The 110,700-nt window shown below is 41.4% G+C and overlaps 1 protein-coding gene across 1 annotated transcript; it reads right to left on the bottom strand.

The window, feature by feature from the left end:
* Positions 1 to 32,960: 32,960 nt before the first annotated feature.
* LOC149455558 (serotriflin-like) lies at positions 32,961 to 81,983 on the bottom strand. Its single transcript, XM_089686007.1, has 10 exons — positions 81,931 to 81,983; positions 81,433 to 81,496; positions 78,880 to 78,957; positions 72,610 to 72,741; positions 63,280 to 63,399; positions 59,187 to 59,274; positions 52,955 to 53,097; positions 48,234 to 48,328; positions 39,863 to 39,948; positions 32,961 to 33,295 (listed from the first exon to the last, which is right to left on the bottom strand). The coding sequence occupies exons 2-10, from the start codon at positions 81,487 to 81,489 to the stop codon at positions 33,162 to 33,164; spliced, it is 933 nt and encodes a 310-aa protein (XP_089542133.1). The 5' UTR covers positions 81,490 to 81,496; positions 81,931 to 81,983; the 3' UTR covers positions 32,961 to 33,161.
* Positions 81,984 to 110,700: the final 28,717 nt, after the last annotated feature.

The raw sequence follows: 110,700 nt of genomic DNA, 5'->3' as shown, positions 1-110,700 counted from the left end.
ACATAAAAAGTGTCCATAAATCAATATGTGGAAGTCCAAAACAATCTCAGCGGCGCTATGTTACAAACCACCGCTCGGATAATACGGCAATACTTTATTACCATAGCATATAGTGTGCATATAATACAGATCAAATGCCATGGTAAATATATATGATACTATACATAAATATGTGAATTCTTAATAAGCCAAAATGGGAAAACTATTTATCACCCCAAAACAGCACAAAGTCTGGTTAAAGGGCCATACTTCCCCATTAAAGCACCACTCTACTCATATAATAAAATGATAAACAAATATTCAAATAAAATAAAATTAGCACATATTTAGTTAGTTGAATATAATACTCGACAAACACATATGAACACAAAAAGTAAAATAAATAAAAATAAACATAAAATTAAGAAATAAAACAAATATAACAAAATCATCTCATTTTAACATATTAACCCTACCTTATAAAAAAATGCAGGAAATAGATAAATATATCACTAATAAACTCTCCATAATCTAGACCTATAATAACCAAATCTCTTAAATACCAGAACTAAAAATTTGTTAAAAAACAGTTTAAGTCGATGTCTATGTTCAAACCATTTGGTTTCAAGGAATTTAATTCATATATCTAAAACGTCTCCCATTTGGATATCTCTTTAATCATGTCTGTACCTTTCCAATGTTTTTTTATGTTTTCAATCCCATACAAGGCTGCTAATCTTGGGTCACTATTGTGTTTAAGTTTAAAATGTCTGGACACGCTGTGTTTGTCATAACCTTTTTTAATATTATTCAAATGCTCACCAATCCTAGTTTTTAATAGTCTTCCTGTTCTCCCTACATACTGGAGGTGACACGGCACACCAAAACGTAAACGACATGAGACAAATTACATGAGATTAATGAGTCGAATTTATACTCTTTATTGGAAAAAGTTGAAACAAAGTTCTTTCTTTTTATCCTTGAGGTTCTATTAACTGTATTGCACGCTTTACATTTGTTACAATGGAAGAAGCCTTGAAGCTCTGGAAAGAGGTTTGTTTCTTTAGGTGGATCCAATACATTATGGACTAACTTCGTCCTCAACGATCTATTCTTTCTGTAAATAAAATTCGGTTTCTGAGGAATAATTTCTTTTAATATCTCGTCTTTAAGTAATATTGACCAATATTATTTTACAATACTTTCTATATTCTTATACTGATTGTTGAAATTAGTGATGAATGAAACATCTGTTCTGTCATTTTTGATCTTCCTATTAGATAGAAGACTATCTCTATTTTTGTACCGCCCCGTGAGGACGTCGTGGTGATGAAACGCGTAGGTTGGGGCCAGTCAGAGGCTGATGTCAGGACGATTGTCGGAAGACAGTTGAATTGAGTGGAGCTTCTGTTTTCTTTTCCTTGCCTATGTGATCGATGCTGGTGTCAGTTTAGACACCTTATTTGTGAGTAGCTTTTTAATCTTTTAATAAACATATATTGTAAAGACATGCTGCACCATTATATTCTTCTTTTGTCTCTGAATATGGTCCCAATGCACATGGAGCTATGGTGATTACTCACTCAAGAAAGAGTGGCCGCAGAGTATTCCTCCTAAAAAAATCTGCCTATACTACAGAGGGGTGTCTTCCAGCTGAAAATTACCACTGCAGAGTATTGCACCAAAAGTCTGGAGTTTGCTGCTTTCATTGCTCCCAGAGCAAAAGCGCTAAGGCTGGTCTATAATTTGATCAGCACTTAGCTCTGGTGAGTGCATTCTATTTATTCGGTGGTGGATTGCTCACGGTGTTTTATATATTTTTTCACACGAGTTACTTTATATTTTTAAGATGTTTTGGACTTCCACATATTGATTTATGGACACTTTTTATGTGTTTTTTTTTAGCGCATTCCTAGGCTTGTTTTATTTACTACCGATTGGTTCCACATTGGTGAGGTTTTCTATCACTTCCTGAGACAGGGACTGAAGGAAAGGAAAATGTTTAAAAAATATAGAGAGGTCTCAACCCTGTCCCCACTTTATTAATCAATACAAAATACATATCTATAACATAATTAGACTTCTAGAACATAATTAGACTTTTCAGATGCTACAACAATCAATTTCACAACAAAAAAATAAATAATAATTTTAATATTATAAAAGATTTTTATATAAAAAAAGGGCTTGTTTAGTGAATTTCTAAAAATATAATAAATTCTTAGAATACTACCACATAGAAACCCCTCAATACCTGTACACAGCTTGAAATAAGAACATTTATGAGTTGGGCCGGTTTTGGTGATACGATAGGGGTAAGGCTGGCCATACACTATACAATTTTCTGTCTAATTTCTGCCCAATTTCTTGTAGATTTACCTTCAACTTTGTAGTGCAAGAGCCTGCCTAATTGGATACAATTGAAAGTGTTGTTAGGTTTGACCTCATAATATATGGTTTTTGGTAAATCTAAAGCAAATTTCTGAAGAAAATTGTATAATGTATGACTAGCCTAATACTCTATGCTTTTCTCAGACTAGATTGTTCTGCTCATTAAGGGCAGTACTAGATGTATTGATCCAATGTTCACAAGTTTTTAGTTGGTGGATGCCCCAACCCCAATTGGAAGGGAATTTTAGCTTAGATTAGTTGCTCAAGTAGGGGTGAGGCGTGATGGCCAATTCAGTCTAGATAGTTAATCAATACATAGTCAATAATTAAAGAGTGACTCTATTCTGGTTGACAAAAATAAAACAACAACCTTCCCCTCTGGGTGATCTATGTACAATGTGGGGATTTTAACAAACTTTGTTGCAGAGTCCTACTTTTTGTTATTCTGAAGAAATACCTGTTTGTCTGTGTCCATGTGCAGAGTGAATCTGTATGTGAGTGGTTTCATAATTATCAATCAGCTGCTGCACCTTCAGGGCTCCAATTAGGAAAGTAGCAGGGTCTGCATCGCTTTAGATGTGTTTTCTCTTTCGGAGTATCTCAGCAAAAGTGAAATGTATTCTACAGAGGATACATAAACTCTGACTTGTATCTTAGTGCAGACTTCTGGGAAAATCAGTGAGCCAATTACACAAGCAGGAAATGGCACAGGGAAAACATGCAAACTCCAGGCAGGTGGTGGCTGGGATTTGAACCAGCGACCCTAGTACTGCCAGGCGGAAGTGCTAACCATTTAGCCACTGTGCTGCACAAATTCATCACGGTCCTAGCTGAGCTAGCTGGGGGGCTTACTTTGCGGAAGATTGCTAGAGCTGACTGAGGGGCTTTTCGTCTGAGGATCTGATCTAGTATCACTGAGAAAAGGTGTCTGGAGGACAGTGGAAGGAGGCTACCAATTGTCCAGGAACATTGGAGAGTGCAGGCTGGTGTGCGAGATCCTTGAGACTGTGTGCTGTTACCACCCCTCTATTGCTATAGAGTCAGCTGTGTTCAAATGGGACATTGGATCATGTGTCCTGAAGAGCTCAGTCCATTTCTACTGAGAGGACTCTGCTCATATCTGTAGATGGAAGATGAATATCCTGAAGTTGCTACTTCAAAGCTCAGTCCACCATTTACTTGTGCAAGAAGTTCTCTCATATCCCTAAAGAAGAAAGCTTAGTGTCCTCTAGTTGCTATTAAGAGTTACTGGAGTATACCACAGTTACCCTGAACCTATCCAACTTTAAGTTCTACAAAAATGCATCAGAAAAGCATATGCCTAGACTGTTCATTGAGCTAAAATAGTGACTTTAACTGTGTGCCTGGCTATGGGAAACCTCTGGGAAAAGATCTAATGAGCCTTTAATACTGCGGCTCCTACATGGGTACTACAACACTTTATACACTAGGCTGTAACTGAGATAAGCTCCTTAAGGACTCATGGGTGTAAGCCTCGTGGACTAATAATAAGCCAAAGACACAAAAATTATTATAAGTGACTAAATATTTTACAATTAGTAAAAAAAATAGCTAAATGCTCTTTTTTGCTTTTCTAAAGCAGCTGTCAAGTGACACCACCAACCCCAGTTTTCTGTGTACTTTCTAAGAGGGACCTTCTTCGAGTGTCCACGTTACTGCCTGAGTAACATGGACATTTCCTATTGGATCACTTGTCATTTCCTATTGGATCACTTGTCATCCTCTCATAGGATGACATTATCACAGGGGGACAGCAGGGGCCCAGTGGTCCTGGGGCACCATAGCAGAGCTGGATTACCTGTCCACCAGAACTAGAGGCAATATGGAACCTGAATGGGGCACTTAGGTGAGTATGTCTTGCTTCACCAGGTAAGGGAAAACATCTTTAAGGATGCGTTGGAGAGAGGTGGCATGCAGGCGTGGGGAAAAAATAGTTTTTTTCTGGAGTGGGGCTTTAACCTCCTTGGCGGTATGATTCTTTCCGATTTTTTGTGCTGAAAGCGGTACCATTTTTTTGCATGGAAATATGTAGTTTTTTATTGTAGGCTGTAATTTTTAGGAATAACTCACTGAAATCTGTCCAAACAAGAGTCTAGTAAACATTCCGGATATGATAAAATTTGAATGACGAAATCATAAATTATAATTTAATAAATAATCATAAAAAATAATAATATAATAATAATAAATGTAATTCAATAATATATTCAAACCAAAAACACTGAAATTCGAAATACAGAGGCAAATTCGCACATCGCTGAGCAAAGTCGCAAAATCGTTTTCAGTGTCTGATGACGAATTTCCCCACGAATCATTATCACTCAATTCTGCAAGTGGTTCTGATTTACTATCGCTGTTCTAAAACCGCTTTTGACGTAAAGGGATGCTTTTTGGACGCCATGGACTTTTCTAAGTTTCCAGGCAGAAAGAACATTCAAAATGCAGGCAGGGCACAGGACAAAGCAGTAGGGACAAAATATATGTGAAATGCATTGAAACAGCAATGACAGCAAAAATGACAATTAATCCAGTGTTTCTCAACCTTTTTCAGTCAAGGCACCCTTTAAAATTATGGACAGTCCTGAGGCACCCTTTAAAATTATGGACAGTCTTGAAGCACCCCATTCTAAAATGTGAAAAACTATTCTAATAGTTTTATATAACGCAGCAACATCCACACATGGAGGACACCCAACATTAGAGGTGATTTATTCTTTCAAAGCAAATACACTTTTGCACACTGGTACTGTCTAGTATTCCAATGTTTCTCTTCTCCCTCAGTTTTTTCTCCATCACTGAGCTAATGTGACTCCAGCACTGATAGGGAGGGTCAAACTAGAATGCTGAGCAGGCAGCTGACATCTTCTTTATTAACTGATGATGTCATTGGTTGTCAGGATGCCGGTGGCTAGAAGTAATGGTGCACAATGAAAACCTTTGGCTTTGAGTAACTAAAAGGCAGGCTTGTTCCACCCTCTGGTGTCTCACGTTAGTCTGCAGTTTATTGTTTGTGCATTCTTACCTCCTTGCTGCAGTGCTTTTCCTGATTCCCTTCACATGTGTGTTTGTCTGTGCTCACCTATGGGCATCGCCTGCTATTCTCTGGGTTTTATTTCCTTCCCTTCCATCACTTCCTGGCCCGCCTCCTAGTTTGCTTGTCTATATAAGACATGCTCAGTCTAGCCCACTGTGCCTGAGCAACTTCTTAGTTCTCTGAGCTCCTAACTGTTGCTACTCTTGTATCCTGTATCTGACTACCTGTGTACTGACCCCGTCTTCATTCACCAACTGTGCTTGTTTTCCACCCGTCCTGACCTTGGCTTGTCTATCGGATTTCCTGTTGTCTCCTGCCATTGTACTCTGCTCATGCAAGTGGTCTCTGCATCCTCAGCTGGGAGTACCTGGGGGCCGCAACCTGGTTCTAGCTTGCTGCAAGTCCATCCCCACCATCAGGGACTCTGGTGAAGAAGCAGGCTGAGGCTTAGACTCCGCACCGTAGGGAACCCCAAGTTGGCAATCTACAAGGGCTCACTGCCACAGGTGCTTGACATCTGGCTTGTATTCAAGTTTTGGGCAATTTGTAGACATCATACCAAGGCACCCCTGAAGAAACCTCAAGGCACCCTGGTTGAGAAAGGCTGCCTTAATCAGTATAAAATATCTACATTAACTCTAAGACATCCTATACACATACAGTATTTATTTAAGGGGTAGGTTTGCTAGTCTATATCTGGTCTATACTAAAAAAAAATACTAAGCTCTTTAAGAGAAAAGTATGGCCAAAGCTATTTTTGGTTGTACTTCTCCTATGGATCACAGGAGTGAAGTTTGTTCTACACTCCTGCAACCATCACTCAGCTGGTCCAGGCGCTGGATTGAACCAGCCTGGAGCAGCTCCTGGCTCAGCCATTCAAAGAGCCACTGGGAGACTGAGCAAGCCCTTTTGCCCTCTGCACAGCTCTCCGGTGAGCACTGGAGGGGCAGAGCAGAGAGCGAGAGACTGACAGGAGAATTAAGAGATCAGCAGTGTTTGATCGCTTAATTCTCAGTGTAGAGGTGGAGGGGAACAGATGAAGCATTGGATCAATCCTGTATCCACCTTAATTTTTTTTTTTTTTGGTTGGGGGGACCCATACTTCACTTTTAAAGTGGAGCTTACAGCAACAATAACACACTGAGGTTGATTTACAAAAGACAAATTCTAACAAAGACTGTTCACTTTGCAAGGGAGTTTTAGTGAATGTAGTGTAGCTCTGCTGGCTTTCATCATCCAATCCTGTGTAAGCAAAAAAACACACCATTTAGACTGTTTACAAAGTTAATTATTTGGCCCTTTGAATATGAACTTTGAGGCCTTTAAACTAGTTTGATTTCCATTCATTTCAACCTCCCACAAATTTTCAGGATCAAATTAGATGCCAAGCGCATTCCAAAAATATTTATACTTTTCTTCGGAAAAAGAAATGTCTAAATAAAGAATTCTAATAAATCATATCTCTAGGTAAAATTACTCCAATACAGGAAAATAGATCTTATTGCCCCTGACAAAATATGTCATTTGTTTTTTGGGGGATTTTTTTTAAAAGGGGTTTACCAGTTAGTTTAACATACCTGGACAGGGAGCCCAAATTGTCATGGGTGTCCTCTCTCATTGCTCCAGTCCAAACAACCCTTGGTTAGGGTGAAAAAGAAGTAGAAAAACAGTGGAACGAGTTCAGATGTGTGATTTTGCTTTCATTGAAGCCTTGAGCATGCTGTCGTCAAAGGCTTTGGAGTGACGGGAAGATTTAGATCACCTATGAGATGGGACCAAACACAGGTTGGGGTCAACAACAGGTGGGCAATGCAGTGTTCCAGTAGAGATGGTGTCAGGAACAGGCTGAGTCAGTAGCTTGCAGACAGCAAGGTACCAGAGGGTAAGACAAAAATTGTTTTGGTCAAACAAGCTGGCATTGATACAAGAGCAGTTAAAGGATAAGTACACCTTTGGGAACATGTTACATTTTTAGGGTGGAACATGTAATGTGTTTCCATAGCTGTAGCCGCCCTCCCTCTGACTGAGAAGTCTCCCCATTCTACCTGTCAAAGTTGAAAACAGCATGGCCGTGCGAGACTCCACCCACACGGCTGCGTCATTCATTCATGGACTTGAATGAATGAACTGCAAGTCCCGACAGCCTTAGCGGCTGTAGGCTTTTAGTTTTCAATGAACTACCATGACACTGTGGAGTGCTGTGGTAGTTTGTTGAAGCTTCTTGTCAGAATATCTGCTTGACCATACATCCTGTACGGGAAGCAGATATTCTGACAGGTCTACAGGAGACCTGCATGGCATCAGTGATCTACTGATCACTGGCGCAATGCTTTCCAGACTCCTGTAGAACAAAATAATAAATGCACATTTTTTACAGTAAAAAAATGTGCATTTATTATTTTTGTCTAAAAGGTGAACTTATCCTTTAAGCAAACAAGGAGAAGTTGCAGATTGCCAGGAAACAAGCTCTTACGGTCCATGCACATTGGGCTTAAAAAACACTGCTTCCACCTGAGTTTTGTGTTTTGCCTGTAGAAGCAGCTCAATGTTATCCTATGTCTCAATGCACATTGATGTTACATAGTTACATAGTTAGTCTGGCTGAAAAAAGACAAAAGTCCATCCTGTTCAACCATTAAAAATAAAGTTATAATCCTATACCCACAGTTGATCCAGGGGAAGGCAAAAAAACCCAGCAAAGCATAATCCAATTTGCTCCTGCAGGAAAAACAATTCCTTCCTGATCCCCGAGAGGCAATCGGATATTCCCTGGATCAACTTTACCTATAAATAGTAACCAGTTATATTCTGTGTATCTAAAAAAGAATCCAGGCTTTTCTTAAAGCACTCCACTGAGCTGGCAAGAACCAACACTTGAGGCAGTCTATTCCACATTTTCACAGCTCTTACTGTGAAGAAATTCCACATTTTCACAGCTCTTACTGTGAAGAAACCTTTCCGTGTTTGGAGATTACATTTCTTTTCCTCCAGACGTAAAGAGTGCCCCCTTGTCCTCTGTGATGACCTCAGTTTAGATTCATATTTTAAGCTCAGTGTTTAGAGGCAGAAAAAACCCTTTTGGATTACATTTTTGAGAGTTTTCTGGTAGAAAAAAAAAGGCTGAATGCTCCTAAAAGTTACTAAACACACTTAAACTAGTATTAAACATGCTCTGTATGAGTGTTTTTATGCCAAGGGAACTGGCTTTTTTAGCCCAGTGTGCATGGACCCTAACAGGAGTTTAAGTCAGGGTGCCAGACTGCAGATCACAGAAATTTTGCTGAGGGCCTTTAAGCTTCAAATAGCCTGTTTGGGGCACTATAAGCACAACTGCACACATGACACCAGGCACTAACACTGCACAGAGGTGCACATACTATGCCAGTGGTGGCGAACCTATGGCACGCATACCGCAGTGGGCACACAGAGCCCTCTCTATCAGCATGCAAGCCACATAGCCCCAGCATCCCCCCAGCAGCTGAGAATCAGATAACAGCACACATAGAGGCCATGCGCATGCTTGGAAAGGAGTAGCGGCGACTTATTAGCCGCAACTCGTCTGAGCTTTCGCATGGCCAGTCAGTGCACTGCCGAGGATATATATATTGGACTGACTGTGAGTTTTAATACATTCATTTTTATTAGCAGAAGATTTTAGCTTGTGCTGGTGGTCAGTGGAGCTTTGCCCCTCTGTGCAGGTAGTCAGTGGAACCTTGCCCCCTTGTGCTGGTGGTCAGTGGCATTTTCCCCCCTTGTGCTGGTGGTCAGTGGAACTTTGCCCCCTTGTGTTGGTGGTCAGTGGAACTTTGCCCCCTTGTGCTGGTGGTCAGTGGAACTTTGCCCCCTTGTGCTGGTGGTCAGTGGAACTTTGCCCCCTTGTGCTGGTGGTCAGTGGCATTTTCCCCCCTTGTGCTGGTGGTCAGTGGAACTTTGCCTCCTTGTCCTGGTGGTCAGTGGAACCTTGCCCCCTTGTGCTGGTGGTCAGTGGAACTTTGCCCCCTTGTGCTGGTGGTCAGTGGCATTTTTCTCCCTTGTGCTGGTGGTCAGTGGAAGCTCTGTTATTGTATTTTTCTTTTAAGACAAAATATATTAATGTATGGATTGTTTCTTCTAAACTAAAACCTCAGTATTTGGGTTTAATTGCAGTGTTGGCACTTTGTGATAAATAAGTTGGTTCTGGGTTGCAGTTTGGGCACTTGGTCTCTAAAAGATTTGCCATCACTGTACTATGCATATGTATATAGGGATGGCCAAATAAGAACTGGTTGGATTTGTAGGGTTTGTAAAATCTTGTCTCAAATTCACATAACTCTTATTTAACTGTGAACCCAACTGTGATCTATGGTGGAGCAAATCTTTGTGGTTGTAAAGGCTCAAGGTTTTTTACCATCATGCATTCTATGCATGAAAGTAAAAAAAAACCTTCTGTATGCAGCAGCCCCCCAAGCCCTTCCTAATATTTACTTGAGCTCCACTGCAATCCAGCGATGTGCATGAGAGCCTCGGATCTCCAAGGAGTTTTCCTCCTCATTGGCTGAGACAGCAGTGGGAGCTATCAACTCCCACTGCTGTCAATCACAGTCAGTGAGCCAATGAGGAGAGAGAGGTGTGGAGCTGAGGCATGGCTCCATGTGTGAATGGACACACACAACAGTGGCTCAGGAGCAAGCTTGCTTGGGTGCCCCTATAGTGAGCTGCTTGCTCTGTGGGCACTTGACAGGAGTGAGGGGCCAGAAGCACTGGCAGGGGACCCGTGATGAGGAATATCGGGGCTGCTCTGTGAAAAACCACTGCACAGAGCAGGTAATGATAACATGTTTTTTTTTTAAGAAATTGCCTGTAATATCACTTTAGGCTTTGACAATAAAATCTGGAAGCTGATGGGTTTCTATGCAGAGCTGCACCAGATTTTGCACCATGCAATTTTAGTAACTAACCCCCCACGGTTTGCTTGTCCCTGCTATGTGGGACATTTAACAAAGCAAAAAAAAAAAGAAATTTAATACCATACCAGGTAGAGAGGGTCCTTTTGATGCAATTTTGAGGGCCACATGGAAAATACAGGAATCCTTTAAATTACATTCATGGGAAATGCCTTTCAGTTGTTTATGGTGGTAAGGAACAGTACATTATCACAAATTTTGGATGTGTAAATTATATTAATACAGCTGCAGTCAATCTGATTCAATACGACTTCTTACATAAAGACTTTTTGGCAGTTTTGGTGGCAAATACCGATTTTTTTTTCATCGAGTGGTGATATGCTTGGATTGACCAATGGAAGTAGCAGGCACAAAAGATCTAAAAACAATAGAAAAAATGACTCTCATAAAATAATAAAGCTAAAGCCCATCACTTCATACAAATTGGCCAGTGGAAAAATATTATTAGTTTAGTTTGTGAAATTCTGTTTTTCACTACCACACTGCATTTTGAAAGTTTAATAAAATGTCAAAACATAGTGCACAAAAACACATCAGAATCACAGACCCACGTTCCTTCAGCCCTAGTCTCACTCCTGCATTCCCAGTTATTCCCAAAATATAGATGTCAAGTATGTGGCTGGTTGAAATTAGTTATTGTTAGGACAGTATATGAGCTCTTGAATATGCAGAAAATTCATAGAGGCAAGACAAGAGGAAGAGATGAGGGAGGTTTTATTTTGAAATAAATACTAAAGTATATTATTTGAGAAGCAATAGCCACAAATATTGTTCTGGCTGGATATAATGTAAGCATCTTGGGTAGGATGCATTAGAAAAGGGAGAGATGAAGCAGGCTTTATCCTAAAATAAACATTGGAGTGTATTATTTGAGGCACAACAGCCACAAATATTGTTCAGTGGATGGACAGTATATAAGTAGCTTTGTTAGACCACAGTGTATGTGAAAAAGATGGGGCAGGTTTAATCTTGAAATAAATATTAGAGTGTATTATCTGAAAAACAATAGCCACAAATATTTTTGAAGATTTACCCTTTAACAAACATTAGAAATTTGGCAGCAGAAGTGCAGCAGGGGAAATATTGTGTGGAGCATTTACAGTGTTGAAGCACTGGAATAGGCCAGGAGGGGCTTCAAGAGCTGGATGACTGGAGGGTGGTTGATAACAATAAAAAATGTAGTCTTAGACATCTGCAGCAAAGGAGTTTTGTAGTTATTTGCTATCCAAGACTAGTTCATATTTTTGAAAGTGAGCCAACCCACACTGTCAGAGAGAAATGAAATACCCTGCAGGGCTGAAGGTCTTGTCAATGGTTCAGCCTGGACAACCAGAAGTCCATGAGTTCCTCTCTTCTGAAAGTGTCCACATCAGTTCAGACCCCAATAATCATAAAATACTGTATGCGGTTAAGGTGCTGCCTGTAATTCTGCCTGCAGCCAGGCCTGGTCGCTGTGGTTTTACAAAACTTATTAGTAATTAGTGACATAGAGTTCAGAGGTTAGTAGTAAGTGACGCAGGGTTCAGGGATCAGTTAGAAGTGATCCCTGAGTTCAGAGGTTAGTATTAATAGATGTAGAGTTCAGGGGTCAGTAGTAAGTGACGTAGACTTCAGAAGTCAGTAATAAGTGATGTACAATTCTGAGGTCAGTAGTTATTGTTGTAGACTTTAGAGGTCAGTAGTAAGTGGTGTAGAATTCAGAAGTCAGTAATAAGTAATGTACAGTTCATAGGTCAGTAGTTAATGTTGTAGAATTTAGAGGTCAGTAGTAAGTGGTGTCGAATTCAGAGATCATTAGTGAATAATGTAGAGTTCAGAGGTCAGTAGCAAGTGACATAGAGTTCAGGGGTCAGTAGTAAGAGCATAGATTTCATAGGAAGTAATCCCTGAGTTCAGAGGTTAGTAGTAAGAGCTGTAGAGTTCATGGGTCAGTAGTAACTGACATACATTTCATAAGTTAGAGTCAGAGTTCAGAGGCCAGTAGTGATGTTGGGTTCAGAGGTCAGTAGTAAGTGATGTAGAGTTCAGACGTAATTAGTGACATGGAGTTCAGAGGTCAGTAGTAAGTGACGCAGGGTTCAGGGATCAGTAGGAAGTGATCCCTGAGTTCAGAGGTTAGTAGTAAGAGTTGTAGAGTTCAGGGGTCAGTGGTAAGTGGTGTAGGCTTCAGAAGTCAGTAATAAGTGATGTACAATTCTGAGGCCAGTAGTTAGTGTTGTAGACTTTAGAGGTCAGTAGTAAGTGGTGTAGAATTCAGAGACCAGTAGTGAATGATGTAGGGTTCAGAGGTCAGTAGCAAGTGACATACAGTTCAGGGATTAGTAGTGAGTGATGTAAATTTCAGAGGTCAGTAGTAAGAGATGTAGAGTTCAGGGGTCAGTAGTAAGTTATGTAGACTTCAGAAGTCAGTAATAACTGATGTACAGTTCAGAGGTCAGTAGTTAGTGTTGTAGACTTTAGAGGTCAGTAGTATGTGGTGTAGAATTCAGAGATCAGTAGTGAATGATGTAGAATTCAACGGTCAGTAGCAAGTGATTTCAGGGATTAGTAGTGAGTGACCTAAAGTTCAGAGGTCAGTAGTAAGCAGTGTGGAGTTCAGGGGTCATTAGTAAGAACCATAGAGTTAAGGGGTCAGTAGCAAGTGGCGTAGAGTACAGAGGTCAGTAGTAAGTGATGCAAAGTTCAGGGATCAGTAAAAAATTATGTATCATTAAGAAGTCAGTAGTGAGAGTTGTAGAGTTCAGGAAACAGTACATATGTACAATTCATATTTTAGAAGTACGTGACATAGAGTTCAGAGGTCAGTAGTGAGTCACATATAGTTCAGAGGTCAGTAGTAAGTGAGGTAGAGTTTAGAGGTCAGTAGTGAGTCGGAGTTCAGAAGTCAGAAGGTCAGTAGTAAGTGACATAGAGTGTAGTGGTCAGTAGTAAGTGATGCAGACTTCAGAGGTCAGTAGTGATGCAGAGTTCAGAGGTCAGTAGTGAGTTGGAGTTCAGAAGTCAGAAGGTCAGTAGTAAGTGACATAGGGTTTAGTGGTCAGTAGTAAGTGATGCAGAGTTCATAGGTCAGTAGCAAGTGATGCAGAGTTCAGAGGTCAGTAGTGATGCAGAGTTCAGAGGTCAGTAGTAAGTAATGTAGAGTTCAGAGGTCTGTAGTGATGTAGAGTTCAGAGGTGAGTAGTAAGGTACATAGAGTTCAAGCATCAGCACTAAGTGATGCAGAGTTCAGTAGTAAGTGGTCAGTGGCAAGTAAGCTACTTACTGTTGCCTTCTGAACAGGTGCTATAATATGTAATGTTGGGCCCTGGGCCCTCCTCTACAAATACTGTGCTGTACATTCCCTATTCAACACTTCCTCATTCTATACTTTTATAAGTCAACTCTATTTAGTCACACCTTTTTATACCACTATACAAAGTATTTAGCACAATGAGAAACGTTGCACATTTTCTTGTTTGCAGTCAAGGGAGCCCAACTTACAATGTTGTACACAGGCCCACTGCTTTCAAAAAATATTGTAATGTGGGGATAACAGTAATTTATGGTGCTGGCCCTTCTTATTACACTTTCTAATTGATCCTATTATCCTCATGTGCCCTGGAACATTACTACTGACATGATCATTTAAAGTTAAAATCCAGAAATTAGTCATACAGAAGTTGGAGAATGCACGCCAACACAGCCCTCAGCCAAGGTGTCTTTATCAGCTAGAAATAACACGATGTAGGCTATTAGGTGATAAAGATATCTGGTTTGTGTATAGTAATAATCCCACCAGAGGATTATGCAGTACTGTGGCTTGGACAATATTAATTTATAAAAGCTCTGGGAAGTCTTGGCAGTCATACAATGTTTATTTGAATAAGACTCAAAGTTAAACAATTTAGCGGTTGTTGACTTCTCGTAACATAGTTTTTTTAAATACTGTTCTACTTTCTAATCAGTGCCCCTATCACATAAAGTTCCATTAATTCTAAATGTTCCCAGACTTCTAAATGTAGCTCATATGCAGAAACATAAAAACAAAATGTTATTGACCAGTTTGAGCATCATTGGTGGAAAAATGGTAGAGGGTAGTATAGCCATTAAAGACATATAACCTGTATGTATTGTGACAAGTTGGGGGTTTTGCAGCTCATTGGTAGTGCAAAACAGTGAGTTTACTCCATACCAGAAGTATGTTTCAGGGCTTTTCCTGTCCACTTTTATTTAAAATAAAGCAAATGTTCTCATCAAACAGATCCCCACACAAGGGTTTCCATCATCAAATGAACATACACAGTAATCGATCTCATGGCTCTCTTCATAGCTCTACTGCTCAGGCCTCATGCCTTGGTCCTCCAGACCATCTAACATGCAGTGCCAGTGCCCATGCACAAAATGCTGTACCTTTGTCAGCTTGGCTTTGTCTTTCCTGCAGCTCCCTGTTGCTTCTTCCTTCACAGGCTTGTGCCTTTGATCTCTAATCCTGGCTCTGTTAAAAGCCAACACACACCTGTGCCATTAGAATGCCTGTTTTCTCCAAAACCTGGCCTAGATTGGCATTTTACACAGTAGCCTGGCCTCGCCTTGCTAAAGTATACTTATTATTATACATACTGTATATTGATATTATATTTATATAATATTAATGTAGCACCCTCCTAGTGTAGGTGCTAGACTTGTTTTGTTTTTGCCTCCTTTCTTATCAAAGGAGATGCAATTGTTTGTTCTGGCCTGTTTCAGCATCTCACAGACTGGGAGTTTGATTGCTTCCCCTGCCTCTGGAAGAAGCTTCCAGAGCATAGGACAGGAGATTCAAATCACATAGTCTGAATATATATCAGGTTTTAGCAAATTCATGGAGGGGAAGTTTACAGAATGGGGCTAGAATGTGTATAAATAGTCTGAGCACTGGAGAGCAGGGTTCCTTCACTCCAGGGGGGTGCCATAGATGTAGGGGCTGCTGTCACCAGGGAGCTCAAGGACCCAACAACTGCTCAAGGAGGCTTCAGAGGAGTCAGGATCAAAGGATAAAGGGGACATGGATGACTGCAGAACCACACTACAACAGGGATCTGGTCTTGAAAGTTGTGATCTCACTCACTGGGTTGTTTTCTGGAGGAAGCTGAAAGGAGGCAATTCCTGCGATTTATGAGTAGTGACTTTAAGTTGCTACCTGAGGCTGAGTGCTGGATACTTCACTGGGTACCAAACATTGTGCAGTGACGCAGGGTAACCAGATGACCCCACAGCTATGGGGCCTTACACTGTTCACTATCAACCATTACTACTACTAATAGTGGTTACTGACTTCTGCTGAGCATTTTGGAGTATCCCATGCCCTGAATCCCCTCTCCAGTTACAATTTATTTCAGCTACCAAAATGACAACCCCTAGACTCTTCACGGGAGCCGAAATGTATGGAATGTTGCTTGGGTGATTGGTAGTATTTGTGCTGTTAGGGGGAGAACCAGTAAAAAAACAGTGGCCCTTGCAGGGGTAGTGCTACAATAACATATGTATTAAAACACATTAGATGTATTTCTAAAGTTTTAATATTTATTTATATCAGGTATCTATGCAGGCACTTGCCTAGGGTGTCATTTTTAAAGGGGGCAGCACCTATCCCAGAAGAAGGGATGAAAGAAGGGACACCAGATGGGAAGTGAGAGAGGCTGCGTGCTGCTTGATGGTGTATGTAGTGCCTGACTCTCGTTCCCGGGGATGTCTGGAGCCGTGAAGATGAGTGTCTTTCTCTCTATCGTCGGGGGGGTAGTAGAAGGCTCTCCCAGGTGGGAGGCAGGGGTGTTGGTTGGTGTCTGTGGAGGCAGATGATTTTTATAAAATATAAAGTGCAGCGCTATAATTGTGACATAAATTATGAGAAAGGGATATGGATAAAAATAAAGTTTTTCTGAGGATGTGCTCGGCACGTAACGCGTAAGAAGGAACCTGCGCACGCCTTGACGCCACGCCGTCGGAGCATTGTGGAGCTCCGGCGGCCATTACATCTGACAGGACGTATCTCCTCCTAGATATCGTTGATGTGCAGTGGAGGAGTGGTGGTTTTCTCAGGTGGAGCTGTTCCTTGCTGTCTAGTGGATCCTGTGCTGCTTTGGTCTGAGGATCTTCACTGATCCAGGGATTGCATCTACCCCCCTTGTTTCCATGATGACTACGTCCTGAACTCCATCTCTGCCATATTGCATGCACCTGTGGTCAGTGTGTACGGCCGCCTGAAGTCACCTTTACTGGGACTTTTCTACATTGGGACCTATTTTCTCTTATATTTTTGATTCATTTTTTTACTTTATTTTTATCCATATCCCTTTCTCATAATTTATGTCACAATTATAGCGCTGCACTTTATATTTTATATTCATGTGGGGATTTTTGGTTGTCCTGTGTGTTTCAGCTGCTTGTCCATTCTAAAGCGCTCACTTTTTTGTTCTTTGTTTCAGATGATTTTTATGTTGCTTACAGCACTGTTTAGGTGGGGAGTGTGTTTGCGCTGATTGATCACAGTTGGTTATACTATGACAATAGAGCACACTCCTGTTTCACTTTCAGGCACAAAAATCTATCAATTGCTCAGGATAACTGTAGATTGGATTGCTAAAGTATTTCCTCCCTAGTAAAAGCGAAGAATGTTCTAAATTGTTTATATTAGCCTTCTGAGGATTTGGAATAATACCACTATGACATGAGGAGGAAACCTCTGTGCTGTGTATAAAGAGATTACTTTTGTTTCGGGAGGAATACCCAATTCCATAGGAAATCGAGCTTCCCCTGCAATCACAGATGTACTTTGATGAAATATTGCATGTATACATACTGGTGTCCTTCTCACGCCATTATCTGCAAGTAGTTAATGCAGATTGAGAATGTTAAAAGGCTACAAAAAGTGTGTTTAACCAATTCACCTGTATGCCCCTTAGGCCTCATACACACTCAGCGAGGAGTTCATAAAGGGTGTCGTAGACACCCTTTAGAATTCCATTGGGGTGCAGAGCCAAAAACGTCAGTGCTTGCTCTTGCTCGATGTGTCCATGTGTGTTCTGGGGAAAGAAGGGGTGTCCACACTGGATACTCCTTTATCAGTGCACTTCCATCTTCCTGCCCTGGACACTGCGACCTTCATACTGACAGGCATTCGGCCAAAGATCTTTATGGTAGGAGTAGGTGAAGTCTTATGGGGAACAGAGAGACTAGATCCCCATTAGATCTGTTACACTTTTGATGTGTCCATGTCTGTTCTGGAGAAAGAAGAGATGTCCACAATGGACACTCCTTTATCAGTGCACTTCCACCTTCCTGCCTTTGGACCCTGCACCCTTTAAACTGACAGGCACTCGGCCAAAGATCTGTATGGTAGGAGTAGGTGAAGCCTTATGGGGAACTGAGAGACTAGATCCCCATTAGGTCTGTTACACTTTTGATGTGTCCATGTGTGTTCTGGGGAAAGAAGGGGTGTCCACACTGGACACTCCTTTATCAGTGCACTTCCACCTTCCCGCCCTGGACACTGCACCCTTCATACTGACCGGTACTCATCCAAGGATCTTTATGGTAGGAATAGGTGAAGCCTTATGGGGAATTGAGAGACTAGATCCCCATTAGGTCTGTTACTCTTTTGATTGACAGTACAGTCACTTTTCAGTCCAACAGCAGCTTTCAGAACATTCCATCGCTGTCACTCAAAAGTGGAGTGAACCTGATAAAGAACTAGTTTCTCGGTTCCCCCATCAGGCCTGCCCACCCATGGATAAGTCATTTCCCAGATATGGTCATTGCCCATGTTTGGGTAATGATATCACTGTAGCCCTGCCTGGCAGTAATTCTTTAAGAATTTGTCGCTGTCATAGCAATAGATTCCTAAAGTGGCAGAAATAATAACTACCTAAATTTGTTGCATGTGTCAGAAAAGCGGCATCAGAGACATTTTGAATTCCCCTGTGAATGTTTAGCCCCCCACAAATTCACGCATCTTTAGTGCACTGGGGAGGAATGGGTGCAATGTCCAGCCCAGCAGTCTGCACTCTGTTAACATCAAGGGGCGGCCTGACCATTCGAGCATTCGTGGAACTGACTGAGGGCCTGGGGTCAATAGGGGGCCCCATAAAATGCCTCTGGTACTTTTTTATAGGATTTTTTGGGTGTGTTTTGAGTGTGGGCAAGGACACAGGGGCCCCATGACCCCAATTTCCCGGGGGCCCCATGAGTTGTCAATCCAACCCTGTTGACATCTATGACAGGCTGAAATAAACTACAGCTAGGCACAACTGGATGCTGTACCAAATGCTACTTGCTTTTAGCACCATATTTATTTCAGGTACTTATATAGCGCCATCAATTTATGCAGCTCTTTACATATATATTGTACATTCACATCAGTCCCTAACCCTCAAGGGGTGTACAATCTAAGGTCCCTAACTCACATTCATACATACACATACTAGGGACAATTTAGACAGGAGCCAATTCACCTACCAGCGTGTCTTTGGAGTGTGGGAGAAAACTGGAGAACCTGGAGGAGGCCCATGCAGGCACAGGGAGAACATGCAAACTCCAGGCAGATGGTGCTGTGGTTGGGATTTGAACTGACGACTCTAGTACTGCCAGGTGGAAGTGCTAACCATTTAGCTACTGTGCTGCCCATATACATTTAGGGAGGTATGCCCAAAACATAGGTATTCTACATTCTGTACAGCTTCCAGCAGTAGCATATTTCAGCCTGCATAGATTTCAACAGGCTGCAGGCATTGAGGCTGGACACTGCATCTGTGCCCCCCACACAGAGCTCAAGAAGACCGGCATCTGACATTCAGGGGCTAAACGACCAGTGTGTATGATGACAAGAACAATGTTTACAGATAAGCTATGGGCCTGTTGATTTTGAAATAACTTTATCATTGCTTTAGATAACAGAGTAATAATTTTTTTTTTGCCACATAAATAATTTTCTCTTGGCAATACTGTCTTACAAAAAATTATTTTGTTTATTTATTTTATAGACAAAATAGACATATGTAACAAAAAAAAAAGAGAAATGCACTTTTCCTAGTTTGATCAGTGTTAGTTTTAATTAAAAAGTGCACATTTTCTTCTATTATTTGTCCCATTTATAATGACAAAAAATATGTTTCCATCAAAGAGAAATACATGGTTATTTACAAATGACAGTAAACTCATTTTTTTCACATTTTTAAAAGCATTAAAAAAAAAGAATATTAGGTAAGGGTAGAAGGAGGAGAAGGAGTTAACTGAGGTTGATTAGGGGTAATGAAGGGTCGACAATGCCACTTGCCCTCCAGAGGATTCCCCCCCCTCCTGACCAGGCCATTTTTTGCGTTACGGCGCTGCATTATTTTAACTGACAATTGTGCGGTCATGCAACGTTGCACCCAAATGAAATTGACATCCCTTTTTCCCCCATGAATAGAGCTTTTTTTAAGTGGTATTTGATCGTCTGTGCGGTGTTTATTTTTGAACTATAATAAAATAACTGACAATTTTGAGAAAAAAACTGTATTTTGACTTTTTGGATTAAACATGTCCAGTAAAAAATTTTTAAAAATCAAATTTTGTCATACATTTAGACCAAAATGTATTCTGCTACATGTCTTTGCTAAAAAAAAATCCCAATATGTGTAAATTAATTGGTTTACGTGAAAGTTATAAAGAAAAAGTTTAATTTTTTATTTTTACTAGTAATGGCGGCCATCAGCAACTTATAGCGGGACTGCTGCAGGCATTCTGACACTGGGGGGAACTGACTTGGTGTCACTGACATCCCCAGTGACACCAATACAGTGATCAGTGCTAATAAAAAACACTGACACTGTACTAATGGCACTGGACAGGAAGGGGTTAACATGTGGGTTGATCAAAGGGTTAACTGTGTGCTATGTGCCATTTTACAAGTAACTCTTCTTCTTCTTCATTGCAGGTACAGTGCCTTGAAAAAGTATTCATATCCACATTTTGTCATGTTACAAATTATACATAATTGTGAAGTGGAAGGACAATTAAACTTCTCCACAACTTTATCCATGACCTTTCTGGTGTGTTCCTTGTCCTTCATGATGCTGTTTGTTTAATAATGTCCTGTAACAAATCTCTGATGGCTTTACAGAACAGTTGTATTTATACTGGGATTAAATTACATACATGTTTACTAATTAGGTGACTTCTGAAGGCAATTGTTTCCACTAGATTTTAATTAGGGATATCAGAGTAAAGGGGGCTGAATACAAATGCACACCACACAGGTCAGATATTTATTTGTAAAACATTTTGAAAACCATTTATCATTTTCCTTCCACTTCACAATTATGTGCCACTTTGTGTTGGTCTATAACCTAAAATGCCAATAAAATACATTTACGTTTTTGGTTGTAACATGGCACAATGTGGAAAATTTCATGGGGTATGAATACTTTTTAAAGCTACTGTAAATAATGGATTCCAAGCAGAAGCAATTTTCCGTTATTGAATTCTTGACGAAGGAGGGGTATAGGCTGTTCCATATCCAAAGAAGGCTACAGAATGTTCACAAAATTGACACCTTTGACAAGAGTCACCAATGACAAGATATTGCTCTTGTCAATGATATCATCTCTGTAAAGAAGTCTTGTAACCTTCTGTGGATGTCTGCCTGAACCCCTTCTTTGTCAAGAACTCAATGACAGCACATTGCTTCTGTGTGGAATCCAATATTTACCTGCAATGAAAAAGGAAAAGAAGCGTTACTATAGGGGAAGAGTTACTCTACCAAATATGAAATTTGAACCACCTATGTAAGTTAACAAAACAGCTATACCACTTTTTGCATTACTTTCAATACAGCCCTTATATCTGTAAAATGGCTAAAGTGCTTATGATGTTCTTAATCCTAATGGCATATACAGTTATTATAATTATCTAAAAATATTTGAAACTTGGGAACTCAACTACTTTACAGGTAAGACTCCATGTACACGGGACGTTTGGAAAACACTTCTGAACGATGGAAACTGACTGCTGGAAAACGTAGGTTAAAAAACGTCTGTTTGCATACCGCGTTTGTGCTCCTTTATGAGCATTTGCGTTTAGAAGCGTTTTTTTTAAAATAACCTCAGGAGACCTTCCAAAATACCCAGAATGCACTGAAAAACAGTAAAAAATTTACTATTTCAGACATTTTGAGAGAAATAGAGAGAGCAGTATGTGCTCAACTGTCTGTAAACGACTGTAAACGACACAGTGTACATGGACACACAGGAAAACATTAGGGTGAGTTCAGGGGCTGCTGAAAAAAATGCAGAAAAGTTCCTAGACGTGCGTTTATCAGCTGCAGTGTACATGGAGCCTAAAGAAGAATTTTTTCCCCCCTGCTAGATAAAATTGACCATAGCTACTCAAGTGGTTCCGTTCTGCCTTCCTCTTGTAGTAATCTGATGTATTTATGAGGAGCTGTACTTGGTAGACTATTGTCTTTTGACAACCTAGTTAACAATGTATCTATATCAGGATTTCAATAGATCCTCTACCTTTCCAGAGCATCACTGCATGTTCACCCGCTGGGACAACAACTTTAAATATACCCAGCGGCAGATAACACATGAAATTCTTCCTGTCTGAGGTAACTAATTCACAATGCAGTTTAGGAAACTTGTTTTGACTTGTCAATTGACATTGAATTGCAGATAGAAAACATCTTTTCAGCAGAGGCAGGTAACGCCCTGTTTGGTAACATCAAGAAAGATACATAAATCAGGAAGCTACAATCGAAAACAGGCAAAGTTTTCAAAAGACAGGAAAAGATAAAAAAGAAAAGCACAATGCATTGAAAATCCAGTGGAGCCATAGCATAAAATGTCAGATAAAGTTCTCTTCCATCCATCTCTACTTCCATCTGTTGAAATGCTTGCACTGTATTTTACAGCAAAACATTATTCAATGTGTATGTAATGTATCGTGATTGCTAATTGCCTGGTGACCGTACAACCATTTCTAAAAATAAAGAAAAGAAAATCAAAAGTTCGGGCTCTTTGTGCTCAGCATCTCTCCAGAGAAAAATGTTTTCTTTTTGCTGAGGGAAAAAATATGTCCGGGACAGAGGTCAAACACAATGGAGTTATGTCAACAAGATGTGTGAACAGCTAATGGAATAAATTACTACATTACAACTGGAAACTGGACAACATTTTACTATGAATTTACTATGATATTAAATTGGTTCTAATTAAGTTCCTGTTGTGCCAAACACTCATTTATTTCAAGATGAAGAGGTCTAAATGGTATACATCATCTGCCATTTAGGAAGGGAGGCATCTACACAAAGGCATTCTTCTTGCATAAGCAGAAAAATAGGACCTATTTTCAAGGGAATATATTAAATTAAAACTGATGTACACCCTAACTGGTTCACATTAAAGTAGAACTAAAGGACACCCTTTTGGTAGTGTGGATAATGTCCAAAGAGACATTACACAGGCTCTGAATGCCATCCCACTTGAAGACTTCCAGGGATGCTATGAAGAATGGAAACATTGCTGGGAATGTTGTGTACACTCACAAGGTGCATACTTTGAGGGAGGCAATGGTCAATTGTAAAACTTGTGAATAGAATCATTTTTAAAATATCATTCTCTTTAAAATATCATTACTTTTATGGACACACACCTTGTAATGGCAAATGGGACAAATAGAGGGGGTGGAACCCCCTAATAGGAGCACAGACAGCAATAAAACCTGACAAGGGTTCGGCTACATCTTTACTCTGTCCAAAACTAAAAAAAAAGGTCATGATTTTAGTTATACTTAAAGCACTCTTTCAGACTTGTTTTGCCCTGACTGTAGAAACTGGTTCCCATTGTCAAGGGTAGCCTAAGGGTTCAGTGCTTGAGCAGAATATCTACTCTTTCTACTCTGCCCCCAAAGAAATGAATGTACATTTTTGGGCTTCAAGTGACAAACTTAAAGGGAAGCAATGCTCTCTGTTTTGTCCTGGCAGTCATTGTCACCATCATAAGAAGCGATGGGACGTCCAAAATGTCACAGTTTTACCGGCAGAAGAGGGAAAACCTTCCAACAGAGACACCACTTTCACTGACAACTATCTGTGAGGGTATCTCCCCTTGCTTAGAAGTGATTTGTTTAAACTTCTTGTTGTGTCTCCAGGCCAGGAACTTAAGAAAAATCTGAAGAGAAATCTCCCTAATGGGACACAAGTAGCAAGGAAAAAAACTGTTAGTGGTTTTAACCATTCTCTACTCCAGCCAAACTTAAAAATCTTTTGGCTATAAATACACTTTAATTAAAATATTAACATATTGCCTTGTGTAATAAATAAAACAAATACTTCTACATCAGGTAGTTCTTGAATTATTCAGTATACATGAATGTTGAGTTTTCTCTCCAAACAGCACAACAGCGTTTCTGTCATGAATGACACTGAAATATATTTTTTTGCAGTTTAAAGTTTTTTTTATATATATATATATATATATATATATATATATATATATATTATATGCTCTTTTTTGTATGTTTTTTTTTATATAAAGTTAATAGGAAATGTTTTCACCTGCAAAAATTATAGTAAAGCCACATGAAGAGGTCATAGTGTGGTGTCTCATCTCATATCAAGGTTTGGGTTGATCTGAGAAAAGGCTTGCTAGCACTCCAAATACATACTGGTAGGTTAATTGGCTCCCATTAAAAAAAAGGTAGTTCTAGTATAATATTCTACTAAGTGCCATGGTCACATTCAAAAATTCAGCAATGCATGGGAAGGAAGTGGAAAGAATTTCCTTACTTTAATCTGAAAATGTTTTCGTTGTCTATGTGTGCCATTTAATATAACTAATTGCACTTGTAAAAGGGAAGTAGAGGATTGTAATCAAGCAAGGACCATCCCTCATCGGCGACACACTCAGTTATCTGCTATTTCATTTCAAATCATCCATTAGATTTTAATCCGAGGTAGCTAAACAGGAAGCCCACAAGATCACTTAAGGTTCTGAGACTTGTTATCTATTTTTGTTTTGTTTGTGGAGACTGTTGGGTTGCTATTATTTCATTAACAATCCTAGAGTACCTTCTTAAATTAGTTGTTAAAAAAAAAATCGTTATAAGTTTAACTTGCCAAAGAAATAGAAGAAGTACACGCCCTGCTCATTGTACAGTACAGCTTTAAAGTTTTTGACCTGCTGTGGTGGTGGAATGCAGAGTTGGAGTGGCAAGGGTATAAAGAGTCAGCACAGACTTTCCTTTAAGAAGGGCAACTTTGATTTCACAGCGTGAAGAGGTCAAAGCAAGGGATTGCACATGCTCCTATAAGAAATAAATCTAATTAAAATAAATAACAGGACTGCATAATCAGAAAGGTTAATGATTTTTATTTAGGGTGCAAAGCTCTCTTGAGATTTAATAAAATAAAACAACACCATTTAAATAGCATAAATATCTTTAAAACAACTTATTGAAGTTTCTTGCATAACAGATGAATAAACTTCACATAATAATTAAAAACAACAGCTCAACCATTTAGCCCCAATACCCGTAAAGGTAAAGTCCACAAATAACCTGTCCACTCACATATTGAGTGACATTCCCCACATATAGTTTAAACTATGACAAGAAGAAAAAATATGGGGGGACAATTGCTGAAGAGAGCTGTTCTGAAATAATATTTAGAGGAACAGGAACTAGCTTTTTGGTTACAGCCTGACCAATCCCTGTTGACTAGATTTTTTTTCTTTTCTTCCTGATAGCGTGTACTGCTGCCAAATCTGCCCATCGACTCCTGAGACCTTTGACCTGTATTGTAGTAGAACCTTAACCACTGTCTTGGGTGGTGCAAAAACAATGCAAAGTTTATTGACCATATATATGTGGCACTTTACCAGCTAAAGAAACATGCTAGATTGCTTACATTTTAAGAATATATTCATACCATGTTTACCATTTATGCAAAGAAAGTGGAAAAAAATACAACACACCCTTATTAATACAAGCCAAATCCACTTGTTTAATCCTCTAGCCATCCAAACTCCTGAAAATTTCCTGAAGATAGTCTCACTGCTTGGTCATAACAAACTGCATTGGAGCAAGATAACCTGGAATAGCCTTTCTTAACCTTTGTAACCTGAAGGAACCTCCAAAATGATTTTCATGTCTTGGAGAACTCTAACAAACATCAATTCATTGGGGATCCGAGGAAAAAACATCTCCTACATTGATAGCCAATAGGAAGAAAGATACCACTACAGTGGCAGTCAGAAAACCACTTTTACAGACAGGTAAACATATAGCTGGTGAATGATGCTGGCTTTGCCAAATAGCATTGGCCCTGAAACTATGCAGAGTTCAATCAGCCACAGCTCAAGGAACCCCTGGCAACCTCTGAAGGAACCCTAGGGTTCCATGCATCCCTGGTTGAAAACAGCTAACCATGAGTCTACCCTATCTGCAGCTCAACAACCTCACAACTAGGAGAAAACCACTGCCCAAACAGGGACTTGAAACCTGGACCTTCAGATTAAAAGTCTGATGCTCTACCGACTGAACTGTCCAGGCTCTACTGTGAGTCTACCACAGTCTTTCTTGCTTGCTTCCACATTGTAAATTACCTTTCACATGTCCACACCTTCTTGTGTATTAAGTCTGTACAAGGTTGGAGGAGTTAATGGGGAGAAGACAATAACATAGCTCGACTGAAGTCATGTTTCAAATTCCTTAACACTTGCTAGACAAGTCACAAAGCCAGAAAAAAAGCTGTACATAGAAAATGACAGACAAATTAAACAGTCAATAGATGGGAAACGGGGGGTGCCTAACGGAGAAGTCTGGCTGTCGCATGGGGCCATGACTTAATAGCCTAGCAATACAGATTTTAAAAGGGTCCTATCCTTCCCCCTACTCTGCCTAAGAAAAATAATTTTATTTGTATTTTTGTCCTTAGAAACTAGGGATGAGCTGGGTTCATATCTGAATTTGGTGCAAACCAAGCTTGCCTGAACCCATGGGAAACTGTAACATGATCCCTTCCCTGCTGACCCAATGAGCTTTGTGCAGAAGATTCCTCACACCCCAGTTGTACATAACATAGGGGCGGTGATGCTCATAACAATATTGCCAATGCAAATGTCTGAATGTGGCTATGTGGCAATGTTAGGTCAATGTGGGATTAGCTCATTGGGTCAGCAAAATAGCTAGCTTGTGGATTTGGATTGAACCCAAGCTCATCCCTGTTGGAGACTTCTCCTTGATTCCTGTCTGGCTAAACAATGTTAGCAGCACTGGAAGTGAGGGGAAATCTCTGCAATGGAGAAGATGCATCCTCTTTGTAGTCATTCTATGCACTGCTGTCCTCACACAAATTACTCCATACTGCAGGGGGTAGTTAAGTTGTATGAATATCTAGAATTGGTAGTCCAATGATTTTCATAATCACATCGTAACATTGTGTACATTATGATGTGTGTTTTCAGATGGGTGTAGCAGAAGTCACATCTTTCTGCTCTGTGTGCTTGCTGGCTTGCAAACAGACAGTTCAGGCTCATAGGGACTACCCAAGACAACCCAGCTGTAGGTTTCAGTCATCTATGGTTACCCAAGGGGTATTTGATTTGATAGCTTGTATACAATGCTCTTAGAAACATCCCTTCTCAAATTTCCTGCTCAGACAATCAGCTCACTTGAATTCACATTGCAATTATCTAATGCAATATATATTTTTTTATTATATAAAAATGCACTTGTGAGCCACTAGGGTTCTAAAGCCATTATTATTACAGAATCGGATCGCATAGGTGTGAATACCCATGCGATCCGATTCTAGTGCGGACCCAAAAAAGCATGTTTTTGGCGCGGGTGCGGTGTGATTAGAGCCATACAAAATGTATTTATTTATTTCAGGTACTTATATAGCGCCGTCAATTTATGCAGCGCTTTACATATAAATATTATGCATTCACATCAGTCCCTAACCCTCAAGGGGCATACAATCTAAGGTCCCTAACTCATGTTCATATACTAGGGCCAATTTAGACAGGATCCAGTTAACCTACCAGCATGTCTTTGGGGTGTGGGGGGAGGCTGTGGTACCCAGGGGAGGCCCACGTGGGCACAGGGAGAGCAATGCAAACTCCAGGAGGTGCCATGGCTGGGATTCGAGCCAACGACCCTAGTACTGCCAGGCGGAAGTGCCAGCCATTTAGCCACTGTGCTGCCCATATTCCTTTAGGGAGGTATGCCCAAAACATAGGTATTCTACATTCTGTACAGCTTCCAGCAGTAGCATATTTCAGCCTGCATAGATTTCAACAGGCTGCAGGCATTGAGTCTGGACACTGCATCTGTGTCCCCCACACAGAGCTCAAGAAGACCAGCATCTGACATTCAGGGGATAAATGGCCAGTGTGCATGATGACAAGAAATATTGTGCTGTGTCATCAATAATATGGTTCGCTGACATTAATACACATCCTCATAACCATGTGTTACAAAACCACAAATATTACCACTTAAATGTCGCGCTCCATGAACACTGCAATTAATATTAATATTGAACTTATGAGTTCATCAATAAATCACCAATTGTATGTCATTAATCCTGTGCTTAATTCAAAATAGCATTTGCAACATGTGACATAATTATAAAAATTTATGTAGTGAAAAAAAAAATATAAATTAAATTAATATTTAAATCTAAATAAATAAAATTAAGTAAATAAATAACATATTAGTATATAAATATATATAGTGATAGTCCCAAAAATAAATTCATATGATCCAAAGGGTGTTTGTAATTCTTGCATGAGTGCCCTCTAAATTTGAATATCAATATGCGTTCACCTCAATGTAAGCCTAATATATAATTTAGGCAAACATAGCTGTGTGTCCTAATAATGACTGGATCTTTCAGCTGTTCTGCATTTGCGATTTGCTGGATAATAGATGTCTCCTGGAATTTCCTGGATAATCCGATCCTTAGTTATGGATAGGGATGCATGGACCTCTCCCTTTATATGCTGAAGGATTACTCCTCTGTCTCTCCATTTCTCCTTATTTCTCCATCGTGTTAAATATATGAAAGAAAGGAAATATAGTGCCTTATCCTTTTAAAAACCCTTTTAATTGTACCCAATATGCTTATACACTCACACAGGGGCGGACTGACAACTCATGGGGCCCCCGGGTAATAGGGGATCATGGGGCCCCTGTGTCTTTGCCCAAACTCAAAAAAGCCTATGAAAGGTACCAGGGGCATCTCATGGGGCCCCCTACTGACCCTGGGCTCTCGGGCAGTGGCCAAGTTTCCAAATGGTCAGTCCGCCCCTGCACTCACAATGTGTACATAGATGTCACAATTTGTATTATATAAAGAGCCTCCTCTGTGTGTGTGTCGCACACAGCCTATACTCGCTGTCTAGTCCTCGAGTGCGTGTTGACGTCAGAGTCCCACCCCTACGCGTTGCGCCACCAGGTCACGTGGCTTCGTCATCCCCGTGGCTTTGTCATTTATATAAGTATAAAATTTATATATATTTTTTTCACTACATACATTTTTATAATTACGTCACATGTTGCAAATGCTATTTTGAATTAAGCACAGGATTATTGACATACAATTGGTGATTTATTGATGAACTCATAAGTTCAATATTAATATTAATTGCAGTGTTCATGAAATGTGACATTTAAGTGGTAATATTTTTTTTTTATATTTTTTGTAAAATTATTTTAAATACTAATCTACATGTGAAGGGATAGAGAGTATGTTCTTTTTCCTATTGCAACACTGAATATAGACAGCCCCACTCAATTGTCAGTTTAAGAAAATAAATTAACACAAAGTGACAGGTAAGAATTGACAGTTACATTTGGAAGAAAAGGAAGGAGGAAAGAGAGGGTGAAAGAAGGAAAAAAAAGTAGAAAAGAGGGAGGAGAGGAAGGGGGGTAGTGGAGGAAAGGAAAGGGGAAGGGAAAGGAAATATGGTAGGAAGGAAGACAGTACAGAAAAGGAAGAAAGGATGTAATGTAGTAAGCAAGGAATGGAGCAAGAGAAGGCATGCAGATCAGCAGCAGTTTGCTGTCTGAATACATTAGTGAAAACATCACTTAATACAGCCTGGGTGTGTAAGATAAGCAAAACTGTGTGCTTATCAGTTGATGGCACAAAGTCACAGGCTCCAGAAAGTGTCTTATTTTTTTTTCAAATTTCTTGAATGTGAGAGTTGTTGATTACGTGTACTTGATCTACTTTCACTTTTAGGTAAAAGTTCTACACTTAATGTGGAGCTCCAGGAAGGACAAAAATGGGGAGTGTATCAGGTTATTACAATAAGTAAAGGCCTGTTCTGCACAATCTTGCCACGGTGCAGAATTAACTGCTTCAAGCTGTCACAGGTGCTTACCCCATATAGAAAGTTTTCTTTTGATTGGCATTGTCACCCTAGAAATATTTTTTTTTATATTGAAAGCTGACCTGGAGCCACCATAACAAATTACATTCAAAATTTTCAGAGTTGTTGTTAAATACATACGAGGTGTGTCCAGAATATAATGAAAATAAAGTTCTTACACTCGAGAAGGGAGAAGCTGGCCAAGGTCACTTGGGGTGGGGTGCCAAGTGTATGTTAGAACACTGGTCAGTTGCATTCCAGCCCTGTCAGATTAGAGACATTCTTTTTTGTGACACCCTGTTCAAATGCCTCGTATTAAGGAAGATGCAAGCGAGTCTGAAACAGCCGTATGAAATAAAATGTTGTGTGAAATTGGGTAAAAGTGCATCAGAATCTTTGGAAATGGTGAGGAAAGCTTTTGGAGAAGCTGCATATCTGCACAAGTCTACTGATGGTACAAGGCCTTTAAGGAAGGATGAGAAGGTGTTGAAGGCAAACAGCGATCAGGACGCCCCTCTTCGTCAACAACAGAACAGAATGTGGACCATGACCAATGGCTCATTATCAAAATGATTGCAGAGGAAGCGGGAAATACCAAGTTCAGGAAATCGTGACTCTGGAAGTTTTGAACATACTTTTCTCATATTCAAATCCTAAGAACTTGTCACCTGATCAGAAGGAACACTGTTAACTCATTTGCCAAGACCTGTAGACCTGTTTGAATAGAGAGCCTGATTTTTTGAGTTGAGTGATCACGGGAGATGAATCCTGGGTGTTCGAGTACGATCCCAAGACGAAAAAATTAAATTCAGAATGATACACACCCACATACATGTTACCTTGCCCCAAGAAAGCTTGAATGAGCAATCAAAAGTCAAATCAATGGTCATTGTTATTTTTTGATTCAAATGGAATTGTCCATCAAGAATTTGTACCTACTGGTCAAACTGTGAATTAAAGATTTTACGAGGAAGTTCTTGGTCGCTTGAGACAAAGAGTTTTTATTGTGTGACCTGAGATAAGCTCAATTTAGATCCTTCATCCCGACAATGCACCGAGTGACAGTGCTTTGGCTGTAAGAGAGTTTTTGGCTGAAAAACAAATCACGGTACTTCCCCATCCACCCTACAGCCCTGACGTGGCTCCTTGCAACCTTTTTCATATCCACAAAAATGAAGAAGGGTTTGAAAGGACACCATTTTGATAATGTGGCAACATCCAAAGAGACACTACGCAGGCTCTGAATACCATCCCACTTGAAGACTTCTAGCGATGCTATAAAGAGTGGAAAAATCACTGGGAGCGTTGTGTACATTCGCACGGTGAATACTTTGAAGGAGACAATGTTCAATTGGTAAATTTTTCAATAAAAGAATGTTTAAAATATCATTGTCAATACTTTCTGGACACACCTTTGTATATTTCCTTTACATTTCAAGGTCTTGATTTACCTGAAGATAGAAAGCCTGGTTGGAGAAGTCCAGCTCCACTACTCTTTACAATCTGTCTGTGCCATTTATAAGGACTTTGTAAATCCCAAAACTGGCTCAGCAGGCCAACAAAATCCAATAGCAGGTAAAATGGCTCCAATATATGATTATTTTATATTATATTGAGCTTTGTAACACAATGGGCAGTTTGCCAAATTATCAGACAGAGAGTCACTGTAACTTCCCATTTACCAAACAGGTGAAAAGTTAGAAGCAATATTGCAAAACGGGTTCATGCCGTAATGCAAAACACCAGAATAATGAACTTTGCACAAACACGCACTCTTCACAGCAATGTTTTTGTGACTCAGAGTAATGTAGCTTCATAGCATGGTCTCTGTAAGACTATACGCACAGCTACTTCTGATTATTCTCATAGACAGAATCTCTCCCGTTATAGTTCATGTTAGCTCTGGTAACACAGGTGAACGGCTGAAGGGATCCAAACCCCAAGGATGAAGTCGCACCCCACTGGAACTGGTGTATTCTGGTAGCAATTGAGGAGAGGCTCCCCACAGAAGCTGGGACTTTTGAACAAGTTGCTCTGGCTTAGCTACCTATTCATCAGTTCTGATAGCGAAAGGCCTCTGACATGGCTGCAGATCACTTGCCCAACTACTTCTGCCTCATCAGGTGTGGCCTCTCTGAGCTGCTGAGAGAAGAAAGCAGAGAGACTATTCTTGCCTTGGCATGGCTAGAAACCACGGAATCTGTGGGAAAAGGAGTTTAAGGGGCCTTTGCCTGCATCTGAGCATGGTTAACAAATGGATACTCCGCTGTGGCTTCAGTAAAGCTTTAAAGGACTTCTGATGTGAAAAAGAGCAGCAGTCTCTGAACCTGCCCAATCAATTAGAAACTTCTTTTGAAAGTATTCCCAAACTTTATTTCTTATTTTGTAGTGCACTTTAAAATAGATGTAACACCCTCCTATATAGACTGCTAGGATGATAGGTAAAGTTAGTTCTTCTTGGCTCCTCTGTAATCACTGGAGCAGCTATTGATTTCATTGGGTTGTTCTGGATGTTCACAGGTTGCAGGTTTGACCATTTCCCCCTGCTTTCTAGAGGCTTCTAGAACATAGGGGCTGGGAGATTCAAATGGGTAACTTGAATATGTATTGTGCTTCTGTCAATCCCTGGGGAGGTGTGCCCAGTAGGTGGCTGGGGAGAACATAAATAGGCTGGGGTCTGGAACAGCCAGGGTCTTGTCCTGCTGGAGAAGTTTCACACCCTTAGCTCCTTAGCTTGCTCCCTTCTGAGGCAGTTCTGCTGGTGGACCTGAAGGAAGTTAGGAACTGTGCAGTTGTCTTGTGACATAGACATGTCCAGTGGAAACTGATAAGTATGCTGTTGTCTTGAGTACAGACCTGAGCTCAAGATCCCAGTGACAGTGTGTTGTCCTGCTTTTGAGGTGATAAGTGCCAGTAATAACTCTCACTAAGATGACTCTTACAGGGTCTCAGTTCTCGCCATTCCCATTTGTCCCTGGCAATACACTGTTCAGAGTAGCCTAGCCTAGTGAAGTGTGTCCTCCTACTATTATTCAGTGTTCCTGGAGTATCCCATACTACCCTAACCCCTCTCCTGTTGCAAGTTCTTCACGCAAAAAATAACAAAAAGACAATTCCTAGATGTCTTACTGTTGCTTGGGTGATTGGTGGTCTCTACACTGTTTGGGACTCCTAGGGGGTAGCACTACATAGAAAATTATTGAGTTTAGCCAACACTTATAACTTCAACAAACTTTTATTAAATAGCTGATAACAAACATTGAATGTTACTACAATTTTGCCATTTACAAATTATGTATAGATAATATAAATATCAAATGAATAGCTTCCAGTTGCATAGCGACAATCAGAAAATGCTCATTCCATTCATTAGATTGGCAGTGATGTCACAAGCGCTGCTATACAAGAAAGTGGCTCTTATTTTATTTCTCCCTTAGTGCACTCACACATGGCACCACAGTCACTTATAAGTTCTTGGTCAGCTCCGCAGGTGTTACCCTTCATGTAATCAAGGCAGTTTATATATAAATCCATATATGGGCAAGGGTTTGCTGGTAAAAAAAAAACAAATACAGAAGTAGAGGTACTTAATAAAATTAGTTAACATTCGCATGTGTTGTTTACAAGTATTTTTTATGAAATTCTACGAGTACAGTGCCTTGAAAAAAGTGTTCATACCCCTTGAACTTTTCCACATTTTGTCATGTTACAACCAAAAATGTATATGTAATATATTTATTGAGTTATTTATGCTATAGACCAACACAAAGTGACACATTATTATTATGGAAAGAAAATGATAAATGTTTTTCAAACTTTTTTACAAATAAATATCTGAAAAGTGTGGCATGCATTTGTATTCAGCCCCCTTCATTCTGATACCCCTAACAAAAATCTAGTGGAACCAATTATCTTCAAAAGTCACCTAATTAGTAAATAGAGTCCACCTGTGTGCAATTTAATCTCAGTATAAATACAGCTGTTCTGTGAGACCCTCAGAGGATTGTTAGAGAACATTAGTGAACAAACAGCATCATGAAGGCCAGGGAAAAACTGGAAAGAGTCTGGCACAACTGCAAACCTACCAAGACACAGCCATCCACCTAAACTGACAGGCCAGGCAAGGAGAACATTAATCAGAGAAGCAGCCAAGAGGCCCATGGTAACTCTGGAGGAGCTGCAGAGATCCACAGCTCAGGTGGGAGAATCCATCCACAGGACAACTATTAGTCGCGCACTCCACAAATCTGGCCTTTATGAAAGAGTGCCAAGAAGAAAGCCATTGTTGAAAGAAAGCCGTAAGTAGTCCTGGTTGCAGTTTGCGAGAAGCCATGTGGGGGACACAGCAAACATGTGGAAGAAGATGCTCTGGTCTTGGCCTAAAAGCAAATCGCTATGTGTGGTGGAAAACTAACACTGCACATCACCCTGAACACACCATCCCCACCGAGAAACATGGTGGTGGCACCATCATGTTGTGGGGATGCTTTTCGTCAGCAGGGTCAGGGAAGCTGGTCAGAGTTGATGGGAAGATGAATGGAGCCAAATACAGAGCAATCTTAGAAGAAAACCTGTTAGAGTCTGCAAAAGATTTGAGACTGGGGTGGAGGTTCACCTTCCAGCAGGACAACGACCCTAAACCTACAGCCAGAGCTACAATGGAATGGTTTAGATCAAAGCATATTTATGTGTTAGAATGGCCCAGTCAAAGTCCAGACCTAAATCCAATTGAGAATCTGTGGCAAGACTTAAAAACTTCTGTTCACAGACGCTCTCCATCCAATCTGACAGAGCCTAAGCTATTTTGCAAAGAAGAATGGGCAAAATGTCCCTCTCTAGATGTGCAAAGCTGGTAGAGACTTCCCCAGAAAGGTGATTCTACACAGTATTAACTCCGGGGGTTTGAATACAAATGCAATCCACACTTTTCGCATATTTATTTGTAAAAAAATTTGAAAACCATTTATCATTTTCTTTACACTTCACAATTTTGTGCCACTTTGTGTTGGTCTATCACATAAAATCCCAAAAAAATACATTGACATTTTTGGTTGTAACATGACAAAATGAGCAAAATTTCAAGGGGTATGAAAACTTTTTCAACTGTAATAAAGAAAACCCAACAATAAACACAGCCAGACAACTCAGGGTTGCCACCTGTCAGGTTTTCAACAAGAAATTTTTATTTTAACTATCACTGTCCTATTCATTTATGCTGAGTTATCTACTTTTCGGAGATCGTGTTGCAGGCACCATTTTTAATTTAAGCAACGTTTGTCTTATAGTCGGATTAACCGGCTGCCTGACATCTGTGGCTCTGTCTATGTATGCTCACTCCCTTAAGACATTTTCAGATATATATGCAGATAAAATATTCTTAATTTTTTATTAAAAAAGACAAAAAAATTTAAACACAGACAGCTTAAAGTGTTACTAAACCCACAAAATTAAAATCAGACTGTATATGCAGTAAGGAGCGAAATAAAAACGAGAAGCGCACAAACCTTGCGCATTACCTCAGTAAACACAAATTTATTAATCAGAAAGGTACTCACAAACAGCGAATAAAATCAGGCATGTCAGTCCTCACAGGGACTTCAGAGATAGGGAGCCAGCGCGAGTCCCATCGTGGGGGTAAGCACTCAGTTCAGCTGACGCGTTTCGAAGGCCAAACCTTCTTCATCAGAGCTGACTGAACTGAGAGTGATCGCTCCCTTTTAAGTCCCTGAACTGAAATATTGACCCTCCCCTCTGGGTTGGGCAGTCTCAGGCTGGGAGGGGGGGGGGGGGCGGGGCCCCAGGTGTCAACACCAAGTAATGTTGCAACGTCAGGCTAACAATATAACATGATAAGAGTGAATAAATGTATATATAAAGAACACATAAAAAAATCATATATACATATATATGCCCACATATCCATCTATGAAATAAATGAATAAATATAATAAATGAATAAATATAATTCTAAATATAATTTTAAAATTAATTTTAAAACCATGATGATTGTGATAAACATGCAAGAGAGAGAAAGATGTATATATATACACATAAAAGATATTAAAAATAATAATAATAAATTGAAAATAATGAATATAATGAATAGTGATAGAGTCATATCCTAGGACAAATTCATCAATCATTAGGTGTACACACATTCCCACATGTATATATGTTCATGCCAAAATAAATGATAATACAAAATATATATATATAAAAATTATTACTAGTTAATTAGTACTATCATTATTGTATATTGTATACAACCTGATAATGATAGTACTAATTAACTAGTAATAATTTTTAATATCTTTTATGTGTATATATATACATCTTTCTCTCTCTTGCATGTTTATCACAATCATCATGGTTTTAAAATTAATTTTAAAATTATATTTAGAATTATATTTATTCATTTATTATATTTATTCATTTATTTCATAGATGGATATGTGGGCATATATATGTATATATGATTTTTTTATGTGTTCTTTATATATACATTTATTCACTCTTATCATGTTATATTGTTAGTCTGACGTTGCAACATTACTTGGTGTTGACACCTGGGGCCCCGCCCCCCCCCCCCCCCCTCCCAGCCTGAGACTGCCCAACCCAGAGGGGAGGGTCAATATTTCAGTTCAGGGACTTAAAAGGGAGCGATCACTCTCAGTTCAGTCAGCTCTGATGAAGAAGGTTTGGCCTTCGAAACGCGTCAGCTGAACTGAGTGCTTACCCCCACGATGGGACTCGCGCTGGCTCTCTATCTCTGAAGTCCCTGTGAGGACTGACATGCCTGATTTTATTCGCTGTTTGTGAGTACCTTTCTGATTAATAAATTTGTGTTTACTGAGGTAATGCGCAAGGTTTGTGCGCTTCTCGTTTTTATTTCGCTCTGTAGTGTTGGTCGGGCTTCCCCAGCCTTGTTTGGAGCTGCACAACCTTTGAAGCACTGGTGGTCGGTGTTTGTCCAGTTCTGGTTCCATCTATGTGCCACCCGCCTGGGTCCTTGAGCGCAGAAGAATTCGTGTTTGGTCTACTGTATATGCAGTAAAGCATACTTGTTATACTGAATGTAGAACCAAAGGGGTTTATCCTCTGCATTGTGTAAAAATGCTGTTTGATCCTGACTTCTCTGATCCTCCCCTTTTTTCAATTGTCTGCCTCTTATCTCCTGATAAGACATATCATGTGAAGACACTGTCCATGCCCAGTTTGGTGTGTATTGCTAGAGAGGTTTTTTTTTTCTTGGGAGAGTGCATGTGAGCAACACAGGGCCAATCAGCACTGCCCAGACAGAGGTCAGGGGTTCTACATCCTCCTAGAGAAAACTCATCCTACAAGCTTTAACTGGTGCGTGACCAGACACTGATAGAAGTCACAAGACTGCTATATACTGCTGATGAGTAAAAGTATTTTGCCGTTAATATTTACTAAAATAATTGCGTTTCCATTGTCTGTGCACTGTGGGAGACCAGATATAGTGAATGCAGGGGTGTAGGTGTAGGGGGTCCTGGGTGTAGTAACCCTTTAACTATGTAGAATCCATAGGAGCCTGTCCAACAGATTTCATCTTTTTCCTATCACCTTAATTTATTAGTGGTCCAGGGGGACAACAGCTCAGATATTTTTCAGACTTAAAGAATAACTCCAATTTTGTGAAAAAATATAGCAAATAAAAAAATTGGCATATTCATTTTCCACACAAGCCATGTTGTAATTCAATGTTATTAAAATATAAAAAAAAAAAGTCAGCTGCACTGCTATTAGCTCTTCTTGCAGTATTTCTGATAATCAGTGCATTGATTGCATACACAGTGGCGTCACTAGGGCTGGTGTCACCTGGTGTGGTAAAACATGGTGTCACCCTCCCTTTCAATTATAATTCTACTGCAGCCCCCCCTCAATTATATTTACCCTTCACCAGCAATTATACCTTCATTGCAGCCCCCTTCAACTCTCCCTCCCCTACACAATTTTAATACCACTGCACCCCACAATGTCACATTGCATAAAATTCCCCTGCACCCCTTCCCCCAGGAAGATCTCTCACCTCTCCCTCGGCTGCCATCACTCTGTCCAACTCCTGCTAGTATATCACTGCCTATTACTAAGGCAATTGGGGAGAGCACGCCACATGATGACGTCACTACGCCAGGGGCGGACTGACAACTCATGGGGCCCCCGGGCAATAGGGGATCATGGGACCCCTGTGTCCTTGCACACACTAAAAAAAGCCTATGAAAAAGGTACTAGGGGCATCTCATGGGGCCCCCTACTGACCCCGGGCCCTCGGGCAGTGCCCGAGTTTCCAAATGGTCAGTCTGCCCCTGCACTATGCCCAGAAGTAGGAGCAAGCCAGACTTGTCCAGCAATGGGGCGAGGCGGGTGGACAGAGAACCGACCATCCCTCCTCCAGTAATAACCCAGAAACCTGATGCTGAAGGGATAAATAGGAGAAAGGAAAGGACAGGAAATGAGGAGAAATCTCCACATTGAAGATAAAATCTCCACAGTGTGCTGTCTACTATTGGTGATGGTGGAAGCAATGGCCAATGTATATGATGGAAGACACATGCTAGACCGGAGTCAGGACACCTCACACGCACACATATATACCTACTTAATGGTGTCATCCCTCTAGTGGGTTTCACCTGGGTAGCGATGCCACTGTGCATACAGTAATGTTTCCAACCCAAAACCAGCCCTTCTTGATTCGTTTCACTACTCCTGGCTTGCGAAAAAGGATAGGGGAACCTGGTCTTGAGCAAGCTATGGATACGTGTGTGTCTTAAAATTACCTTTCCTTTTCAATCTGCAGCCATTGTTATTTTCTGTAATTTTCAAAGCAATACAGAACGCTAGAGGCACTCTGTGCATCGTTTGTGTACAGAGCCTCCCAAGAAATTTAATTTCCCACTTGTGTGATTGGTTTGCTGATTTTCCTAGACGTCTGCACTGAGATCAAATTTTAGGCATCCCCTGCAATAGGAATTTTTATTTTCGTGAGATACTCTACAAGGGTAAATACTTCTAAAGGGATGCAGACCCTGCAGCTTCTCATTAGAACCAGACCCTCCCATTCAGAATCAGTTTGCAAAGAATATGGTGAAACAAACATCTATGTCTCCAAAACAGAAAAAGGTGAGACTCTGCAACAATGTTTGTTAAAATCCTTGCAATGTACATCGATCACCCCTTTTTCTAAAAATCTAGAGTTACACTTAAAGTAGTATATGGACCACTTAATCTCACCGGCCTCTTTATTAGGTGCACCTCTTCAATTGCTTGCTAATACAAAAATTGCTAATTAGCGAATCACATGACAGCAACTCAATGCATTTAGGCATGTAGACATGGTGAAGACAACTTGCTAAAATTCAAACTGAGCATCAGAATGGGGAAGAAATGGGATTTAAGTGTCTTTGAACGTGGCATGATTGCTGGTGGCAGACAGGCTGGTCTGAGTATTTCAAAAACTGCTGATCTACTGGGATTTTCATGCACAACCATCTCTAGGGTTTACAGTGAATGGTCCGAAAAAGAGAAAATATCCAGTGTGTGGCAGTTGTGTAGACAAAAATGCTTTGTTGATGTCAGAGGTCAGAGGAGAATGGGCAGACTGGTTCCAGATGATAGCAAGACAACAGTAACTCAAAAATAAGCACTCGTTACGACCAAGATATGCAGAATGCCATCTCTGAATGTACATTACGTTGAACTTTGAAGCAGATGGGCTACAGCAGCAGAAGACCACACCAGGTGCCATTCCTGTCAGCTAAATACAGAAAACAGAGGCTACTAAAAATTGGACAATAGAAGATTGGAAAAACTATGCCTGGTCTGATGAGTCTCAATTTCAGCTGCAACATTCAGGTGGTATGGTCAGAATTTGGTGTAAACAACATAAAAGCGTGGATCCATCCTGCCTTGTATCAACGATTTGGGATGGTGGTGGTAGTGTAATGGATTGGGGGATATTTTCTTGGCTCACTTTGGACCCCTTAGTACCAATTGAACATCGTTTAAATGCCAACTATCCAAAATAATAATTGGCTTTAGCTACACCTTAATGAACACCTACAAATGGACCATGGGTAAATGATATTAAAACTTACTACAAAGATTATTTTCACAAGAGCGAGGACAATCTCCACAAGGTGTTCCACTTTTGTATGGGTATGCTGTAGGTTTCCGATTCCCTCTGTAAAAAAAAAACAAAAAGCAGAATGCAGGTATCTAAATAACATATTATAGAAAAGAATCTGTTGAAGTAAAGCATCTGTGTTAAGGTTTACTGACCACTTTGCTAGAGATCACATGGATAAAGGTCTAGGCTTTTGGTTAAGCGAGCTTCACTGAAGAAAACTTGTTAACCAGGGGCGGACTGACAACTCATGGGCCCCCCGGGCAATAGGGGATCATGGGGTCCCTGTGTCCTTGCCCAAACTCAAAAAAGCCTATGAAAAAGGTTAACATTTCTTAGTTGATGACTATATATGCTTCCATGTACAGTAGTGCAATCACCACATCTCACATAACCACCTACAGTTGCAAGAAAAAGTATGTGAACCCCTTGGGATTACGTGGAGTTTTGCATGAATTGGGCATAAAATGTGCTCTGAACGTCATCTAAGTCACAACAATAGAAGAACACAGTCTGCTGAACATAATACTACACAAACATTAGATGTTGCCATAGTTTAATTGCACATAACATGTAAACATTCACAGTGCAGGGAGGAAAAAGTATGTGAGGCCCTAGCTTAATGACTTCTCCCAGAGCTAATTGGAGCCAGGAGTGAGCCAACCTTGACTCCAATCAGTGTGATGATATTGGATGTGTTGCTGACAGCTGTCCTGCCCTTAAAAAACACACACCTTTTTTGGGTTTACTGGTTTCAAGAAGCACTGTCTGATGTGAACCATGCCTCGCAGAAAAGAGCTCTCAGAAGACCTACGATCAAGAATTGTTGACTTGCATGAAGCTGGAAAGGGTTACAAAAGTATCTCCAAAAGCCTTGATGTTCATGTGTCCACGGTAAGACAGACTGTCTACAAATGGAGAAAGTTTAGCACTGTTGCTACTCTCTCTAGGCGTGGTTGTCCTGTAAAAATGACTGCAAGAGCACAGCGCAGAATGCTGCATGAGGTAAAGAAGAATCCCAGAGTGTCAGCTAAAGACCTACAGAAATCTCTGGCACATGCTAACATTTTTGTTGACACATTTACAATAAGGAAAACATTAAACAAGAATGGAGTACATGGGAGGACACCACGGAGGAAGCCATTGCTGTCCAAAAAGAATATTGCAGCACGTTTGAAGTTTGCAAAAGAGCACCTGGATGTTCCACAGCACTACTGGCAAAATATACTGTGGACAGATGAAACCAAGATTGAGTTGTTTGGGAAGAACACACAACACTATGTGTGGAGAAAAAAAGGCACAGCACACCAACATCAAAACCTCATCCCCACTGTAAAACATGGCGGAGGGAGCATCAGGGCCTGGACGGATTGTTGTCATTGATGGGAAAATGAATTCCAGAGTTTATCAAGACATTTTGCAGGAAAACGTACGACCATCTGTCCGCCAACTGAAGCTCCGCAGAGCATGGGTGATGCAACAGGACAATGACCCAAAGCATACAAGTAATTCAACAAAACAATGGCTGCAACAGCACAGAATACGCCTTCTGGAGTGGCCCAGTCAGAGTCCTGACCTCAACCCGATTGAAATGCTGTGGCATGACCTTAAGAGAGCGATTCACACCAGACATCCCAAGAATATTGCTACACTGAAACAGTTTTGTGAAGAGGAGTGGTCCAAAATTACTCCAGATCGTTGTGCAGGTCTGATCTGCAACTACAGGAAACGTTTGGTTGAGGTTATTGCTGCCAAAGGAGGGTCAACCAGTTATTAAGTCCAAAGGTTCACATACTTTTTCCTCCCTGCACTGTGAATGTTTACATGTTATGTGCAATTAAACCATGGCAACATCTAATGTTTGTGTAGTATTATGTTCAGCAGACTGTGTTCTTCTATTGTTGTTACTTAGATGATGTTCAGAGCACATTTTATGCCCAATTCATGCAAAACTCCACGTAATCCCAAGGGGTTCACATACTTTTTCTTGCAACTGTATAGATCCTAACCTCCTTTTGTATCAGATAACTGTGAGATTAATGTTTAAAGAGGAACTTGGCCTTTCTTATGAAAGTTTCAGTCTTTTTCCCCCCTTACCTTTAGTGCTCATAGCGATAATGAAGTGGAAGCTCCAATTGTTTGCCTTTGGTACCCCTTCCCACTTCCAGCTCAGTTTGCTGTGCTGAAGTGAGCTGGAAGTTCGCAAATATCTCCTTCGTCCCGCAATTCACAGGTCTCAGAAGACTGCGGGTTCAATCAAGATGCACATCGCGACTCACGCATGCACAGTTGGGCACTCGGCTGTGAAGCCGCAAGCTGTCACAGCCTGGTGTCCACAGTTGAGATGCCGGCGTAAGGGAGAGAAGAGGGAGAGAAAGGACGTCACGGGTGAGCACATCGTTGGACCCTGGGAAAGGCGAGTGTGTGTTTTTGTAGCTCCTGCCTTTTAATAAACACAAAAATGACTGGAACTCCACTTTAAACCCAAAAATAAACATTTATTATACTGCAGCTTACCAATTTGTAGATGTGATGGCTGCATTCGTTTTCTTTTTTAGGCTTTCTTTCATCCATTTTCAGCTGTTGATCTGGCCAGTAAGTCTGTTGTCTTTCAAAAGAACAAGCACTCTTGCAGATGTATCAGTAACAGTGATGAGACAAACCCTTTACCACCGTGCTGCTTTCAATGATCGTTTTTTATTTATTTTTATAAAAACGTTATCCCAAAATGAACAACTGCTCATAAAGTGTTAGCTGGAGTTTGTCTTCATTTTTTTTTAGTGTATCTAAATCTGTTGTCAATCTAACACTACCCTTCCCCCAGATTAATAAAGGTGTTGTCAAAGGTGTCTCTCTTGCTCTTTCGTCAAGAGTGTAGGGAGGCGTGTTACTAGCCAGATCATCAGGCGCATTGGGAAAGAGCCTATAAAAGAAAAAGAATGCAGCAACCATATCTAATGATTGGTAAGCTGCAATATATTACATTTTTAGTTTCGGGTTCAATATCGTCATAAAGATGCTGCATTGATATTCATACAAGCCCAGCAGACCTCTTCCCTTGCACGGTTCTCCTACTCCAGTTCCTGTCCTGCACTGCCACCTTCTTTCCTTATGTCATGGGGAGCTGGCTATGTCCTCCTGGTTCTTGTAGCCGGCCCCTAAATGACACAGCACCAGATCTCACACATGCACAGACAGAGATGGCGTGCAGTGTCTTTGTTTAACTGTTATCCTATGAATGAAGGATAGCATATCCCTCAACTGTCCCTGATTTAGAGGGACTGTCCTTCTACTGGAACCAAAATCATCTGTCCCTCTTTTTGGGCTGATGTTTAGACCTTTATAAAGAAATGTACTAGAAATGTTATATTGCAGTAAAACTTACCGTATTTTTCGCTCCATAAGACGCACTTTTTTCCCCCCAAAAAAGGGGGGGAAATGTTAGTGCGTCTTATGGAGTGAATACGGAGCGGCCGGTCCGGTATTTCCACCACTGCCGTGTCAGAATACCGGGCCGGCCGCTCAGCTCTGCAGCGGGACCTTATGGAGATGACTGCTGACCTTTGGGGAGGTGGGGGGGGGGAGCGGGTACCTGAATTTGACAGGTACCCGCTCTTACTTCCGTGGAGTTGTTCTTTAATCTTACCTGTTCCTCTATCCAGCGGCGCGCTGTCTTCCCGGCTTCTGTAGTGTGGGCGCTCGGCATGACAGCTGGGTGCCAAGCGCGCATGCGCAAGAAGCGGTGCTTTTTGTGAATGGTAAGGCAGTACCTGGGACACATGACAGATCCCAGAAGCCGCCGGACCAATCACAAAGCGCAAGGGCTTCTCGCCCATGCGCACTGGGCACCCGGCTGTCATGCCGAGCGCCGACACTAAAGAAGCCGGGAAGACAGCGTGCGGCTGGATAGAGGAACAGGTAAGATCAAAGAACAACTCTGCGGAAGTAAGAGCGGGTACCTGTCAAATTCAGGTACCCGCTCCCCCCCCCTCCCCAAAGGTCAGCAGTCATCTCCTGTACTGTCCGCAGTCTCTGGTCATCCCCTGTACTGTGTCCGCAGTCTCTGGTCATCTCCTGTACTGTGTCCGCAGTTTCTGGTCATCCCTGTACTGTCCGCAGTCTCTGGTCATCCCCTGTACTGTGTCCGCAGTCTCTGGTCATCTCCTGTACTGTGTCCGCAGTTTCTGGTCATCCCTGTACTGTCCGCAGTCTCTGGTCATTACCTGTACTGTGTCCGCAGTCTCTGGTCATCCCTGTGCTGTCCGAAGTCTCTGGTCATCTCCTGTACTATGTCCGCAGTCTCTGGTCATCTCCTGTACTGTGTCCGCAGTCTCTGGTCATCTCCTGTACTGTGTCCGCAGTCTCTGGTCATCTCCTGTACTATGTCTGCAGTCTCTGGTCATCTCCTGTACTATGTCCGCAGTCTCTGATCATCTCCTGTGCTGTCCGCAGTCTCTGGTCATCCCTGTACTGTGTCCGCAGTCTCTGGTCATCCCTGTGCTTTCCGCAGTCTCTGGTCATCCCTGTGCTGTCCGCAGTCTCTGGTCATCCCTGTACTGTGTCCGCAGTCTCTGGTCATCCCTGTGCTGTCCGCAGTCTCTGGTCATCCCTGTACAGTCCGCAGTCTCTGGTCATCCCTGTGCTGTCCGCAGTCTCTGGTCATCTCCTGTACTATGTCTGCAGTCCATTAGTTCAGAATTTTTTTTTTCCTGTTTTCTGCCTCTAAAACCTAGGTGCGTCTTATGGTCAGGTGCGTCTTATGGAGCGAAAAATACGGTATATTGGGTTTAACCAATCATTTTTTGTGTAGGAGCTACATCAGAAGTACTGATTTTATTAGCAATTAGTGATTTATTCATTGTTTTTTTTTCAATCCACCTGGCTTCGCAGATTCAGGAGGACGTACATGTATGTCATCCTGCTTGTGTGCCTAGAGTGTGCCTTCTGGGGTGCACAGTAGCACAATATACCATCTGCTGTATCCTCCAAATTCCAGATAATGAGCCCCTTTAACCCCTTGGACCTCACACAAGTGTCCCTATTCATTTAAATGGATTATGATCAGTGGGCGCTATGCCCTATAAAAGCAACGTTCCTGCCATAGCTACGAAGCAAAGCATAGGTACACCCACAGCCACTGCCTCTGCAGCTAACAGGGGTAGTGTTGGAGGGCAGTAAAACCATGGCTCGTCTGGAAGGTTTTAACGTCCCCCCAACCTCTGTTGTAAACGCAAGCCCTAATAGGGCAACCAGTCACAGTATTTCCGATAACCACCACATCGGCCAGTGTTGCCACACCAGTGTAGCTAGAAACAGTGTTCCTGATTGCTGTTACACATGTTGCAGTGTCACCAGACCAGTGTATGCCAGCAACAGTGTCCCTTATCCCCACCACACCAGTTGCAGTGTCACCAGACCAGTGTATGCCAGCAACAGTGTTCCTTATCCCCACCACACCAGTTGCAGTGTCCCCAGACCAGTGTATGCCAGAAACAGTGTTCCTTATCACCACTATACCAGTGCAGTATTGTCTCTATCTGCCACCTGTACTGACACTGACCTGTTTATTGATCATATTTCTGCCTGCTGTCTGAACTGATCCTTTCCCTTTTTGCTAACCATGTCTCTGCTTGCTGCCTGAACTGACCTTTCTGCATGTCCCACTGACTATGCTCCTTTTGAGACAACATTCTCAGCCTCCCCTGTGGACAACTGCACTCCTGGAACCATAGGAAATATTTTGTTCACCTTTTTTGATAGGTAGTCAGCAAATTAGGTGTGTAATGTATACCCCTTTAAAAGCCAGAAGCTGCTCCTTAGATTTTGGGCCTCTCTACATGGCTAGGTTGTGAAAAAGTCTCACACGTGTGAAATCCCCATACTTGGGAGGAGTAGCATAATGTGTTTTGCAGTGCAATTTGAAGATTGTGTGCACTGTTTATTAGAAAGATCTTATTAATTGACAACTTTGTGAAAAAAATAAATTTAAATTTCTTTCCACATTTTCCATAAACTTGTGGAAAAAATTACTTTTTAAAAGACTATGTCTTTAAAAAAATACCTTGAGGAGCTTGCTCTCCAAAATGAGGTTATTTTGTTTGTGTTTCTTTGCCCTAGCACTTCATAGTCATAAAATTAGACATGTAAATTGTGCTACCTGAAAACCCAAAGGTGCTCCTTGGATCCTTCTATGCGTGAAGGCTTTAAAAAAGGTCACAAACATCCTCATACTTTGGAGGAGTAGCAGAATGTGTTTTGGAGTGTAATTATAAGTATGCCTATGCTACGTGTGAGAAATAACATGTTAAAATGACAATGTTGTGAAAGAAAATAATTTTTTTTAAATTTCTTCATTTTTCCAAAAAAAATTGTAACAAAAATTACAACTTCAAAAAACTTATCATGACTCCTACTAAATATTTTGTACTGTCTACTTTCCAAAAAGGGTTTTTTTTAGGGTATTTGTACTGTCCTGGCATTTGAGGGCCTCAACAAATGAGAAAGGCCATCAGTACATCAAGACTGATCAAGTTTTAAAAATACATACCATGGTTTGTAGATTCTATAACTTTCACATCAACTAAATAATATACACTGATTTGTTTTTTTTTCACCAATGAAATGTAGCAGAATACAATTTGGCCTACAGTTTTGAGGAGCATTATTTATTTGCAAGACTTCATAACAGAAATGCAGAATAAATTATATAAAATGTATTTGGTAACAGTGTTGCGTGACTAAGTAATTACCATTCAAAGTGTGACAGCGCTAAAAAATGGCCTGGGCAGAAATAGACACTATTTATATAATTTAAATAGCTTCATCATGCTTCATCAGCTATTCATAATACTGCCCCAAACTACCTCACTGACCTGATATCCAAATACCACCCAACACGTACTCTTCGCTCCTCAGAAGACCTCCTACTCTCTAGCTCCCTGGTCTCCTCCTCCCATGCCTGACTCCAGGACTTCTCCAGGGCTTCCCCCATCCTCTGGAACTCACTACCCAATCTATCAGACTGTCACCTACCCTCCTCACCTTTAGGCGCACCCTGAAAACCCATCTCTTTAGGGAAGCTTACCCCTCCCTCACCTAACTGCTGATCTCCTTCACTCCTCCTACCACTCCATCCCCCACAGCCATTTCCTCCTAGACTGTAAGCTCCAAGGAGCAGGGTCCTCAAACCCCTCATGTATTGTATTGTTACTTGTATTGTCTCATGTACTGTCCCCCACTCTAATGTACAGCGCTGAGCAAACTTTTTGGCGCTATATAAATACTGTATAATAATAATAATGCTTCCTACTAGATGCATCAAAAGGGACAAATGGAAGAATATAATCTGCCCCTTTAGCTGTTGTAAGCCACCTTAGTTCCTACATGGAAGAACAAATTTTGGTTATCATAATGTCAGTAAAGCCTAACCTTATTTTACAATGATCTTCATGATTAGATCACAATGGTTTAACCATGTTTCAATAGCCATATTATCCCGTATATGGTCAAGAATGTGAGCACTTTTGGGCCAGTGGTTAGCGTGTGCACCCTTTGCAGCTCTGACCGATCTAAGTTACATAGTTATATAGTTGGTCTGTCTGAAAAAAGACAAAAGTCCATCCAGTTCAACAAAAACAAAAGTTATAATCCAATGCCCACAATTGTTCCAGAGGAAGTAAAAAAAAAAACAGCAAAGCATCATCCAATTTGCTCCTGCAGAGGAACAAATTCCTTCTTGATCTCCTGATATTCCTTGGATAAACTCTACCTATAAAAGTTAGCACCCAGTTATATTTTGTGTATCTAGGGAAGAATCCATTCCTTTTTTAAAGCAATCCACTGAGCTGGCCAGAACCAACTCTTGAGGGAGTCTATTCCACATTTTCACAGCTCTTACTGTGAAGAAACCTTTCCATATTTGGAAATTAAATCTCTTTTCCTTCAGATGTAAAGAGTGCCCCCTTGTCCTCTGTGATGACCTCAGGGTGAATAACTCTACACCGAGTTCACTATATGAACCACTGATGTATTTATACATGGAGATCATATTCCCCCTTAATCTCCTTTTCTCAAGAGAGAATAAATTCAGTTCCTCTAATCTTTCCTCATAGCTGAGCTCCTCCATGCCTCTTCAGTTTGGTTGCCCTTCTCTGCACTTTCTTCAGTTCCCCAATGTTCTTTTTGTGAATTGGTGCCCAAATATGAACAATAAGAAAGGACTTTCTCAGCTGGGCGTGTAAAAAAAAAAAGGTGTACTTTTACTTACTCTGGATCACTTACTGAAAAGGTAACCACCACCAATAAACTCTAGTTCATGCGTGCTGCTTTTTAATAATACTTACGTTGGGCAGTAATGACACACAAAGTTATATGGGGTATCCAGATTTGGACATTCAGCAACACCACATCCTACCTGATAGGAAGTGCCCCACATCAACTAGGAAAAAAATACAAAAAATATTACAGTATTACTAAAGGCATTTTTAAAAAATTAAAATAACAAACGTATACTCACCTGCTTTGTGCAGTGGTATTGGCCCATATTCTTCTCTTCTCGGGTCCCCCCACCGGCGATACTGGCTCCTCCTGTTCTTTGTGTGTCCCAGTAGGAAGCCACTTGCTATGGGGTCAAATGCTGCATGCTCGCTCCCAACCTGTGTGTCTGTGACTTAGCCCCTCTGCCCCACTTCCTCTTCAACGCACTTGATTGACAGCAATGGCTCCTGCTGATGTTCGAATCCCTGTGCTGATCTCTTCTCCCATCTCTTCTCCTTCACACAGGGAAGGGGGAGCACAGGGAACTTAAAAACATTGTTTTTCCTTAATGCAGCCAATGCATTAAGGTAAAAAAAAAATGTTTTTAGGTTTAGTATCACTTTAATGCTCTCAGACATGTTATACGTTAATGTTTTCAGAGGTGCAGCCTATAAAAAGTAGTCATTTTTTCATCTATATTAGGTCCTAAATTTTACACTGTACTTTAATACTGTAGAAGGTCTATAAACTCACTAGGTATAATAGAACAAAATAAAGTTATGACTGAATAAAGCTCTATGTGATAAATTAAAAATATTGGTTTGGATTTGGAAATATTGGTTAGGATTTAGGATTATTAAGTGAAGACCTCAGTTTAGTATGAACATGTGCTTTTCCAATGTGGGACAGAGAAACAAGTTGACTCAGCCTCTCCCCTTTCTAGCAGCACATACTCACCTTCATTTGCTAGTCCATGCAGCAGCCAAGAGAAAGGAAAAATATCTGGAATTTCTAAGTATAGGGAAATATGGACTTCTAATGCTTCTCCACACAACTAGGCCTTTGCTGGCTCCTCACTAATACATTAGGGTGGGGCGAGATTCCTTAGGCCTATCAGGTCATGTGTTGGAGCTTACACAGGGCTTCCACTTTTCATGCCCAGTGGCCAGAGTGGAGAGGGACCAAAGGAAAGGTGAGTAGGTGCTGTTTATGATAGAGGTAACTTATAGAAGAACTCCAGGGAAATATAATATACAGCTGAACTGTATGTGTATATGTATGTATATATATATATATATATATATATATATATGTGTGTGTGTTTTATATATATGTGTTTTATATATATATATATATATATATATAGTGGCAGTGCGGTATCCTGCCATGGTGATAGTCAAGGTTATAACCCAGGATCTTCACCCATACAGGTTGAAGGGCTCCCGGCAGTTCTCTTAATGCAGAGGAAACTGGTTTGTTAGTTTCCTCTTTGGTTTGTAAAGCCTGTTTTGGGACCTATGGCCTGGAGATTTCTAAGTGATTTGGGAGGGATGAAATCTCCATTCCTGGGTCCATGTTTTGAAAACAGCCAGCACACTGATTGCACAGGTCTGTGCAGGCCTTTTTTTAGAGGCCTAACCAGGGTTCTGGGCTCTCCCGCGGCAGACAGGAGGTCATTGCCCTGGAGTAAGGAGGTCTCCACCTAGGAGAGGTCGAAGCCAGAGCATCAAGGGGGCTGCAAGCTTTGTACAAGTGGTTAATAGCTGTGTGCAAAAAGCTATATTTTGGAAGGAGGCTGTGTGCATTCAAGGAGTCCAACACTGTGTGCTGGGACTAGCCAGTGGTCTGGGAGACCCATATAAATGGAGGTACTGATAACCAGCAGGGCTGATAAGAATGTTTTATTTGTTTTGATGGTGAACACCCCTGCCTGGGAAGCATGTTGTGGAACTTTTAAATAAAATTGGGCTAAAAGGCCTTTTAAAAGGAATAAAGCGAGTGGCTGTGTGCAGGAAAAACTCTACCATTTGATGCTAGTTCTCACTAATTATATATATATTTGTGTGTATGTAAGTATAGTGGCAGGGTGAGGCCATGCTATTGTGTGCTAATGCAGTCTGGGTCAGGTTTTGGAGAAAACAGACCCACTAATGGCACAGGTGTGTGCTGTTCTTTTAGTAGAACTAGGATTAGAGGTCATTGCCCCACTGTCCCGAGGGGGTCAGTGATGGTAAGGGAGCAGAGAGGTGCATGCCAGCACCATACTGTCTGGTTTTAAATTTTTTTTACAAATATCTGAAAAGTGTGGCATGCATTTATATTAAGCCCTCTTTTACTCTGATACCTCTAACTAAAATCTAGTGGAACCAATTGCCTTCAGAAGTCATCTACTTAGTAAATGGAGTCCACCTGTGTGTAATTTAACCTCAGTATAAACACAGCTGTTCTGTGAAGCCCTCAGTGGTTTGTTACATTAGTGAGTAAACAGCATCATGAACACAGCAGACAGAACAGGGATGAAGGTGTGAAGAAGTTTAAAGCAGGGTTAGGATATAAAAAAAAATCCCAAGTTTTGAACATCTCACAGAGCACTGTTCAATCCATCATCTGAAAATGTAAAGAGTATGGAACAACTTCAAACTTACCAGACATGGCCGTCCACCTAAACTGACAGTCTGGGCAAGGAGAGAATTAATCAAAAAAGCAGCCAAGAGGCCCATGGTAACTCTGAAGGAGCTGCAGAGATCCACAGCTCAGGTGGGAGAATCTGTCCACAGGACAACTATTAGTCGTGCACACCACAAATCTGGCCTTTATGGAAGAGTGGCAAGAAGAAAGCCCTAAGAATTTCCATTTACAGTTTGCGAGAAGCCATGTGGGGGACACAGCAAACATGTGGAAGAAGGTGCCCTGGTCAGATGAGACCAAAATTGAACTTTTTGGCCTAAAAGCAAAATGCTATGTGTGGCAGAAAACTAACACTGCACATCACCTTGAACACACCATCCCCACCGTGAAACATGGTGGTGGCAGCATCATATTGTGGGGATGCTTTTTTTAAGCAGGGACAGGAAAGCTAATCAGAGTTGATGGGAAGATGGATGGAGCCAGATACAGGGCAATTTTACAAGAAAACCTGTTAAGAGTCTGCAAACGAGGGAGAATGGGGCAGAGGTTCACCTTCCAGTGGGACAACAACCCTAAACATACAGCCAGAGCTACAATGGAATGGTTTAGATCAAAGGATATTAATCTGTTAGAATGGCCCAGTCAAGGTCCGGACCTAAATCCAATTGAGAATCTGTGGCAAGACTTGAAAATTGCTGTTCAGACGCTCTCCATCCAATCTGACAGAGCTTGAGCTATTTTGCAAAGAAGAATGGGGAAAAATGTCCCTCTCTAGATGTGCAAAGCTGGTAGAGCTATCCCCAAAAAGACTTGCAGCTGAAATTGCAACAAAAAGTGGTTCTACAAAGTATTGACTCCAGGGGGCTGAATACAAATGCCACCACACGTTTCACATTTATTTGTAAAAAAAAAATTGAAAACAATTTCTCATTTTCCTTCCACATGACAATTATGTGCTATTTTGTGTTTGTCTATCACATTGTATCCCAATAAAATACATTTAAATTTTTGGCTGTAACATGACAAAATGTGGAAAATTTCAAGAGGTACGAATACTTTTTTTTTCAAGGCACTGTATATAGGCTGTACTACAAACGTGGGCTTTTATTTTTTCTATTAATTTACATAGGTCATTCAAATGTCACATGTTGGTAGAGAAGTGGGGGGAGGACAACGCTGTTTGCTTAAACTAATGCTGACTACCATGTTGTCTTGCCTTTGATGGGAAGCAAAGATTTCACCAGGGGTAGGAGGGTTTTATAAGGATTTGCTGCCTTCTACTGTCTGTGTTTGCAAATGTCTGTAAATACAATAAAGGGCTGTACTGAAAGCAATGCAAAAGTGGTCATAACTTTTTTTTTATTAACTTAAATAGGTCATTTAAATTTCACATGTTGGTAGAGGAACTCTTTCTCTGTACTAACTCTTCCTCTTTTTTTTATTGCAGGTAAATAATTAGTTTCCAAGCAGAAGCAACATGCTGCCACTGAGTTCTTCAAAGAGAAGGCTGCAGGCTGTCAAACATTCATGGATGGCTGCAGAATGTTTATGGAGATGCCATCATTGACAAGAGTCACCAATGATGAGACATTGCTCTTATCAATGGTTTCATCTCTGTTTTGTAGCCTTCTGTGGGTGTTGGGTAGCCTGCACCCCTCCTTAGTCAAGAACTCAATGATGGCATGTTGCTTCTTCTTGAAGTCCATCATTTACCTGCAGAGAACAAGAAGAGTTACTATAGAGGATGAGTTACTCAACTAACGTGAAATTTGAACAACCTATTCCAGGGTCCAGCAATGTATTCATCCATACCGCCCCTCTCCTTTTCTCCACAGTGCTGGCATCTCTACTGTGGGCACCAGGCTATGACAGCTTGCGGCTTCACAGCCAGGTGCCCACTGCGCATGTGCGAGTCGTGCTGCGCATCCTGATTGGTCCAACAGTCTTCTGGGACCTGTGAAAGTTCCAAGGAGACTGCGGGCAGTGAACTAAGGCGGAAGTGGGAGCGAGTACATGTCAAAACCAGATAAATAGGTATGCCTTATATAGGGGAATGTGTTTCATCTCTGTATCACCTGAGGATAGCCACTTCAATGGGTGTATGTAAGGGTTTACAGCCACTATAAAACTGTGTTCATACAGTTGAGTGTCAGACCACATTACATTTCTTTAGCCCTACCTGAGTGTAATGTCCGACCTCTGCCCCATTCATTGTTCCAAATCCAAACTTAAAATCCTCATATTCACTGAACCAGCTGTCAGTCACAATGTCCCAGGTCATTTTGTATGCTGACAGAAATATATTTTCACCACACCTCATACCTAATAACAGACAATGAAACAGAAGTTAATGACAGAACTCAAAATATCTTCCCTTTTTTTGGTTTGGGTTCTTTGGTTTTGAGAAGTTTGTATTCAAGAAGTATGGAGAGGCTGCTTTAGTTGACTTCCCCTTTATATCAATCATATTATATAGCTTTTGCTATTATAAGATCACTATTATGAGCCTGGCTACAAATGCACAGCAATTCAGGGCTTAGATTAACACCCCCCACAGGACCCCACATGACCAACCTGGCAGCCCCCCCCAAACAAAAAACAGTTTGTTGCTTCAGTTATGAGTGGATACAGTGAGTGATCAGTACCAATCACTTGTGTTCATATAGGAAAGGAAGGGGCTGGTAAATGTAACATATTTACCAGACCCTTCCCCCACCCTCTGTCCTGAAGGATCCCATTGTGTGCTTGAAACTGGCGGTAGGAAGGAGAGGAGGGAAGCCAGCAGCACTGTGGGGGAACACAGTGGGGGCCTGAGCAGCAGGGGGAAATATATGGTGCTTAGGGAGGGTGATGGGTGAGCCGGTGGGGACAATTACTGGAACCGATCCCCTGTATGGCTCTCTCTGCAGCAGCTGAAAGCCAGTGGGAGGGAGAGGCAAAGAAGCCAGTTTTCAGCTGCTGCAGAGAGAGACATACAGGCGACCGGTTTCAGTAATTGCTCCCCCTCCTCACCATGCTGATCACCCTCCCTGCCCACATCTGATTCACCCAGCTTCTTGGGCCCCCCTGCTGGCCTGGGCCCTATACAGAAGGACTGGTGGTTCCCCCGTATCCATGGCCCTGGACACCCCTTAATTACTAATGAGTTAGCAAATAAAATTTTTTTTTCAGGGGTGAGAGTAATTTTGTAATAGAGAGAGGATTGTAGTAATGGGTAATTGGCAATGAACATACTGAAGAGACTGCTGGTGACCGGAGGAGCTGGCTTCATAGCATCACATATGATAATTTCTCTGGTTGAAAGCTATCCGGAATATTTAGTAATAAATCTAGACAAGCTCGGTTACTGTGCTAGCTTGAAAAACCTTGATTCAGTTTTGGATCAGCCAAACTACAAGTTCTTACAGGGAGACATCTGTGATGTGCAGTTTTTAAAACATCTCTTTGAAGTAGAACGTGTAGATGTGGTCTTACATTTTGCTGCACAGACCCATGTAGATTTGTCTTTTTCAGATTCCTTTAAATTTGCCTATGTTAATACATATGGTACACACATTCTTCTTCGTGCGGTTTATGAAGCCAGGGTTGCAAAATGTATCTACATAAGTACAGATGAAGTCTATGGAAGTAGTCTTGTTGAGAGTGGAGGAGGAATCCCAGGATTGATCTGGACCCAGGAGTCTGATGCCATCGCTTATGTTGATGACAAGCCTTATTGAAACAGTATTGGGGTAATTATTCATTACTACACGAGTTGGAGTGTTGTTTGGTTTGGTGTAGTGGGTTGAAATAACATTATTAAAAGTACTATAGCACTTGTCACTTGAGTGGATCACGATTGTTCATTGCAGTGCTCACATATAGAGTTTTTTTCACGATTTAGGATTTATTTATATATATATAAATCTCTTCTTCTTTTTTTTTCCTCTCACATGCACAGTTTTAGTGTGTGATGTAATTCACAATGAATGGCACTAATTTTCTTTTTGTATAGGGATAATACACTATGTTGAGTTTTTTTGGTTTCTGAGGTTCATGAATATTTGGATATTACACGAAGAGTGAAAATAAGAGAGACAATTTTTGGAAGAAATAATTAGAAGAAAAAAAAGAGGTCTATAGTTTTTTGGAATTACACTTGGGGATATTAATATATTTTATGAATTTTATTTAATTTGGAAAAGAAAAGATTTTATAATTTCTAATGAACATACTATATACTGTCCATGGAAAACTGAATATCTAGAACAGACTAGTGGATTTTCCATTAGCCTTGGCCTTTTGCTTCACCTTTCAATTGCTGATTGACTGGATTTGGGTACACCAGCCACTTTATTGAAAAATCTATATATTTCAACAAACTACAAATAAATAACATACCCTAAGTAGCAAATAAAACCATACCTAAAACAGTCGTCCCAGTCTTCTGTAGGTCGTCTTTTGAGGGTGTCAGTTTACTACATCCAATAGGAGCTCTCCCCTCTGGCTAAAAGGTTTGTAGCGTTAATGTACGTTACCAATCTCCATTAGCCTAGGGCACCACTCCAGGGATCCCCTTACCCTCTGCTATGGGATCCACATTTTCACAACTAGTCACTGCAACCCCTATATCCCAATACAGCCAGCTGTCATACAAAAGCACCCTTCTTTTACTCTGTATATAAGAAATGAGGGGGTTACAACCACTTCTCGCCTCCACACATCCCAAAATGAATGGCCTTACCAACCTACCCAAACCACTTTTCATCTCCACACTCCACTTGACCTACATTAGCAAATCAGTTAAGTCTTTTCCTCACACTACACTTATATTTTTTAGAATGATTTTCTTAATAATTAAGATTCTATATATAAACAATGTTGACATAACAGACTGCAACACATGATTACATGTACTTCAAAAAAGGTTTACTCCATTAGCCTTGGAGCACCGCTACCCCCTGCTATGGAATCCACAATTTTGCAACTAGTTACTGCAACCCCCATCATCTCACTCAGCTTCTATGGAACATCCCCCCCCCCCGTAAATAAGAAGTAAGAAGAGAGGGGGTTACAAATACCACCCCAAAGTATGGGCTTATGAAAAGCAGTCTGGGAATCCGGAAGGAAGATTAGGTGAAGATGGAAGCTTCTGCAGTGGTGATAGCGTGCCACTGGAGGGCTTTGTTCTCAGGTAAAACTTTCATAGTGTGTTAATATGCAATACATACTAGCATGTTATGCCTTTACCTTGCAGGGGGTTTCTTTTACTTTTACTACCACTTCAAGAATCTGATCCTGTTTTAGATCTACAGACAGCATCAAGTAGCCTCAAGTAGGTTGGATTCTCGTGAACCATCCTCGACCTCACTCCAAGCAGTGGAGGTTTGAATAATGGTTTGGTGCAGTGGGTTGCAGTTTGGGCGTTTTGTGTATCCACTATACCTTTCTTTCACCCCTCAACTTTTTGCCCCCCCCCCCCCCCCTTTTTTTTGCTCCTCTCTTTTCTTTCACCCATCCCCCGCCTCAATTTTGTTGCCTATGCCTTTTTTTTCCCTTTTTCTTACGTTTTACCAGTTTTTTTTATTATACAGGATTTATGTAGCGCCAACAATTTGCTCAGCGGGAGACAATACAGTTTAATACATGATGGTTAGGAGCTTACAATCTAAGAGGGAGGGGCTAGTGGTACAAAAAGGTAGTAATTGTGGGGGATAGACTGATAGGAGGAGTAGAAGATTCCATTATTAGCTGAGGGCAGGATAGGCTTCCCTGAAGAGATAGGTTTTCAGAGATCGCCTAAAAGTGAACAGAGTAGGCAATAGTCTGATAAATTGGGGTAGCAAGTTCCAGAGGATGGGGAAGCTCTGCAAAAGTCCTGGAGACGAGCATGGGAGGAGGAGACAAGGGAGCTAGAGAACAGGAGGTCGTGCGAGGAGCGGAGAGGACGGTTTGGGTGATATTTGAAGACAAGATCGGTGATGTAATTTGGGAAAGAGTTATAAATGGCTTTATATTATTGTTAATGTTTTGAATTTTATCTGTTGGGCAATGGGAAGCCAGTGGAGGGATTGGCAGAGAGGGGTGGCAGATACAGAACGGTTAGTAAGGTGGATGAGTCTGGCAGCAGCATTCATGATAGACTGAAGAGGGGATAGCCTGCGTTGAGGTAGGCCAATGAGGAGGGAGTTACAATAGTCAAGACGAGAGATAACAAAGGAGTGAATAAGGCAGGCCACAGACGGTTTGTTTATTGGCTGAATTTTGGCCGATAAACAAAAAATCGGTCATTGCTGGCAGCGATGCTGCCACCAATGTCCACGAAAAACATCAGTTTTTCATGGATTTTCCAACAAGACCAATAAAAATAAATGAGGAGATCCGCAAAACCGACCGACGGGCTGGCCCCACTGACGGCGTGATTATTGGCCGATTTTTCTATGGCCTGCATAAGTTGCTTAGTAGTTTCCGAGGTTAGGAACGGGCGTATCTTGGAGATGTTTCGGAGGTGAAGTCTACAAGATTTGGACAGTGATTGGATTTGGGGCTGGAAGGACAGACAGGAGTCTAGGATTACACCTAGTACCCTGGCATGAAGCGAGGGACTGATGATTGTGTTATTGATCTTGATGGAGAAGTCAGGGGAGGGGGCATGGGCTGGGGAGGAATACTAAGAGCTCAGTTTTGGAAAGATTGAGTTCGAGGAAGTGGAGTGACATCCATGCCGATACGTTGCTTAGTTTATCTAGAGAGATGACCCTTTGCCAGTATATGGACTCCTTTTGGAATGTTACTGACAGGGTACGGCTACTTTAGATCTACTACGCACTGTCTTATGCTTGCTTGTGCAACTTAATGTGTTTAGGATTATAACTTTGCCTACAGAACTGTTTTTCCTATATGTTATCTTTGTTACTTTGGCATGTTATATTGTCTTTGGATTTGATTATAATGCCATTGTAAATGTGCTGTTTTTTGCTCTCCAATAAAATACTTATGAAACAACAAAAAAAAGTTTACCTTGCATGTTATTGGTTTGTTATATATGCTAGATTTGTTATGTGTAGGACAAGGGATTGTCACTCTGTATTGCCATGATTAGTTATAAACAAAGTCAACAAACATCAAGGTTGTCTAGTATTTCTAAAGGTATTTATATTTTTTTATATCAATGCACAAATGTATTGCTGGTTCCTTCTATTTTAAACAAGGAAAGCACAGTGGCTAAGCGGTTAGCGCTTTCAACTACAGGAACAGGGATGGTTGGTTCAAATCTCAACTACAGCACTAGCTGTCTGGAGTTTGCATGTTCTCCCTGTGCTTGCGTGGGTTTCCTCCCACACTCCAAAGACAAGCTGGTAGGTTAATTTCTCCATGTCTAAATTGGCTCTAGTATGTGAATTAGAGACATTTATTTGTATGCTCCTTGAGGACAGATGTGAAAGTACAATATGTAAATGGATTTATACACTCTATATATACTGGATTCTTTGTTTTTTATACATGGGATTTATGCATTGGATCTCCTTGTGCTTGTAACAAGACATTATATATAACAAGAATACAGAGAAAAGGTGAAATATATGAAGAGATAAGATATGAAGATATCCCTGGAAGTGGGTTTAGAAACGAGTTTAGGAACAACAGAATAATATGGACTTAATCTGAGAAGAGAAAATGTGGAGCGTGGGAGGGAGGGGGGAGGAGGGAGGGGCTGGGGGATAGAGGGGGGGGCTCTCGGGTGGGGGGCACGGTAAGAAATGGAAGTTATATATAAATAAATTATGAGGAGAAAACATTGTTTTGATAATGATTTTAATAGAAATGTTGAAATGTTTTGTATATGATTTGAAAATTCAATAAATATTTATAAAAAAAAAAAAAATGTAAATGGATGGTGCTATACAAGTACCTGTAATAATGAACTTAATGGGTTGCTTTACAAGTTGAGAGTTCACATATACTTTAACTCTTCAGTGCCTTACTTTCATTGTCCTGTTCATGACACCCCCTACACCAGAGCTTGGGCCTCACTGGAGCTTTACTGAAGTTATAAAGTAACAGTCCAGAATTGCAATCAAGCAACAAATCCAATGCCATCCAATTGAATTTTCAGTTTAAATCAGCTAAATTAATTGTAGGGGCATCAAAAAACAATGTCTTAACAAGTTTTCTTTTACAAAACAGCTACAGCCACAGACTAGAAAAGCCTGTCCCTTGCCAGCATGCTGCAGAGAAGAGACACAAGATGCATCTGATCATTTTTTAGATGATATCTGTCTCTCTACAGATATCATAACTCTAGAGGGCTATTTAAAATGTCAAGCTAAGTTTATGACTACAAGGGGTGACCTGGGTTATATGTTTGTATGCATTTGTTCATATGAGTGTGATGTTATAAGGCATTACTAATGAAATATAAAAGAGCTTACGTGGTATATTTCGAGGACTAGGACTATGTCCTTTGATACATTTCTTGGCCCAAGCGAGTGCATTTCTGGCAGCATCTTCATTCCATTGCTAAAAAGACAGATGTTAATTTGTAATATTTTTAATAAGAAATATTTAACGTAGAACTATAGGCAACTTTTTTCGATTTTGCATAGAGTAAGGGAGAGTTATAACCGCTGCCAGATTTTTTTTTCGCCATCTGTGTCCCAATTCAAAGATTTCCCTTCATTTTCTATTGGATAGCTACTGTAAATAGAAATTTGGTGGAAATCCTTGCAAATTAAATAAATTCCTTGGGGACCCCCAGGCCACCATAAATGGTGTCCCTACTGGAAGATTTCCCCTCTATTACATTTCTCTGGACAATGCAAAATTTGGGATTTTCTTTACTTTCACTTTCGATAACAGTAAACAGGACAGACAGAGAGGGTGAAACTCCCTAACAGGGGCACAGACAGCAATAAAAAAACTTCAACTAACAAAGGTTTTGCCTTTAGTTATACTTTAAAGTGTTACTAAACCCAGGACCCTGCATTCACTATATCTGGTCTCCCCCAGACCCTGCATTCACTATATCTGGTCTCCCAGGACCCTGCATTCACTATATCTGGTCTCCCAGGACCCTGCATTCACTATATCTGGTCTCCCCGGACCCTGCATTCACTATATCTGGTCTCCCAGGACCCTGCATTCACTATATCTGGTCTCCCCGGACCCTGCATTCACTATATCTGATCTCCCCGGACCCTGCATTCTCTATATCTGGTCTCCCCGGACCCCGCATTCACTATATCTGGTCTCCCCGGACCCTGCATTCACTATATCTGGTCTCCCCGGACCCTGCATTCACTATATCTGGTCTCCCGGGACCCTGCGTTCACTATATCTGGTCTCCCGGGACCCTGCATTCACTATATCTGGTCTCCCACAGCACACACAACATGGGAATGCAATTATTTTAGTAAATATAAACTAATAAATACCTTTTCTCATCAGCAGTTAGAGCAGTCTTGTAACTTCAGCAGAGCACTGGTTAAACCTAGTAGGAGGAGTTTTCTTTCTGCGAAACCTCTGACCCTCTGTCTGGACAGTGCTGATTGGCCCTGTGCTGATCACATGCACTCTCCCAAGAAAAAAAATAACCTCTCTAGCAATACACATCAAACTGAGAATGTGTATGTGACCGCAAGTTCAGTCTGTATCAGGTGGTCATTTATTTAAACAAGAGGAGGAGCAGATAAGAAGGTATCAAACAGCCTTTTTACACAATGCAGAGGACCCCTTAGGTTCCACAGTGAGTATAACAAGCATGCTTTACTGCATATACAGACTGATTTTACTGCTGTGGGTTTAGTAACATTTTAATTAACCTGTAATCCATTTTTTATAAAAAAAAAAAAAAATTCTAATGGTGTTCCTCTGCCCCTTGTAATACCCTCTACGATCTCCTGAACCTCTCTTTTTTTCCACCCTCACTCCTGTTTGTTTGAAATGAGCAGTACATGTTAGTTGTAGTCATGAACACTGCTCTATGCACATTACACATCCCACAATTCATAGTCCATCTCAGAATTGAGCAAGAGAGGGTGGCTACATTCCTACATACAGAGGGACTATGGAGAATGACGTAGCCACCCTCTAAAAAAAAAACAAAAAAAACTGGAGATTCAGAGGAGGCTGAGAGCAATAGAAGTGCCTTTTTGTAGGTTAGAAATACATGCTTTCTGATGACTTGTACATTACTTGAATACTTGACTGGTACTTGTTGACCACTTGGTTTCAGTCTGTTGTTATGTACCCTTCTTTTTTCTTGGTCCTTCCAACACGCCTATCCTCATCCTGACCCCCCCCCCACCCTTTTAGGTCCTTCCTTTCCTTTCCCATTTCCCATCCTCCCCAATTTCCTATGAGGTAGCTACAACATTTTGATTATGTACCTGTAGTGGCTCAACGTCTGTAAATCCACATGTAACTGATTTTTCACTTTTGAGTCTGTCTACCTTTGTAGTCATTTTATAGAGTGACTTTTCTTTTTTATTCCTGAAAATTGCAGTAAAAACTGGCCAGCGGGCTGAATGAAAAAAAAATGGCTTCTCTCATCCACACAAGCAAGTTAGAGTAGGAATCCTCCCCTCTTTGCCATTGTTCTCTGACAGCAGGGACTGTCTTCTGTCAGAGTACACTGTTCAGCGTTGAATTAGCCGCTGATCAAGAAAAATTTTCCAACATTCCTGTTCAACAGAAGTGAGTTATTAAATTGACTTCTGTCAAGCAGGGATGGCCATAGATGGATTGAAATTGGACCAATTCTTGCTGAACTGGCCGAATGTTGATCTATGACCAGCTAAAGTAGTATCAGTTGCCAAGGTGAGTTAGTTTTCTCTTCCTATGATCTACCTTGATAAATTTGTTAATGGCGGAAGATAATTATGATGGCATCTATCTTTCATTTACCACCAGTAGCGATCATGCCTGCCACACATCTGTAGAATGGAGGAATTCTGCCATTTTGGTTCTTCACAATCTCCTGGTCGGAGGCCCACCTTCAGAAATAAGGAATGTTCACCCATGGGGCCACCACTGCTGTGCTCTGGTTTTAAAATGTTAGTTTCCTGGCTCTTACGCTGAACCTCTAGCTTAAATACACATGGAACAAATATGCAGATAAGGTCTTTTGACTTTCCTCCAGTGCTCCTGATCTGCTTATGAGTCAAACCCAGAAATGATTGAAGGTCCCGGATAAGTAGGGCCACCAGCAAGAGATATTTGACATACATGTTTGCTTTAAATCCTTAATCCCGACAAAATTTGTGTTCTTAGAAAGGGTTTGGGAATATTTATTGAACTCCAGCCAAACCCTGGGAGGTATGCCCAGCAGGTGGCTGGGGAAGCTAATAAATAGTGTTGGTTCTGTATCAGCAGGGTCTTCCTGCTGCAGAGATTTCACCAGCCTGGGTGGAGGTCAGTTCTACTCCTCACAGGCATGTGTACTGATTAAAGCTGACAGTCGTAGAAGTCCCAGTTGTGGAAGAGGTGGGCTACACCTAAATCAACTCTGAAATTCTGAGATTTCACCAGACAGTTTTGGTCTGAAGAGCTGCTCTATGTCCTTGTGAGTACTAACTGTGATACAAGATCTTGGTGGCTGTGTACTATAGGGATATCAGTGTCAGTGTAACTCTCTCGGGGGGACTGCTCACATAGGGTCCCTGTTTCTGGCCTACTCTGGAGGGGAACTGTGTACTGAAGCTCAGCAGAGAGCTTGCCTTGGAGAAGCTTAGTTCAGAGAAGAGTGTCTTCTTGCTATTGAGTTCTATAGGCTGGAGTAACCCATACCCTGCACCCTCTCCCACTGTTCAAGTTATCAGCAATAAATCACCAAGAAGACTGCTTTCTTGTGTCCATGTTGTTGGAAATGGTGTTCTGATGTGCTGGCAGCCTCTGCACTAGTGGGAGAAAATCCTGGCCATTATCATTATCTGTGTCATCATCATTATCAATAAGCGGCCCATTCCAAGGTTGTGCTAGACACCTGAGGCAAGTCACTTCACTAGATATATGCAAGGGTTTGCAATCAATTTAAAGCTGAACTCTGAGCACATAAACCTTCAAATATATTCCTCAATAGCCACCATCTACTTTGCTATGTGCACCAAACCCAGGTATTACGTTGTAAAAGTAGTGGTTACCTCATCACTGTGCTGCAAATAGCCTATGCAGAGAGCAGAGATGTGGGAGGGGTACAACAGCTCCAGCAGCTACAGGCAGAAGTGGGCGGATACAAGTCCAGCCACACTTCGCAAGGAGAGAGAGCAGCAGTAGCCAGTCTTTATTACAGGAAGCTCCTGCACATGTGCAACGTTTCATATTGGATTATTGCACAAATCTCAAAGAAATACACAAAGCAAACTAAGATTCAAGTAAGAATACACATTCTTCATGTATTTTACCAACATTTGCTTATCCTGGAGTTCTACTAGACTGGCAACTCCTTTGTTTGATGGAATCCAATATTCCTTATTTAATATGTATACTTTATTATATGTTAAATGTGATTACTTAAGTTTTACTTACCATTTTAAGCATATTGGATGCAGATGGATTGGCTTTACATCTATATTTATTATGGCTATCAATAATCATTTGTCGATTGGCCTCAATGGAGCAATCAAAATCTGACAATGGCCTATTCATCTGTAGGGATAAGGGTAGAATTCATAAAATAATTATGTCAGATTCAGTAAAACAAAATGTTGAGAGAATAAGGAAACCTTATGTAATGTTATTTCCTGAAGGAGCCATTTGGTATGATGTATGATGGGTCCTCTTCTCTGCCATGACTCCTCAAACCACTCGGTCCCTACTGACACATCTAGTTATAAGTTGAAGGCTGCTCACTCCTATGTAACTTAGTAGTATGCTACTACTCTATATTAGTACAAAGAAAACAGACTATAGGCAATCAATGATAGATAAAGTAAGTATATTGTAGTAAAGTAAAATAAACACAATATATACAGTAATGCATAATGACTTAATAAATAAGTCAAGGAATATGTTAGGTTTACTGATGGGACGATTAGCATTAGAGATGAGCGAATTATTCAAAAATTCGATTCGGCTGATTCGCCGAATTTGAGGAAGAAATTTGATTCGATGCGAATTTATTCGCTACGAATTTAACTTATAAAAAGGGTTTCTAGGCTTCAGAGAGCCTTTATATTAGTGCAGAACACTGTACCTTTAATTTAAATGCCCTTGGAGATGAGGAAGGAGAAGGAGAAGGAGAAGGATGAGAAGAAGGAGAAGGAGAAGGATGAGAAGCAGGAGAAGGAGAAGGATGAGAAGAAGGAGAAGGATGAGAAGAAGGAGAAGGATGAGAAGGAGAAGGAGAAGGATGAGAAGAAGGAGAAGGATGAGAAGAAGGAGAAGGATGAGAAGAAGGAGAAGGATGAGAAGAAGGAGAAGGAGAAGGATGAGAAGAAGGAGAAGGATGAGAAGAAGGAGAAGGAGAAGGATGAGAAGAAGGAGAAGGATGAGAAGAAGGATGAGAAGAAGGATGAGAAGAAGGAGAAGGATGAGAAGAAGGATGAGAAGAAGGAGAAGGATGAGAAGAAGAAGGATGAGAAGAAGAAGAAGGATGAGAAGAAGGAGAAGGATGAGAAGAAGAAGAAGGATGAGAAGAAGAAGAAGGATGAGAAGAAGAAGAAGGATGAGAAGAAGGAGAAGGATGAGAAGAAGAAGAAGGATGAGAAGAAGAAGAAGGATGAGAAGAAGGAGAAGGATGAGAAGAAGAAGAAGAAGGATGAGAAGAAGGAGAAGGATGAGAAGAAGAAGAAGGATGAGAAGAAGAAGAAGGATGAGAAGAAAGAGAAGGATGAGAAGAAAAAGAAGGATGAGAAGAAGAAGAAGGATGAGAAGAAGGAGAATTCCAAGCCGGCAAAAAGTGTATCTGCAGAGCTCCGCTATTTCTTAGCGGAGCTCTGCAGATACACTTAGCGGAGCTCTGCAGATACACTTAGCGGAGCTCTGCAGATACACTTTTTGCCGGCTTGGAATTCTTCTATTTTCATCCTACTTCTTCTTCTTCTTCTTCATCCTCATCCTCAGAAGAAGAAGAAGAGGATGAGGATGAGGATGAAGAGGAAGAAGAAGAAGAAGAAGAAGAAGTAGGATGAAAATAAGAAGAATTCCAAGCCGGCAAAAAGTGTATCTGCAGAGCTCCTCTATTCTGCAGATACACTTAGAGGAGCTCTGCAGATACACTTTTTGCCGGCTTGGAATTCTTCTTATTTTCATCCTACTTCTTCTTCTTCTTCTTCATCCTCATCCTCATCCTCAGAAGAAGAAGAAGAGGATGAGGATGAAGAAGAAGAAGAAGTAGGATGAAAATAAGAAGAATTCCAAGCCGGCAAAAAGTGTATCTGCAGAGCTCCGCTAAGTGTATCTGCAGAGCTCCGCTATTTCTGACAGTTCTCTGACATTCACTCCATACAGCGGTTGAAACATTGTATCTATTTGTTTCCATAAATGGAAACAAATAGATACAATGTTTCTTCTTCTTCATCCTCATCCTCAGAAGAAGAAGAAGAAGAAGAGGATGAGGATGAGGATGAAGAGGAAGAAGAAGAAGAAGTAGGATGAAAATAAGAAGAATTCCAAGCCGGCAAAAAGTGTATCTGCAGAGCTCCTCTAAGTGTATCTGCAGAATAGAGGAGCTCTGCAGATACACTTTTTGCCGGCTTGGAATTCTTCTTATTTTCATCCTACTTCTTCTTCTTCTTCTTCTTCTTCCTCTTCATCCTCATCCTCATCCTCTTCTTCTTCTTCTGAGGATGAGGATGAGGATGAAGAAGAAGAAGTAGGATGAAAATAAGAAGAATTCCAAGCAGGCAAAAAGTGTATCTGCAGAGCTCCTCTAAGTGTATCTGCAGAATAGAGGAGCTCTGCAGATACACTTTTTGCCGGCTTGGAATTCTTCTTATTTTCATCCTACTTCTTCTTCTTCTTCTTCTTCTTCTTCTTCCTCTTCATCCTCATCCTCTTCTTCTTCTGAGGATGAGGATGAGGATGAAGAAGAAGAAGAAAAAGAAGTAGGATGAAAATAAGAAGAATTCAAAGCCGGCAAAAAGTGTATCTGCAGAGCTCCGCTAAGTGTATCTGCAGAGCTCCGCTAAGTGTGTCTGCAGAGCTCAGCGGTTGAAACATTGTATCTATTTGTTTCCATTTATGGAAACAAATAGATACAATGTTTCAACCGATGTATGGAGTGAATGTCAGAGAACTGTCAGAAATAGCGGAGCTCTGCAGATACACTTAGTGGAGCTCTGCAGATACACTTTTTGCCGGCTTGGAATTCTTATTTTCATCCTACTTCTTCTTCTTCTTCTTCTTCATCCTCATCCTCTTCTTCTTCTTCTGAGGATGAGGATGAGGATGAAGAAGAAGAAGAAGAAGTAGGATGAAAATAAGAAGAATTCCAAGCCGGCAAAAAGTGTATCTGCAGAGCTCCTCTAAGTGTATCTGCAGAATAGAGGAGCTCTGCAGATACACTTTTTGCCGGCTTGGAATTCTTCTTATTTTCATCCTACTTCTTCTTCTTCTTCTTCTTCCTCTTTATCCTCATCCTCATCCTCTTCTTCTTCTGAGGATGAGGATGAGGATGAAGAAGAAGAAGAAGTAGGATGAAAATAAGAAGAATTCCAAGCCGGCAAAAAGTGTATCTGCAGAGCTCCTCTATTCTGCAGATACACTTAGAGGAGCTCTGCAGATACACTTTTTGCCGGCTTGGAATTCTTCTTATTTTCATCATACTTCTTCTTCTTCTTCTTCATCCTCATCCTCTTCTTCTTCCGAGGATGAGGATGAGGATGAAGAAGAAGAAGAAGAAGAAGTAGGATGAAAATAAGAAGAATTCCAAACCGGCAAAAAGTGTATCTGTAGAGCTCCTCTAAGTGTATCTGCAGAATAGAGGAGCTCTGCAGATACACTTTTTGCCACCTTGGAATTCTTCTTATTTTCATCCTACTTCTTCTTCTTCTTCTTCATCCTCATCCTCAGAAGAAGAAGAAGAGAATGAGGATGAAGAAGAAGAAGTAGGATGAAAAGAAGAATGAAAAGAAGAAGAAGAAGAATGAAAAGAAGAATGAGAAGAAGAATGAAAAGAAGAATGAGAAGAATGAAAAGAAGAATGAGAAGAATGAGAAGAGAATGAAAAGAAGAAGAATGAAAAGAAGAGGAAGAATGAAAATAAGAATGAAAAGAAGAATGAGAAGAAGAATGAAAAGAAGAATGAGAAGAATGAAAAGAAGAATGAGAAGAATGAAAAGAAGAATGAAAAGAAGAAGAAGAAGAATGAAAAGAAGAAGAAGAATGAAAAGAAGAATGAAAAGAAGAAGAAGAAGAATGAAAAGAAGAATGAAAAGAAGAAGAAGAATGAAAAGAAGAAGAAGAAGAATGAAAAGAAGAATGAAAAGAAGAAGAAGAATGAAAAGAAGAAGAAGAAGAATGAAAAGAAGAATGAGAAGAATGAAAAGATTTTTCATTCTTCTTTTCATTCTTCTTCTTCTTTTCATTCTTCTTCTTCTTCTTCTTCTTTTCATTCTTCTTTTCATTCTTCTCATTCTTCTTCTCATACTTCTTTTCATTCTTCTTCTTCTTTTCATTCTTCTTTTCATTCTTCTCATTCTTCTTTTCATTCTTCTTTTCATTCTTCTTCTCAGTCTTCTTTTCATTCTTCTTCTTCTTTTCATTCTTCTTTTCATGAAGAAGAAAAGAAGAATGAGAAGAATGAAAAGAAGAATGAAAAGAAGAACAATGAAAAGAAGAATGAAAAGAAGAATGAGAAGAATGAAAAGAAGAATGAAAAGAAGAAGAAGAATGAAAAGAAGAATGAAAAGAAGAAGAAGAACGAAAAGAAGAAGAAGAAGAATGAAAAGAAGAAGAAGAATGAAAAGAAGAAGAAGAAGAATGAAAAGAAGAATGAGAAGAATGAAAAGAAGAAGAATGAAAAGAAGAATGAAAAGAAGAAGAAGAATGAAAAGAAGAAGAAGAAGAATGAAAAGAAGAATGAAAAGAAGAAGAAGAATGAAAAGAAGAAGAATGAAAAGAAGAATGAAAAGAAGAATGAGAAGAATGAAAAGATTCTTCTTCTTCTTCTTTTCATTCTTCTTCTTCTTTTCATTCTTCTTCTTCTTCTTTTCATTCTTCTTTTCATTCTTCTCATTCTTCTTCTCATTCTTCTTTTCATTCCTCTTCTCATTCTTCTTTTCATTCTTCTTCTTCTTTTCATTCTTCTTTTCATTCTTCTCATTCTTCTTTTCATTCTTCTTTTCATGAAGAAGAAAAGAAGAATGAGAAGAATGAAAAGAAGAATGAAAAGAAGAAGAAGAATGAAAAGAAGAATGAGAAGAAGAATGAGAAGAATGAAAAGAAGAATGAAAAGAAGAAGTATTCCAGTACAGCAAAAAGTGTATCTGCAGAGAGCTCCGCTATTTCTGACAGTTCTCTGACAGTTCCAGCGGTTGACAGCGGTTGAAACATTGTATCTATTTATTTCCGAATAAAAACATCTGTATCCTAAATGGAAACAAATAGATACAATGTTTCAACCGCTGTACATGTGAAGGAACTGTCAGAGAAATGTCAGAAATAGCGGAGCTCTCTGCAGGGACACTTATGCCGGCTGATCGGGAAAAATCCGATTCGCGCACCCGAATTATGCAAATATTCGGATTCGACGCAAATCGAATTTTTCCTGAAATTCGAAACGAATTCCACTTCGCCTGGTTCGATTCGCTCATCTCTAATTAGCATCATTTATGGCCATAGACACACTAAGGTAAACCTCATTGGGCTAGTATACACAGCATTGGTAAAAAACAGCATCAACCATGAAAGCATGAATGGCACAAAGACAAGCCTCACTGTAACTCTCAATAGCTTTTCAGAAAAATGTCCCTAAGTGCTACAGTCCTAATAGTAGGGGGATGGATGAGTTCCTGACAAAGGAAAGCCCCTGGAGGTGAATGTAAATTACCTGGCACCTATTTTTGGAGATTTATACCAGCTAATGATGGGGCCCTTCTGTGCAGTGATGCATTTGAAGCTATCCCTTTAAGACTGTACACAAGGTATGGCTAATGGGCTATTACATAAGGGGCATATTGGTGTTAACGGTTGTCAGTAAGGGATTAGCCTGGGTTGTTCTGATCACCACTCCTGGTATGCAGCGAATCGGGCTCTATGCGCTTGGCGGTCGTTTATTCCAGAAGGCTCAGTCTTCATGTTGAAGGCCTCCAAATCAGCACCTCACAAGGCTCAGTCCCAACATTCAGACCCTCACCAGCTCTCTCATGGTCAGTCTCTCTGAAGGTGAGCATAGACAAGTAAGATAGTCTGTGGCTCAGTCCTCAGCCTCTATGGATGCAACACACAGCTCCAGTCTCAACCAGGCTCTTTCTCCAGAGCAGGTACACACATTAGCATGTCCACATGGTATGGTTTCCCCACAGTGTGCTCCCAGAACTGCTATAGTTTGTCCCCGGAGAGCTCTGTCATCTCCTCCTCTGTGTGCAGGGTGTGCTTGGGTATTATAGTTCTGCAGTCTCTCCACTCCAAGGTACAGCGTTTCCCGTGGACTACAGTCCACTAGTACAGTCCAGTGTGGCCGCATCATCCAGGTGCCACTGGTTGGATCCAAGCAGGTGTTGCCATGAGAAAGGGGGAGCAGGATCAAGGGGGGAATTTCACAGCCCACTCTGATACAGTGGGAGGGGGGACCCACAGTTAGCAGCAGGAAAGTGAATAGAGAGGGCTTGCCTGGAAGACACACAGCTGGCAACACTCTGGCACTATCCGGAGAGAAGTTTGGACACATTAGTTGGTGTAACACATTGAAGCAAGCACCTTTTGTGGAGTGAATTTTAGCACTCTTTTCATATAGCTTGATTCACACTTTTTCATTCATGGACACTTTTTTTGCACTGTAAAGGAATATGCACTTTTTATTAATTTTCTGGTTATGTTTTCATTGATTTCAACTATGGAGATATTTTATGGACACTAGGAAGCTACTATTTGATATTATGATCACCATTTATTGGATTAAAGGGAAAGTGAAACTATATTTTGTATATAGATTTAAACTAACAGTGAAATGTAATTAGGATATCTGTAATTTGTCTTAATTGGAGCTGTCAGATCTGGAAATTTTGCATCTTTTCCCTCAAAACACGTTGGTTGTCTTTATACCCTTTGTCAGGTAAAAATGTGGACTCTATTCACACTAATAGAGCTTCCTTTTGGTGGTATTTAATCACCACTGAATTTTTTTTATTTGCTAAATTAAACAAAAAAAACCCTGAAACTTTTGTAAAAAAATGCACTTTTCTTCATTTCTGTTATAAAATTTTGCAAATAACATTTCTTCATAAATTTTAGGTCAAAATGTATTCTGCTACATTTGTTTCGTGAAAATAATAATAATTGAATTTGTATTTTTTTTTCAAATGGTTCTATTTTTTTTTTATTGTTTATTACATTTTGTCTTTTTTTTTACTATTTTATTTTTCAGCACACTATGACCAAAGCAATACAATGTTATCATAGTAACATTGAACTACTCTGGGCAAGTGATCAGGATTCTTTTTTTTAACACATTATGAATGTTAATAACAATGTATTTCATTGATATTTGCAATCATTGTTACTGAATGAAACTGATTCATTCAGTCTTTTGTTGTGATTAGCTGTTTTTTGCCTTCTGTGGATCTAGATACACTTTAACCACTTGTTAACCACCCACCCACATTTTACTGTGGGTGGGCAACTCGTACAGGCACAATCAGATGCCTGCATGTTGTCAGTGGTTTCTGGGTGTGCATGTACATGTGCATCCCAACCAGCCCAATCAAAGCAGGATTTTGTCAGTAGATTTTAGCCAATAATTCATGGCTGAGACCTGCTGATTGGCTGTGTCCAATCACAATTCAGAGCCCTGTGCTGACAAATAACACAGGACTCTATACAGTAGAAGCAATCTGTTTTGTTTCTTCTCCCTGCAAAGCAAGGAGAAGGAACAAATAGATATTAAAAAGCAGCACACATTACACATTGATAGGCACTAAGATAACCCTTTGATCGCCCCTAGATGTTAACTCCTTCCAGCCAATGTCATTAGTACAGTGACAGTGAGTAGTATTATCAGTGATCACCGTACTAGTGTCGCTGGTAATGTCTGCAGAAGTCAGTAAGCATACCTCCCAGCCAATGTCAATTACTGTCAGATTTCCCTCCGCACTATTACAGTCCCACTATAGTCACTGATCACCTCCATTACAAGTAAAAAAATAAATAAATCTCCCAGTATATATACCATAGTTTGTAGATGCTACAATTTTCACACAAACCAATCAATAGACATTTATTGTTTTTGTTTTGTTTTGTTTTTTTTACCAAAGACATGTAGCGAATACATTTTGACCTAGATTTATGAAGAAATCTGATTTTTTTTTAATTGGATATGTTTTATAGCAGAAATTACAAAATATTGAGCTTTTTTTCAAAATGTTTTCATTTATATAATAATAATAATAATAATAAAAAGTGGTGATCAGACACCACCAAAAGGAAGCTCTATTTGTGTTAAAAAAATATTATAAATATCATTTGGCTACAGTGTTGCATGACCACGAAATTACCAGTTAAAATAGCACAGTGCTTAATAGCAAAAAATAACCTGGTCATGAAGGGGGTAAAACCTTCCGGAGCTCAAGTGGTTAAATGGAAAAAATGGGCTGCTCTGGAATATTTTTAAAAGACAAGACCTTTAATTAATACCCCCAGTACCTCTTCCTAGCCACCTAAAATATCCTGAAATATATCCTAAGTTAATTTCCCTTCCTAGATGTGAACTTACTTCTTCCAATGACAGTGGCCATTGTTAACACCTGATGTTGCAAGATATAGTGCTCTATGGATTGACATAGCGCTTTCTGCTGACTAGTAAGATTCCCATACATACCTGTACTGTTTGAGCAACAACTCATTTAAGTCCATGGGATGTTAATGTGTATGTGTGGCACAGACTCACAAGGTCTGGCATGCATATGGGGGGGAAACACTATACGTGTCTTTTATCATTCTTGCTGTAAGATACAACATAATAATGCATTTACATTTTCAGCAAATAATATTTTATTATTGTTTTTTAAGAAAACCACATATGCAGTAGACCCCTGCAAAAAGTTCCCTAGTAAAATACATAGTAGACCCTATGTCTTCTATGAATTCTGGGGGTCATTTGGAGTGGTCTGTGTGCCTTTAAAAAAAAAGAAAAACCCAACAAGGAAATATAATTTGCTGGCAATTTAAAACACTTTTCTCCTTTGAAAATCTCAGCGCTGCTGCAACACTTTCTGTACATCAGAGATGCACCCCTTCACAGGCAGGATTAGGGCACCTCTGTCATGTTATTTAAAGGAACTGGGCATTTTTATTATTTCACTTTAAACTATTAGTAAAAAAAATAACTTCTCCTGGTCAAAAGTGAATTTTTACAAAATTTTTTACATTGGTGCATATTGCCCAAGGTAATGCATACTCTCCCAACCATGCTATTTTTGACAACCCCCTGCCTATTAGCCCAGAAAACAGGGATTTTTGATTTGACAGATTCAGCTCCTATTGATTTCAGTGGGGTCGGCGCAGTATCTGAAGTTTGCCAAATCCAGGGCAGTTTGGCTCATCAATACTTTTGACATACTAAAACATCATTTTTTATGACTCTAAATGATATTCAGAGATGCTTCAGGACACCTCTAGGTCCCTATTACATTGTCCACAGGTTATTCTATTCATATTACAATCCTCAAATAAATAGTTGCCAATTAAAAATTGACTCACCAACTCCTTCGCAATGTTTTCCGGGATATTCACTGTTCTTCCAGCTGACCTTTTCTTTAAAGTTTTCTTGTGCTTTGTATTGTAATATTCTTCCTCAATAGGTGGCAAATATCCCAAAGTAGGGGCTGAATACTGTGAACAAACAAAGTTACAATAAATACAAGAATTACATGCAGATTTGTAAAAGTCCAATTTGTTAGACATTGATAAAATATCAAGCTGTTGTGCTGTTCAGTATCTTTAAAATGCATTTTGTCTGGTAATTTAAACCCATAATTATGTATTATTATATGGAACTCCCTACCACAGCATGATCGGTCAGCCCCCACCCTGTCTGCCTTTAGGCGATCTTTGAAAACTTACTTTTCAGGGAAGCCTACCCCACCTCTACCTAAGAATTGTACTTGAATCACCTCCACCAGATCATCCCCCGCAGTCATCACCTTTTGTATCACCTCCCCGTTCCTTTAGATTGTAAGCTCCACGAGCCGGGCCCTCCTATTCCTTCTGTACTGAAATGTATTGTAATTGTACTGTCTCCCTTATATTGTAAAGCGCTGCGCAAACTGTTGGCGCTATATAAATCCTGTATAATAATAATAATATTGCTTAGATGCTGAGGTCATGTTAAAGTGTATGTATAGACATGTTTTGCTGTTTTTGTGTTAGTGTTTAATACAATAGTTAAAACCCCTGTCAATTTTTTATTTATTTTTTTAACAGTTGTTTTTATTGAAATCATACAAAAGTATAAATGATCCAAGGTACATGTAAACAGTCAAGCATTTTGTATACACTAAATAAGCAGTATACACCAGAGTTCCAAAGCTGAGAATCCTACAGTATCAACCTGTTATCCTGCGCAGACTCAGTAATCACATACATACAGGGGCGGACTGACAACTCATGAGGCCCCCGGGCAATAGGGATCATGGGGCCCCTGTGTCCTTGCCCACACTCAAAAAAGCCTATGAAAAAGGTACCAGGGGCATCTCATTGGGCCCCCTACTGACCCTGGGCCCTCGGGCAGTGCCCGAGTTTCCAAATGGTCAGTCCGCCCCTGCATACATATTATAGTCCACATATAAACAACCCACAAGGGAAAAGAGTGGAGAGGAAAATCGAGCGTGAGAAGGAGGGAAGGGAAGCGGGAAGGGTAAGACTAGGAAGAAAGGGAGAAAGAAAGAGGGTAAAGGAGAAAGGTAAATCACACAATTAGTATCGAATCAGTTATTTCAAACTTGTCACAACAATGAGCAAAAAACACCATTGTTTATATTGTAAGACCCTGTGCCTCCACCCACCCAGCCTAGATTTTATCAAATTTAGCTGGACAGTTGTGACTCATATATGTAAGTTTATACAAAGGAAGGGCACTATTGATAGCTGCCTTCCAGCCCAAGACCGAGGGTGCGATGGACTGCTTCCATCACAACACAATTTCTCTTTAAGCATAGTGTAAAGAAAAAAAGACAAACAGTTTTCTATGCTTAGATGCCGCTATGAGGTCAGTAAGGCCCAACAACATTATCAGCGGATCTATGGGAACAGATAGGTTACCAACAGTGTTAATGGTATCTAATACCCCGGCCCAAAAAGGACATGGCTTCGTACAGTCCCAGAACATATGGTTACACGTGCCCACTGCCATATCACAACGGGGACATGTTGCTGATCTACCAGGATATATTATAGCCAGTCGCCGCAGGGTGTAATATAATCTATGGATAAATTTTAGTTGTATAAAGCAATCTCTGGCTGAGATCATAACAGGGAGGCATTCCTCCCAATCATCCTCTGTCAGTGATGGATGGTCTGCGTGCAATTTACTGTACAGCGACTGCATTCTAGGGTTGGTTAGTGGAATGGAGAGAGGATAAGGGATAAGGCAGGTTCTCCTCTATCAACAAGCTTTCTAAAGGGTCAGTCTGTATGACAGGGGAGGAAGGGAACTGGGCGGCAACAGCATGTTGCAGCTGTAGAAACCGGAAAAACATCTGGTTAGGTAACCATGGATGCATTTGAGTTCATTGAAGGAAAGCAGGACACCACGAGGCATAATATGTCTCAATGTTTTAATACTGCATCTAGCCCACATCACAGGACCAGGTATTGTGTGCAGATGGGGGAGTGTAGGGTTTCCCCAGAACGGCATGTAAAGGGAGTAGGCGTTATTTACACTATACCGGGCCCTAGCCTGACTCCATACCTTCAGTGTTGTCAGCATGGGAGTAGTGATGGCCAGGTGGGACTTCGGACCCCTATAAACTAGGTTACTGAGTTTTGCATAAAAGCCCAATACAACCGCTTCCAGGATCACAGCTGCATTATCCCTAGGTTGGGAGAACCACCAGTGCACCGTGACCAAAACAGCCGCCCAATAGTATAGAAGTAACCTAGGCAGTGCCAGACCACCATGATCAATTGGTAAGTGCAAAGTAGATCGGGAAAGTCTAGGGGACTTTCCAGCCCAGAGAAACACAGAGACAATGCCATCCACACAACAAAAGAAGGACTGGGGGACTGGTACAGGCGTATGTCGAAAAGAATAGATAAATTTAAGTAGAAAAATAATTTTAAAAAGATTTATTCGGCCAACGGTACTGATAGGAAGGGAAGACCAGGCGTTACATTTAGTCTACAGTTGTTGTAGAAGAGGATGAAGATTATCCGAAAGATATGCAGTCAGGTCACACTGAACCATCATGCCCAAGTATTTAAATTTGGAGACCGATTTAACAGGGGCGAAAGAAATGACAGGCAAAAGTCCCGGTGCAAGAGGAAATAGCAATGACTTCTCCCAATGTATGCGTACTCTAGAGTAATGACCAAAGCGATTGATAATGTCAAGTGCCGTTTTGAGAGCTGAATCACGGTCCCACAGATATAAAAGGTGGGAAACCCTATCCACCCAGTCGCCCACCGGAAGCCCACGCAAAGTCTGTGAACAGCAGATCAAGCAAGCCAGAGGCTGAATTGCCGAGTGCCCCTGTGGAGAGTAAAAGGGGGAGAGAGGATATTGTTAGTACAGACTCTCGCATACGGGGCACTGTATAGGCACCTGACCCATGAAATAAAATTGCGGCCAAATCTGAAGCATCTCAGAGTCTCCCACAGATATTCCCACTCGACCGAATCAAAGGCCTTTTCAGTGTCCAGTGACAGCACCACACCAGGGACGTCACTGTCCCGAGCCATAGAGATATGGGTGAATAGTCTCCGTAAATTAATGTCAATGCCTTTACCTGGCATAATGCCCGTTTGATCGTTGTGTACCAATGTAGAGATAACCGAGCACAGCCTCCCAGCAAGCACTTTAGTGAGTATTTTCGCATCAGTGTTCAGCAGGTAAATTGGACGGTAAGAGGAGCAGTGTGACGGATCCTTCCCAGGATTTAAAATCACTACTACCACCACTTGGAGCATAGAAGAGGGCAAGGCTCCCATCTCAAGTAAAACATTAAAAAGGGTTTGGAAGAGGGGGACCAGTTGTTCAATATATGTTTTATAAAATTCTATTGGAAAGCCATCTGGGCTCCGCCTGTTGGATCTCCTCCAATGAAACCGGAGACACCAATTTCCCCCTCTGGGCTGGAGAAAGAGATGATAATTCCACATGATCCAAATATTGGGACAAGTCCTGTGGTGTATGGGTAACTTTAGAGGAATATAAATTGGCATAGTAGTCAGCAAAACGTTGGTTATTTAAAACCGGATCAAGGCTCCTAGAGCCATTCTCAGCCTTTATAAGGGCAACATTAGTCATGGTAGTTTGTTCCCTAGCCAGCCAAGCCAACAGGCATCCAACTTTATCCCCCTTTTCAAAAATACTCTGATGGAGCAATGCCTTCCTGGAGGCCACCCTGCGTAAAAGTAGGGCCTCCCTAACAGCCAATTACAAGTTGTGATGAGTGACAAGATCAGGGTGAGACACATAACTAGATTCAGATTCCTGCACCTGCCGGTCCACCATTTGTGAAATTCACCGGACCTGCAGCCCCCAATCAGGGTACAGTACTGTCCCCTAAGGGTTGTCTTAGAAGCCTCCCAAGTAATAGAAGGTGCAGCGATATCTGCATTAGAGGCCCAGTACTGCTCCAACGCCTTCCCCATAGGGGGATAGTCTCCAAATTTTTTCCCCAGGGGCATCAGAAATACTCAAGTGGAGGAGAAGTGGGGCATGGTCAGATATTCCCCTAGGAAGGATTGAAATCTCCCTGATGAAAAGGAAAACAAAATTACAGCATACATACCGCCATTTGTAAACTTTCACATAAACAAATTTACAAGATTTTTTTCTAGCAAAGACATGTAGCAGAATACATTTTGGCCTAAATTTATGATGAAAATTGATTTTTTACATTTTTTTACTGGACATGTTTAATAGAAAAAAGTTAAAAATATAGGGTTATTTATTGTTTATATCGCAAAAAATAAAACCGCACAGGTGATCAAATTCCACCAAAAGCAAGCTCTTTTTGTGGGAAAAAAAGGACGTAAAATTAATTTGGGTGCAGCATTGCATAACCGCGCAATCGTCAGTTAAAATAACGCAGAGCCGTATCGCAAAAAATGGCATGGTCGGGAAGGGGGGTAAATCCACTGGAGGGCAAGTGGTTAAGTGGTTGTGCAGCCTTCTCTGCCAGCCAAAGTAAAGGAATTGGAAGAAGGCTGGGGTTTAGGAGGAATGGACTTTGGCATATTAATTAATATCTTTTGATATGCTTTTTTTCTGGGGATTCTATCTCTACTACAATTGCCAGGGGTTGACAAATGGAGGTATGCAGGTGTGCTTAAATTAGCAAAGTCTATTTTCTTTTTTTTTTATGAAGTAGCCCTAGCACTGTAAACTTCCTAAAACTGAAGTTTAAAAACCAAGTAAACTCTCGCTATTTATTACTGCAATGTAATCAGGTTGCATATACAGTATTACATATGATAGTTTACCCTGTGCTGGCAGCACATAGAAGAGTCAGACCACTGCTCTCACATGCAAAGCAGCAGTCCATTTTGCCAGTGGTCCGACACATCCCCACTATCCTGAACAATGCTCTAATAAACAGCTCTCTTGCTCCATGGGCAGTGCTCTTGACTGGAGAAGGAATAACGGGGGCTGTCAGACTGGTGGGGAGCAAGACTGTTGCTTTGTGCAACAGAGCAGTGATTTGGCTCTCCTATGTGCTGCCAGCATATTTAACCCTTCCATATTTATTACTATATATTCTTGACTACATTGTAAAGGTTTATTTGGCCCTTAACCCAGTGTTCCTCAACCGGGGTTCCTCCAGAGGTTGCTAGGAGTTCTTTAAACAATGAGCAATTTCTGGCTCTCAAGTAAATTTCCACTGACACATTGATCTTTTTAGAAATCTGTAAAGAGGGAATTATTCTAAATGACCACAAGTATAAGGCGTACTCTTCCCACTAACCATCACACTAATGTATCATGAGTTGTAGATTTAAGAATTTGTAGTAGGGGTTCCCTGAGACTGGAAAGTTATTTCAAGGGTTCCTCTGTGTTGAAAAGGTTGAGAAAGACTGCCTTGCCCTTTGGTGTGATACTGGCACTGAGTAAAGGAATTAAAGAGGTGTGTAATTTCAAATAATGCTCAGGTTGTGTATGTTGATTTTACAATAAAGGCTAAACCACCAACTTGGCACTTATGTTCTTTTAGCGACTGCAATGCTATAGGGGTCGTCAGTTCATTCTTGCAACTATTAACATACCAGTAGCAGTAGTTGGTAGGCTAGATTCACTCCATACCCTCACTGCATTTTCTCTGATTGACTCCCTCTATCACTCTTATGTGTAAGTAATTGGATAAAGAAGTAAGCAGCTCCGATTCCCTTGGCTGAATGACTGTACTCATTCAGGAAAAAAGTATATAAAGCAAAGTGCTAAGTACCCATAGCAGCCAAAAAGAGCCATTCTTGTTCTGGTCCGATTCTACTGAGTACACCCAAGATGGTTGCCTCAAAAGCGGATAATGTACTTTACTCCCCCAGGAAAAAAGCACTATAGAAAAATTAATTACGTTTTTTAAAGTAGACTGTAATAACAGTCCCTGCTACCTTAACACTCTTTTTTTCTTAAAGTCATAAGCAGTAATAAAAAGTCATCCTGGCATTCTTTCACACCAGGGAAACAATGCTGACACTTATTCTAGACAAAAATACTTACACAGTACTCCAACCGCCTTTCTGTAGGTGTATACCCCAAGCATTGGAAATTATGAAGGACATCATATGAAATCAAGATTAATTACTCACCTCAAGAGGGGAATTTTCAGAATACGACCCTGTAACCTTGCTGATATTTTGACCATAAATCTCTGTATCTGAATTACCCTAGAAATAAAAAATAATAATATATCAGACAAAGGGTGACTATTCTAACCCCTCTGTCCCATCAAGAGCAGGAATCCCACAGCACAGCAAAAACTCCTTCACAAGCTAGTCTAATACTGAGTGAAAAATAGCCGCCATGCAGTAGAAGGTCCTCCTGAAGTGAAACATTGAATCCATATTCAAATAATAACTTAGGACCAATTTTACCAATTTTTTTGCTTTGTAGCAATCATAAATGAGCAGTTACCCTTAGCTCTGGGGGCTGAGTGGTTTGCACTTTTGTCTTCTTTCGCTTAGGTCCTGACTTTGATTTCCACCAAGAATTTAGCTTGTATGTAGGACACATGCTTTTCTCTGGGTTTCTTCTTTAAGTGTTTTTTGTCTTCTCACAGTTCTAAATCATACTACTAAGTGCATTGGATTCCACCCATATTCGACCTTGCGTGTATGTCCATATTACTCCAACAGGGATATTAGATATTTTGAGCTAATGTGAAAGGTCTATCATCTCTATGGTATGAATATTATGGAATTTGCTGGCAATATATACACACTTTTTAGGTACACCTTGCTAGTGCAAGAAAATATCCCCCACACCATAACACCACCACTACCAACCTGAACCGTTGATACAAGGCAGGATGGATCCATGTTTTCATGTTGTTTATGTCAAATTCTGACCCTACCATCTGAATGTCGTAGCAACCAGTCTGCCCATTCTCCTCTGACCTCTGACATCAATAAGGCTTTTTTGTCCATACAACTGCCACTCACTGGAAATTTCCTCTTTTTCTGACAATTTTCTGTAAACCCTAGAGATGGTTGTGCGTGAAAATCCCAGTAGATCAGCAGTTTTTGAAATACTCAGACCAGTCCGTCTGGAACCAACAACCATGCCACACTCAAAGTCACCTAAATCCCCTTTTTTCCCCATTCTGATGCTCGGTTTGAACTTCAGCAAGTTCTCTTTACTACGTCTAGATACACTGACTTTCTGCCATGTGATTGGCTGATTAGCAATATGTATTATCAAGAAATTGAACACGTGTACCTAATAAAGTGGCCAGTAAGTGTATATAAAATTCTTAAAGTGCTAGTGTCACCTTTTCAGAAAAAAATGAAAAGATGAACACCTTACATCCTCCCCATCCCCTTGGTACATCTCTTAGTTACCTCGGGGGTGCTGAGCTGTCTGTCAGTGCCCACGCAGCCAGTGCAGAGGCTGGAGGTTTCAATCCTCACTCTTCTTTGTGCAGTGCTTCCATGATGGAATAGAGCAATTCTGATTGGTCAGCGCCTGCACACTGAATCACTATGGTCCATCCTGGAAGCCCTGAATGGCATTTAGAAGCTAAACTGTATTTCTAGCTACATCCTTTTATTTCAAGTTTTGGGTAGAGTAGGGAACTGCAAGAATCTCTGTCTGCTTTTTTTTCTGCTGCCCTCCTATTGTTTTCATTTCACTTCCTGTCCTGGAGACACTATAATAAGTGAGCGGAAATCTCTTTAAAGTAAGGTTTTCCAGCACTGTCTGTCTCAATGACAGTGGTCACCAGAAAAAACAAGGAGGATGCTTTCCCCAGAGGGGAAAGAGGTTCTAACACTTTCACAATCTATGCACTAAAATAATAACTTTTGTCATGAAAAACCCTTTAAATTAGTTAATCAAATTAACAAATCAGGAAGCTAGGAGGAGAAAGGTGAAGAGAGAAGTGATGCAAATAGGAGAGGAAAGGAAAGAAGAGTAGAGGAGAATGGGAGGGAGACGAAGAGATGTGCAGAAAAGAGAGGAGAAGGGCAGGGAGGGAAGAGAAGAGGAGAGGAGCATGTGAGGGAGAAGAAGAGATGTGCAAAAAAGAGAGGAGAAGGGCAGGGAGGGGAGAGGAAAGCAGAGGAGAGGAGAGAGTAGGAGAGGGGAGGAGGAGAGGAGGAGAGGAGGGAGGAGAGAGGAGGGAGAAGGAGAGGAGAGAGGAGGAGAGGAGCAGAGAAGAGTGCAGAGGAGAGGAGGGAGGAGGAGAGGAGAGGAAAAGGACAGGGGGCAGATGAGAGAAAAGTACAGGAGAGATGCAGGGAGGAGATATGCAGAAAAGAATAAGAGAGGAAAGAGGGGGGTAAGAGAAGGGGAGAACAAACATGCTGAGAAGAGCAAGGAAGAGAGGTGACAAGGGCAAAAGGGCAGGAAGAATAGGAGGGAAGAACAAAGGAGATGAGTCATGTGTACAGAAGAGGAGAGGAGCATAGAAGAAAGGTGAAGAGCAGGGCAGGGAAAAAAAGAGATGGAAGGAGAGATGCAGAGAAGAGAGCAGCAAGAAGAAAAGGAGAGAACTGGAAAAAGGTAGGGGGTATATAAAGAGACAGGGAAGGAGAATGAGAGGGAGCAAGAGAGAGTTGATATATATATATATATATCTATATATCTATATATATATTTGCAAAATATCTCTTTAAAACATAATTTTTATTTTTTATACATACATGTACTACTGGGTGTTCCAGAAGCTGCATTACGCACATGAAAATAAGTGGCAGCATTGTATTTCTGTAAGAGAGACATCAGTTAGTTAAATTACAATCATCTTTTATATCATCATATTACTATTATTATTGTTATTATTATTATTACATTACATTATTACAATTTATATACATGCTGTGTTAAAGAGAAGTATAGCAAAATGATCTTGAATTGCTGTTTACCTTATCTACCTACAAGCCTATTGTCGAAGATCTACTACTAGGCTTTTACAGAAAACAATAAATGACTAAATAAATGGCTGAGGGAGCTTTTACTGTTTTTTTTTTCCAGTAGTTCAGAAAGGATGCTAACTGTTCTGTCTGTCACTTAGAGCACTTACAAACCTTCAAAGTTAATCCTCAGACAAAAATGGCATTGATATCCTTTTGCCAGTGCATGATTACTGACCATATCCTAGTGGTGAGCTTGTTATCTGTTCTGTTCTAAGATTATGTTACCTTATTCTAGAGGTGGTTGTGTGTTCCTCAATGGTTTGTATAGAAGTGAGCCCTCCAGGTAATGCTGGTTATCTGTACCTGTAGAGCCATATATATAAGGCAGTTCAAGGAACACTTCCTTTCCAACTTCCTATTTGCTGTTTTTTTCTCTTTTTTTTTTTTTGTAGTCTTCAACATCGAGACGCAATGTAACAATATAACCCGATAAAACATCTGTAGCATCGTACATTTCCTCTCCGTGTAAATAATGCATGACTCCCTGTAAATACAATTTCGATGGAATGTTTATTGTGTGCATTTTCTTGTTGTGATTAAGTAATGCTAATTATAGCTCTTCAGGTGTAAAATAGATATAGTATGTGACAAGGTAAGGCTTTGTGACTTTGCACCTGCATGGAACACATGTGTACAAATGTTTTTTTTCTCAAGAACAATGTAATAGATACAAGAGTGCAGAATGGTTCTTCCTGTGAGATTTGGCAAGGCTGGAAAGCTCACATGTACCAAATGGCCTGGATCAATGACACGCTGAGACAGTTTACAGATCATATGACTGTAAGCAGCAACTATTCTCCATCTTGGTTCAGCTTCCCCCTCTGCTAGGCAGTACAGCTTTCGAAGATTGCTTGTAGGGAGGTGGGGAGCTACACCTCACTCATCACCCCTAAGGACACCTGATCTCACTGCAGCCATTAAAGTAGCACTTTAACTCACTGTTCCTTGGGGGCATTAACACCTTAAGGTCAGAGGCCCCCTTTACCCCTTTGGCCCACTCACACTTGCGTGTCCCATCGTCTTTTCAGCCAGCATCTAGGTCTGTTCCTACCTGCGTTGACACATGAATTATGTAGTGTTTTAAGTAAGGAATGCTGAGTATGTCCTACTCCCAACCAGGCCAGTTTACACTTCTAGCTCTGCACATGTCTCTAGGGCAAAAAGGGAAGCCACGGTACTTCTAATTCACATGGCCTTGCACTTGTAACCCCAGGCCAGGTCCCAAGGCAAATCCTGTGCTTCAGCATACCCCAAGATGGAGTCCCAGCCAGAAGGTGGGCAACATGAAGCACAGCTGTTCCCTCACCAATAGGACTACCATCACCGGCTTCCACTGCTCTTTCTTCACCTTCTATTTCAGGGGTGTCCAACCTCCAGCCAATGGGCCTCATGCGGCTCAAGGCGAGTACAAATGCATTTGCACTTGGCGAACACATGCAGCCGAAGAAAAGTTTAACAGTGTCTCTTTCCTGGACTTTTATAAGTTTTATCTTCCCAAATTAAACTCTCCCACTCTTCACAATCACACCTTATTCATGTCATCAGTTTTCAGCAGCATCTTTACTTGTGAGCAACTATATTCAAGGATGAAGCACACAAAGGAAAAACTCAGAACCAAAATATCTGATGAGCACCTTGAGAATTCATTGAGAATTGCTACTCCATCCATCCAACCAGATACTGATGCATTCGTTTATCAACAACAGTGTCCAATATCACACTAGTTTTATGTTGCCCTCATTTACTTTTATATTAAAATATATTACAAAAAAATTAAGTTTTATTATTCATATAGGTGCATTATATATATCAGTGATCATTAATTGTGATGTGTGACTTTTTATGCTTATCAGATATCCGTATTGTTAGTGTATTTTATGTATGGCCCAAGACAATTCCTCTTTTTCCAATGTGGCCAGGAAAGTCAAAAAGTTGGATACCCCTGGTCTACTTCCACAACCATATTGACTGTGCACATTGATACACTCTCACCCTTGGTTCACATATGTGTGGGTGGTGCCGCTGTGGATCCACGTGAAAATCCGTGCACCCGCACCACACACAGAGAAATGCGGACCCGCGGGTGGGTGCCATTAGTTTCGTTTTCCCACACTGGAAAACGAAACCATACTGGGAACCAAGGTTCCCATGCGGGCTGCGTTTTCAGAAGAAGTGCAGGGACTTCTTCTCTGCGTGTTACGGGTTACAGGAGTCCATTCAAATGAATGGGCTCTCATGCCCACGCAAACGCAGCCCGCATGGCCGCATAGATGTGAACCAGAGCTTAAACACAAGGGATTATTTGGTTGCACTTCTAAATGTCTCCGCTTAACCCCTTCACCCCTTTGGCCCTTTAAGGGTTTCAGAAGCCGGGAGGCAGGGCAGGGTTTAGGATCATGTGACTGCCATGACACGCCGTCATGGTGGTCACATGATCGGGAAAGGTCCCTATCGAAAGAGGAGATCGGGACCTTTCTGTAGGTACTGGACATTTGTGCTGGGAGCGCGCAGGGCGTACGCTCTCAGCACATATGTTCTTTTTTATTAGAAAGCAAATGTGCAGCCGCTGGGCGTCTAGGCCCAGATGCCGGGAGGCCACACATTTGCATTCGGCCGGCGTGAAGAGGTTAACCGGGAGGGTTAACATGGCTTCATTCCTTGTCCTTAAAGAGGAACTCCCCCCTCTCCCCGTAGTCTACTGGGACATGTGACAGGTTCCATAAGACTATGGGACAAGTTAGCACTACTCGCACATGCGCAGTGGGCACCCAGCTGTGAAGCCCCAAGCTGTCACAGCTGGGCGACCGCCACTTAGGATGCCGGTGTCATGGAGCGAGGATGGCAGGTGAAAGGGGCTGCGGTGAGTACACCGCTGGATCGTGGAACAGATAAGTCGCTGTTTTTTTAGCTGCTGACTTTTAATTTTAGTAGGTTTGACTGCAAATCAGCTTTAAGTTCTTCATACATTATAGTTACTCTCTGGTCCAACACTCCATTTAATTCTTTCCCCAGTAAATGACTCAGGCACTTCTCTTAGTAATGAAAGTTCCTTTACTTGTCAGATGTGCAAATGAACAGTTGTGAATCCATGAACAAATACATAATTCTCATACACTTGTTATCACATTGCTAATACTAAAACTGGAGAGTGCAAAATCTGATGCAGCTGTGCATGGTAGCCAATCAGCTTCTAACTCCAGCTTGTTTAATTAAGCTTTGACAAAAAAACCTGGAAGGGAATTGGCGTCTTGGAGTCACACCAGATCTTGCACTCTCCAGTTTTAGTAAATCAACCCCAATGTTCTTAGTGTTGCTTTAGGATAATAGTGCAGAGTGACAAGAGTCTCCCATACCATAAGCATTTACCCTCCTTCCCAACCATTTTTTGTGTTACTTTAACTGACAATTGCACGGTCATGCAACTCTGCACCTAAATTAAATTTATGTCCTTTTTTTCCCACAAATTGAGCTTTCTTTTGGTGGTATTTGATCAGCTGTGCATTTTTATTTTTTGCGCTATAAAAAAAAAGTCTGCCAATTTTGCGAAAAAAAAAACAATATCTTTGTTTTTCCGCTATTAAACATGTCCAGTAAAAAAAAATTAAAAATCTAATTTCGTCATCAATTTAGGCCAAAATGTATTCTGCGACATGTCTTTGCTAACAAAAAAAATGTAAATTAATTGGTTTACGTGAAAGTTATGGTGTTTACAAATGGTGGTATATATACTAGGCTTTTTTTTTTTTACTAGTAATGGCTGCGATCAGCAACTTATAGTGGGACTGCGGGACTGCGGTGGGCATTCTGACACTGGGGGGAATGGACTTGATGTCATTGACATCCCCAGTGACACCAATAAAAAGCACTGACACTGTACTAATGGCACTGGGCATGAAGGGGTTAACGTGGGGCAATCAAAGGATTAACTGTGTGCTGTTTTACATCATGTTCTGTATTTGTGCTTCACTGTAAGCACACTGCAAAGCAGTGTGCATGAGCTGACAGGGTGAACTGTTTTGATTAATAACAGTTTTCCCCCAACCCGATTCCCCTCCCCCCCATCCCCGTTGGAGATCCTCAGCAATCACTGGGCGCCGGCAAGTAATCACCAGCTGGGACCCGGTGCCTGACAGCCGCAGCATGGGTAGGGCGCGCGCCTCGTGCGCACTCCTTGCCTGGAGATGCAAAATCACATGTATATATGTGATTTTGCGCACAGCTGCCACCCTGTAGCAGTATTTCTGCTATGGGGCGGAGCTAAAGCGGTTAAAGTGGTTGTAAAATAATTTTTTTTTTTTTAAATAATAAACATGTATATACTTACCTGCTATGTGCAATAGAATTGCACAGAGCGGTCCCGATCCTCCTCTTCTCAGGTCCCCCGTCGGCACTCCTGGCTCCTCCCTTCTTGTTGGTGCAATAGGACGTCAGTTCCCAAGGGGGGCTTGTGCAGACTCGCTCCTGAGTCCTGCTTCTGTGTCCATTGACAAAGACAGCAGGACTCGGCTCCGCTTCCTCAATACTGGAGTTGATTGACAGGAGTGGGATGACTCCTGCTGCTATTGATCTGCCCAGTGAGGAGGTACAAAGCTTGGAGAGCCGAGGCTCTCATGCACAATACTGAATCATGATTGGGATCAGGTATGTATAAGGAGGGGGGACGGGGAGATTCTTTTACACAGAAGGTTTTCTACCTTAATGCATAGGCTTTAAAACTACTTTAAGGTGTAGTAATCTTTAACAACAAAATCCATAACTCGTGGTCTCCTTGAAGATTGCTGAGGACTGGAGAAGAGCTATAAAATAATACAGGTCCTTACTGTCTGCTTCCCACAACAGACTCTTCAACGCAAGGCTGGTTCCCCCATATTTATGCCCTTCACAAGGCAAAGTGATTGACCTGAAGAGGAAACTAAGTTACTAATAGATCCATGAAATAACATAAACACACAACTCATATAGTGTTGTAGTGGCGGTAAATAAATAATAATATTAGAATGTGAAGTGAATACCGCAAAACAAAGACAAAACCACTCCGATTGGCCAACTTCAACAATCACCTCCACACAGGAAGCGAGGTGGGAACCTGCCAGAAGTTCTCACCATGTAAAAGTGCAATTATGGGCAAAAACTTATTTTTGGGCAAAACAACACATGAAATTAATATAACAACTGAAAAAAACTCTATATAGCATATGAAAAACAAACATATATACATATATGGCAATCCATACATGCAACTAATAACCTTAAATTACATTATAATTAAAATTATATTGACATTATATTAAAATTAAATAAATAAATTAAACATACATACAATGAAATGCAAAAGAATATATAAAATACTTAAACTCAAAATAAAATATATAAAATATTTCTAATCTCCAAATATATCTAATTACTAGATAGTGGACATAAGAGACCACATACATATATCGTGACACTATAATACCATGACAATATGGTACCAGAGTGCCACAACCATGTGGCTACATAATTACTTTTATCTGTATCCTTATATTAACTGGACATTAAACCGTCTATATAACAATCAATCAATATCTTGACTAAGTGTCACTGATGAAACAATTAATATCCAGATAATCCAGGGGACATATGCAAGACAAGCTGTCAAGCAAATGCGGCAGTAACAGCTGATAGGACAAATTGTACCGATACCAGGACTGCTTTAGTGGCGCAGCAACAGTTTTATGTAGGGCACAAAGTAATTTAAAGTTGCTTCTTGCAGATCTACTATCCACTAGTGTCCACAATCATAACTTAGCATGTGCAGCAGAGTGTGGATTTGTATTTGGATTGCACCCCCCTAACGAGCAGCTGGTGAATTTGGTCCTATTTCCCCCCTTAGAGTATACACAGTCAGGCACACAGCATTTTCTTCACTTTTCCATTGGTTTGGGAACAGTCTAGGGGTTATTTTTAGGGTTTTTATTGGAAATAATGAACTTGGATAGGGATGGGGAGCATGCGAAAAACTGTGAAACTGAACAACTTGAGGACTCATCAATTTCTGGCTGCACTTCACAAACTTCTAGCTACACTGTATGCAACTTCTGGCTGCATGGTACACAAAAATAAATGTCCTGCAGGATCTCTATGCTGATGGTGACCTGTACTCCTTCCAGAGTTTAAAAAATACACATGATCACTACACTTCCGCACTGGGGTCATTTACTCACATAGCCACAGAATCATCGGTTGCCTGCTGCCAATATCCTCCAGGCTCTTCCTAGTGAGGGAGATGTAGATTCACACCATAGGACAACTTGTGCTCTCTCCCACAACATCCTCCAGGCTCTCCAGTGAGCTTCTTCAGACCCAACTTGATCCCCAGACTTGAGCTTGCAAACCCCCCAGACAAGCCTAGCTGGGACCTCGGTGTGTCACTCACAGCTTCCTCCCAGAATTCTGCCCAGAGAAGCTGAGCCCCTTCAACTAAGGTCTCCTCCTGCAAGACTGGACCCAGGAACACTGCCCCTGCTACTCAGGCCTTAGACTTCTTATGAGCTCCCTCACCACCTACTGGGCACACCTCCCTAGGAATTGGCTGAAGTCCCATAAATATTCAGGTGGCATGCCCTGTTCTTCCTACCACTATGATTCTAATAATCTTCCAGAAGATCGTTGGAAGTAACAGAGCAGCAGCCTATGAGACAGTGAGCAGCCCTAATTAATCAACTGCTGCTCAGTGGAGATAAACTAAATTTACCTAGCAGCCTACTCTACACTAGGAGGGTGCTATATAATATTAACACAACATTTATGACCGGCCCTAAGCAGACCGTAAGCTGACAGGCACGCGTAGTGATACCAACAGCTGTGCACAACTTGAACATTGTTATCTATCATTGTTAGAATTCCAGTGACATCACTGTATGACTGAAAGAAAAATATTCAATAAGCAAAACGTGTTGTATATAAACTATGAGTCAGCCAATTAATAGGATCCTACTACTGCTCTTCACGTTCTTATCATATTCAATATGTGTTATGTCACAGCTGTCAGAGGAGAGAGGTGTGCTTTACTGGGAAGATATTAATATAATTATGATGACATAAGTAAAGGTGAAACCATCCAAGTGAGAGCAACATAAAGGCTGATTATGACATCTAATTCCATTGTCAGACAAGGTGAATATGTAAATGAGCTCTGTAATCAACGTAAAAGAGCTCAAGTAAGTTAATTGCAGTGTAATAGATACAGGAATCTAGATCAAGATTAGCCTTCAGGAAACAATTGGTAACCTTAGCAGTCCATTTGCTCAAAATCAGATCTGATATAAATATTACAAATTTGGATGATTCTGCTCATTATCTTGGGATGATCCTTAGAGCTGAACTTCAGACAAACAGCTAATTACACAGAAATAGAACTTGCAAATATCCAGTTCTCAGGACTCCTTATTTGCACGGTTGTTCCAAGTCAGCGACTCCGAAATATGGAATTCAAAGTCCAATACCCCATACAAATGGGGGGGGAGCCTGGAGATCCAATACCAAAAGTCCTTTATGTATTAATTCCTGTTTCAAACAGCTGACCTTTCATCCTCACAAGAGAATATAAACTGAACAAAAAAACAAAAAAGACGGATCACTTCTATGAGTATCAGTGGATTCCGTTGACAAGTTTATTTAGTGTACAAGGCTCAATAGTGTATATCCCAGCAAACAAACTTGGGTGTCCAGGTTTCACGGTATAGTTAAGGTAATCTTCATGTGGAGATCCTGATGCCGGGTATAAATACACATGACATAAGTGCCGTTTAAAAGTGTGTTCGCAGGGAATGGAGCAAGCAAGGTCAATCTGAGTAAAATTCATTAAAATAAAATTCCAAATGTAATAAAACCAGTTAAAAACGAATTTCAGAGCCAGTATGGGGGAAAGGACACAATCTTTAGGGCTAAAAATATGGAAGGCATTATATCAGTCTGAAACAGGCAACTTGCATTTTTAGAAGGAGAAATTAGAAATAGCAGCCTGTACTCTCTTCCTCCAGCCATTGCCTCCTTGCCTCCTGTCCTGTCTTGCACTCCTAGTTCTTTAGTTTCCTGTGTGAACTCTACTAATTCTGTCAAGGTATAGCCCTGAAGATTGTGTCCTTTCTCCCATACTGGTTCATTTTGTGGTTTATTTAGCTCCTTGTATTTGAGTTCACTCCATCTGCTCCAACTTTAGCTATGTCCCTAAGTTACAAATTCCACTGCTTGATTCAGGTCTAATTCTTGGCTAGAAGATTTCCAAAGACCAACCTTTGGCTTAACAATTAATACACTACTTAATTGGATTTTCTGATCGTTAGTGGGGTGAAATTGACAGCCCTTTTTGACCACAATTGACAAGAAAATGAGAAGGAGAAGTGAAGTGTATGTGGTTTTCATTCGGGAATGTCCATTCACTCCAAAAGTGAATGTTAAAATCAAATCTTTTTTTGAAGGGCTTTCTTACAACATTCGTTAAAGTAGAACTAAAGGCAAACCTTTTTTTTCATTTTGGACAGATTAAGGGGGGTTATAATCCCTGTCTGTTTATGTTTTGTCATCAGTGCTCCATAGGAGAGATTTCCTTCCACTTCCTGTCCCATAGCCAAAAAAAAAAGTGAAAGAAAATCCCTACAAAATCAGGAAATTCTTTGGAGTCCACCAGAACTAGTGTCCCCATTGGAAGATTTTCTTTCAATTACTTTTCTAGGGACAATCCAAAACTTGGGGTTTCTTTTACTTTCTCGTTAAATGGTAAACAGGATGAATAGAAAGGGTGAATATCCCTAACATGGAAAGGAAAATGCCACCAGCACACTGAGGATCACCAATATGGGTCCAAAAGTTTTAATGAACGATCACATAGTTACAGCAAGGCAACGTTTTGGAGTCTTGTAGGACCCCTTCATCAGGCACATGCCTCAGGAAGGGGTCCTGCGAGACTCCGAAATGTTGCCTTGCTGTAACTATGTGATCGCTCATTAAATCTTTTGCACCCATATTGGTGATCCTCGGTGTGCTGGTGACATTCTCCCTTTTTGATTCTGTTCGGTTTCAGCTGGCAATCGCTGCAGCACCCACTTATACACACAGCCATTTTTAATGCAGGAACATGTGCTTTTGGATTGTACACTTGCATTCTCCCTAACATGGGGCACAAACTGCACAAAAGACTTAACAAGTGTTCTATCTATCTCCACTCTATCCAAACTAAAAGAACAAAAAGGTTTGCCTTTAGTCATACTTTAAGTCATCAAATGTACTAATGATAATTTTCATGCAAATGTTCCTATGAATATTTGTACAAACATTCATTTGAAAATCTAATGTATGGTCAGCTTTATTCTGTCAACACTGTTTTTTGCCCTTTTATTTAATCTCCAATAATCCAACACTTAAGTTCCTGAGGAAACGTCAGAATAGGGAGAGCACAAGAAGCTTTCTGGAAGGTGGCTGCCAAAGTGAGCTACAGCAGTAGGCATCAGATCAGTATAAGCGGGCTACACTTGCAAAAATCAAATTCATAATTTTTCTCCAAGATGTTCATGTAGACAGAAGAAATAAGAGCGGGCTGAAAAATTATCCCTAAGTAGGAGACTATACCTTTCCCACCTAACTGGATCTTCGGAGGATACTGTGTTTGAAAAGCTTTTTATGTGCTGCAAGGGCTGTGTTTAAAAAAAACTATTGCATTTTGCTTCTGAAATTATATACATTTTGCTTCCATTTTATGTACAGCTGATTAAGGCTTCTGAAAGTGGTAAAGTATGTATTGAACAATATACATTGATTTGGGTTGAAACAGCCTTGAAATGCTCTACATTTGACAAGTGCCACCTACTTCTCACAGCAACATCCATTTGTGCAAATTTTTTTTTCTATCAATCTCACTAATTAACTCAGCCCACACAACATTCAAATGCCCAACTGAACCAATTGTTTAATACAGAGTAAACTCCAGAGGCCAGAGGCATCCACCCTAAACTAACCACCTAGAGTCATCTGTACACATATTTTGTATGTAATAGATGCCGTGCTGCAATGGGAAATGGCAGCAGAGTGTTACACTGTTATATGTCAGGAGTAGTGATGGACAATTCTACCTGGGTTTAATTTGCCAGGGGTTCAGCAAATCTTGTTCAAAATCTGGAGAACCAGAACTTAAAGGCAAAACATAGTGAAGTCTATGAGGGTTAACCTGTCACGGTCGCCAGATCGCCGCCACCAACATGCGACAATCGCATGACCGCGATCAACAAGAATATGTCACGCCCGCGGCATCAGACCCCAGACCTTCTCACCAAACTCGTGACCAAAGGACCGGCCGATCTAAAACCGCGATGTGACGTGCGTAACAATGCCACACTCAGCTGCGCCCTGCACAACGATTGTCCAGCAATCGACGCACCGGCAGCCTGAATGCACTTGTTACTGGGTCGGGTTAATTACACAACTAACCCTTCACTGCCACCACCCCTTTTTGTACAGAGAAAGGGGAAACTCTCTTTATCCAATAAACACTGTAATGGTTGAAAAGTCGCCTGTCCAATACGGTCTCCGCAGGCCGATTGGGCAGAGGATTAAACAATCACAGTAGCGTCTCTTCAAAAGGCAGGAATTCATGAATTGCAAGTAAGCGCTTAGAAACAGTTTAACGCTTTCAGAAAGAAAGATTTATTACTAAAAGAGTCAAACAGGTGCAATAAAATATTTAAAAAGAAAATGTAACTATATATATATATTTATATATAAAAACAGCATATCACAGCCAAGAGATAACAGGGAGAAGTTAAAAGGTTAAGTTACTTGCCATGTTAAGCCTTGAGGTAGCATATCCAAGATGCAGAGCGAAGGGTCTTTGATCTCCTGCTGTTACGATGTTAAAATTAGGAGATGTCTTTTGCTTATCTCTTTAGGTCTGTTACCTGAGTTTTTAAAAGTCCCCCAGCAGGGGGAATGGCTCTGAGTAACTGACCAATACGCTGTTTAGGGAGGGGTCAGTCGGGCGAACTCTGAATTAGAACCAACAGCTGTCATAATCCATGACATGAAACATAGGGGAAAACCAGATCTGTTAAAAATGTTATTTTGTTTGTGCTTCTGGGGAATGCCTTGAACTCTTGAGAAGGTTCTGCCATCCTTCCCCGAGGTGTGAAATCACACAGGTCCCTTGGACAGAGAGGCTGCTGTCTCTATGGGGGGGCTTTGTAGCGCTGGGCCCCCTGCTGCTCCAGCCTGCCAGCAACTTTTAACACTTACACATCTGTCCCTGTGCCTCTCAGGAAGGGAGGGGGTAGGAAATAAAGGATTGAGGAATACTTCTAATAAAAAAGGGGAACTCCACGTCCAACTCTGATGAGCAAGTTTGCTACATAACCGTGCTAAGTTATGGATATTTTGGGGCTAATTAGTAAACCACTGTCAAAAAAGTGTATGAAGCTTAGCACTGCCAAGGGAGATGTGTACCAATGGAGGAAAAAAAAAAATTAGATACCGTATAACAAAGAAAGGGTCTATTCACTCGGCTTTGAGAGGAGCAGAAAAATCCTTTAAATAACATGTTTGTGGAACTTTTTAAAAGCTGTACATTGTGTTATGGAACAGTATGATATTCTCAGACGGTATCAGTGGCTTATACTGGCAGCACATATTTCAGTTTGCAAAAAAATATTTTTTTTTCAGGCAGCTTTAGCAGCTATTAGGTAGCAGGTTTGCCGCTATCAGGTCAATGACATTGACCAAATATGGCTATGTGGCCCTATTAGGTCAATGGTGTCATGAAAATTCCTGCACCTTTGTGCATGTGAAGCTGTGGGGCAGGGAACGCCCTGGCTGCAACTGATTGGGACAGTGGGATGCATTCATATGGCAGCTCCCCACAGGTTCTGACGAATTCTCCTTGGTAAATCTGAACATAAATTTGCCAGAGCTGCAAATCTCATGGTAGTGGTGAATCCAAACTTCATCTCTAGTCAAGAAACTATAAGAGTGTCGTGGTCAAATGGAGGGCAATGGGAAGAGCAGGGACACAGGAGCTTCAATCTACATTTTTAACTGACCTTGGTATTATAGGACCTGCAATTCTGGCCTTTATAAACAATCTAATAAGTTATCTTTAGTCAGTTATCAAGAAATATTCCCATTTTTCTACCTTCCTTTTGCTGAATTTTTTTTTTCTTGTCCCTGTCAGTTTAGTTTTCTTTGTCTAAAGATCTATCTACAATTTGACCGCATTTTCTGTAAGATGGTCAATGTAACAGGGTAATGAGCGCTAGTCACAAGGACTTTGCAGAAACTCACCAATCAGGAGGCTTTGCCTGAACTATGACCCTCACCATCTTTACAGATCATGTAACCAATGTCTTATCAATACCCCTTAGAGCTGACCAGATTGATTCAAATGCAGCTTACTTATATTTTAGGTATTGATTTGCTTTAATTCCGACAGTAAGGAAACAAAGGATATAACCTGCGCAATCCCAAGAACAAATGCTTGTTAACTTTCTTTCCTTCCTCCAGCACTCATACTTCCTCTGTGTACTTTGCAATTAAACTGTAAAATATTTTGTTTTGCAAGAACATTGACCAAAAAATTAAAGTAAAACAACAAGCCTCAGGACATTAGAAAACTGGTATATTGTTCATTGTGTACATGTCCCGGTTTACTCATCCAAAAAAATTGTCCATTTAACTGGATCCCTGTGGTATCATACTTTACCATAGGAATCCATTAAGAACATGGCAAAAATCAATTCAATATTTTGAGTAGTAATCTGTATTTACTTAATTCTAAATTTGAAATGATGTGATATAACTATGGATATCAAAGAGCTAAAATCATAATATATACCAGCCATGGCAATCCTCGACTCATGTCCCTTCTGAATTGTCAGGCGAAGGCATTGGTGATAATTGGCAGCTCCCAAGGCTTTCAATTACAAAGTGTGGTCTACCCACCTCCCTAATGTCAGAAAAACAGCTGAGGCTATTCCTGTGCACATCTATGGGAGTACCTGTATTTCCCAAAGGTATAGAGTTTTGGGTTGATGTGAGGTTTGAACTCTGTGGACTGGGGTTGATGTGAGATCTGAAGAGTATGGAGAAGGACTGAACTGATGTTTGAATTGTACTGCATGTAAATGGGATAGCCTGAGTTTTTAAATGTATGGATTAGGTTTGATCTTGGATCTGAAGTTCATGAATTGGGACTGATCTGTGTTCTGAAGTCTATGAATTGGGGCTGATCTGAGGTCTATGAATTGGGGATAATATGAGGTCTGAAGTCTATGAATTGGGGATAATCTGAGGTCTGGAGTCTATGAATTGGGGATGATCTGAGTTCTGAAGTCTATGAATTGGGGATGATCTGAGTTCTGAAGTCTATGAATTGGGGATAATCTGAGCTTGAAGTCTATGAATTGGGGATAATCTGAGGTCTGGAGTCTATGAATTGGGGATGACCTGAGTTCTGAAGTCTATGAATTGAAAATGATCTGAGGTCTGAAGTCTATGAATTGGGGCTGATCTGAGTTCTAAAGTCTATGAATTGGGGATGATCTGAGTTCTGAAGTCTATGAATTGGGGATGACCTGAGTTCTGAAGTCTATGAATTAGGGATGATCTGAGGTCTGAAGTCTATGAATTGGGGATGATCTGAGTTCTGAAGTCTATGAATTGGAGATGATCTGAGGTCTGAAGTCTATGAATTGGGGATGACCTGAAGTCTATGAATTGGGGATAATCTGAGCTCTGAAGTCTATGAATTGGGGATAATCTGAGGTCTGGAGTCTATGAATTGGGGATGAGGCACATTAGCACGGGAATCGGCAACCCATCGATCGCGGTCCACCTGTCGACCATAGGCAGGTGACAGGTAGACCACCATTAGGTCCCCCCCCTTCCCGCAGCCTCCTCCGCTGCTGCTGTCATTCTCAGTGCACAGCGGAAAGCAGAGGACAGCAGGGCTCAGCATGGAGAGCGGGAGGAGCAGGGACCGACCTAGCGACCAATCATCTGCGGATTAATATGAAAAGTTCATTTGGTCAGCTCTTCCTCCTGCCCTGCATCCTGAGCCCTGCTGTCCTCCACTCTCCACTCTGAACTGAAGATGACAGCAGCGAAGGAGGCTGGGGGAAGGGGGGCAGAGGACATTGCTGGGGGGGGCAGAGGTCAGAGGGCACTGCTATGAGGGAAAGGGAGGGCAGAGGACACTGCTGGGGGGGGGGGAGAGCCAGAAGTCACTGCTATGGGGGAAAAGGGGGGGGGGCAGAAGACATTGCTGAGGGGGAGGGAGCCAGAGGTCACTGCTATGGGGGAAAAGGGGGGGGGCAGAAGACATTGCTGGGGGGGAGGGAGCCAGAGGTCACTGCAATGGGGGAAAAGGGAGGGTAGAAGACATTGCCGGGAGGGGAGGTGATGTGAAGAGGACACTGCTATGGGCAAGGTCACCCCATAGCAGTGTCTTCTACCGCCCTTCATATCACCCCCCCACATACACAATAGTGTCCTCTGCCCCCCCTTTTCCCTGTAGCAGTAATCTCTGGCCCCCTTCTTGACACTCTCATAGCAGTGACCTCTCCCCCCCCCCCCTTCCCCCCAGCAATGTCCCTTGTCCCCCTTTCCCTCATAGTAATGACCTCTGGCCTCCTTCTCCCCCATAAGCAGTGTCGCCCCCCCTTCCCTCCCATGGACAGGTATTTTAAAAATTTGAACTCCCAGCGCCTTAGGGCACAAGGGTAGCTGGGGGTCAAAAAAATCCCAATCCCCAGCCACTTGCTGTGAGTTCTGATTTGTAAGATACCTGCCTTCCAGTGATCCCCGTTATTGTCCTCCTGGAGCAACTGAAAGCTAGCATCTCCTCCTCACCCTCCCACCAGCATACAGCTGCTGCAGGAGGAAAATCAAGGGGATTGGTTCTAGCAAATGCCTCCCCTGCTGCCCCTCCCATCCTTGTTCCTCCTTTTTTCTGCTTCCTGGCCCTTCCCCCAAGTGCTCCCCTTTCAACAGGGCTCCTAAAAAATTGTGAAAAATATTAAAAAATTAAAATTAAAAACTGCTGACACCATCCACTGCCCTACTGACACCAACCTCCGCCCTACTAACACTGTCCACTGCTCTACTAACACCATCCACTGCTCTACTGACTGACTCCAACCTCCGCCCTACTAACACTGTCCACTGCTCTACTAACACCATCCACTGCTCTACTGACTGACTCCAACCTCCGCCCTACTAACACTGTCCACTGCTCTACTAACACCATCCACTGCTCTACTGACTGACTCCAACCTCCGCCCTACTAACACTGTCCACTGCTCTACTAACACCATCCACTGCTCTAGTGAACGACTCCAACCTCTGCCCTACTAACACTGTTCACTGCTCTACTAACACCATCCACTGCTCTACTAACACCATCCACTGTTCTACTGACTGACTCCAACCTCTGCCCTACTAACACTGTCCACTGCCCTGCTGACACCAACCTCCGCCCTACTAACACTGTCCACAGCTCTACTAACACCATCCACTGCTCTATTGACTGACTCCAACCTCTGCCCTACTAACACTGTCCACTGCCCTGCTGACACCAACCTCCACCCTACTAACACTGTCCACTGCTCTACTAACACCGTCCACTGCTCTACTAACACCATCCACTGTTCTACTGACTGACTCCAACCTCTGCCCTACTAACACTGTCCACTGCCCTGCTGACACCAACCTCCACCCTACTAACACTGTCCACAGCTCTACTAACACCATCCACTGCTCTATTGACTGACTCCAACCTCTGCCCTACTAACAAAGCCCACTGCCCTGCTGACACCATCCACTGCTCTAATGACTGACAACAACATCTACCCTACTGACACCGTCCACTGAGCTACTGACTGACACCATCCACTGCTCTACTGACACCGCCCTGTGCCCTACTGACTGACACTGTCCATTTTTAAGGTAGGCTAAGTTTGTATTTTTACAGTGACCATTTGTTTTATTATATCTTTCTACATTTTCCTTGCTCTTTAGTTAGGCCTTGCTAGTTAATTTTTTTTTTTTTAAATGACACTGAAACCCGGTGATCTTTGATCTCTTTCATGTTGTTCAGGTAGATACCCACCTCTCAAAGATTACCTACCCCTGAATTAGCAGATCCTTTAAGTCTTGTCAGTTGTGAGGTGGGGCCTCCATGGATTGGGCTTGTTTTTGCAGGACATCCCACAGATGTTCAGTGGATTGAGATCTGCAGAATTTGGAGGCTAAGTCATCACCTCAAACTCATTGTTGTGTTCCTAAAACCATTCTTGAACTATTTTTTTGCCGTGTGGCAGTGCTGAAAGATGACACTGCCACCAGGGATCTGCAAAGGGGTATACTTGGTCAGCAACACTGTTTAGGTAGATGGTACATGTTAAGTGCCAATAACAAGAAAATGTTTCAATGCACATGTTAGAAATTAACTATCATGGATCAAGTAGAAAACAGTGCGGCGCTTATATAGCCTTACAGCCCTAGATGTAATACAAATGACTTATCACATATAACTATTGAGTGATATATGCGTGATACACACAATAGAGTGACTAAAACACAATGACATGAATAGTGTCCATGTGAAAAATAAAGTCATGCAGGTGTACACTGCAAATGCCAATCATCAGACAGGTGGAGTGCCCCCCTCCTCAAATAGATGGAGTGCCAATCTGTCGACACTACAGGTGCCAATCCTCAGACAGGTGGAGTGCCCCCTCACCTTCCTGCCCAGGCCCCACAGGACCAACGAGCCTTGGGTATATAATCGCTCTATACCCCTGAGCGTGGATGGATCCCTCTGCTGATGGATTCCCCGGATGATAGTATTAGACTTCTCCTCCTCTTAGTTCCTATGCAGATCGTTGGTGGTATCGGTGAGTCTCCCCCCCTCACGAGCACAAATGAGGAAAGAGAGCTTGCATAGTGTAAAACCACTTTATTCAAACAGTAAAAGATGAAATACGTACTCACATGCTTCTCAAACAAATCAGGCCTTTACACCACTCAGAGGGTGTACTGTATTTCGGGACCAGGTGCACCAAGATGGCGCCCGCGCCGGATATAACGTCAGAACGTTCGGTCGGTGAAGCTCCTCCCCCTGGCGTGTCTACGCGTTACGTCACTCACACACGTGACTTCATCAGGATAACGCCCATCACGGGTGGAGCTATATTTATCTCAATCGTAGGCCAATCGGTGATTCAAGTGGGCTGAGCTTCACCGCCATAATAGTGGAGCTCACCTAGTGTGTATAGCTGTCGGAGACGTCTAGTAACTAAACGGGCCCGTCCCTCTCAGATATGCTGATAAGTATTATGTCTAATTGGGATATTAGCTGGTCTAACATATGATAATATCATATGCAGGCAAAAACTGACATATATGAGACGATCATATCGATAAAAATAATTATAGGGAAGATATTTAAGAAAAACTGTAAACATAAAAAATTCTTTATTAAAATCATTCTGTACCATCAGGTAGAGAATATGTGGAATGACAACTACCACTGGCAAAAATATGAAAAATGTATAAAAATGTATTACTATGGAGAATACATCTATTAAAAATAGGGATATCTATACCAAAAAGTAATAACTCACTGTGATAATAAAACCATATATATGCATGATTGTATATATAAACTGAAAAACCCGAAAGGTCATGTGTATACGGTACACCATCATCATGATAGCTTAATTAGACAACATCCTAGGCCCATAACCGCCACATATCTTAGTCATGTTACATACATAGGCTAATACCTGAACCTACATCAATAAACCCAAAGTGAACATAGATGAAGAATACGCTTGACATTACTTTAGAAATTACTAATGAAACAGTTTAAGTCAAATTCTACGTTCAAACCTCTCGGGTATTGAGACCTCATCAGGAAGATCCATTTCGACTCTGCCTGACTAATGGTTCTAATCTTGTTACTTCCTCTCCAGTGATTGTTACACTTCTCTATACCCCAAAACTACCCCGTAGGCCAAAGCGGTGAAGCTCAGCCCACTTGAATCACCGATTGGCCTACGATTGAGATAAATATAGCTCCACCCGTGATGGGCGTTATCCTGATGAAGTCACGTGTGTGAGTGACGTAACGCGTAGACACGCCAGGGGGAGGAGCTTCACCGACCGAACGTTCTGACGTTATATCCGGCGCGGGCGCCATCTTGGTGCACCTGGTCCCGAAATACAGTACACCCTCTGAGTGGTGTAAAGGCCTGATTTGTTTGAGAAGCATGTGAGTACGTATTTCATCTTTTACTGTTTGAATAAAGTGGTTTTACACTATGCAAGCTCTCTTTCCTCATTTGTGCTCGTGAGGGGGGGAGACTCACTGATACCACCAACGATCTGCATAGGAACTAAGAGGAGGAGAAGTCTAATACTATCATCCGGGGAATCCATCAGCAGAGGGATCCATCCACGCTCAGGGGTATAGAGCGATTATATACCCAAGGCTCGTTGGTCCTGTGGGGCCTGGGCAGGAAGGTGAGGGGGCACTCCACCTGTCTGAGGATTGGCACCTGTAGTGTCGACAGATTGGCACTCCATCTATTTGAGGAGGGGGGCACTCCACCTGTCTGATGATTGGCATTTGCAGTGTACACCTGCATGACTTTATTTTTCACATGGACACTATTCATGTCATTGTGTTTTAGTCACTCTATTGTGTGTATCACGCATATATCACTCAATAGTTATATGTGATAAGTCATTTGTATTACATCTAGGGCTGTAAGGCTATATAAGCGCCGCACTGTTTTCTACTTCCATTCCCTGCTTATTGTGGGTGCTTAGATTGTGGCACCAGTAGTGCTGGCTGCTGTATTCTAGTAGTTTATCTGGAGGCGCAGGAGATACCTCTTTTTATTTATCATGGATCAAATTGATTAATAGTGGAAGTTCTTGTTTGGGAGAATGTGATCAATGTAAATTGAATCTTTATAGTATATTCTCTCTTCTTCATTAATCCCCAGCCAGAGATCTGCAGGTGATTTTCCCAGATCAGCAAAATTGCTCTTTTAGTAGGCTGAGTAATACCAACAATAGGCTAATCTATCTAGAATATTTTGTTGTACGTCAGATACAGATTAACGTAATTATCCTACACATGTTGCACAACTAACCATGCAGGGAACACACCCACGTGTCTTACATGTATTACAAATTGTTTCAGTGACACTTGCAGAGGCACTTTATTTAAATTGTCTCTTGTATATAACTTTGAAGATCAAGGATTAATCAGCGTGACATATTAAATGTATTTGATTATATAACTATAGCTTATAGTTAGGTTAAAAAATAATGGCTTGTCAATTAAAAAGTGATTGTAGAGGCAGATTTTTTTTAACCACTTGTTGACCGCGCTATAGCTGAATGATGACTATAGCACGTTCGCCCAGTTATGGGAGGGCGTCATATGATATCCTCCCAGAACCGCACTCCCCCATGTGCCCCTAGCAGTGCACACCCAGTGCTCTCTGTGATCGCTGTGTCCCTTGTCCACATGACACGGTAATGGGCCAATCACAGCACCTTTTACCATGTGATCAGCTGTGTCCAATCATAGTTGTTCACGATGTAAACACATTTACCAGTTAGCGGCAGTACTTTCCTCACGCTGTCACAGTGTGAGGAAGGTACTGCCGATAACCGGCAAGTATGAAAGGAAAGATCTACACTGATAATCAGGGCACTTATTATCAGTGCCCTGATTATTGGTGCAGCCCTAAAAGTGCCCATCAGTGCTGCCAATCTGTGCCCATCAGTGCTGCCAATCTATGCCTATCAGTGCTGCCTATCAGTGCCCATCATTGCTGTCTATCAGTGCCACATATCAGTGCAGCCTCATCAGTGCCTCCTCATCAATGCCCACCAGTGCCAACCTCATCAGTGCAGCTTACCAGTGCCCATCAGTGCTGCCTATCAGTACCCATCAGTGCAGCCTCATCAACTCACATCAGTGAAGCAGAAATATTACCTGTTTCGAAGTTTTATTTTAAAAATTAAATTTTATAGAATAGAAATAGAAACTAAGAAAACAATTTTTTTGTTTTATTATTATTGTTTAGGAAAACATAAAACACACAGTGGTGATAAAATACCACCAAAAGAAAGCTCTATTTTTGTAAAACAAAATTATGAAAATGTCATATAGGTACAGCCAAAGGCGGACTGACCATTCGAGCACTCGGGCACTGCCTGAGGGGCCGGGGTCAGTAGAGGGCCGCATGAAATGCCCCTGGTACCTTTTTTATAGGCTTTTTTGAGTTTGGGCAAGGACACAGGGGCCCCATGATCCCCTATTGCCCGGATGCCCCATAAGTTGTCAGTCCGCCCCTGGGTACAGCAATGCATGACCGCTCAGTTGTCATTTAAAGTGCGGTAGCAAAAAATTGGCCTGGGCAGGAAGGGGTAAAAGTGGCCAGTAGGCATGTGTCATGTCTTACATGTTATACTTACCTGTTCTTCTTGAGTCCCCTGCTAGCACTCCTGGGCCCTCCCCCCTGTCGCTGCACACAGTAGCTTTTTTACCTCCATGCATAGAATGCATGAAGAAAAAAAAAAACCTTGAGCCTTTACAACCGCTTTACGTTCAACCAGAAGACGGAAAAAAAAAAAAAAACTTAAACTCCTGCATCCTTAGAACCCTAAGTCCAGAGGTAATCCAGAGGAAGGCAAAAAAGCTCTAATAAAGTGTAGTCCAATTTGCCATAACAGGAAAAATACCTTCACAAAAGGTTCACAAAAGTAATCAGATATATTCGTGCTTATATTTAAAATGCGAGGGAAAAAAAAATCATGCGCTTATTTTTCAAGAAAAAAAAATAGAAACATAGAAAAGTGACAGCAGAAAAAGACAGAGTGGTCCATCAAGTCTGCCCCTTTTTTTTTTTTTTTTTTTTTTGGGGGGGTGGTTGTTTTTTCTGTTAACTTTTTATGAGTATAGATCTATGCTTGTCCCACACATGTTTGAAGCTATTTACTGTTGACTTGCTCACTACCTCTGCTGGAAGTTTATTCCAAGCCTCAACTACTCTTTCAGTAACATAGTACTTTCTGAGATTAGTTTTGAACATTCCTCCAGTTAGTTAAAGGTCATGTCCCCGTGTTCATGATTTTGGTTTCATGTAGAAAATACTGCCCTCCTGAACCTTATTCACCCCCTTGATGTATTTAAAGGTTTCAGTCATGTCTCTCCTTTCCTTTCTTCCCTCCAGACTGTACATACTAAGTTCCTGAAGTCGCTCTTTATCCCCCAGACCTTACACCATCTTTGTTACCCGTCTCTGGACTCGCTCTAACTGATCAATATCTTTTTGTAAGTGAGGTCCCCAGAACTGGACACAGTATTCCAAATGAAGTTTCACTAAAGATCTACAGTATATAGAGGAATCAGGACCTCCTTCCTTCTGCTGGTGACCCCTCTAGTGATATAAAGATCTATATAGGGGAATCAGGATCTCCTTCTTTCTGCTGGTGACCCCTCTAGTGATATAAAGATCTATATAGAGGAATCAGGACCTCCTTCCTTTTGCTGGTGACCCCTCTAGTGATATAAAGATCTATATAGGAGAATCAGAACCTCCTTCCTCCTGCCAGGGACCCCTCTAGTGATATAAAGATCTATATAGGGGATTCAGGACGTCCTTCTTCCTGCTGGTGACCCCTCTAGTGATATAAAGATCTATATAGGGGAATCAGGACCTCCTTCCTCCTGCTGTTGACCTCTCTAGTGACATAAAGATCTATATAAGGGAATCAGGACCTCCTTCCTCCTGCTGGTGACCTCTCTAGTGACATAAAGATCTATATAAGGGAATCAGGACCTCCTTCCTCCTGCTGGTGACCCCTCTCGTGATATAAAGATATATAGAGAGGAATCAGGACCTCCTTCATTCTGCTGGTGACCTCTCTAGTGATATAAAGATCTATGTAGGGAAATCAGGACCTCATCCTTCCTGCTGGTGACCTCTCTAGTGATATAAAGATCTATATAGAGGAATCAGGACCTCCTTCATCCTGCTGGTGACCTCTCTAGTTATATAAAGATCTATATAGGGAAATCAGGGCCTCCTTCCTCCTGCCGATGACCCCTCTAGTGATATAAAGATCTATATAGGGGAATCAGGACCTCCTTCCTCCTGCCGATGACCCCTCTAGTGATATAAAGATCTATATAGGGGAATCAGGACTTCCTTCCTCCTGCTGGTGACCCCTCTAGTGATATAAAGATCTATATAGAGGAATCAGGACTTCCTTCCTCCTGCCAGGGACCCCTCTAGTGATATAAAGATCTATATAGGGAAATCAGGACCTCCTTATTCCTGCCGGTGACCCCTCTAGTGATATAAAGATCTATATAGGGGATCAGGACCTCCTTCCTCCTGCCGATGACCCCTCTAGTGATATAAAGATCTATATAGGGAAATAAGGACCTCCTTCATCCTGCCGGTGACCCCTCTAGTGATATAAAGATCTATATAGGGGAATCAGGACCTCCTTCCTCCTGCCGGTGACCCCTATAGAGATATAAAGATCTATATAGGGGAATCAGGACCTCCTTCCTCCTGCCGGTGACCCCTCTAGTGATATAAAGATCTATATAGGGGAATCAGGACCTCCTTCCTCCTGCCGGTGACCCCTCTAGTGATATAAAGATCTATATAGGGAAATCAGGACCTCCTTCCTCCTGCTGGTGATCCCACTAGTGATGCATTCTAGAATTATTTTTGCTTTCCCCACTGCCTGGCCACACTGTTTGCTCATTTTGCAATCATCTGAAATAAGCACCCCCAAGTCCTTTTCCTCTGAAGTGCTGGCCATCAATGTACCCCCAATGTTGTACTCTCCCAATGGATTCTTTTTCCCTACAGGTGCATTATTTTACATTTAGAAACATTGATATACAATTTCCACTTTTTTGACCAATCTTCCAGCAATGCCAAATCATGTTCCATATTACAAACACCTCCAGGGATATCAATCCTATTGCATACCTTTGTGTTATCAGCAAAAAGACATACCTTACCCAACAAAACTTTAGTTATATCACTTACATACAGATTAAATAGAACAGGACCTAGTACAGGGCCTTGTGGTACACCACTAGTGACTGGTCTCTTTTCCGAGTGAACCCCATTTACAATCACACTCTGGTATCTATCCTTTAGCCAGCTGCATATCCACTGAACCACCCAAGGGCTAAGTCCTAGCTTGTACAACTTTTGTATTAGATCACTATGTGGAACTGTATCAAATGCCTTGCAGAAATCAAGATATGCTATGTCCACAGCACCACCCTGGTCCAAAACATTGGTAATATAGTAAAAAAATCCAGTCAGATTAGTCTGATATGATTTGCCCTCAGATATTATTTTTTCCCAAGGAACATGCAAAGCATTGCACCCATGATCAGGGGATTGCAAAGTCAGGCTCGTGCAGACAAGTCCTACAGCTTACTGTCTGTACTTCTGTATGAGCTTTCTGTTGGAAAGCTGCAGGGCTTGTAAATAAACTATGAGGGCACTCAGTTGCGCCAATGGAGTACGTTGAGAATTACAAGCCATCTGTCACTTGTAGTTTTCTCATTCACAGATTCTTGTGAATGAATGACACGACTGTGTGGACAGCTGCGCCAATTTTGAAATGTGACAGGTGTAGGGAGAGGATCCCCGGCCCGCTGGCATTGAGGGATTGGTGCGGAATAAATTACACATTACACCCTAAATATTGGTGTAAGGTGTAACATGCCTTAAAGGTGAACTTATTCTTTAAAACTAAACTGTAGCTTTTAACCACTTGCCGCCTTGCCACTGTAGAAATATGGCGGCAGGGCGGCACGGGCAGGCAAAACCACGTTTTAAAACGTGTGTTTTGTAAACAGATAGGGGCGCGCGCGAGGCGCACCGCCGCCCTATCTGTCCCACCGATCACCACCGCGAATGTCAGTCGCCGGGTCACAGCCGGTCCTTACCGGCTGTTTCCCGGCGATCGGCGGCAAACAGTGACAGACAGCACAGCTGCAGTAGCTGTGCTGTCTGTCACTTCCCTGACAGCTCGAGGATGAGCTGATCAAGAAAGAAGAGTTTCTCTCTCTCGATCAGCGGTGTCCTGTGCAGCACACACCCTCGCCCCCTAGTAAAACACTCCCCCTCACACAGATAACCCTTCCCTGCAAAATAAAGTTAACCCCTTCCTCCCCAGTGCCATTTGTACAGTGTCAGTGTTTTTTTTTTTGCACTGATCACTGTATTAGTGTTTTTGGGGATGTCAGTAACCCCAAGTCAGTACCCCCCAATGTCAGAATGTCCACCGCAGTCCCGCAGTCCCGCCATAAGTCGCTGGTCGCTGCCATAAGTCACTGATCGCCGCCATTATTAGTATTAAAAAAAACCTAAAAATCCCAGTATCTTTCCCGTCATTTGTAAACGCTATAACTTTCACGTAAACCAATAATTTACGCGTATTGTTTTTTTTTTTTTTAGCAAAGACATGTCGCAGAATGCATTTTGGCAGAAATTTATGACTAAATTTGATTTTTGCATATTTTTTTTTACTGGACATGTTTTATAGCAAAAAGTCCAAAATATTGTTTTTTTTTCCTCAAAATTGTCAGCCTTTTTTTTATAGCGCAAAAAATAAAAACCTCACAGAAAATCAAATACCACAAAAAGATAGCTCAATTTGAGGGGAAAAAAAGGATGTAAATTTCATTTATGTACCATATTGCATGACCGCGCAATTGTCCGTTAAACTAGCGCAGCGCTGTATAGCAGAAAAATGGCGTAAATTGCAGTATTTATACCATAGTTTGTAGACGCTATAACTTCCACACAAAGCAATCAATATACACTCATTGGGATTTTTTTTACCAAAAACATGTAGCAGAATACATTTTGGCCTAAATTTATAACCAACTTTGAGTTTACTATATATTTTTTATAGCTGAAAGTAAAAAATATTGTTTTTCTTCAAAATTTTTGGCCTTTTTTTGTAAATAAAAAGCGCACAGATGATCAAATACCACCAAAAGAAAGCTCTATTTGTGTGAAAAAAAGGACGTAAATTTCATTTGGGTGCAGCATTGCATGACCGCGCAATTATCAGTTGAATTAGTGCAGCGCCGAGTAGCAAAAAGAGGCCTGGTCATTAAGGGGGGTAAATCCTATGGAGCTCAAGTGGTTAAAAGATGAATCATTCAATGTGCATTAAAAACAGTTTTATTGCAATATTTGCCTCCTGTCTGGTATAGCCTCCTGCAAAACTTCCATTCTGCTGCTACTTGTCTTTTGACAGTTTTGTCGTTCTACTTCCTGTGAGCCCAGGGCACCCTGAAACCACCCCCTGAAGGTGTGCGTCATTATGATACTCTGGGATTACAGTAGTACAAGACACATCATTACAAAAAAAGTCAGGACCTTCCAATGGAGGAGAAAGAAGAGAATGTAAATGGCTTGTCATATCACTAAGTAGAAGATAGAGGATAGGTTCACTTTAAATTGGATCTTCCAGTAATAAAAGAACTCAATTCTCAATAGGAACCACACCTAGTATTGTTTGGCTCAGGCATGCAAAACGTACAGTGTTGCAGCACCAGCAATGGTAAATGTAACTATTAAGTGTTACAGGAGGTTGGAAACAGTGACAGTTCCAGGATCACATACAAGACATAATTCCGGGAACAGGATGCTTCTATTTGGAAAATGATAAATGGTTTTCAAAATTTTTTTACAAATAAATATCTGACAAGTGTGGCATGCATTTGTATTCTGCCCTATTTACTCTGATACCCCTAACTAAAATCTAATGAAACCAATTGCTTTCAGAAGGCACCTAATTAGTAAATAGAGTCCACTCGTGTGTACCGTATTTGCCGGCGTATAAGATGACTTTTTAACCCATGAAAATCTTCTCCAAAGTCGGGGGTCGTCTTATATGCCGGTATACGGTGTGCTGACACTTCCAAGCCGGCTTCAGGGCGGCACTTTTTAGGGGGGCAGCGTGGTGCCGCCGCCCCCCCCTTCCAATGGAAGGGACACTAAGTACAGGGCGGGCAGGGGGCTGCCGTTTCTTACAGTACCTGGCTCCGGTCCCAGTCCCACGACAATCCAGTCCAGGAAGCACGGCTGCTTCTTCATTCAGTTCGGCAGCTCCCTCACTCCATGTTTGCGCGGCTGCTCGGCTCCGCCTCCTCACCGGTGATTGGGCGCCAGAACTGTAGCTCAGGAAAGGCACACAAATGGCCAATCACCTGCGAGGAGGCGGAGCTGAGCGGCGCCGCGAACATCGAGTGAGGGAGCAGCCGGTAAGTGTGCCGTGCAGATGGTGCTGCTGCAACCACGTATGCTGGCTGCAGCAGCACCATGCTGGAACAGGGGTCAGCAAGTGTCATTGGTGTCAGTGGGAGGAATAGTGCCCCATCATTGGAGTCACTGATACTAATGATGGGGCATTATTCCTCCCACTGACACCAACGATGGGGCACTATTCCTCACCCCCACTGACACCAACGATGGGGCACTATTCCTCCCCCCCCACTGACACCAACGATGAGGCACTATTCCTCCCCCCCACTGACGCCAACGATGGGGCATTATTCCTCCCCCCACTGACACCAACGATGGGGCTCTATTCCTCCCCCCACTGACACCAATGATAGAACACTATTCCTTCCCCCACTGACTCCAATGATGGGGTACTATTCCTCCCACTGACACCAATGTTGGGACACTATTCCTCCCACTGACACCAATGATGGAGCACTATTCCTCCCACTGACACCAAAGACGGGGCACTATTCCTCCCACTGATACCGATGATGGGGCACGATTCCTCGCTATGACACCAATGATGGGGCACTATTCCTCCCACTGATACCAATGACGGGGCACTATTCCTCCCACTGACACCAACGATGGGGCACTATTCCCCCCACTGACACCAACGATGGGGCACCATTTCTCCCCCACACTGACACCAACGATGGGGCACTATTCCTCCCCCCCACTGACACCAACGATGGGGCACTATTCCTCCCCCCACTGACACCAACGATGGGGCACTATTCCTCTCCCCCACTGACACCAACGATGGGACACTATTCCTCCCCACACTGACACCAACGATGGAGCACTATTCCACCCTCCACTGACACCAATGATGGAACACTATTCCTTCCCCCACTGACACCAATGATGGGGTACTATTCCTCCCACTGACACCAATGTTGGGACACTATTCCTCCCACTGACACCAATGACGGGGCACTATTCCTCCCACTGACACCAAAGACGGGGCACGATTCCTCCCACTGACACCAAAGATGGGGCACTATTCCCCCCACTAATACCAATGATGGGGCACTATTCCTCCCACTGATACCAATGATGGGGCACTATTCCTCCCACTGACACCAATGATGGGGCACGATTCCTCGCTCTGACACCAATGATGGGGCACTATTCCTCCCACTGACACTAATGATGGGACACAATTCCTCACACACTGACACTAATGATGGGGCACCATCATTGGTGTCAGTGGGAGGAATAGTGCCCCATCATTGTTGTCAGAGCAAGGAATTGTGCCCCATCATTGGTGTCAGTGGGAGGAATAGCACCCCATCATTGGAATACCATACTGAAATACCATACCATATTGAAATCAAATCTGGTATTTGGTGTGCGTTGAAAGAGGTAGTCTTATACGGCGAGTATAGCCCAAACCCTATATTTTAACAGGAAAAGTAGGGGGTCGTCTTATACTCCCAGTTGTCTTATACGCCGGAAAATACGGTAATTTAATCTCCATATAAATACAGCTGTTCTGTGAAGCACTCAGAGGTTTGTTAAAGAACATTAGTGAATAAACAGCATCATGAAGGCTAGGGAACACACCGGACAGGTCAGGGATAAAGTTGTGGAGACATTTAAAGCAGGGTTAGGTTATAAAAAATAGCCCAAGCTTTGAATATCTCACGAAGCACTGTTCAAACCATCATCTGAAAATGGAAAGAGTATAGCACAACTGCAAACCTACCAAGACAGCTAAACTGATAAGCTGGGCAAGGAGAGCATTAATCAGAGAAACAGCCAAGAGGCCCATGGTAACTATGGAGGAGCTGTAGAGATCCACAGCTCAGGTGGGAGAATCTGTTCACAGGACAACTATCAGTTGTGCACTCCACAAATCTGGCCTTTATGGAAGAGTGGCAAGAAGAAAGCCATTGTTGAAAGAAAGCCATAAGAAGTCCCATTTGCAGTTTGGAAGAAGGTGCTCTGGTCAGATGAGACCAAAATTGAACTTTTTGGCCTAAAACCAAAACGCTATGTATAGCTGAAAACTAACAATGCACATCACCCTAAACACACCATGTCCATCATGAAACATGGTGGTGGCAACATCATGTTGTGGGGATGATTTTCTTTAACAGGGACTGGGAAGCTGGTCAGAGTTGATGGGAAGATGGATGGAGCCAAATACAGGGCAATCTTAGAAGAAAACCTGTTAGAGTCTGCAAAAGACTTGAGACTGGAGCGGAGGTTCACCTTCTAGCAGAATAATGACCCTAAACATACAGCCAGAGCTACAATGGAATGGTTTAGATCAAAGCATATTCATGTGTTAGAATGGCCCAGTCAAGGTCAAGACCTAAATCCAATTGAGAATCTGTGGCAAGACTTGAAAATTGCTGTTCACAGACACTCTTCAAACAATTTGACAGAGCTTGAGCTATTTTGCAAAGAAGAATGGGCAAAAATGTCCCTCTCTAGATGTGTAAAGCTGGTAGAGACATCCCCAAAGAGACTTGCAGCTGTAATTGCAGTGAAAGGTGGTTCTACAAAGTATTGACTCCGGGGGGCTGAATACAAATGCACGCCACACTTTTCTGATATTTGAAAAAAAAAATTGAAAACCTTTTCTCATTTTCCTTCGACT

The sequence above is a fragment of the Staurois parvus genome, unplaced genomic scaffold, assembly GCF_062004578.1.
Source record: "Staurois parvus isolate SC_StPar_1 unplaced genomic scaffold, SC_StPar_1.0 ptg000390l, whole genome shotgun sequence".
Lineage (NCBI taxonomy): Eukaryota > Metazoa > Chordata > Amphibia > Anura > Ranidae > Staurois > Staurois parvus.
Note: the sequence above shows the minus strand (reverse complement) of the source record. Positions and strands in the feature narration are given on the sequence as shown.

What these genes read in the sequence shown, in the direction of transcription:
- LOC149455558 (XM_089686007.1), bottom strand. Translation starts at nt 81,489, where the DNA reads ATGCTGCCACTTATTTTCATGTGCGTAATGCAGCTTCTGGAACACCCA. An exon ending in CATCCAATATGCTTAAAATG is followed by an intron (nt 59,275 to 63,279) that starts GTAAGTAAAACT and finishes CTGTCTTTTTAG; the next exon opens with CAATGGAATGAAGATGCTGC. An exon ending in TAGTCCTCGAAATATACCAC is followed by an intron (nt 53,098 to 59,186) that starts GTAAGCTCTTTT and finishes GTCTGTTATTAG; the next exon opens with GTATGAGGTGTGGTGAAAAT.